Here is a 144,179-nt window from a genome sequence, read left to right on the forward strand (position 1 = left end):
CCGGAATGATCCCCATCTGCATCACTCTGGCTGAGGACATCGCGCGTTACCAGCAAAGGGACACCAGGAATGTGAGGAATACCATTAGGTTGAACACAATGGCCAGGTGGCAGCAGGAGTGGGATAACTCGGAGAAAGGAAGGTGGACCCACAGGCTCATTCCTAACGTGTCGGTGTGGACGACCAGAAAACATGGAGAAGTTAACTTCTTCCTGACCCAGCTTCTGTCAGGCCATTGATGCATCCGGAAATATCTGCACAGATTCGGACACGCAGAATCTCCACATTGTCCGGCCTGTCCAAATATCGAGGAGACACCGGAGCATGTTATATTCGACTGCCCTCGATTCACGGATATACGAAGCGAGATGATGCCAGAAACCGCAAACGTCCTAAATCCGGACAACATCGTGCAGAACATGTACCAGCATGAAAGCACCTGGAATGCGGTGAACAGGGGAGTAACGGTGATTATGTCGTTGCTGCAAAGGAGATGGCGTGAAGACCAGAGAGCTCCGACCCGGATCGGAGTAGGCTAGATCCTCCGTCGGGGACTAGACCGAGTAGAGCGGGCGTAGCGTAGTATCGGTTAATAGTCGTCGGGGCGCCTGCAAACCGGAAGCCATCCTCCAACCGGAATTGCAGAACTGACCCTGGCACTTGGCCAACCAACGTCGAGTCGGAGTAGGCTGAGTCCACCGCCGGGGTCCAGCTGAGTAATTCGCGAAATAGCACCGGCAAATGGTCGTCGGGGCGCCTGTGAACCGGAAATTTCCTTCCACCGGAATCGCAGGACCGACCTCGGCATCTGCCCGGCCAGCTTCGGAGTAGGCTAAGTCCACCGCCGGGGACTAGTTGAGTAGATCGCGTTGTTGCACCGGCAAATGATCGTCGGGGCGCCTGTGAACCGGAAGCTTCCCTCCACCGGAATCGCAGGACCGACCTCGGCATCTGCCCGGATAGCCCGGATACCAGTTTTGAGTCGTCGGGGCGCCAGTGAACCGGAAGTCATCCTCCAACCGGAATCGCTGGACCCACCTTGGCATCCAACTGGTCAACCAGGAGAGCTCGAACAGCAGCAGCGGAAAATGAGTCGTCGCAGAGCAACGAAGTGCACATGAGCGTCCAGTAGAAGTTCAACAGGGCTCTGATGCGAGGCCAGCCCAAGGGAAGTATGCGTCGTCACACAGAAAGCTGTCCAAAGCCCCGGCGAGATCTTCAACTGCCAATTGGGCAAAACGGGTAGTTGCAGAGACACCGTAGAAATGTCGTAATGAGCAGCGTTTTTGTCGATATTAAGCTCCAACAGAGAACTAGCAGAACAGCTAGAAGCTGAGTTTGACGAAGTACATGAGCACAGAAGTGCATGAGCACAGCCCTTTCCCGGAGGTACAGGAAGCTCAAAGTTTGAAGCTTAAAGCTAGAAGCTTAAAGTTTGAAGCTTAAAGCTAGAAGCTTAAAGCTAAAAGCTTAAAGCTAGAAGATTAAAGCTAAAAGCTTAAAGCTAGAAGCTTAAAGCTAGAAGCTTAAAGCTAGAAGCTTAAAGCTAGAAGTTTAAAGCTAGAAGCTTAAAGCTAGAAGCTTAAAGCTAGAAGTTTAAAGCTAGAAGCTTAAAGCTAGAAGCTTAAAGCTAGAAGCTTAAAGCTAGAAGTTTAAAGCTAGAAGCTTAAAGCTGAAGCCTAAAGTTGGATGCTAAAAGCTAGAAACAAAAAGCTTAAAGGAAAAAGCTAAATGCTATATGTGAAAATATTGTATAACATTGGCCCCAAAATGTTGCCATGAGGAACATCAGCTCATACAGGAAGTCTTTCAGACTTGGAGTTCTGATAATTAACCTGAAGTGTACGATTGCATAGATAACTTTGGATTATTCTAACAGTGTATGCTGGAAAATTAAAGTTTTTTTAATTTTACAATCAAGCCTCTATGCCAAACACTATCGAAAGCTTTTTCTATATTTAGAAGAGCAAGACCAGTAGAATAGCCTTCAGATTTGTTGGAACGAATCAAATTTTTTACACGAGCAGGTTTTCGAATATCTATGTCGGAATGCGAACTGTTCATTGGCTAAAATTAAGTTTTCATTGATGTGGACCATAGTTTTGTTCAAAATGACCTTTTCAAAAAGTTTATTGCTGTAAGAAAGCAAACTGATTGGACGATAGCTAGATATGCTAGATATGTGTGGGCTTTCAAACTGCATAGCAAGTTTTTGAGCTTTTTCACAATTAGTTAGTAATAATTTGTTTTCCTCTTTTAGATCCTTATACTTTATTTTAGAATCTGGTTTGGAAGTCACTGGTTTTGAATGAATTTTTGGTGGCGTGGGTGAACGTATGGTAATTTCTGATTGTCTAGAATGCGGAAACTGTTTTCATTCCTAAACACATACACAATTCCATTGCAAATCCAAAAGATGTTTAGACTGTCCCATAAATGTGGATTATTGTAGTAAAAGAATTCTTAAACCGCTCACTGATGTAATAAATTCAGCTAACGATGAAAGCTCGCGGATATGCTTCTGCTGCTTCGTCATCCAAATATCAAGAAGACTAAGTTAGTTTGGCTATCCGCAGATCTCACAAGGAGAGTGCGCGTGAGTCATAAAGCACACATTTATGAATAGATGCTTAGCTGCAGATGATTTGTAGCGAGGGCTTTCTGGTGTGGTTAATTTGAGTGAAAGAACCTGAAAACCGCACATGCCCAAACCCCAAAACGACTTCTCGACGTCCGTTTATTTCTGGCGGGCAGATATGAAATGTCAGAAAACGAAGGTGTTAGGAAATTTGACCCACTTTCAACTGCTTGGCCATGTGATCTTCTTAACTTATCGAACAACTAGCGACATTCAATTTCTTAACCCGATGAGGTTACCGGTAGGTGAAGATGGCTACGAATGGTTAAACATTTTGTAATCGGGGTTTTAATAACACTGATGTGGGTTGACCGTCGGTGTTGTACATCTTGTTGGGTTTGTACACATATAGCTTGTAATGATTAATTAATTAATGACATTTATGCACGGGAAGTTTGACCAGGTTCAACATGTCTCGTGCGTACGACGTGGTCAAACTCGTTGATATTCCAGCTGACATTTGTTTTATGCGAACCTTGCCCGATGACTGTGCAGTACAGAAGAAATGCTTGAATGCTCAAGTGCGGTCAAGTTATGGGTGTTTTGGCACTATGATGGAAACCTGGGCGTCATATGGACCGCAGCAGGGGGCCACGACAGCTCGATGAGATAAAAAAGTGACGCTTTAGGTATATCCTTTAACGTTAACAGCCAATTTTTTTAGTAACTGATGGACGAATACCGTATATACCGGTGCGCAGCAAAAGAAGATTGCCCAAAAACGATAAGCTCCTGTACTTCTATGTTTGGTTGGCTGATTTGAAGATGAGTTAGTTGATTTAACTCGTTGCGATCTATAGGTATTAGCTTTTTACGATGTGCCGACTCGATTAGATTTATCGTCTCATTTACGTGTTGCCGGAATGACGCACGTTTTCATTGCGGAAATCAGGAAAAGAGTTTCTATGATTGAACATTTCCTTATTTTATTGTTCTCATTAAGCACAGTAGACTTTTGTAGATTTAAGTTTGTTAAGATTCAGGTTCTGTACCATCGATTGGTTATGGTTTCTGTCCTGAGTCTTCTCTTTTATCGGCTTAAGATTAATCATAAACCTAGAAATTGAACTGCTACTTCTTCAAGGGATTCTCCAAGTAAACTTCCAGAGTATTTCTCGAAGATGTTCCTATTTAAAGTTTAAATAATAGCTTTATTATGACCCTTGACATAATGAAAAAAAAAAAACTCGAGCTTTAAAGGGGCACTCATCTGTTAAAGGATACAAACTCTAGTGGAATTGAATGGTAAAGTACTAAATTCAGTTTTGTTTGAACTACCATGTTTTAGGCCCCACTTGCTCCGGGATACCTTTTTTGAGCTGTTGCAGTGGAACATATAGTTTTTCTACAGTCATAATGTTTGAGCATCAATCATCCTTTTTTTGGATCACAAGATACAATGTATTAAAAAATTGGATACAAGATCACAATTTTTTATTACAAATGGGTCGACGCAATTTTCCGAAAATTTATTTCAAGTTTTGAGGCAAATTTAGAAAGTAAATGAGATCTTGTATTCAAATCATATAAGAATATAGAAAGAATTACTCGAGTGCCCAGATAGCCTTTGCGGTAGACGCGCAGTTATTCAGCAAGACTAAAATGAGGGTGAACCCACGACCCCCACCGGTTGAGGATCTAAAGGAAATTTTCTCAACTTCCCTGGGCATAAAGTATCTTTATACCTACCACACAATCGACACATACAACACTGGATAATCGGCAAAGAAAACTCGCAGTTAATAATTGTGGAAGTGCTCATAAAAACAAGTAGCTAAAAAGCAGGCTCTGTCTCAGTTGGGATGTAACCGCCAGAAAGAAAAATAAGAATTGCTCGAACTTTATAAATATCCGCTAAGCTAACTCTTGCTCGATTACAACGTTTGGAGTGTCCATTACAATAAAACTCTCTTGATGTTTTTTCCATGTTCATGATTTATGATATTCTTCCGTACTGTACGATGAGAATTAATTCAGAATAGTTGTACACATATCATGAGTGCATGGAGGGCAACTAAACGATGCCTGTAGGAGAGACGATAAAACTTTACGCAATTTGCCATTTCTGGCTAATACCTTCATCATTAAATAGGCGGGATATGTACCTTTCTCACAACTATGCTACTATCTGAATGCACGATACGTTTCATTCATGCTTTGTTGTCCGTAGCTTGATCCAACAGATGCGCGGTAGTACCTTCTTAAATGGGCATTATACGCTAAGTGGCCCATTCAAAGTGTCACGTTTTATTGATCAATATTTGTCGAATTTATTGGCAAATCAAACGTGGTGGCGAGTCAGCGGATTCCCTTGGGGCTCTGCCCACTTGCCATAAAACCTGAGCACTGAGCATCTTGAGATGTGGATATCAAGTGGACGGCTGCACCCTTCCACCACACATGCCCGTTTCATTGATTAGATTCTTCGCTGATGATGATCGCGATGAGTCGCGGTGTTGCGTTGAGGTGCCAGCCAAGTGTCAGTCAATGATGTTTGACACTTTTTATGGCCACTGACCATTAAATCAACGTACTCATGAAGGTTCCTGATTGATGAGCCAAAAGAGTGTCTTATTGTTATGTTCTGTCGACGACCTTACTATTCTGGCAAGGATGTTCTCACAGAATCATGCTAATTCACATTTTAATTAGCATCATATTCAATAGTTTTCGAGATTTTAAATTATTCATTAATGTTTTTTTTAGTTTTTTCTTTGCCAGATTAAACCACGTGACATTGCGATTTCCTATATGATGAGTTGATAATAGGGGAAGTCGGGTTTAGTTGCACCTCGTTGAACAATAACGATAACGTTATCATATTGCACTAAAATTATACAAAAATTATTTTTTGTAAAAAAAATCCTACAAAATTTGATTCAATACGCAGCCAAATCTGATAGTGTGAAACAGACATTTATACAACCAATTACTTTTGTTTCAGTTTTCTTTTGGTTTTATATTAGCAATCCACTAACTGTGTTATTTAATTATCACTTTCAAATTCTTAGAGAAATAACTGGCGAAATTCCTGAAGGAATTACTGGCATAACTCCTAAAAAAATTACTGCAGAAATAATGAAGGTATTGCTTGTGGAATTTCTGATAGAATCCCAGGTGTAATTTCTGGAGGAACCCATTATGAAATTGCTAAGGAAATTTCTGTTGGAGTTCCTGAGATTATTGGTGAATATACTGAAGTTATCACTGGTGGGTATGGCAAAAGACCACGGTTCATAGAATTTTCAGCGGTATTCTATGACGAGATTTAAGAATATTTGGTAAAATCCTTGGAGAAATTTTTGAAGGAAGCCCTAAAAGAATTCCTGAAAAAATATATTGAGAAACTTTGAGGAGGACCGTTTTCTGGAGGAATCATTGATGGAATTTTCTGGAGAAATTGCGGAGTGTTTACTGAGGGAATGTCTGGCGGAATTACTAGTGAAACTTTGAGAGAAATCCCAGGGCAAATTCTCGAAGGTCCGAAGGTCTCCGAAGATTTCCTCCAGGAAGAATTTCTGGAAACTATCTAAATTTCTTTCTTGATGAAATCTTTGAAGAAATTCTTGAAAGAAATACTGGAATCCATGTAGAAGCTCTTGCAAATATATATTATTCCTTACCGAAACAACCTCAGAGAAATTCCATAAGAAATACATTTAGTAGCTACAAGCTAGGAGAAGTTCCTGAAAGAATTCTAGGAAAAAATTCAGAGAATTCTCGGAGGAACCCCAGAAAGAGTCTCTGGAGGAAATTCTTGAAGAAATTTTTGGAAATCTCTCTGCAGGAGTTTTTGAAAAAAGCTCCTAATTATTTAGCGGTGAAATTTTCCTAGAGCAATTTCTTGAAAAAATCCTGAAGGAGTTAATGAAATTCTGCGGAGGAATCCCTCAACAAATATTGGAACCCTATGACACCCTTCTTGGAAGATTCCCTGGAGAATTATTTGAAAAGTCTCAGGTGTAGGGGAATTGGGGGTAAAATAAATACCCTAAGCAATTTTTATGTTTTCTTGCTTATGGATGTGTCAGATTTTATCTAAATTGCGCAGAATTGAAGATGAATGTTTATGCAATGAATCAAGTTGAAATTTTGTTATGGAAACAGAATTTCACCAACATTATTCTAATATCGAAAATGTCTTTCCACAGAGTCAATGTTTCAAACATGTGGGTAAAATGAACATGTAACGGGGGTAAAATGAACATGCCGTGGGGGTGGGGGTTCGGTGTGATTCTCGGAATTTGGTACATGTTCAATGTAGATCTCACAGCCATTCCAGAATCGATGGAACGTTTAGCTGTGGCTTTTAAGGTGACTATCCATGTCTGTCTTTGTATTTTTCTCCAGTAAACTCTAGGCATCTGAATTAAATTCCGGTAATATTCGCCCTGCCCCGGTGTTTATATTACCCCCATCTCGAGTGGTTCATTTTACCCCCAAGGAATCGCATCTGCAAATCATTTGTTTTGAACATTGAGAAGATAAGAATGCTTTCAATTTTCGTCTACTTATTATAAATACTTGAAAGATATGGTATAGTATGCAGTCAGTCGATTTTTGATGGTTTCAGTCATACCTCGAGTGAAAACTTACATCATATGAGAAAACAGAGAGGCGTACTCTATTTTTCCAGCTTTTGACAGTTCTAGATCGTCCTAAAGTTGTCGAAATAGTTTCTTAGTCTGAGAATTAAGTATGCAAAACATAGCATTTATTATATAAGTACCGTAAAACACAAACATGTTCATTTTAACCCCCCTCCGGTTAATTTAACCGACAGTATCCCCTACCCTTTTCGAAAATATCTGAAATATTTCATGGTGAATTTTTGAAGGAATTCTCTGAAGCATTAAATGCATTCACTTGATGAAATTTCGAATAAAAATTGAATACCGTTTTGACTCATATTCGGAACACTTGAGGCCAACAGTGACTTCAAATCCATCTGATACGCATAAATTAGCAGATATTTGTGAAAATTTTAACTTCTCCGCAACGCCTAACTGTTAGGTGTTGGGTTTGTCGATAAAATTGTTTATTTAAACTTGTTTAGTATTGTTTTTACATAAAAGTATGGAACAACATTTTGCTTCAAATGCCGAACACTGTGTTCATTCTGTCTCATATGCCAAACACCTTCATTCAAATTCCAAACAGCACTAATAAATCGTGTTCAAATGAATAATTTCGGAAATAAATCTATCAGAGCTACTCTTACTGGTCTCGAGCTAGAGAATCATCACTAATCCCGAGGTGCAAAATAGATTGGAAGACGTTAAAATTGAATTGCAATTGACTGCCATTTAATGGTAATTTAATAACCAAATCGCCGTACATAAACCGAGTGTTCGTAATGTGAGTCTGTTCGGAATTTGAGACAAAACGGTAATTTCCAGTTGACATGTTCCTAAATAAATTCGTTGAGAACTCCCTGAAGAAGCTTGTTGTGTAATTACTGAGGAAGTCCCTGGAAAATCGTCCTCTAAAAGTTATCTAAAATAACTCTTTTTTCCTGGCAAAATGATCTTAGAAAAACTCTTCGAGATATCTTTGAAATGGATTTTGGAGAAATTCCTGATGGAATCACTGGAAAGTAATCCCTTCAAGATCCTCTGTAGGAATCCTTGAATAAATTGAAAGAGTGAATCTTGGAAGAATCTCTGGTGAAATTCAAGAGGAATTCCAGGGAAACTTCTCGAAAGATTCATTGGAAAAATTACGGGAAAATATCTGCATTATGTCGAGATGAAATCTATGAAGGAATTACCGAAATTACTGTGGGAGTTTTCGAAAAAACCTCTAAATTATAAAGCGCCTAGATCAATGCCTTGAAAAATCGCTGAAGGAGTTTCTAGAAGGAATCCTGTGGAGAAATCCCTCGAGAGATTGCAGGTTTTCCTGATGGAACCCTGGAGGAATCCCTTTGGGATTTCTTGGAAGAATTTCTGAAGAATTCTGTGGGAGAATTCCGGAAGGAGTATCTGGAAGAATCCTTGGAGAAATTTCTGGAAAGTATCTGAATTATGTCATCGTAAAATCTTTGAAAGAAGTACTGAAATCCTTGGAGGAGTTTTCAAAAGAATCTCTGAATTATTTGGCGATAAAATTCCATAGAGAAATTCCTTGGGAAGTCCCTGGAGGGCAAATCCTGGAGAAATTGTAGGTAGAATTCCATGAGCAATCCTTGGTAGAACCCAAGAGGAATCTTTAGTAGAGCCCTAGAGAAATTTCTGAAGAAATCTCTGCATGTATTCTTGGAAGAATTTTTGGAAAATACTTTAATCATTTCTTGGAGAAAATCCATTCTTGGTTGATAATAAGCAGTAATCGTCGTATTAACTATCACACGTCACCGCAAAAATATTTTTGATTTGCTTCACCAGCAGGCAGGAGAGATTATGTGAAATTTATTTGAAACTGCGTTTATATCAAACTGCGGTGAGAACGGATGAAATTTGTTCTATTTTTTGTGGTCTATTTTTTGGAAATGTTTTATAATTGGACCAAAACAATGGAACACCGGTGAAAACGATCTAAGGGATGGGATTTTCTACTTAATCTCAGTGCGCACATTTTAGCAGATCTCATATTATTGATCGATAACGACGCTGGCCGAATTCTTACAGTCAGTTGGGATTGGGAAGGAATGTTAGTGTGACTGTATAATGATTGTTGCATATCCACAATCACCACGGGAAAAGTGTTTATTAGTGAAAGAGGAAAAACATCTGGTAGTCAAGGCTTTAATAAAGCTTTATGTCGATAGTTGTGATGACGAACCGTCCATAGTTTGATTGAAAGTTTCATAAACGTAACGTTTCCACGTAAAAATGTGTTATCATAAGCATGAAACGAGCTCACCAGTTGGTAATTCATCCTAGATTTATCACGAATAAATTTTCGCACTGGTAGGGATACCAAGGGCAGTATGAACATCCCCTATTTTTTCATATGCATAAAATTTTACACTTTAGATGCAAACAATACTTTAGTTATAGGTCAAAAGACAAAATCATAACTTTCACTCATTACGCGGTGAAGATGGATAAATTATAAGTGAAATTATGAAAAAATCCACGTGCTCGGCTGGGATTCGAACCCAGGACTCTTGTATGCTAGATGAGCCCTTTAGCAACTAAGCGGTAATCCAGTTGTTGTGGAATCTTCAATTACTTTGGCTTTATTAAAAAAATAGAATAGGATTTTTAAAATTTGATACCCACATTGATGTGGTATCGCACATATTCCTAACTGATCACTTCCTCCAGGGCACCTGGAATCTAGTATAGTTTGGTCGGAGTGTTGAATGGTTCAGAATGTTTTCCGGAAAGCATCATCTTGAAGTTTGATGCAGATTTGGATGCAGTTCCGGTTGATATATACATGATTGGAAATACAAATGTGACTGATGATGTTTTCCAGAACAAGTTTTGCGGAAATTTCCATAACTCGGAAGATTTCCAACAAATCTTAATGCGTCCACCTGCATTCAATCATCAATTGGATCTAGTTTCTTGGAAAAATCATAACATCTATAGAACGTCACACCGCACAAAATAAAAAAAATGTGATTTGGACATGACTTCGGAAAATCCGGAACATCTCCGATGTCTGGTGGCCAATATGCATGGCCAAGCGAATTCTTAAAACTAGACTAAATTTTCTATCGAATGCTTGCAGATGCATTCAGTTTCATGAATTTTTCAAAAAGTTATAAGCATTTGAATTTGAGCTAAATTTTGCCTATCTCTTGTATTGAGTGGTACTTGGGTTATTTTACCCTAGTATCAGTTTTGGTTTTATAGCCCAATTTACGGTTTCAAATCAATCATAAAACCATGGAAAAACTTGACATGATACTTGAGTAACGTGCATTTTACACAAATTTCCCTCTCGTGGAATCTGTTTAGCGTGATGCGCTCATCTCCTTTGATTTTTTTTAATGCAATGAATTAGCACTATTCAGCATTTACAATGAGATTCTATTCTCATTTCAAAGTGACCAGATTTGTTTAAATACTTATATCGGACGTGTGTTTTATATTTTAATTTAACCATCCAAATTTTTAGGATATCTATTAAAAACATTCGTCCTAGTTCAGCGCCGTTTCGCTTTTCAAACCATTGCCCAAGTTAATTCAAACAAATAGATCTATCGCTGTTCTATCAAGGTGTAACTAATCTGTTTCGTAAATACGAGATGTTTGGTCACTTTATCGTATTCACAGAATAATCATTGTCTCCCTGAGCCACACCATTGACGCGGAGCCATCAAAGTGTAATTAACAAAGCATGATGCGTTCATTAGCTCCGAGCACGAAGTGTTCCATGTAGCTGTAAATATCACCGAAATATCAACAAACACCAAGATGAAACGGAAGCTATCGCACTAGTAGCATCTTCGTTTGCCTACTGTATAACCTTCGGTTCGCTACAACGGATGACCTTAGCGCTAAGCCTTTGCTCGGTGTGGTTCCTTGACTGATTATGGTGGACAAATCAGATTGCTTCTTCTGGTAGACTTCACCTAACAGAAGGCACTGGTTTTGCACGATTAAGACATCTCTCATGACCTATGTAAAGACTTTCCTAAGCGAACAACCTTAACCGAGTGGTATGTATATTCTCAGAGCTGGAAAAGGGATAACGAGGTGCCTTCGACGACGACGACGAAGAGATAATGATCAATCGTGGAAAATTCTCCCCAATCTTTGCTGATCTGTACAGATCGAATGACAACATTTGAGAGAAGCTTCAATGGCTCTTTTATTGAGGGGTCAATAAATAGCATCAGCATCAGCATGATCAGGTTTTTTTTTTAATACAGGGATCTTGGAGTTTTATTCGAGGTATTGAATGTACGCGAGCTTACGCGTTGAGAATTCTTCGAGTACCCCTCGTTTTCCGTTTAATGCTGACGATACCATGTGCGACTGAATCGAGAATGAGGGTCGTGACGTTGACGCAGGACGACGAGACGATGCTTCAAACTCTCCGGTTTCGCTTGAGGAAGAAGATTCACAATAAAATACAGCAATGCATCAGAAAGAGCGTTTCTTTTTTTTCTTCTTTTTTTTAGTATTATTCCAAACATTGCATTCATTTCTCTTATATTTAGGTGTTCTGTGTTAGACAAAACCTAAATACCATCCTAATTTGGTAGAACAAAATTAAGCTCTTATTCACATTTTGATAACAACATATTATATTTCGTTTGCCGTAGCAGTTCAGAATTTTCACAGGTCAGTTGATTTTACCTGCTTATGAGAGAATACAAACATCTTCAATTTACTTAACCTAACTTAACTTAAATAGATAACGCATTAATCGTGGTAATAAAAGATTGCAACGATTTTTGTCTAAAATTATTAATTATTTTATTTGACATTTGTTTAAACATTGGATATTCTATGTAACTCATTGGTACTATACCAGAGAGGAAGCTTCAGAATCATTTTCAAAATTTTATTTTGAATTCTCTGCAGAGCTTTCTTCATGGTATTAGGTACAACAGCTAGTCCATATTGGTACAGCATACAACATGGCTGGCCTGAAAATTTATTTGAATATCATAAGCTTAAGACAAAGTTTTGATTTTGTATTAATAAGGGGATAGAGACATTTTACATATTTGTTACATTTGGCTTGAATGCCCTCAATGTGATTTTTGAAAGATAAATTCTTATCTAGTATGAGCCCTATATACTTAACTTCATCTGACCAATTTATTGGAACCCCTCTCATCGTGACAACATGTCGTCTTGAAGATTGCAAATAAAAAGCTTATGGTTTATGTGGGAATATTATTAGTTGAGTTTCGGAAGCATTAGGAGAAATCTTCCATTTTTGCAAGTTTGAAGAAAAAACATCCAAACTTTTTTGCAATCTACTATAGATGACACGCAGGCTTTGTCCTTTGGCGGAGAGGCCTGTGTCATCCGCAAACAAAGATTTTTGACATCCCTGAGGTAACTCAGGTAAGTCAGATGTAAAAATATTGTATAATATTGGTCCCAAATACTGCCTTGAGGAACGCCAGCTCTTACAGGAAGCCTTTCAGACTTGGAGCTCTGATGATTAATCTACAGTGTACTATTTGACAGATAACTTTGGATTATTCTAACAATGTATGTTGGATTTTTTTTTTAATTTAACAATTCAGCCTTCATGCTAAACACTGTCGAATGATTTGTCTACGTCTAGAAGAGCAGGACCAGTAGAATAACCTTCAGATTTGTTGGAACGAATCGAACTTGCGTGCAAAAGGTCCATGTCGGAATCTAAACTGATCATTGGCAAACATTGAATTTTCATTGATGTGGACCATCATTCTGTTTAAAATAACCTTTTCAAACAGTTTACTGATGGAGGAAAGTAAACTGATTGGACGATAGCTAAAGCTTCTACAGGATTTTTGTCTGGTTTTAAAATTGGTACAACCTTGGCATTTTTTCATTTGCCAAGGAAATATACTAACTGAAAACATTTGTTAAACATATCAACTAAGAATGATTAGTCACTTTCTGGATGTTTCTTGGTGAGGATGTAAAAAATTCCATCATCGTCAGGGGATTTCATAATTTTTGGATTTTTTTTATAATAGTTCTCACTTTTTTCAAAACTTCATCAGTAATTCTTATATTCATCATTGTGGTGCCATACTCACCGCATTACTGAGCAAACAGCTGTAATTTCTCGCGCTCAACTAACCAGCATGTGATTCGTGCGATGAAGTTCGTCGCTTATTGAGCATTTAACAAGATTTAGAAGAAGCACCTCTGTGTTTGGGTGTGCTCACGCTCTTACTATAGGAACCTACCTACCGGTGGACGTTGGTTGGGGTTTGTTGGTAGCTAATGATGGGGCAAATCCGCGTGTGCGAGTCGCCGTGAGATGCGCTTGTTTTCTCCCGCAGCGGCGGCGGCGGCGTGAAGGAGAAGCAACAACAGCAAAAAAAGGTGGCAGAAGTTTGATTTCGGTTTATTCTTTCGGCTCTTCTCAGAGGCGGTTTGTTTATTGTTTGCGGCGTGGTGCGCTTGATGGCGGTATATAAACGTTTTTCCGACTCCGATGGGACATCATTCGAATAGTAGGACTTGTCCTTAACGGTGTCGAAAAGTTTGCAACAGGATTCGCTGGGGCTGTTCTATTGAGAAGATCTACGAGAAGTCAGGATGAACAAATTTGTGGTCTTTGCTAGCGTGTTCGGAGTGCTGGTGGCAGTTAGTGCGGTTTTGGGGGCACCAGCTCCCCAGGTTGATGCCGGCCCAAGATCTTCGGCGCAAGATGTGCAAACCGTGCGATACTACAGTGAAAACAATGGGCTCGATGGTTACAAGTTCACGTAAGTGATCAAAAAAAGGAACGGAAAGTGATAAATTGTGTGACGAGCAGTACTGAAAATCTAAAAACAATATTTCAAAACAAATTACAAAAGAGTGCAATATAACATACATCTCAATATTGATTAAAAGGATTTAAGGAAAATTGTATAAGCCGTGTGAGATCGTGTAGTATCAAAATATGTGACTAAACAACATGGTAATCGACGTCAAAATGATCAAACATACGAATTGTTCTACACATTTTTTGAAGTGGAGTGTTCGGTATATGAGTCTTGTTTGCAAGTGATTTCAAAACTCTGGATACAGTACTGGATATAATAAACTACGTATTATCTTTTTTTATTATACGAAACGGTCAAGTTTGGGGGCTTTTAGTTCTTCAAGTAGTCTGATTATTTTTGAAAAAAAAAAAAAAAATATTATTTTAAAAATAATTAACAGTACGTCAGACACAAGCGTTGATATTGTCATTATATCACCATTACGATTAAAATGATTAACGCAGAAAATTGTAAATGTTAATGATTCCTTGATCGACTCATTCCTCAGAAGGATGTTTTCTCCAAGGGTACTTCCTAGAATTTCAATACATTTGACACCAGCCCATATAAATAATGATATTTTCTTAAGAAATCCCTTCCAAAAAATATCCTCTCTTCATAAATCACTGCAAAATAAAAAAAAAATGTTTTGCAAGCTGCCAAGAATTACTGAAAACCCTGAAGCGTTTATCGTGTAAAGCTGGAGTCTAGAAATATAGGTTTTGAAAAAGCTGTCAAAAACTCTATTTTCATACACGATTATTGATTGAAAAACAATTTCAAAGCTAAATTTAAAATATTTATTTTTTGAAAACAAAACTGTTCAAAAATTTAAAAACAAAACTGCTATTCTAGAAGTTTCATCTTCACACGAAAATTTAAAATTTTTGGATTTGACTGTATATTTTTGGTCAATGATATATACCATCTTAGGTTTAGCACTCCCAGAAGAGAATAAAATTCAATTCAATTATAAATAATTATAAAACTAGACAACTCTAAAAATAAAATTAGATTAGGTAATTTGGATATTTGGACGCTTCTCAAGACGATGATTTACCGCACAGAACATGACCAAAAATGAACTATAACTTGTTTGCATTTTTATGAGATTCAACATGCTTATGAACTTTGCAGATGTTGCAGAGTTAATTAGGATCAAAGTTTTCACATACTTCAAATTGATATTTACTGTTTGTTTTCACGAACATATTGCACAATTTATTTTAAATCTCTGAAAATTATGAATTTTTAGTAGATTATAATTTTAAACCATCAAAGTGAGTATTAACGAAACAAAAAATAGGTAGTAAATTTTGAAAAGAAAAACTTTGCATATTACCCCTAATTTTATGCAGGTTTGGTTTATTCAAGATATATTGAGGGCAGATATGATGAATTCCATGTCAAATCGGTCAGTCACAGATTTCAATTTGCAGTAAAGTTTTCCCATGTTTTCGGTATGGTAGAATAGATAAATCGATCATCATAACTTCTGAAAATCACCTATGAGTTTTCGCACACTTCGAAAAATGCTAGCTCCGAAACAGTTGGTCGGCGTTAAGTCAGAGTGGACCAAGTGACATTTTTCATATTTTGAGAAAAATGGGCTTAAAGTCTGACCCTTTGTAATTTTTTAACTCGTTAAAATTTTGGTTCAATATTTCTACACATCTTTGTGTTACTTTCAAACAATATAATGTGAAGTGATAATCATGAAAAATCGTAATCCAAAGCTCTGATAGAACGATTTTTTGACGGACTATGTGTACTTGGTCCACTCTGACTGCACTAAAGATCACCGTTCAGTGAATTGGTACACTCTGATTGAACAATTTCTAGGAAAATAACAATCATTGATTGCGTACATGGTCAAACTACCTGTATATCTCTAAGATAAACAAATTATCAAGATCCTTAGACACCAGTATCGTAAAATCTTCAACAATCCATATCATCAATCCCGAAATCAGAGGTATTACGATAGCTTGGAAATTAAGGTTTTGTAGGGTCAGGGCATTGAAGACCAGAAATATTCAAATATGCGTTCAGCCAGAGTGGATCAAGTGAAAATCTTGAGTACCGACCAACATACAGTGGTCCAAATAAGCGGGATCTAGGATGTTCCATACAGACACCATGGAACCACCATAAACTTCTATCAGACTCTGAAATCGACTCAAAAAATGCAATAATCAATCAGTTTACTGCTTTTCAACACTTGGTCCGCACATAAGTTGTTGTAATTTCTGACCACCCATTAAAACATGGTAAATGGTCAAAAATAAAAATCAAATGCATCAAATTAAGTACCGTAAACTGGGGGGAAGTTGATCACTTTTGAGCGATTCTGTGCTATGATTCCTAGTGGGATGCATCCAAATATTTTTAATCCCTGTACTGGTTGAATGTTAAGCGAATTATATAAACGAAATTTTGACGAATTATTATCGTAATAACAATAACAATTTTTGGAGATCAAAAAGTGGTGTTTTTGATTCCGGGGTGAAGTTGATCAATTATTGCGATAGGTTTTCTAAAATAAAGAAGTATGCTATTCACTAAATTTGGGGTCTCTGAATCTGAATCAAGACTTAAAAATCTTACAACCTATTGATAAATCATGTAATTTTTTAATTGAAAGTTGTGAATTACAGATTACACCACATTAAACGCCTAAAGGTAGGCAATTTACTTAGAAATTAGCAACCCTCTTGCAAAAAGATAATTTTTTCTTAAAAAAAAAAGAATTTGTATCCTCAATACAAATTCGAAACTGGGTGCATAAAACATATCTGGAATGTATGGAACAGTTTATTAAAAGTGTAGCTTTGTATAGCAGTGGAAAAAGTCGATTGTTTGGAGAAGAACCCTTCTTTTCATAACAGTTCATAAAACATTTCCTAAAAAATCTGTTTTTCCATGAAATAATTACCTTGAATGCCAAACCGAATGTATGAAAATCAAGAGTAGCTATCAGGTAATGCCACAACTCAGAAATTGTGATAATTGAAATCGTGTCATAGCTCTTATTACAGTCTATACATGTGGGTACAGGAATGATCAACTTCTCCCCGCTGATCAACTACACCCCGAATTACGGTAATATTTATGAACTTCTATTGACGAATGAGTAGAAGAATCATTCGATGTCGAAAAATCTGACAAATCTCTTGAAATGTTTTTCATTTCCTCGCATTCCTTGGTACCGTAATCCGGTGTAACATTGATCAGTTTTTAGGATATTTCTTGAATATTTCATCCAAAAATGTAAATGATGTGAGTTTTATATTTTTAAAACAAGTACTGCCACCCATAGCTCGTGACTATATACTGTAGTTTGTTTTTTGAAAGATTTAAGTATGTTTACAAAAATGTTGTATGTGATATTTTCATTTAGCTGATATGGGGTAACATTGATCACCCATGTAAACAACGTTCGGTAATATTGAAAATGTCGTTACTTACGTAAATCATGGCCTCTGAAGCCGAATATGATGTCGAAACGCTTACATCTCATTTAGTTTTTGAGTTATTTTGAAATTAAAAACACCTCGAGAAGCGGAATACGCCTAAAGGTAGGCAATTCCCTAAGGGAATTCTACATTCTTAATAGTAATTCGTTAATGTTGCCTAATTGAACATACTTATAAAATTTTTGACAACGGAATCGTTTTTGGCGATGCCATTTTTAGTGAGAACCGTATTTTCCTTGCTCATATCGCTTGCAGAACTTATGTGAGACATGAATCTTTGGTAGTGTCATCCTTAACCATTGAAATCATTGATTCATAAACTTGACAAATTTACGCATAAAGTTAACGCAATATTTGCAAAAATCTTATTTTTTAATAGCTTATAAGTATAAGAAATAGAAGAAACATTCATGCTTTGGGAATGTTTCATCAATAAATGACGATATCAACTTATTACGAGATGAGTCGTTCCGATCAATGTTACCCCGCTGATCAATGATACCCTGGATTACGGTACGCTGATCATTTTCGCTATTATAGTGATAAGCACTTGGTCCACTCTGACTGCATACTTTTATCGATTTTTATTGATCATCCAAAGTAAATTTATTACATATCTCTCAAAGTTTACAGCATTCATCAAATCTGATCAAAGTAAAATGAAGGTCAGGTAATTTCGCATCCAATGAAAGAGTAATCCAATTTTCCCTAGTTTTGTACTTGGTTCCCTCTGGCTTAACGCCAACTAGTTGATCCTAGAAGAAAACCTACTATGGAAAAGATGTAGTGAATATTACCCTTTTATTCTTTATGAAGAATTGCGATTAAGAAATAAAACTGGCTTATTTTATTGTTTCGTCAAGCATTTTTTGTATCAAACTTGAAATAAGTCGAAAATGGTTACTTCCAGAGATGTGATGGTAATAATCATTATGATTCAGAAAAATTTAAAGATTCTTCCTTTATCATCTAAATGTACCAATTTTGGAAATGGAACAAAAGTTGTTCTAAGCAAATATTTTTATTATAAAAGTCTCCATCACAAAACGAGGTTCTTATACATTAAATATTTTTATCTGAGATTTTTTTTCTTGTTACCCGTACGACTTACTACAACTTCTTCATAGAAGTTTTTATCTGGATTCAAAGGCTTCGGAGATAGATTTTTAAAAAATCACGCATTCGAAAACTCATTGGCCATTTCTAAAAGTTATTCTTGGGGGCTTTCCTCAGCCGAGTGGTTAGAGTCCGCGGCTACAAAGCAAAGCCATCCTGAAGGTGTCTGGGTTCGAATCCCGGTCGGTCCAGGATCTTTTCGTAATGGAAATTTCCTTGACTTCCCTGGGCATAGAGTATCATCGTACCTACCACACGATATACGAATGCGAAAAATGGCACCTTTGGCAAAGAAAACTCTCAGTTAATAACATAAGAACACTACACTGAGAAGCAGGCTCTGCCCTAATGGGGACGATAATGCCAAGAATAAGAAGGAGAAGAAGAAGAAGATGATGAAGAAGAAGCAGAAAAGTTATTCTAGAGTAACAATAATCAATTTATCTATGGAAAACTCTTATTCTACTTTACTGAAAACATGTGCAAAATTTAATTCAAATTGAAGTTTATTGGGCATGATTTCAAGTTTTTCCGACTTATTCTGGAAGAAATTAGTTACATGATACTTTCATGTTTTTTTTGAATACCATACACACACTTAAACGAAGTTAATCGAGCTTTTCTGGACCAACGCATCAGGTGTGTATTTTAACAAATGCTGAAAAATCTGCTCCTGGAATGATTTCTTCTTCTTATTTTTCAAGGTTAGCTTTAGTGTAACCGTAATTAAGGTATACTCCGTATATTGGATACTAGTAGTAGGCTATGAAAATGACAACATCGTGGGGAGTAAACCTTGATCCAATCTTGAACAAGATAACTTAAAGCATGAATATAACTATTCCCGGCCACGCCCGTGTTTATCCCACGTTACGGATTGAGGATTGAGGAAATTGTTGATGTATCCTTATTTAATGAGGGGCTACCGACTCAGTGACGCTCTCATAAGCGATACGAAGATGGAGGCTGAGAGAAGTGTTAGGTCAGAATTCACCTGAAAAGCTGGCGATCGATCGATTGCAGTTATTGTTTCAGTGTTTGTAATTTGATTATTTAATTATTTTGAATCCGGACTTTGAAAACAAGAAAGGCTTGCTTTATTTATTATTATGTTTGTGCTAAGATTATTTTTTTTTGTTTCTACTCAGTATTACATAAAATGCAAAATCTGGATTGGGAAAAATTATGAAATTCACACTACAGTAGACAAGCGTAGCAAATCACAGTCAGCAAAGCCAGTGAAACTCACGCCTATCGCTGTTGTAAACAAAATGCCTTGAGAGTACCAAAACCTCCGTTGCTAAGGGCAACTCAAGACTACTGTAGAAAAATGTTCTATTTCCCGCATTTACAGCCTTCAACGACACTCCTGGTTTAAAAAAGTCATGCACCCAAAATAGACTACTTGATGACTTTCACAAATTTTTATCTACTGTAGTAAGAGTGCCACGTGATTTTCACGAAATTCAAGCCTACTGCTATTACCATTCCCAGCCCTGTGCAAAATCTACTACTTTCTGCGTATGCACTACGATTGAATCAGGTCCGTCACACTCGGGCTCAGATTGGGTACCACTTCTAGTACTGCATTTGGTCCCTCGGTAGTGCAAAAGGTACCCAAGCTTGACAGATCGCAGTACACTTTACACGGCATTCTAGATTACCTCATGAGCCATAAAATTTTGGGCAACTGCAAGGGGCATGAAGGTCTTTGATTTGTCTTTGGTTAAATGTTTAACAAGTTTCTGCTCAATACTATTTAAAATTTAATGTAAGTTTTAAATTCAAATATGGATTCCTTCTTCTGTTTTGTAAGCTATATGACACAAAAAAAAACTTCGCAATACTAAGCATCTCTGTGCGTTAAAAATAGATTTTTCAGGATGCGTGAAAATGACACACATGGTGTGTTGGTCTAGAACAGTTCGATTTTGTTTAAACTCAATTAGGGGATCATATGTGATCCAACTTTTCACATAGGAATCAAATGAAATCCGGTTGTGCATCAGTTTGTTGTTAAGGATCCTATTTGTTGTTTCTCCTCGCACTCACCAGGTTTAACAGTGTCTGTTAGCACAAAACTACAACACATAATTAAGGATGATACAAAGTTATGAAAAATCTTGGTAAACTCAGCAAGATGAGAGCTTCTTAATTATATTTCATGGTACTGGCTGATTATGCCGAAGTATGCTATGCCAAAGATCGTTAGGCCGAAGTATGTTAGGCTGAATTGATCACTAGGCCGAACGGGTCACTAGGTCCATTAAGAAACTGATGCCAGTTTTAGGATGCAAAAAGTAAATTCTAAGAAAAGCATATATAAAAAAGAAAGGAATTTTGTTTATTAAATATGAGCAAGTTTGTCGCCATGAGTAATGTCATGAAAACAACATTACTAAAGAATGTGCAGCCAATGTTTATATGAAAATCTTTCAATTGAATGATAGCCCCTTCTTTACCGGTAGATAACTCTCTAGTATTGCCTATGTTTAAAAGAAGGAAAAATACCTGTGATTGTAGTTATACCGGATTAATGATCCACTATTGTGAAAACGGGCCTTGGGTACTGGTTGGACCTAACGCTTCTCACTCCGAGGACCCGGAATCTAATCTCATCCTCGAGATAATTACTTTATGACGTAAAAGTTATAGTGACGACTTCCTTTTAAGGGAAATAAAGCCATTGGTCCCAAGATGAACTAGCTCATGACTAAAATTTCATTAATAAAATTAGGGAGAAAAGAAGCCAAGGAAATTTATTATTAAAAAAAGTCATGCTGAGAACGATGCTTTCTTCGTTTAAATGTTATGCTGACCCTTTCTGTCTTGAAATAGATGAACTGCAAATATAAGTCTAATATATTCCGCGTGTTTGGTGGTTTTTCTATGCTTATTAGTAATGTGCCACATTTATTCCCCCATTTACCCTAGATATGAACTGAGTGACGGTCAAATCCGCTCCGAAGTGGGCACGTACAAGGACTCGAAGGATGCCGATGGTAACGACGTCAAGGTGCTGTTCGTCCAGGGATCCTACTCGTTCGTTGGTCCCGATGGTCAGACCTACTGGGTGAACTACACCGCCGACGAGAACGGATACCACCCGAAGGTGGGAACTGGCCCAACCGGAGGTATCCAAGCGGGACAAGATGCCCCCATCAACGGTGCGTAATCCGGAGGGGAGCGAGCCTAATTGTCGACGCCACAGTCTAGCCTTAGTTGATTCTAAGTCAATGCCTACATACTCCGCTGAGCCACAACAAATGAGATATAGAATGCGAGATTTTCCTATTCGGATAGGTTAGTTTCAGACACCGTAGGATCTAGTGTAAATATAATATGTTCTAGTGTATACGCGCAACGAGTGTGTTTTCTCTCGTAGCAATAAATAAACTGATGATCGAGATGAAGATGGAGAAAGAAGTCGAATGAAATGTGTTTTGGGGATTATTCAAGAAAGAACTACTCTCCTTGTCTTTAATTTCATACAAACCGTCGTTAGAGGTTAGGTTGGGCCAGAACTAGCTGATGTCCTGATTGATTTTTAAACTACTTACATAGTTTTACTCAAAATGTTCTTCTAAATATGGGAACATTTCTATTAATAATGCATTTTCAAATGCAAAATAAATATTTGAAATTTAGTGGTAAATCTATTATATGCAAAATGTAAGTTTGGTTGTATTCAAACATAGGGTAGATGTACCGGTATTTGTCATTGTACCAGTATTCGCCTCCCCGTATTATGTACCGTTTTACAACACAAATAAAAATAAATCGTTTATTATTCATGAAATCGATTCAAAATTCTTAGAAACATAATAAACTGCTGGAAATATTATAGAAAAAAAAAAAATAAATTCCCTTATATTCCCTTGAATATTATTATTACGAGTTATTGAATTCACCATCCTCCGGAAGAAATCAACGTGTGTGACGAAATAAGGAACCGAAATTAAACAAAAGTGAAATTAAATATTGGTGCAGGTGACACAGTCTTAGCCACCCTTATTTTCAATACTAAAACAAAATTTTTGACTTTTTCTTTTATTTTTGCTGACAAACATACCTAGATTGAAAACTTTCGTTTATTATGTTTCCAAGACTCAAGCCTTCTGATTGTTAAAAAATATTATTAAAAAATATTTCCTTAGATAGTAAAGTTACACAGTGATCGGTTATCCATGGAACCATTTCTGGGAAAATTTTAAACGACATCCCTAAAGAAATCTAAGAATAGTTTTTGCAAGAAACTTTAGATGAATTTTGGAGGACTTGTTGCAGAAATCTTTAGAAAAAAATCTGCATGATCTCTTGAGGAGCAATTATAGAAATCTCTTGGGAAAATTGTGATCGAATGGTTTAATAATTCCTGAATGATTTTCTGTAGGAGAAAACTCTTGAGGTTATTCTGAAGAATTCCGTGGAGGTATTTATGAAGGAATCTAATCCAGGTCCTTTAAGCAAAGTTAAAAGAATTTTAGGATGAATTTGATAAACTACTGTAGGTATTCAGGAGAGAAGGGTTAGAAAATGCTTTTAAAGTAGGGGTTTCATTCTAAGAAAATTGAGAACATATTTCACTTACCGTCCTCTGAAACAATCATTATCCGCAATACATCATGAAAGTCTATTGAACATCGTCTGCTACAGCTCTGATTTTATCGGGGGACAGTGCATGATACAACCCATCTAAACAAGCTCAAAACCTGGGGGTACTATTGCTGCAAGATGTTCAGGAATTGATCATCATGTCAGTTGTATAAAACACTTTCCCCCAGTGGTAAATGAGCGAGAGAATTGAGTTTATCAACGCTCTCTCTTTGGGGCTCTCGCTCACTGCTGCTATTTATTAAGCTTGTTACAACTTGCGATACATTGCCGATTATGGACCGATACATATAGGATGTTAAAATATGAATATCTAGCAAGATAGATTCCAGTCTTTTGATTGGCTTAATGTTCCCACCGTAGCTATAAAGTTTTTTGTTATTTATTCACCTGGAAACTTTTAGATTTTGAAAAACAAATATCTGAGTCAGCACAAAACTTCTATTTTCTCAGGAAATGGTAATATTTCGAATGGAGAATTTTTTAAAGGACATTTTCAACTTTCCTTGTGCATTGGGGTCGTTTTTGTAACTTTAAAGCGAAAAGAGTAGAGTTTGAAATTTTCCCGGGATTCGACTTCCCGGGAAACTGGAAATAAAATTGCCATTTCCCGGAAAATCCCGGGATCCCATCAATAGAAATTCATAAATATTATCTAATTCAATGCATTTGATTTTTATTTTTGACCATTTACCATATTTGGATGGGTGGTCAGGAATTGCATAAATTTCTGTGCAGACAGAGCGGACCAAGTGTTGAAAAGCATTAAACTGATTGATTATTACTTTTTTTGAGTCGATTTCAGAGTCCGATAGCAGTTTATGGTAGTTCTATGGTGTATCTATGGAATGTCCTAGAACCTGCTTATTGGATCAGTTATTTTGGTCGATACTCAAGATTTTCACTTGGTCCACTCTGACTGAACGCATATTTGAATATTTCTGATCTTCATTGCCCTGACCCTGCAAAATCTTAATTTTCAAGCTATCGTAATGCCACTGGTTTCGGAATTGACGATATGAATTCTTGAAGAATTTACGATACTGGTGTTGAAGGGTCTTGATAATCTGTTTATCTTAGATATATGCACCCAGTTTGACCCAGTTTGACATTACATGATTGTTATTTTCCTAGAAATTGCTCAGATAGAGTGAACCAACTCACTGAACGGTGGTCTTTAGTTCAATCAGAGTGGACCAAGTACACATAGTCCATCAAACAATCGTTCTATCAGAGGTTTGGATTATGATTTTTCATGATTATTACTTCGCATTATATTATTTGAAAGTAACAAAAAGATGTGTAGAAATGTTGAACCAATATTTAAACAAGTTAAAAAATTACAAAGCGTTAGACTTTAAGCCCATTTTTCTTAAAATATGAAAAATGTCACTTGGTCCACTATGACTTAACGCTGACCACATAGACATTTTATCAACAACTATTTAATTTCGGAAAACAAAAAACCATTATCGAATTATAACTAGTTATCTAGTGAACTTATTGCTAATAATAATCTTCTTCTCATCCTCATTGGGACAAAGCCTGCTTTTCGGCTTAGTGTTCAATGAGCATTTCCACTGTTATTACAGTAGACCCAGTAAACATACCATCGTATAGGATGGGATATAAGAGTACAGATGTGGAGGCGATATACGTACATCTTGCACGCAGCCTTATGGCGCATGTACGTATATCGCCTCCACATATGTACTCTTATGCGCTATCGTATACGAGTTTGTGTTTACTGGGGACTCTCCATAACTCGATATTCAAGGGACCATAGAATTTTCGAGTTATAGAATGTACCGAAACAAAAAAATCTTAAAATCAAAGGAACGAATTTCTGTATTTCTAATATGTACATAAATGATCACCTCTGTAATAAAGTAATATTATTTTGTTGATTGTACTCTACAAACTATTATTACGGTTGTAAAACGGAAAGTTTTCCCTTAAATTGCAATATTTGAAAACTTTTTTCGAAATGCTCAAAAAATCACATGATTTTGACTGACATTTTTTTTTTATTTTCATGTTATTTGTATTACAACTTGCACGTATTGTTTCATCTCCAAACAAGAATTAGAGCACGTTTCCCCAAATAAAAAATATTTTAAAATAGACATCGAGTTATGGAGAGACATTTTTTTCTCAAATCTTATTTCCCGGGAAATGTTCCCGGGATTGCAAATTCTAGAAAAGAGATAGAACTGCTTTCAGCAACCTCTAGGAGTGACGTTACATAAAAATGACACATTATGCATTAAAGGTCAAAAATTACCCATGACTTTGAAAGACTATCTAAAATCATTTTTTTAATTGATTTTAATTTCCTCTGAATTTGTGAACTTATACAATCAAAAGGGGGGGTAACTTTAAAACGGGCCCTACGATTTTTTTTTAAATTTTGCCCAGGCATGCAGCTTAACTATAGAAGACGACTAATGAGCACAGATTTGATGGAGATTTTTTCTGATAATAACGGTCAGGGGAGCACCGTGTGTCACTGGTTTCGATAGGGTCCACATTACATTTTCATACCATCATTTAGTCCCATCATGCGTCGGCTCAAAATTCATGGTTTTCCATCCAGATCTTGATATACACAATGCCGAACATTTAACATAAAATTCTTCTTTTTGTTTCTAGCGTTACATCCCAACCGGGACAGAGCCTTCTCTTCAGCTTAGTGTACCTATGAGAACTTTTACAGTTATTTACTAAGAGCTATTTTTGCCTATTGAACATTTTTGCATGTGTATATCGTGTGACAGGTACAATGATCTGAGAACTCGATGATATTCTCAACCTGAAAATATCCTCGACCGATGGGATTCGAACCCATGTCCCTCAACTTGGTCTTGCTGAAAAGCTTCGTTTTTACCGGCTATCTTGGCCTCACCAACATTATTACATTCGAATTCCCATAACCGTTTCCGTTAGGCCAAATTAGAAAAAAAGATACCATTCGACAAGGCATTTTTCATGTTTTGAACCTCTACCCAAGAAAATGAGGTTTTATCACTGACGAATAGGAACTTTTGACCGCAATTGTGATTATGAGTTCAGTTCATATATTACTCTAGGAACTTCTTTAGGAAAACCTAAGACCTCTCGAAACATCTCCAATGTTTTCATCAGCCATTTCTCCAGACACTCTGCCAGAGATGTCTTCAGGAAATCCTTCCAAGACTCCTCCAGGTATTGTACCAGGATTTACCCCAAAATAATATCTACCGTAATCATTACAGCGATTTTTACAGAAATTTCGCTAAGGATTTCGCCAGAGATTCCACTGAAAATTCCTCTAAGGTGAATTTTAGATCCTTATTAGATTTTTTAGACCGGTTCCGATAGGGCTTCAGGAATACCTCCATGAATTTTGTTAGGTGTTCCTCTATGTAGGTATTCTTCCAAATATTATTCGAGGTGTTTCTCCAGTGATTTCTCCATAGATTCCTCCAGTATTATCTTTACTGGGATTCCTCTAGGAATTTCTCCAATGGTATCTCCAGGAACTTTTTTTCTTCTGATATTTTTATAAAGCTTCTTCCAGAAATATTTTCATAGACTCCTCCAAGGAAGCCATCAAGACAATCTCTACCAAAAAAATGACTTTATCCAAGAATCTCAAAGAATTGTTCCAGATATTTCTGCAGTAATTCCACCAAGCATACTTGCAGTAATTTCCCCAAGTCGACCTCTCGAGATTCTTCCAGGAATTGTTCCAGCGATTTCTTTAGAGATTCTATAAGACTTCAAGATTTTTTTCAAGAATTATAGGGATATCTCCAAAATAGTCTCTATATGAATTATTTCAAAGATTTTTCCAAGTAATCATCCAGGAATTCACCGAGACGTTTTTACAGAGATTCATTATTGGCCTCCGAAAATTCTTGTACAAATTCTCTAGAGATTCCCTCAAGAATTCCTCGAAGGATTTAATCCGAAATTACCCTAAGAGTTCCTCCAGCGATTCCTCCAAGATTTCCAGTAATTGAACTTTTAAAAAGCCCCTGGACCAATTCTTGGAGGAATCGTGTGAGAAATTTTTTGAGGCATCCCTGGAGAAACTTCTATAGAAAAATCATGAAGAAATCCTTAGAGTAACTTTCAGAGATCCATCTTGAAAAAATATGGAGAAATGTTTGTATCATATGAAGAAATCCTTGGAATAATCTCTGGGAGAATCCCTGGAGGATTCCATTAGGTTTAAAAAATCTCTTAAACAATTTTCAGAGGAACCCATGAGGAGATTTTTCTGGAGTTATTCTTGAAAAAATTTTTGAAGAAATTTCCGGGGAAATCACTGGAGATCCCTGGAGGAGTCTCTACAGAAATTCCTGTAGGAATCTCTGAAGGAATACCTGGTAAAATTGCAGAATGAATCAATGAAAGGTTACCTGGGCTAACCAATGAAGGGATTACCTGGATGAATTGATGAAGGAATCCCTGGAGGCATCTCAGTAGGAATCCTTGGGGAAATTCCTGGAGTAATCTGCGGAGAAATCCCTGGAAGAATCACTGTGAAAATTATGTGGTACGAATCCCTGGAGAAATCCCTGCAGAGATATTTCTGGAGAAATCCCTGGATAATCCTTGAAGGAATCGATGGATAAATTTCTAGAGGAATCCATGAAGGGATTTTCCTAGAGGAATCGAGGTTGGGGAGGGACGTTTCCCATGATTTTATGGGTGGACGTCGTTTTGTAAAATGCAGTAAATTTTAGATGGCCAAAACAAGTTTCTGTAGAAATTTCCAAGAGAAACTCTGGAAAATTCCTTGGAGTAATTCACGTAGCAATTTTCCAGGAGGTATTTCCTACGGAATTCCTGGAGGAATCCCTGAAAAAAAAACGGGAATTATTTTCTGGTAGAATCTTTGAAGGGATTCCTGGTGGAATATTTGGAGAACTTCCAGATGGAATCCCTTGAGCGATCCCTGGATAACAATGGAGCGCTGAAGAGGACTTCCTGTGGATATTCCTTCATGTATCCTTGGAGCAAATTCTAATGAAATATCTGGAGTAATCCTTGAGAAAATTGTTCTACTGTAACCCTTGGAGAAAGACTTAGAGACATCTCAGCAAGGATCCCTTAATAGTTCTTCTTGGATGATTCTTTGAAGGAGTCTTTAGGGGAATCTCTGAAAGAATATCAGGATAAAATCTTTTCAAGAATTCCTGGAAGAATCCTCTAAAAGGAATGCCAGAAAAAAATGACTTGAGAAATCTATAAAGGATTCACTGGCGGCATTCTTCTTGCAAAATTTCTAGAAACCTCAAATTTACTAGATGTACATGATGTGTTTCTTAGACACGCTTATGTTGTTTTTGTTACGCTGTCGAGGTACCTTATCTTACTCTAGTCTCTCAAAAAATGTTTGACTCAAACACCTACTACTTTATACCTTGTCGCTCAATTGGCTTTTTGTGAGTGAAGTGAAGAAATGTACCGCAACTACAACACAAATCCAAAACGTGATTCGAAGAACAAGACAGGAAATGGTTTATTTTCATACTGACGAATTAGTTGTACATTTTTTTAAATATTTTTCTAACAATTCACTTTAAGTCCTTTTAAAACTTTAGCAAATGACAAAACTTTAAAAAGCAGTTTTCCCGTAATACATAACAAATCGAAAAAAAACAGGGTTGTTTCATTTGCAAAATAATCGATTATTACGGAGAACAATGATTTTTCAGCTTTGACATCTGCTTCAATTTGACTAGGGCCCTAAATTTTATTTTTAATGCAATGGTCAACAACACTCAAAATCCATCCATGCACCCTTTAGAATGTCTTGCCCGGATCGGGGCCCGTTCCAACCTGGGGATGATAACCGGTCTCGTCGGCCGTATAGTGCACCCAGTAGGTTTGACCGTCGTCACCAGTGAACGAGTATGACCCTCGAACTACGAAGAAGCGCACATCGTTGCCGTCCTCATCTTTGCCGTCCTTGAGCGTTCCGACCTCGTCACGTGTTTGATCATCGCTTAGTGCGTAGCTTTAGGAAGACGATTTAAATAATAATTGGCAGAAGATGATGTCGAATAATATAAAATAACAAGCCATGACACGGTTGAATTTTTAGGAACGTGAACAACTAATTCCACTTTGCGGCTAATTCCCGTCAATTCGGTGGTGGCGATGGGAAGATTAATTAATTAGCGGTAGACTTACTTGAACTGGTAGCTGTCCGGAGAGTTGTGGTCATTCTCGAAGCTTACGAGTTGAACGTCCGAAGGAATGGAGCTTGTTTCAGCACTAGGTATCCTCCTGCGGTCATCTCTTTTCAGGGGTACTGATTTTGAGAAGTTAGCCAAAAGACTAACGATAATCAATGTCGTACAGAGAGTTTTCATCACTGATCAGATACTAGACTCTATCTCAAATACAGCGAATGTGAAATGTACTACCCAAGCTGTAGAATCTCATCTTTTATAGTCTTCCTTGCATGAAAAATCTAATTGCCGGATCTCAAAAATATAGCAAAACTTCCATAATGGGTGCCGTTTGCGTGTTTCGTTAGGAATGGCAGGCACATTTTTCGAAAATTCGCTTCAACGGATGATCCTACCCAAGAAGGCAGCAGCACGCTCATGGGCGTAGCCAGTGTTTTCATCAGGGGATGGTAGTGGTCGGTAGTGGACGACGTTTAAACTTTATTCATGAGTTTCATGCAGAATCGATTATTTTACATACCCGCTGCACCCTTTTTGCATGGAACGTTAAAGTTAAAATGCATCAAAGCCAAACCCCGAAATTTCAAGAGCACAAATATAGAGAACCAGACAACCGTTTGTGTTGAAAATTTTGCACATTGGTTTGGTCACTCGCTGGTGGTGTCCAATCGATCAAATTTTCAGCGTTGGTGGACACCAATCTATCAATATTCAGGTTTTCAGGTTCTTTATAGTTATGCTCTTGAAAATTCGAGGTTTGGCTTCGATTCGTCTTCGCCTTAAGCAATGAATGATATCTACACTATTTTTTTTACAACGAGCCAAGTGCAGCAAACCCGTTATAGTTCAATGTTCAGGCTGAGTAACGGATCCATTTTTAACGGCTTCAAAAATGTAAGATTGGAATAATTACGAAAATTAATTACGGTTCCATTGACCGTCAATTTCGCCCTGGCTAGTTAGACACACGAGAGCATCATAGGTTTCATATTGTATCTGAACGTTAGATCATATAAGGATTTCAAGTTCATTTAAAACTACCTCTAAAATATTATCAAAGCTTCCATTGACGTGTTTTTCTAAAAGTGCCACTAATGGCATCTTTTCATAAAAAATCTAACGTCTTACAGAATCTCTAACAAATATGGAACAATACCTCAGACTTGAAGTTTTAACACTCTCTATAGTATTTACAGCACGTGTCAATTATATTATTGAGAAAAAAAGTGTAGTTTGAATTGCATCTTGACTATTTTTAACGGTGTTTTTACAAACAAATCTAAAGTAAAGTGGTTTTATTCAGTGTGTCACCCACTGGCAGACTTAAGTGGGCTGGTCACTGTGAATGCATTAAAAATGATCATCCCGAAGTTAATAGACGCGTACGAGAGCCCTCAGTAGTTCGTGGAATTTGGGGGCATATCAACGAAAATGGGGCTTTGAAATGCAGTCGGTATGTAGTTGACCCACAATTCAAATGATCAAAGCAACAGACACAATAAAATTTTCAAAATTTCCAAATTTAATTGTGTTCAAAAATATTGCTAAAAACAGATCCATTTTGTTGCCAAAATCCGGGGGTGCCAAAATGGAGCATGCCAAAAATGGAATCCCACTGTACTGTGTGGAGAACAGTCACACACTAAGATTTGTCCCAGTTGGGACGTAATACTTGATGAAAATTACTTAGTAAAAAAGGGAAAATTTTATAATGCAAAAATAGCCTTCATACGAGAGCAGATTATTTATCCTTTGAAATGTTTAAGGCATAAAAAAAATCTTCTCAGTGAACAACACATTTTTAAAAGAAAATATTTGACACAAAATTTTTGAACGATTCAATATTAATTTTAATTTTGGAAGAGTAAGTCAAAAACACCGTCTATTATAGAGAGAAGGGAAAATGTGTGATTGAAATAATATTTTTTTCAGCATATCTCAAAAAGTGATCATGCGTTTGCAAAATAAAAGTGATTGCCTAAAACGTCATAGGGATTCAATAGAAACGTAAAAACGAATATCATCTTAATACTTAGTTTCAGACTCATTATGCCAAACAACTATTATGCCAAATGACCTTCATACTAAAAGACCATTATGTCAAACGACTTTTTATAAAATGACCATTATGCCAAACTACTTCATGCCAAACGGCTTTATGCCAAACGGCTTTACGCCAAACGACTTTATGCCAAATGACCTACCACCACCGGGATACTTTTCTAGAATTAGGCTCTGCACTGTTTTGAATTTGCATGGGGTTTTGACTTTTACTGGCCTTGTTGTTTACAAGTTTCACGGAGGAAAGAAAGAGAAAGGAAGATTTTTATACAGAGCCCCATTCTTTAAGAATACTCGAGTGTATTGCTGAGAATAATATGCAGGGTGAAATTCCAATTACGTGAGGTATTCATCAAACTTCCTAGAAGAAGCCAACAAAACATTTTGGAAGATATTCCAAGGATATTACAGTCAACTCTCCCCTACTCGACTTTGTATCTCGATATCGAGTTAGAGAACCATAGTAGAAGTTTATTTTCATGGCTACCTCGATGAACACTTGGATTACAGTCGCAATGGTTTTATGTTGTTTAACTCTTCACCTTCCTAACTTGATGGCCCCTACCATATCGAGTTATGAAGAGTTGACTGTATTTTTTTCTTATTCTTGGCATTGACGTCTCCACTAGGACAGAGCCGGCTTCTCAACTTAGTGTTCTTATGAGCACTTCAACAGTTATTAACTCACTGAGAGCTGCCTTGCCTAAGTTGCCATTTTCGCATTTGTGTATCGTGTGGTAGGTAGGGAAGTCAAGGAAAGTTGTTTCTTAAGTAACATTAAATTAGATATTATTTTAATATTATTGATCAAGTGTTTTCTGTTAATATGTAAACTACATAAACAAATAGGTTAATTGCAAATGAAAACAATCAATCGCATTTCTACTATTCTGCAGGATTTTCTAAATGAATTCGTTAAAAAATATTTGACGAAATCCCTGGAAAAGTTTGTGTAAGTTTGTGTAATGATTGGAGGAACTACTATAATTGACGCTGTTGTTTTAACTGGAAGAGCATCAAGAAGGATTTCTAGAGGAATTTCTGGAAGAGTACCTAAAAGTGTAGTTTTTTCATCGATCAGGGGTGGGCAAGTGTGCTCTCCACTGGCTACGCGCATGAGCGCGCAACCCCTTGAAGATGAAACGTTAATATTTTCGCGGGATTTCTCAAGAACATTCACCAACAGCGATGAAACGGTGTGATAACTCAATCTAGGTGCGCGCGCGCGTTTGCAAGATGGACATTCGGAATACAAATTACGCTCGTCTAGAAATTTGAATATATTATACTCGCAGTGAGGACATTGTTTAACAACTTAATTCTGGTGACTGCAACAGAGTGCGCACCAAAAGGGGATGCAATCGAGATGAGGTCATTGTACTTAATGGATGGAGTCTGTGGATTGTCATCAAAATACATATAAGTTTCCTTAGTTCTATCTTTTGATAAATTTAATAATTCTAATAATATTTGATAATAGGTACATCAATTCAAACTAATTACAAATATTTGATTCATTCTTTCGTTTTATCATGTAGATACTCGTAACAGATCTTGTCAGAATCAAATCACTTATGATGTCGATGGCATCGGCTGCTGCAAAGTACGCATAACATACAATTGCATTAAAGTTTGAATGCAAGTTAAAGGAAATTACACGAGAGCTTTTTCACCCTTCAAAAGCTTCTGAAAATATCCAACAAATTTTGTTCCGATTGTACTCACCGTTTATCACGTTCTCAAATCCAACGAAGTAAAGGTTGTTCTCGGTTGGTGCAAGGAAAACATAACGGCCGGTGAGCTTTAGCTGATTGGAGCCAATGATGTGCGGTGTAATGGTGTGTTCAAGTATGCGAAGAGGTACGCTAACCGGTTGCAGATGGGTACGGATTAGGGTTCAACTTTATTGCGCGCAATTTTCCTTTTGTATCTGAATGGTTTGTATCACCCACGTGCTTACCTGCTTTCCGTTAAATTGATGAGGAAATCACGATAGTCAGTGATTGCTTCTGCTACCATGGTTGTTCGTTGATGAGTTGAGCAAACTGGGAGAACATAGATGCAACAATATATGATAAGTTTAATGGTTTTCATGCTTTCACACTTGATACTTGCGATGGAATGCTCACAGTTAATCACGAGGCAAGAGTTTTTATACTTTGCACATTATTTCGCGAAATGGGTTAAGGTTGAGAGGTTCAGCAATAGAATGATCAATTTGAATCAATTGAGCTGCTTTGATTCCATGAGAAAATGAAGTTGTGGAATTCCATGATGCACCTTCCAGGTTTACCCTTTAGATCCTCTGAAAGTTTTAGTTCATTCGGTCATTCCATGAGCTGGCGCATTTGCATTGAAGTTTGTATGGGGGTTTTCAGTTAGCATATGATCCACTGTTCAGGAGAATAGTAGATTGCGTTCAATTGAGCTCAGAATGTCGAAATTAGTTGCTACAATAACTAACAAAATTTGTAGAAGACTATAACATTAAACTGATGCAAATTTTGAAGTTTTTGCTCCCCTATGCTTAAACAATGTCAATTATCATAAAAATCATTCTCCAACAATTTGAAGTGATTTGGAAATAATCTGGTTGTGCACACGCCATTTCAAGTTTATACGGAAATTACTATGGAAAAAGCAAACCTTTTGTGTTCAGTTCTCTAACTGCACGTAATAATAATCTATGGAAAAGTGAACATACTCTCGTGTGAATTCTTCCCTGCTACAAGTTTGACGAAGATCACATTTTGATTGGACGTAAGGAAAATTTGTTATCATTGATGACAAAGTCTAAATCATGCTGAGATGATCATTCAATTAATCTCATAGCAATACTGTTCTTTTGCTGTAGAACATAGTAGCCTGGATTACTTTGATCTATTCTACCCGCCAGGAGCACCACTGTTGCCTGCCGAGAAGTTGGTTAAGCATGCAAAATGCAAACCCACGTTATGATTATGAATATCAATTTATCCTGACGTCCAATCGAAATGTGGTCTTGGGCAATGTTGTAGCTGAAACGATTACAAATGAGAAGAATTTGTTCACTTTTCCATAAAATATTATGACGACGAGATAGAGGGCTGAACACAAAAGTTTGGCGTCTTCTATAGTAATATCCACAAGAACTTCAAATGACGTGTGCACAGTCAAATTTCTTCCGAATCACTTCAAACTTTGGGAGGATGCTGTTTACCATAAAAAAATCGATCAAGAGCATAGGGGAGCCAAAATTTCAAAATTTGCATCACTCTACTATAACATGGTTGTAATTATTACAATACTTAAGCGCATTGTTGCAACCTTTTTAACTTGTGATTAATCAGTTATTTTAAACACAAATTTGATGATGTTGCAATGTTTACCAACACGGTGAAAGTTCTCAAAATTTTCAGGCCTAGGAAGTCGCTACTCACGCGGTGAGCGATCATTGTCATGTTCAGTTCAGGTTGTGATAAACTGTTGTTGCGGAATAAGATTGTTGCAACACGAATAGGAGAGGATAATGTCTTTGTTGCTGCGTGTTGGTTGACAATTGATTCACTGCTAACATTTGAAAAGATCTGAACATCGTTTTTGAAAACTAGTACAGGTAGTACAGACTCTTCTGTACATGTAAGTTTATGAAAATCAGTTAAAATTTTCTTATAGTTTTGTCATTGTCTATTGAAGCTTTTTGTTGCCTATTTCTAATTTCAGTGTTAATAAATCTCAACCAAGCTGTAAATGGAACTCAAACAATATTGATATCACATACCTCTTTTACGCATTCAAACTCTCTGAGCAAAATCCTCATTTAGAAATGTATTGCTGTTTGCGTTTGACGTGCAAATCAATTCTAACTGGGCTTCAAATGCGGTCACACAAAGTAACCAAAGGATACTTAGCAATTAAAGTCCATATCACCGCCATCCTAGCAATGACAATCAATCTTTGACTTCGCCTTCCTTGTTGAAAATCTTACCGCGTTTGGTGTTCCCGCGTTTGATATTTGCATTTCAAACGCACACAGCAAAATACAAGGTGAAAAGAACCGAATTTAGTACTATACCATTTAATTCCACTAGAGTTTGTATCCTTTGACAGATACGCGTATTTCGACCTCAACTGTAAGGCCGTCTTCAGTGTCGTGTACTAGACTCGACTTAGTTACTTAGTTTACTAGCCGGAAATCGTGAAAACAAATGTCCCTGGGAAAGAGTACACATAGATTACGCAGACTCTATGTTGCTCATCAATGTCAATGCATACAGAAAGTGATTGGAAATGAAGGCCACAAATACGAATAATGGGCCACAGTTTAACGCTGTGGAATTTAAGAACTTTTTGCAGAAAAGTAGAGTTTCACATGCTGTCGGCTTTATACCAATCAGCAATAAATGGTATGATATGATATGCGTTTTGAAAGCTATGGGAACAACTGCCTATACATTGCATTCTGACCTGAACATATTTCTCCAGCTGTACCGGCTTGCTTCTCACGCAACCAAAGGTGAATCACCATCCAAGTTATTCATCGGGCGGAATATCAGAATCCGTCTAGATCTGTTGAAGAACGAGTACATCCATCGAAAGATCACTGCGCAGCAAGGGACAAACATCAAGCCATCATTTCGTGAATTCGATCCGGGTCAGCAAGTATACTTTATTTCCGGGAATTCTCGTACGGATATTTGGATTCCGCCTTTCGACTGGGAGATCTCCACTATGAAGTCGAGTATACTAGGAAACGACCAAATTAGATCCAGAACTAGCACGCAAGGTATTCAAATGACTGAAGCAACGAACAACGAAGCTCCTACTGAAATGAACGCTACAAGGCGCAATCATTTCTATTGAAATGATGACATGCTTTCCAGTGCTCCGAGCAACGCAAGAAATGCTTCTGCTGACCAAGGTTCCCCAGAGTTCCATATTCTTTCTGCAAGTTTGGTGGATAATGCTATTCAGCGAGATCCTTACCTATTTATGTTACATCGTTCGAAGAGAATTCAGTAAAATACGACGCTCAATTAGCCAAACCGCGATTTCCTCGAGAAATTATTTAAATAATGCAAACTATATCTAATCGCGATAGCCTACTCTACCCCAAGACAAGATCCAAACTTTTTTGTTTATCGTAATAATTGACTGGATGGAGCATGTGGTGGAGTTGCAAGCATCATTCATAGGCGTATAAAACATCAACGATTTTCGTCATTTAAAACTAAAGCTTTTGAGATTATGGGTGTTTCTGTTGAAACACCGTTTGGTATATATACTTTCATAGCTGCCTATTTGCCTTTTCAATGTTTCCCAGTACAAGTCAAGGCAATTTCCTGAAAACTGATTTGCGTAAATTGACTCACAATAAGTCAAAATCTTTTGTCTTGGTGATTTTAGTGCCAAACATCGCTCATAGAATAATTCGCAAAGTGCTCCTCAGGATATTTCTCAATTCAATACCCTGATAACTCTAACTGTTCTTCCTCTTCTAGAAACCCTTCGATTGATTTGATCTTAACCATCTTTAGTCACCGTTGTAGCCAACTGGTTACTCACGCTGATTTTGATTCCGATCACGTCTTTGTTACATTTCAAATATCCGAAGCGATTCTCAATCCTATCAGCTCCGCTTTAAATTATTAACGAGTCGATTGGAATACATATGATACATATATCGACAGTAATCTTCATGCTAACATTTATTTGCAAAGAAAACTTAATATTGACAATGTTCTCGAAACTTCAACACATTCCATTGTCGAAGCCAGTTCCGTGATTATAGACGATGATCTCAAGCTCTTGATCCGTCTTAAAAACGTGAGGAGAAGGCAATTTCAACGCGCTCGCTATGCTGCTATCAAAATTATATGGCAAGATCTGAAAATTTAAAAAAATCAACAAATTTTTTTTTCAGAAATAGTGATTTAGAAAATTCAAATTTCCAATTGGGCCCTAGCTCTATGCCCTTTGAAAATTATCTCAAATTAAAAAAAAAACCTGATAGGCCAATTCCGGCATTGAAAACAAATTATTACTAACAAATTGCGAAAAAGCTCAAATACTTATGCAATTTGAAAGCGTTCGCAATTTTAATTTAGACCACTAGTGCACCAATTTAAAATCAAGAATTTTAAAATCAAATGCATATTTAAAGTCGTTTCAGTCCATCATGAATGTATTTTTTTGGTGTAAAGTATCGTTAATTCACAAAAACATAATTGATATTGAACGTCGTCATAAACTCTCACCAATCGTACTGATTTGATGTTTTCTCCCCTCACTCTCCACTGCGGCTTAAGCTCTCTAAATTCTGTGTCATCTTGATCAAAAGCGAGACAAACACCTTGTTGACTCTCAAGCATCAGTTTTATCGGAAAACTATCGTTATCGTTAACTAAAAACAAATAGCTATCGTTATTTGAAAACTTCTTCTTCATCATGGCATTACGTCCTCACTGGGAAAGAGCCTGCTTCTTAGCTTAGTGTTCTTATGAGCACTTCCACAGTTATTAACTGAGAGCTTCCTTTGTCAATGTTGCCATTTTCGCTTTCGTATATCGTGTGGCAGGTACGCTGATACCCTATGCCCAGGGAAGTCAAGGAAATTTTCATTACGAAAAGATCCTGGACCGACCGGGAATCGAACCCAGACACCTTCAGCATGGCTTTGCTTAGTAGCCGCGGACTCTAACCACTTTAAGGCTAAGGAAGGCCCCTTATTTGAAAACTTATTTAATTTAATTCAAAATAGAATATCGTGATGATTTACAAGTTACACTATTTATAATACATTAAATTATATACATCGTATATCAAATCCTCAACTCTGCAAAAATGTGATTAGCCTTCAAGTAACCTGAACCAACTGGATAGTGTAACCATTCGCAGACGCGCCCGTCCCACTAACACCGAAACATGAACACGATTGCTATCCATATCACTACAAAAAAAAACACGATAAACAGCCGTCTGTTGCATTTTATTTGGCAAAAAGCGAGGGAATACCTTCACCCGTGGTTTTACCCATTAAACTGAATTTTGCTCTTCTCTTGGCATTGCAGCACTATTTTAGCAGTGAACCGGTATTTCCCTGTCTCTTTTCACTTACCTGGTTACAAATTTACGTTAAACAACGAGGGGTTTTCCTCCCCTGCTGGAAGTAATACAGCTGACCAGTTGTCTGTTGGACATTTTTTGGACCCTCTTCGTGACCATGTATGCTTACTGGTTGCTCTTGTGTTACAGATTTGATCTTGTATGATTTTGATGTTTATTTTTTATGATACAACAAACGAGATGAGGTTTTGTTAGGGACAGCATCCATAGTCATCGGAGAGCATTTGAAAGTGTAAAGTCAATTAACCTTTTAACACGTGTTTATTGTCCGAGGTGCTGTTAAGTGTCTTAAACTCTCATTGAGGGTAGATGCTGGTCAGGTAGTCTGGTTGATGAGCTTGATCTCGCCTTCTAGCTGGGTGACACAGGGTCAGGTAAACTTGATGCCACTGGTCCAGTTTCATTCTTGAACCTTTGCATCTCTCATTTAGAAGGGGTTCGCTGTTTTTCGGATGTTGATGTTGAGTGATCAGATCAAAGGTTATATAAGCAGGGGATTCTCCTAAGTGGTACGGTTTTTATTTTAAATCGAGTATTTGAAGTTATTTTAGAACTAGTTTTAGCAGTCTCATTGGTGCGTGAGCTATTTTCCGAGGAGAGATATGAGCACTTTCGGATCGATGGAATCTTCTACGAAGGGTTCGGTCGTGTTAGAAACTGTAAATATGGAGACAATTATAGCTGATCATAACTACACACTCAACTTGAATGACTTACTCGTATGTTTTGCCCGATAACCACGTTCATCCGCAATGTAGGTGGTCTTGTAAACAAGCTTGTCTTCTGAGCCGATGAATGAGAATGAACCTTCCTCTACCGTAACCGTAGCGCCATTCACCAACTTACTGTAAGTTTTTCGTAGAATCATCGTACCGTCGGATAGCACATGTCTGTTGAAATTGAAAAGGCATGGGATGTATTTGTTAGTATTGTATGTAGAAAGATTAGTTATACAATCTAAAATTCTATAAGACAATTTCCAATGCATGTGGACCGCCATTCGTTCGTTTGATTACCACAAATAACGAAAATTTAGCAGGATTTTTTTGCTCTCGTTCATTTTAGACGTCTTTAAATAAGTTGTTCATGATTGAGGTTAAAATCTTTTTTTTCTATATATTTGTTGTAGGGAAGTTGTGGTTGCATTCTTCAGCAATTTATAAGGAAATTTTATTATGAATAACTTTACTGGAGATACCTTTGATCTAATTTGAGCTTTATATATCGATTCTGAAAGTATAATTTAACACACCATTTCATTTTTCCTTGAAACCATCATTTTTTTGCCGAAGTTTCGGTTCGAATTGCTGAAATTCAGTAAGTCGTGCTGAAATTTCAGCAATTTGATTTGTTGAACTCTTCATTTCTGCAAAATTCAGCAAAATATTGCTGAACTGGTTCAATGTGTAGGGCGAACACTAAAAAAAAAAAATCATTTCACTTTAAAGTTTTCTAGTCTACGTAAATGTGGTCTTCAAAGGAGTTGTAGAGAAAGTAATGATTTCCCGTTTTGCTGAAAATTTCATGTTTATAATTTTTGTCACTCAAAAGTTATGAGCAAACTGAAGTGAATGAAAGCTGAAGGTGCCTAAAACTCATGGAGTTGGTTAGAAAACTTTACATTATTGCACTTTTTTTTGAGAAATGTCAAACAAAAATGTAGGAATGTAAATATGGTTCAGATGAAGGCCATCTTGTATATATTTTGATACATGATGTTCAATAGTAATTTACCATATTATTTACACACAAAAAAATCAATTCACACGTCACGTCAGCATTAATCATGTAAAGCCATATCTAATGGCATATTCAATGATTTATCAGACCAGTGTATTACAAAAAAATTATAGCACAATTATATCAAGATAAGTTACAAATAACAAATTTTGTTTCATTTTTGTTAGAAGCACTTTGAGTTGACGGAGGGAATTATAACAAAATTAAAACAAAATCAATTATAATAACAAACGCTGTTTCAAATTTGTTCTAATTCAAAACATAAAAATTGAGAGCTATTGCTTATAACAATTTTTATATAATTCTCTTATAGAAAATAGCAAAATGAGTTATATTGTTGTTTAATTTGAAACATAGTAAGTTACATTACATTATTGTTTATATAATTACAATTTTGTGTAGTGTAGAGGAAATTGGGTTATTATTTTTGTAATTTTCACTACTAACTAGCTAAAATTATAACATATTTTGTAAGAAAAATGGCCTAACTGAGTAACAAAATCTGTTACAACTCTTTTGTAATCCACTGGTCGGATACTCTTCAAACAGAGCATTCTTATTTACAATTTCATTTTTAAGATGCAAGAAATCTTGTACTATTGAAGACTGTTGGATGCAGTATCATAAATTTATACAGTTTCATACAAGATTGCAAGTATTTTTGAATGCGTTAAAGCTATCTACGTTGTTTATCGTTGAATATTCAGTTATTACCGTAATCCGGTGGCAAATTGATCACTGGGGCGAATTTGATCAGGTCGGTACCAAAAAGCATTTCTTCCCAAGGATGCTGAAGGCTATGTTGACACCACAGACATTCCATGTTTTCTAGTTGTTTGATGTCTAATGATGATTTTGAACTATTTTATTTTTATTAGGTTCAGTTTTGAATAGTATGAAGTATGAATATTCATACTTTTTGAAGGTGCAAGCAATACAGCTGGAAATGTCGTTGCTGAACAATCCACTGGTGCTATGCCTATATGTCAACATTAGGTGTTTAAATTGTTGTGTATTAAGCTTACAATATGAGCTTCTTCTTTCTTCTTTTTTCTGGCGTTACTTCCCAACTGGGACAAAGCCTGCTTCTCAGCTTAGTGTTCTTATGAGCACTTCCACAGTTATTAACTGAGAGCTTTCTTTGCGAATTGACCATTTTTGCATCTGTATATCGTTTGGCAGGTACGAAGATACTCTATGCCCTGGGAGTCGAGAAAGTTTCCAACCCGAAAAGATCATCGACTGGTGGGATTCGAACCCACGACCCTCAGCTTGGTCTTGCTGAATAGCTGCGCGTTTACCGCTACGGTTATCTGGGCCCCTAATATGAGCTACTGAACCCATTTTTTATATCATTCAGCATAGCAAGTATAGTTTTTTTTACTAATAAAACAGTTTATTCACAAAAATGTGCTTATTTCAATGGAAATTGCCTACATTACGGCGTATGAGTTTAATTTTGCAATAAAATTGTCGAATACTCGAGTTGTAAGAACTTTGTCATCATTTTCAGATTCAGGAGACCCAAATTTAGTAGATAGGTACATTTTTCATTCTTATATCTGCTTTGTTATATGGTGATCAATTTCGCCCCAGTGCGTAATTTGCAATTTTTCGATATTTAAACTATGTTTATAATATATAAATATTATTTCATAAATAGTCGTTTACATAAACTGATAAAGATCAATGAAGTACTGATTTGGTCGAAATTTATTTGACAACAATTTAATTCCGAAGGATAACACAACAAAAAGTTGTAAAATAGTGATCAATTTGCCCCCGGATTACGGTACTCATATTAAGCTTTCAGATTGTTTGGTGTTTTAAAACGATAAAAAATTGCGACAACGTAACTTCAGCGCTTTGGCTGTTGTTGTTACCGCTTAATGTAGTGTCATGAGGCAGCGGGAATCTATAACAAAAAGTAGAATGACATAACTTCAAAAGGACAGAAAGGTCGACAGGACAAAGAGTTGAAATGACAAATAGTTTAAGAGGAAAAGAGAAGGGACTAAAGGTCGAAAGTCTATTTTCAACAAAGAAAGACTCCAAAGAAAAATTTCCCACCAAGTAAATTATTTTCGACCTTTTGTCCTTTAGACTTTTTTCTTTTGTCCTTATATTGGGTATCGATAGAATGATCTACTATTATTGAAAGACCCAAGATTACCAAAAAGTATAGCAGTTTGAGAAATGAATTAGAGGATGAAAGTAAAACTTAATTGCTGCTAGTTAAAAGTATTAAGCAATTATTTTAAAATACATTATGCGCTCTTCATTTTCATTTCGCTTTGAGCATGATCATGAGCATAGATGACCGTACAATTCGTATGTGCTACTGTAGCGGTCCTGCCGACCGAAGGAAGCATTCCCCTCCATCAAGACGAACAAGGTTTACACGTTTGAAGGTGTTGGTTTGGCGCCGATGGAGAAATGTTAGACCGCAGTCCTAGTCTTTGTTTTCGGTAGTGAGATATGCATTTGGAATGGGAAGAATATTCTGAGCTGTGCCAAGAGAGTAGTCATTAGGCATCTGGAATGCCTCGCAAGAGTACTAGGGTAGTGATGTCAAGAAGCTGATGAATACCTACGATGTCCACATTGAGCTGTCTCCTTAGGATCAGAAGCTGGACATCATCAAGGCCACTGGTGCCAGAGCGAACATCGAAGAAGCCAAGATTGCAATTGCCAAGAGAATCGAAGAGCTCGTGGCTGGTCGCAAGAGTACTATATGACATGTGCCAGCTGAATCCGACAAACTTCACGAAGTTGAACGGTGACATGGAAGAGGGACACTCGACGAATCTCTGAGAGTGGTTCGATGGAATCGGAATGGTGATTGGTGACTAAGGTTACTCAATACATGGAAACGACTTTGTTCAGATAGAAAGTTACGTGCAATAGAAGGATGTTAGTTACTATTTGGAAGATACTCAGGTTTTTGGTCTTGCCGGTTGATTGGGAGATTTCGTTCAATGGACAACCCTACAAATAACTCGTTCGGAGCTCGAAATCCAGTTTCGTTCGAGGGAATTTCTATTGGAACACAAACACGAAGCGGCATTCTGACAGACTCAAGCGGCAAGGAGGTAGGTGAATCATCTTAGAGCAGGGAAAAAAATAAGGAATAGATTAGTACGCATTTGCAAAGAAAAAAAAATCCTAATTATATTTTTGTTTTAGAATGTAGAATAGTCCTAGGGATACTCTTTACGCTAGCCAAATGCCTACTGCAAGTTTTTCTTTGCTTCACAAATAAAAACTTAATTTAAGGGGGGGCGGATGTAGCGGTCCTGCCGACCGAAGGAAGCATTCCCCTCCCTGTATTGAATAATTCGAAAGATCAATGATCACCATTGATCTAAGAAAGAACCCTTTTATTTTTCGATGATGTTCCACGCAAGTTAGTGGATTTCATCAGATGTGGGTTTTCAATAGGTTAACTAGAAACAAGCGATGTAAGCAGAAGACAAGAACCTTACTGCTTGTTGCTCGTGCTCCAATGCCGGAGAATGTTTTTGTTTTAATTTTGTTTGTGTATCCCGACAACGCTGACTGAACGCCCCAACAAGGTCTCGGTCACATGGCTGCACTAACCGAGCCAGAGCGACGCTCGTTTTGGCTTTTCTCTTTTCTCTCTTTATTTTCAGATTGGGAGATTGAGTTCCTCGCGGGAGCGCGATAAAACGCCCCGATCGCTGGCGGTGAGGTCCCCAGTTCTGACGGTTCGTTACAGGAGGTGTCCGGGTGTGTACGACGCCCCCAGTTCTGACGGTCCATTCCAGGAGGTGTGGCGTTCGGGTTAAACCTACTTTTCGTTTTCGACATTTTCGTTCAAAGTTCAGTGGGCATTTTCTGCCAAATTGACGAGCAGGTCATTTCGGGTCAAGAGTGTTTGATAGTGATAAGGTGGATAAAGTATATTTCGGGAAATTGGTGGAACCACTCACATACGCGATCAGAATCGAGGGAAAAGTGAAAGTGTCTCCATCGATTCCTTAAGAACGATTCTAAGGGCGGAAAGCTAGTGAATTGTGACGACTTTTAGTGTGAACATCTATAAAACTTTCCTCATTAACGAACCCCTCTACACTACCATTGGTAACTCGCGTACCTTTGTGCGGTCCTTAGCCTCTTGCCCAGCAACTCCTATCCCTACCTCCTCGTGGTACTGGCCGGGGTACGAGTAACCTTGGGGAAGATCGGGTAACCCGATGGGAACTTTGGTCGTATGCTGACAGGGAAGGGGGGGGGGGGTTTGCTTTTGCTTTTGCAAGCCTGGAGCGTCTGTACTCCATGTTAGCAGCGGCTCACAACAGCGTCTGTTCCCCATGTCAGAGGCGGCTGATCATCGTCCGAGTGCCAGAGAAGGACTCTAAGCTAAACTGTGCACTACGGCCCTCCGAACATTTAGGGGGAATGGTCCTCCGGAAATCTAGGGGGTTGGTGTCAGGCCCTGCAAGCCAATCGTAAAAACACATCAGCACAGGAACGTCAACGAAAGAATACGGGCCGGAACAATCGGCAAAGACCACAGCAACGAAAATGGTCTAGCGATTGGAAACTCGGTACGTGGAACTGCAAATCTCTCAACTTCATTGGAAGTACTCGCATACTCTCCGATGTACTGAAGACCCGCGGTTTCGACATCGTAGCGCTGCAGGTGGTGTGGTGGACAGGAGCATTGGTGCGAACGTTTAGAGGTAATAATACCATCTACCAGAGCTGCGGCAACACACGCGAACACGGGAACAGCTTTCATAGTGATGGGTGATATGCAAAGGCGCGTGATCGGGTGGTGGCCGATCAATGAACGAATGTGCAAGTTAAGAATCAAAGGCCGATTCTTTAACGTCAGCATAATCAACGTGCATAGCCCACACTCCGGAAGCACTGATGATGACAAGGACGCATTTTACGCGCAGCTCGAACGCGAGTACGACCGCTGCCCAAGCCACGACGTCAAGATCATCATAGGAGATTTGAACGCTCAGGTTGGCCAGGAGGATGAGTTCAGACTGACGATTGGAAAGTTCAGCGCCCACCGGCTGACGAATGAGAATGGCCTACGACTGATAGATTTTACCGCCTTCAAGAACATGGCCATTCGTAGCAACTATTTCCAGCACAGCCTCCGATATCGGTACACCTGGAGATCACCTCAGTAGACATAATCGCAAATCGACCACGTTTTGATCGATGGACGGCACTTCTCCGACATAACCGACGTCAGAACCTATCGTGGCGCTAACATTGATGAAACTGCACCCAAAACTATCCGTCATCAATGATGTACGGTACCGACGCCCACTCCGGTACAATCTCGAACGGCTGAAACAACCGGATATCGCCAATGCGTATGCGCAGCATCTGGAGGCAGCTTTGCTGGATGAGGGCTAGCTCGATAGGGCCCCTCTTGAGGACTGCTGGACGACAGTTAAAGCAGCCATTAACGACGCTGCCGAAAGCATTGTCGGATATGTGGAACGAAGCTCAAGAAACGATTGGTTCGACAAAGAATGCCAGGAGGTTTTAGAGGAGAAAAAATGCAGCGCGGGCTGCAATGCTGCAGCATGGTACGCGGCAAAACGTGGAACGATACAGACTGAAGCGGAAACAGCAAACCCGCCTATTTCGGGACAAAAAGCGCCGCATGGAAGAGATGGAATGCCAAGAAATGGAGTTGCTGTACCGTTCTCAAGAAACGCGGAAGTTCGATCAGAAGCTCAACACATCCCGCAAAGGCTTCGTGCCGCGAGCTGAGATGTGCCGGGATAAGGATGGGAGCATCTTGACGGACGGACGCGAGGTGATCGAAAGGTGAAAGCAGCACTACGATGAACACCTGAATGGCGCAGAGAACACAGGCGCAGAAGGTCAGGACAGTGAAGGCGATGGCTACGTCAGCACAGCGGACAGCGGAAACTAACCAGCTCCCACGATGGGGGAAGTTAAGGATGCCATTCAACAGCTCAAGAACAACAAGGCTGCTGGCAAGGTTGGTATCGGAGCCGAACTCATCAAGATGGGCCCGGACAGGTTGGTCGCTTGTCTGCATCGGCTGATAGTCAGAATCTGGGAAACGGAACAGCTATCGGAGGAATGGAAGCAAGGCGTTATATGCCCTATCTACAAAAAGGGCGACAAACTGGAGTGTGAAAATTATTGTGCAATCACTATCCTAAACGCCGCCTACAAAGTGGTATCCCAGATTCTCTTCCATCGTCTATCACCTATACCAAACGAGTTCGTGGGAAGTTATCAAGCAGGTTTCATCGACGGCCGCTCGACAACGGACCAGATCTTTTCCGTGCGGCAAATCCTCCAGAAATGCCGTGAGTACCAGGTCCCTACGCACCATTTGTTCATCGATTTTAAGGCGACATACGATAGTATCGACCACGTAGAGCTATGAAAAATCATGGACGAGAACAGCTTTCCCGGGAAGCTCACAAGATTGATCAGAGCAACGATGGACGGTGTGCAAAACTGCGTGAAGATCTCGGGCGAACACTCCAGTTCGTTCGAGTCTCGGCGGGGACTACGACAGGGCGACGGACTTTCGTGCCTGTTGTTCAATATTGCGCTTGAAGGTGTCATGCGGAGAGCCGGACTTAACAGTCGAGGCACGATTTTCACGAGATCCGGCCAATTTGTTTGCTTCGCGGACGACATGGATATTATTGGGAGAAAATTTGAAACGGTGGCAGATTTGTTCACCCGCCTGAAACGCGAAGCAACAAGAGTCGGGCTAATGGTGAATGCGTCGAAAATAAAGTACATGCTGGTTGGCGGAACTGAGCGTGACAGGGCCCGCCTAGGAAGCAGTGTTACGATAGATGGGGATACGTTCGAAGTGGTGGACGAGTTTGTCTACCTCGGATCTTTGTTAACGGCTGACAACAACTACAATACGAAGGCGCATCATCAGTGAAAGTCGTGCCTACTATGGGCTCCAGAAGAAACTGCGTTCAAGAAAGATTCACCCCCACACCAAATGCACGATGTACAAAACGCTCATAAGACCGGTAGTCCTCTATGGGCATGAGGCGTGGACTATGCTCGAGGAGGACTTGTAAGCTCTTGGGGTTTTCTTACGCCGAGTGCTAAGGACGATCTTCGGCGGCGTGCAGGAGAACGGCGTGTGGCGGCAAAGGATGAACCACGAGCTCGCTCAACTCTACGGCGAACCCAGTATCGTGAAGGTAGTTAAAGCTGGAAGGATACGCTTAGCAGGGCATGTTGCAAGAATGCCGGACAACAACCCTGTTAAGATGGTGTTCGCTACGAATCCGGTCGGAACAAGAAGGCGTGGGGCACAGCGAGCTAGGTGGATTGACCAGGTGCACCAGGACCTGGAGAGCGTGGGTCACAGTCGAGAATGGAGAGAAGCGGCCATGAACCGAGTGAATTGGCGAAATATTGTTGGTGAGGCTTTATCAAGATAATTGATGTTAAGCCAAACGATTCAGTAAGTACTCCGTGATTGACCAGAGCAGTCGAAGTTGCACAGCGATTGATTGAATGGGGCTTAGGATCAGCTTACCATTCCTCAATGTGCTCAAACTTTGAAAGTCAATAACGGCACCGGCCACGTCCTTACGGTCATCGAGGAAGGGAAGGAATGATAGTTAGACAACCATTGTTACTAGAGATTAAAGAATCTTCTGCATCTCCGAAGTTGTCATGAAAAGCATATTGGGTTGGTGGGATAAGGTAAAGATCTGGGAGCAGGGCAGGCAATCGTCTGATTCGTCACAGTGCGATGACGAATTAATGAAAGACATCGTCATCCATTATAATAACTCTGGCAGGTCGTCGTCTCGCCATCGACGAAAGAATGCACGACGAACTTCAATTCAAAATCGTCAACGAGCAAATTTGTCTTTATTCCGCTTGCTACCCTTACTCACAAGAATAAGGTGTTTACTGTATATTCGCTTGCTTCGCACCAACCAACGAATGCCATCACATAATTGCTTGTATTGGAAAATGAACCCACACTTCTCATGATTCTATAATAGCTCTGTTGGTAAGCGCGTGGAGTTGACAATTCAGAGGTCGTTTGTTCGATTTCAGTCGTGATTTGTTATTTTGTTTTTGTTTTATTTTTACAAAAAAATGTTCTTAATCTGTCGAAGACACGTTTTTTTTTTTCGTTGGCTCAGTGCTCCCGAACGAAGATTCGACCGTAACGAAAGAATCGTATTTGTTCGCCATGACGCCGAGCCTATGTGATCGGATCTCTGCGGCAAATCGTCATCCGACCCTGGTTGAGTGACGATGACGATGTTTCTTTACTTTCGTCGCCAACTTTTTTGACGGTGACGATTGTCTACTCTGTCTGGGAGTCACCTTTAGTTGGTGATGCGATCCATGATATATTCAGCGAAATAATTCGATAAATGTACGCCGTACAAGTGCTCATCGTTCGCTCCCGCAAGAGCAGGCTTTTCTAAAGACATCTTGTACGTCTAAAAACAAGGAGACATATAAAAAACTGCTGTTCATGCTGAATTGTCGATTCGAACCATACGAAGCTGTTCGATCGCTTATCCTAACACTTCAGGAATTAGGCATTTCACGGCGAAATTCTCTCTCTTTCGCTTTTCAACAAAACTTGAAAACAATGGTGCCAGTACCTGTCAACTTTGGCAGGTACTGATACCATTGTTTGCAGATTTCCCGAGGGAGGGAAAGAGAGCGATTTTCTGATGACGTCACCGTGCAATGGGCAATTGAAAAAAGAAAGCAGTATCATAGCTTAGCATTACAATAGAGCTTAGTTCTGTGGCTTAGTGACATTTGAACGCATTAGTCACTTTTGCAACCTAACCGCTACTTTCGCCGCTCCGTTGTATGGGAGACAAAATGACTTAACCACGAATCAAAACAAAACACTTGAGTCGATTTTACACTGGTACAAAAACATCGTAAGTAACTGATTGAAACGGCTTATCATTTTGTCATACAATTTTTGTGGGAAATGATAGAAACTAAAAAATGTTAAAAATGGGATTAGTTTTAAAACAGTTTTTAAAGAAAGGTTGTGATTCTTCTTAATTAATTTTCTCGAAACCGTATGAAAGTTACTTACATCGATTTGAAAAAGTAATCGAGAATTGTTTCGTCCAGGGTTGACTAGGCCCTACTTTGTGTTAATTTATCTCGGTGGGGCAGACGAATAACGACAACTTCCTCTACTATCAACGATAATTTATTGCCCACCACCGAGAGGCAGTGCTCCTGCTCGGTGGGGGATACTGTACGGAAAGATTACAATCACAACTTACAACTAATTATCACAGGGAATGATCACTCTTATATATGCGAGAGGTAGCAAAATGTACACATCGCATGTAGCATTGTTACATCGCTGTAATGCGCCGACAGCTAGCATCACGCAGCCCAAAGCAACAGCATGGAAGCAATAGGCTAGGGGAAGTGCTTCACCCATCATGAATTTATAGCAGATAAAAAGTAGATTTTGTATGAGATTTGACAGGAAAATGAATGACAAGTTCATCCACTTCTCCTGGCCTATTGGGATGCTTGCTGCTAGCTGGGGGAGAAACAGATAAGGGGTCATCAAAAAATGACGTCCATCATTTGGGGGAGGGGGAGTCTACGACAGTGTGACAGTACGTGTACAAGGTATTGGAAAAAGCGTGACAGAGGGGGGAGGGGGGGTCTAGAAATCCTGAAAAACGATGGACGTCATATTTGAATCGTCCCTAAATTGAATGTACACTGCACTGCCCATAACTGCATAACAGTCACATTCGACATTTTTGACAAATTTGAGTTAATACCATGGAGAGTCATCAAATGATAAATACTTTCGATCAACTTACTGAAATCTGTGAGATTGTTTTAGAAAATTCGAAAAAAATACTAAGTTGTTTTGTCACATTGGTAATTATAACCGCATAACAGTCACATTGAGATTATAAATGAGCCTCGTAATGTAATAACAATAAAATTTCTATCAGAATTTTTTCTGGCTATTCACCTAGTATGCGATATGAGTTGTATAAAATATCAGCTTCAAATAAGCACTTTTGAGTACCTGGTAATTTTTAGAAATTTTAGTTTCCTCCCATACTACCATAAAATGCACGCTTGGTACTCAATTTACTCAATGCCTACTTTTGTTGAATGTTACAAATATGCAATTATGGGCAGTGCAGCGCTGCTGCTATATTTGAGTGCACCTGGCATACAACAAATGGGAGATGTCGTTGCGGTGTGACCGAACAATAATAGTTATCAATATTAAACGGCCTTATTATGTCTTATAATCAACAATAATGAGAATGTTTGTGTTGTTAATTAGCTAAAAAATATCCACACATCAACAAAAACAAGACGATATTTTATGCGATTTATGCCATTACATCCATAAAACATACACGTTTGTAGATTCTCAATTAATTCACAAGCTGATGTTAAGTTTTATAGCGTGAACATTCTGCAAAGGAAATCGATCTGTGTTCACTTATTTTGTCCAATACAGCATCTTACTTTTGCGGTCAATGACTTAAAACCTACATGCTCTTGAATGAAGATCAAGCATACCGACTCACGGTTTACAAGTATGAAGCGCAGTGGCTAGTTTTGCATGCTCAAGCACAGAAGTAATCTAAAAGCATAACCGGTTGCAACTGTTTTTTCCTGTTTATTCATGAAAGGGCTGTGATTGAATATTTTATGGAAGGGTTAAAGTGATAAAATTTGTCGGTTCCATCATAAACATACACAATAGCGATTCGGTTAGTAGTTTGAAATCGATAAAAGTTAAGTAGTCAATGACGTATTTGAGGTTGACGTCCAAGAATGGGTAAATTATAAAAAAATTAACCTAATGTATTGTTTAAATTCATGATTAAGACAACTAAGTAGGCATAAAAGTTTGTATAAAGTAATTTTGGTCAAATGGACAATTGGTCCAAGAGCATTTAATCATATTTTCTAGCTTAGAACATTTGATCAAAACGATTTTTCGTAGAATGAATATTTGGTCAAATTTAAATTGGGTGTACATAATTCGCGGAATATATTTTGACGGTTATATTGTCTCCACATACCTAGGTATCATCAACAATAATAGAATCCAGATGAGTTCAGCTTGCAGTCGGGAAAGGGACTGTCCATAAATAATGTAGCATTTTTTCACAGGCTTTACACGCTTCCATTTCCCTCTTAGCATTTCGTCACAAAAATCAATACTCCCCAATAAAATACGTAGCATAACTAGTACCCCCTATATTTTTCATCAACAGGATTAAAACAAGAAAATCATGCGATGTACAGTACGCATTTGACTAACATTTTTTCATCATGTTTGTTTCCTGTTTACGTTATTTAATTTTAGTTTTCATTCAATGAATCAGCTTAATAAATCGAGTGCTGATTTGTTGAGGCTCAGAAGTGCGTTGACAACTCCTGACTTATAAAATATTATTCAAGCTAAACAAACGCGTCACTGACCTTAAAGTTGAGGTCGTGCATCTGTCAAAGCTTAGCTTTTAGCTTAGACTGACTACACATATCAATGGTTGCTATTCCGTGATTGACCGATGTCAGTGAAGATGCACAAAGAATCAACTAGAAGTTCGGCTGGGATTGGCCATAAACTTCTTCTGTGTGCATAATTGAGTGCCTCTATTTATACAGGGCCAATAACGGCGCCGGCCACGTCCTTGCAGTCAGGTGGGATTGGGGGAAAGAATGTTAGTGCGTAATCTTAGCTATTTGGAGTTCGTGTTTGCCTCTGCATCTCCACAATGGTTACTGGGAGGGATGTTTGTTAATTGGAAGGATCGTTCGATCACAGAATTCACTTTGATAAGCAATTAGACCATGATAAATAATTATTTGTGAGATGTAAAAATGCCTTTGAATATAATATTTTAAATTGATATGAACAATTTCCAAGTAGAAGAAAATAATGTCGACACTTAAAGTGACGAAACATTCAAAGTTTATTGAACAAATATCTAAACGCATTACAGAACACTTGTATGCCGACACTTGCAGTGGTAAACCATTCAAAGTTTGATGAATAAAATAAAACTTTTGCAGATCTACACTCATAGTGTCGAATCATTCTAAGTACTTCTTCAATTACAAAAACAAAGATTAAAGGAAAGGGGTTTTTTGAAAAAAAAAAAACAGTATGTAAAACATAAATAGTTTATAAACAAGAGTTTATGCCGACACTCATAGTGACGAGCCATTCATAGTTTGTTGAAAAATCACATTGCCATTTCAACACTGAACGATTTAATGTTGTCATACAAATTTTACAGATTTGAAATAAAAGCATGAAACGAGCTCATCAATAAATACTTCATCCTTGACTGAGAAGCCACAATCCACTTTCAGCTTCACGTAACGTAACGTACGACGACGCAATGAAAAAACTCTTGCTTGCTCGGGCTCTTCAACTCGCACTGCCCGGCAAACGTGAAAACCGAAAAAAATAACCAAAACCGGCGACGCAACAAAAAATAAAACTCATGCTTGCCCAGGCTCTTCAACTTCTGCTCTCAAGATATGTGCACCTGTCAAAGGATACAAACTCTAATGTCATTAAACAGTACTTAATTCGGTTTTTCATTTATTCATATTGTTTAAAATCCTAACATATCACTCTTTTAAAGCTGAATGATTAATGTAGAAGCGATATTAAAACAATTTAGCATGAAAAAAGTATGGTGCAAACATTGTTTGTCATATACTTTTTAAGTGTTACTCTTTTCATCCATACGATTCAGTATGTTGCGTCCACTGGTTAAAGACCCCTCCCTCTCCTCGTCACACATCATCACAAATTCCTCATAAAATTTTACATCATTTATGGACGGCCTCTAGACTTATTGGTCATAATACTGCTTGAAGACAGATCACCGTCGTACCGATTACACATGTTTGAAAAAAAAGCTCGAAGCTTCGAGGCCAAAAGAGGCCAGGAAGACATCAATTATAAACAAAAAAAAAACGCATAAAGAGTAGGAGCAGAATGTTTCCGGAGAAAACCGTCAGGACTTTTGTTTATTCATCGCGATATAACGAGAGGTAGGGAAAGTGTACCAGTTATGGACATATGGGTTCCCTATTTCGTCATAGGTTTCATTTCAAAAATTTGCACATTTTGAAAGTTTTAACATCAAGATATATACTTGTTTTTAATTATTAATCTTGGTTTACGACTAACCAGCCGAGTGGAAGTTTAACAACTACCGAAAAGCTAAACATTACATATACTTTTTGCAATTGAATTAAATGGACACATTGATGTGAAGTTTTGCGAAAGAGTTACACGTCTTCTCGGTGAGAAACGAACTCACAACTCCCTGATCTGTAGTTAGGGCGCGTTACCCCTACGCCACGAGAGGACTCATGGATGCAGAAGTTAACCTGAATACGATTTCAGCTCAAAAATCACGTAATCTTTTTTCGCAAAGTGCACCTATTTCGGAAGAATTAGATGCTCATCCAAACACAACGCTTATTATTTATATCCAATGCCTAGTTCGAGAGTGCATTATTTTTTTGGTATTGAAATAACACACCACACTAGCCAGCAACTGTGCTGGCTGAGGTTTCTATTGTGTGGGCTTCCAATGGGTCGCGACGTTCTCAAACGACCGGTTACGGAACATGAGTCCGTTACTCGATAAATACTTGTTTTTAATTATGAATCGTGGTTTACGGCTAACCAACGGCGGAGCTTGTTTGGATGGTTTTTTCATGAACTGTTATCTTCCCGATTTAATCAGAGCTGTAGAAGAAGATGATATACAGACTCTCGTGATGTTTAGTGGATCATGATTGCTACAGGGAGCGATAAATGAGAGATACTCTCAATTTTCTCAAATTAAATCCCTGGTTATGGGAAAACCTAGAGTGAATAATGAGCATAAGTTCTTGTAACCCTACAATTTTACTACTTCTTCAGATATGTGGGATATAAGCAAAATATTGAAATGGCGCTTACGTCAACCATCCACAATTTGATGAAGTGATGCAGCTCAGGAATGTATCCAATATTTTTTCCATAGACATTTTTGGATTACTTCCAGGAATTCCTTTCAGATTTTTTCAGAGATATCTTTTCATTCAGAATTTCTTCAAGATTCAATACAGGAAATTGTCTAGTGATACCCATAGCAATGGCTCCTAGATTCCGTCAGAGGTATCTTCAAAAATTTCTTCAGATTTTACGGGGCAAAAGTTTTATGTAAAAATTGTTAATGTGATTCAGGAAGCATTTTCAAAAAATATCCCAATCTTATCTCTTATGCAACTTATTGAAGAAAATAACAATTATCTCCTGCAGAATAGAACAACTGCAAAGATCTATGAAGAAACTTCTGGACCCTTGAGAAAATCTTGGAAGAATATATTGACAAATAATTGGAAAACGTGAAAATACTTTGAAATTCTATACAGCGCATATTGTGGCTGAATATTTGCTCAGAAGCTTTGAGAAAAAAACCCCTGCCGAATTGCCAATCGTGACAAGGATAAGATTCGACTCCCTTCTGGAATAATAACTGTAGCATTCCAAAATTAAAACGCTAAATGGATATTAAAATATACTTGAGAAATAAATCATGAAACCTTTTTATCTGCTGCTGTAGTGTACCCTAGATATGCTGGAAAACCCTTGGAAGTGGACCCAAGTATCCATATCGCTCGAACTAGTATAGGGTGGGTGTACCAGTTATGGACATAGTGGTTCCCTATTTCACCATACGTGATAACTTTGATGTCTTCTAATTTTGAAAATTTTTGTGTGTTGTATTAGTTAGATTTAAGATATATCTTGATGTTAAAACATTCAAAAAGATTTAAAATATATAAGTTATCAAAATTTCACATATGGCTAAATAGGGAACCACTATGGCCATAACTGGTACACTTTCCCTAACTAATATTAAATTTGTTTTAAAATGGGAAAAAGGTCTCACAAAACTCAAATAAATGTTAAAAGTTATAATTTCAATATAGCCCTAGTGGGGCAATTTACCACTTTATATCAACTTAAATTGTAGTGATTACAGCTTTATAAACACCGTTTATGTGCATTGTATTAAAGCTTGAGTGGTATGGTTACTTACGGAGCTTCATGAAAGAATGATTTACCAAAGGATTCGTCCGAAAAATCCTGGAATGGTTTCTGGGAGATTTTTCGATACTACTTGGAGAAAATATCTTAATCAATTCACAAGAAAATCTGAGAGAATATTGAAAAATAAGAACTGCTGCTGGAATTCTTGTAGATGATGATTTTGTAAAACAAAACAATAGGAAATCGATGAAAAATAAATATCATAATATCCTCTGTAGGAAATAATGGGGAAACACCTGAATTTGTAGATGAATTTCTGGAACAATCCTTAGAGGAACTCTGAATGTATTTCTGGTGAAATCTATGAAATAGCATTGAAAAATCTGAAAAAGCTTTTCCGTGAACAATTCTGAAGATGTCTCATACTTTACTATGGTTAGTCAATACTGGGCTGGCGTATGATAGTACAGCAGTGGTTCAATTTGGTTTACGAAAAGGTCATTGGAACAAACTTTCACAATGTGTAGGACAATAGTATGTGTCGGTGGAGAATGTAACACGAACTTGTTCAACACTACGGCGAACTCAATATCCTGAAGGTTGCTGAAGCTGGAAGGAAGAACGAGATACACTGTCATGTGGAATATTGTTTACGTGGATCGCTTTGTATAATTGCGTTTAAACATATGAATATGATGCTTTAGATAAACAACTTGATATTTTGTTTGGAATTTTCTAAGTGAAATTTGACAATTGGGTTAGGGTGGTTTAATGTACATACTCAAGGTTTGAGGTTTGAGCTAATTGTTTTCAATTTTAAAAAAGTTCAATACAACTCAGATCACATTGATGCTGATACACTTTGATATCCTCTCAAATAAAATTAATTTAATAGCTGTATCAACCATTCATCGTCCTATGCGACGCATTACTGTATCATTAGGGAAAAATGACCTACAGCCACGTTGTATGTCTTGCTCAGTAAACAAATTTAACGATGCGATTACGCTAATTTTTTGCCGATGCGATCACATGATTCTCTCTGACATCTCCGCAGTAGATCAAAACTCGAAAATAGCCGAATAATCTCTCGACGTCACACAGCATCATGCATTAGTTCCAACATGGAGTCGTCCATTTTTACGTATCTTTTGTCACTCAAATGTGCACGGGTTCAGTTGGAAGAGTAACCATGTCTGGAAGCTTCGTAATTACCCATATGGGTTTTCCAGTTTATCCAGAAAATTTTTCCAAAAGGACCTGTTCTGGACCTTTGGATATGTGGATTCCGTCTCCGAGTAAATCTAATTCAAAAATGAACAATCATTCCGGTACGAGTGTTGTTTGAAGGAGGATGACCATGTGGCTTAATCAAATCACAGTTGTTTGGCTAGTTACGATAATCGGCAGTCTTGGCAATGTTCTGGGAGCAGAGAAAACGATTACTGACTGTGAAGTTTACACAGAGAAGATAGTCAATACACAGAGTGGAGATGACCATTCGTTATCACCGTAAGTGGTTTAGTGCTGTTAAAGTCTGCGATCGGATTAATGATTTTTTTTTCCATGTTTTAGATTTTCGTTAAGTGATGGAAAGATTCAGATTGAACGCGGACGCTCCAAACCACTTTTTGACAAAAGAAAAGAGCCAGTATGGTTTGTCGCTGGAAAATTCGGATACAAGTTACACAATGGAAAGCTGATCGCATTTCAATACACTACGGAGGAAAATCGTTTTAGGTATTACGAAAAAGGAACCATTTGATTGAAAATTGTGACAATAATGTTTCATCTGCTTTGTTTCCAGAGAATATGAACCAGGTGAAAATGAAGTTATCATAAATGTTGGAGACGTTGGAAACAGAATAGATCTAAAGGCGTTAGAATCGTTAATAGGATAGCTACGATGTGAATAATTAGTGATAAAAGTTCGAGTTGGGTCGTTTCGAAGCATAACAAGGAAAATGTGTTATGTATGTTGATGGTTTAAATGCAGTCCAATTGTTTAAACATTGAAGACCTTTGGTGAAATAAGGTTGATTGTTGATTCTGTACACAATATTTGTTAATTTTGATCTCACATCTCGCATAGAGTTAATGGAAAACTAAATCGATTATTTATTAAGAAGCTACCGTTTTGACTCATATTCCGAACACTTAAGGCCAACAGTGACTTCAAACGCATTAATTATTTATTAAGAAGCTATAATAACCCTAGTAAACATCTTATGTAGTATTGATTCAATTGATTCATCAAAAAAGTGGAGCACAGTTATTTTACTTTAGTTTACTATTCACGTGTAAAAATATCTTAAACTACGGATTCTACTAAATTTAAGAAAAGCACACTGTTGTTTTAAGACTGGTTGGAAGTAAACTTGGGTCATAAATATCAGAGCCAGGGCTGGTAAGAATCATGACCGGCTTGCGACACTGACGAAACTTGTCTTCTCACTGTCACTAGGCGAAGCTATATTTCATGTGCTCAATCCGTCATGTCACATTGACGGGGCTCTCACGAGAGCAATTGTAATATTGTTTTGCTTTTCAAAATTCTATCTCATTTTTTAGAATATCTGGAAGCAAATGTGTTCAATAAGTAAAACGGATATCCTTTCATGATACCAGCGATATAAATAATAATCATAACAGCCAATAAACTAGAAATTGTGTAGTTTACGATTCAGTCACAAACCGTAGCGAAGGAAAAATGAAAGGAAATTTGAGGAAAACTTCTGTCATTGTCTCGCCGTCCGATGACAGTGAGAGAAGCATCTATGTAAAAGTCGTGCGACACCTTCTGTTTACGTTGACGCCTTCCAGCACTGATCAGAGCTTTATTTATCAATCAGTTTACCAACTTGACAAAACTGTTATTATTAAAAATAAAGAAGTGGACATGGACATGGCTTCTTGTTTTCAAGTATATCTTTTTATAATCTTATTTTCCAGTATTTTTTCAGACATCACATGTATTATCTGTTATGGGTAACACTGTCATCCTTATTTGGTTAATACACTAACATTTTCCGCGCAGAAAACAATGTGCTGATTTCGGAATCCGTGTAAAAAACCGTGCTTATTTTGAAATCTGTGTAAAAAGAACCGTGTAATTCTGAAATCTTGTAAACAATAAAAAAAGCCGTGTAAATTACGAAATCCGTGCAAAAAACCCTTTGTAAAAACCGTGTTAATAAAGCTTTAGTGTAGAAATTTAGCAAGCTGAGTTTCAAATCTCCTATTTGTCTTGCAAGCTACAAGCTTTTTTTTATAAATTTAAGTTAATCAAATATATCACTTATCGCGGCAATAAAAGATTGCCTGAAATTTCGGAAATAAAAAAAAATCATGCCATGTGCTCCAATGTTTCAACATTTATAATAGTATGTAATTAAATGTCATCAATAATGGTCATCTTATATACAGCATGCAACAAGGTTAGCCTGAAAATTTCTGAGATCAAAAGCTTGTTCTTAAGACAAACGTCTGATATATTTATATATTCTTCACGTTTGGCTGGATTTTCCACAATTTTGATATATTATAGATATCACGTAAGTTTCAAACTTAGCAGGAGAAGCCTGTATTATCCGCAAACGAGGATTACATTTTACCTGTACTTTAGGTATGTCAGTTGTGAAAATATTGTCCAATGTTGGTCCCATAATGCTGGCTTGAGGGACACCGCAGCTCTTACAGAAAGTCTATCAGTTATGGGATTCTGATAATTTACCTTCAATGTACGATTTGACAGATAAGATCGATTGTTTCATGTGAGTTGGAAATTTAGGGTCAACATTTTAAAGAATTTTTGATTTAAAGATTCTCCATTCAATAAATGAAAGACTGCAACAAACCGAAAATCCTACCGTTAAAAATAATAAAAAAAAACAATACGAAAATGTTTTACCAATGAAAATTATGGTTTTCCTCGAATTTTCCAGTTAGATGCATTCACTATTTACTATTTACCATTTTCCTGGATTTGAACACCTCAAAGATCTCTTGTTATTTTTTTTTCTGGGGAATGTCCCATTCCGGGGAATGGTTTTCTGGGGAATGTCCCATTCTGGGGAATGGATTTCTGGGGAATGTCCAATTCTGGGGAATGGCGTTCTGGGGAATGTCGTTCTGGGAACGTCATTCTGGGAAATGTCGTCCAATCATCTAAAGCGAATACAAGTTGAGTCCAAAAAACCTTTTATAAGGGGAGTTTTTGTTTCCCTTGTCTCAGGGAAACCATGTAAGAGGTCGCCCATAAATCACCTTGTCATATATGAGGGTGGGGAGGTTTTGGCCAAAGACTACGGCCCATATAAATTTCCATACGTTTGTATGGACATAATTTCACGCAGGGGGAATTAGGTGGTCTAGAAAATTCAAAATAAATGACTACGTGATTCATGGCCAGACCCGACCAAAATCTTAAGGTGATAATGCTGTTTAAAAGCGGATCAACATGATTGTGTTACTTTTCTCAGAAAATCAATTCTCTGAATGACCCGTTTCCTCGAAAAGCGATGCAGTTCAAACAGGTACAAGAATAGACTTTAGAGACTGGGAGCCGATCTAGCAAGAATGATAAGCAATCAAAAGATGGAGATTTTATATATTATAAGGTCATCCTAGACTAAACACATCTTGCCATATATGCCGAGGACGGTTAAATTCGGAAGAATCGTCAATCAAGTAAAGAAGGGTGCATATCAGATGATCGGTTCGTTCACCTCTTTGAAACACAAAAAGTTATGACAATTATGAGAGCTAAAAGATTTTCCGGAAACTGGGCTATTCGGGAAAAGTAGCAAATCTGTTTAAGATAAGTTGCTCTTACAAATGTCATATTATGTATCATGATAAAACTTGACCCAAGCTATTCTAAAAATTATGTGTGTTGTATTCATAGTTATTCTTCCTTCTTTTAAAATTGGCTGTTCTTTCTTATTGTATTTTCAAAAGGTGACTGTATTCTATAAAATGAAATTTATGGAATTTTGTTTTTGCTTTCATAGCATATTCTCCCTTCTTTTAAACATTGGCTGTTCTTCCTAGAATTATTGCCTTCGTAATAATGATAAATAAAGAAACATAACAGTAGAAAATTTCCCTTGTCTTTGATAATTACGTTTTACAGAAAACTACAGCTGTGAAAACTAGAGCAGCATCCATCAACTCTTCGGAGGGGTTAAACGAGCTCGAAGTTTGTAAGGAGAAAGTAATCCAAATATTTAAAAATTGTCCATACGGTTCTAATTACATTCCTGACCATAGGTGGCGCTGTATTTGATGAATTTCTTGATTTACTGATTCTCCATTTAATGAATAAAAGAATGTAACAAAAAGGAAGTCTTGTCGTTAAAGAAAATATCATATGAAATCTTAAATTTGGGTTTCCTCAAATTTTTCAGTTAATTTTGTTCACAATTTACTATTTACCTGGATTTTAACAGCCCAAAAATTTCGGAGAAAAGTAGCTTAACTGTTAAAGATAAACTACTCTTGCATAAGTCACACTATGTTTATGATTAAACTTCACCCCAGCTATTCGAAAAATTATTTGTTTTGTATTCATAGTTTTTCTGCCTTCTTTTAAAATTGGCTGTTCTTCCTAATTGTATTTTAAAATGTGATTTGTATTACTGTAATATTCTTTATATTTACGAAATAAATTGGAGGAGTTTGTTTTTTTTTTGGTTTCATAGAATATTCTCCCTTCTTTTGAACATTGGCTGTTCTTCCTAGGTTCATTGTCTTCGTAATTATGAAGAATAATGACACATAAATAGGGAGCCGGATTGGTTGTAGGACATTTCCCAGAAAGTCAAACCCCAGAACGACATTCCCCAGAATGACGTTTCCCAGAATCCCATTCCCCAGAAATCCCCATAATGGGACATTCCCCAGAATGACGATCACCAGAATAGGACATTCCCCAGATTTTTTTTTATTCATTTTCAAGATACGGAAAAATAAAATAAATTTGGTTTTCGTTAAAAATGATTTGCCAGACGCTTCGAATCCTGGTCTTAATGTACCTAACAAATATTAATTCGTCAATTCATTATTATGGATCCCATGCAAAATAAAATCGTAGTTGAGTCCAAAAATACCGTTTAATAGTTGAGTGTTTGCGTCCCTTGTCTCATTTTTAGTCTAGATTTATGCGATATCTTGAATGCTGTCTTGTAATCTTTTGTCAGCTTTGTGTTAGATAGTTCGTTTTAGTTTGTATTTTGTTCAGTAATTCTTTATTTACTCGTTTTATACTTATGACATACTGGTGGTATACGTACTATGGTACAATTATCTTGAAATGAGTTTCACACTGATAATTGTCTTCAATCAAGTCAGCATTGTAATAATTTTCTTGACAACTTGTACATTGGAATATATACTAGATATCTGTCCAAGGTATTATACAATATTCAACCTGCAAATATCTTATATAGATTGTTCTTCTTTTTAAAATGCTTTGAGAGCCACATTCGTATTTTATATCTGTCTTTGAAGAACAAGTAGAATTTATTATGGAAGTCTTATATGGCATTTATGGAACGAGGCAAATCATCTAAGAGGCCGCTCATAAACCACTCATCTTTGGAGGGAAACAGGGAGGTCAAGCCAAATACCACGGCCCATACAAATTTTAAGATGTTTGTATGGACAAAAAACCACTAGGGGAAAGAGTGGGGTGCCTTAAAAAAACTCATCGACAGTCCCTAATGTACGCTGATGCACTAACCAAAACCTTAGGCGGAAAACGCTATTCTTTTGTACGTTATACCATTATACTAACTTTGGCCCAAGCTGTTGGCATGATTAAGTATTTTATTATTTTCATATATGATTCTGCCTTCTTTTTAAAAAATGCTGTTCTTTCTGATTGCATTTTCAAAAATGTGATTTATACTAGTGTTATATGTTTTATATTCTCAAAACAAATTGATGAAGTTTTGAAGCTCTCATAGCATATTCTCCCTTCTTTTGAACATTGACTGTTCTTCCTAGGTTTATTGTCTTCGTCTTATTAAGAATAAAGAAAACGAATTACACAAGACAAGACCGCTTCTCTTTTATAAAGTTCTTTAGAAGATTTACAACAAAACGTGAAGGCTACACAATATCAAAGCCTGTGTGAACAAGGGTGGTTGATCAGACTACAAAACTCTAAAGTTACATACACCAAATTTGTTAAGCTTTTGGAGGTCCAAGGAGCTACTGTGGAAATTTGAGCGGAATCTATATAAACCAACGGGCTAAACGAATTAGAGTTGACGTATTCCACTCTAATTTTCAGAGTAGCATCTGGGGACCCAAATGATTTAGGATGTAACAACTTGAGATTTTTTTCAAGTTGATTGTTTCCATATAGGAATGGACCATCATTATATGAACATTATTATTTGTATTTGTATTTGTATTTAATCCAACTGACTTTGTTGTCTCATTGAATATTCTTATCCTATTACATAAATCCAGAATATAAAAACACTAACAGGAATCAATATAACAATCGAACATCATTATAATACTGAACATAACTGCATGAGCAACATTACACAACATGACACGAGATATAATTAATACTAATATACATTCATCAAAACATAACAAAACACAATACAATATGTTATTATAATATTAATGTTCGGGCCTCCAAGTAACGTTGTGTCGTGTGAAAAATTCTCTAAATTTAACATATTTCGGCCATATCAATGGATTCATAGCCTGATCTTTCCACTTTTTATTGAGAGTAACTTTGAATGAAATAAAATCCGGCGGATGAGAGTTGTTCCATTTGGACACCAGTTTTGATACATCGATGTGTTCAGGGTCCGGTGTGTTCAGCGCTAGACAAACCATTCTCTGAATATCCCGCTCAGAGACACTAGAATCAATGTTCGAGATGAACAATGAGAAATCGTCTCTTTCCGTATACTGTGACGACTGCTGCTCGTTTCCCACATTACTCGCATCTGTATCGCTTGTTGTCATTTCGTCGAATTGCATGTTTGTTGAAACGGGTGTTGAATGTAGTGGAGCACGATCATTTAAAACAGGAGTCGCGGCAAGTTTAGAAAGCGTTTCCAATATTCCCGCAACAGTGGTTTTCAGGTCCCTAATTTCATCGTCGATGGCTTTACCTTTGATTGAATCTGCAGACGAAGTAAGCCATGTTCCGCCACTCATTCTCCGGAATTTGACCATGCATTCATCACACATCCATATGATATTCGTTTTCAAAGCGAATGTGCACAAGTCATCTTCGCTTAGGCCAACACAATTAGCATGAAAGAGACACGCGCACTCTCCTTCACAAACAGTAAATTGCTCAGTATGTGCGTCTACATTCTGAGTGCATTTTTTGCAAACTCTCCTATCAGCCATTGCAAACGGAATACTCCAAATATGCTTCGATGTACAACGCCAGAAAAAACTGGTTTTTTGAGCAAATTCAGGATCAAAACACTCCTACGACTGCTATCGGCATGTGCGATATATAGCGGTAATACGTGTAGATTACATTTAACGATGATGTGACAGTCCAAAAACGCTACTAGACGAAGAGCAACAACTAACGCGTGCGAACAGTAACAACGGAACTCAAACTGTTATCGTCTTGTATTGATTCCAGTTTCATGCTGTTGTAGGGAAAAAGCTCTAATTTTCGACCTACAAGAATTGTACCAATTTTCGGATTTTTATACAAAATCGTCTAAATGTGTCGAAAACTAATGCTAGATCGAAAATTGATGCTCTTCCGCTGTACTATCGGTGTCCATTTACCTGGATTTTAGCAGTTCTAGAATCTTTTATTTTTTCTGGGAAATGTCCCATTCTGGGGAATGGCTTTCTGGGGAACGTCCTATTCTAGGGAATGGATTTCGGGGGAATGTCGTACAATCGCCGGATTCTATTCTTGGCACTTTTGATTCACTTAGGCAGTGGGGTTTTTTGAAGCTAAGGAGCTCACGTTTGGCACAAAATGCGCCGTATGGAAGTGGTACTTATTGCAAAGCTTCAGACAATTCGACCGAGAAAACCCCCCATGCCAAAGTGAATCATGGAAGTGCCCAAGTAGCTCTGCGCCTCACAGTGCTGCGTCCCTTGGACAAAAGTGGAAAAATGAACAATTTTATTGCACCAAATCAAGTATGCTACTTTGTTTAGATATATTTGATATGTGTTAAATGAGTAGCAAAACATCGTGAGCTCAAATATTTATGAGACCAGGCCAACCCAAGTTATTGAACAATTTGATTAAGTGGCGTGGATTTGTAAATTTGTGCGAAGTACAATTTAACTTTTGTAACAATTTATGTTGTTCTGTGATAATTTCTTAAGTGATAATCGAAATGGTAAGCATCAAACTAAATAAGTTCTATATAAAACACTGTAAATAATTGTGATTTTTTTTCATACAGGAATTCTGTGAGATCTAAAGCTTCCATATAGTTTATGTTTCACATAGAATAAAATAACTAGCAAAACTTCAAACAGCTAAAACAAAAAATCACCTCAAAACACCTCATTGATTTTTGCATCAGTTCTTATTTAGGATGCCTTCTAAACACTGAAAATGATTCCAGCTGTTCTCGTCTGCTCTTTCGATTGCTATCTTAGATTTTGTGGATGATGGTCTTGCGATAAATAATCGGGATTTTTGAACACATGTTCAATGCTGATCTATTGAAACACAATAATCACCAGCTTTCTATGCAGTTTGAACATGGGCGGAGGAAGCCCTTTTTATTATAGATGCAGTGAACGTCTTCTTTTTGGCGTTACGTCCCAACTGGAACAGAGCCTGTTTTCCAACTTATTGTTCTAATAAGTATTTCCACTGTTATTAATTGAGAGTTTTTGTGCCAATTGATCATTTCTGCATTAGAAGCACTTTTCATTACAAATGCTTCTGAATTTCTTCCTTTTAGCGTTACGTTCAAATTGGAACAAAGCTTTTTTTTCATCTTAGTGTTCTAATACCTATTTCCACTTTAATAAATTGAGAGTTTTTTTTTGCCAATTGATCATCTCTGCATTTGCATTCATGCATTTTTGTAGGAAATTTTCAACTCAGAAGGCCCTCAATTGGTGAGATTAGAACCCACGACCCTGAGCATGGTATTACTGATTAGTTTCATTAAAATGGGTAAATATTCTGATTTGTTTACAGTAACCTTCATTGCTCTGCTTTGAATTTGTCCAGGAAAATTTACTTTCTTTTCATTTAGGTTCGTTCACATATTTCATAACGCTGAAAATGGTATCTTTGGCACTCACGCACTTCATTGCGAGATCGACTGCTTTTATTGTTTGATTAACATCGCTCATAGGTTGGAAGAGTTTGCATTTTGTTTGATATAGACATAACTATTTGGTTTCAACAGTCACAAGGATTTGACAGAATATATGCTGAACACTTTGATTCTATAATTTCTTGAAAACAAAAACATGTGATGAAATATCAACAAATGCAATGTCAAGATTATTGCTTTGATCTATTCGCTAAAAAATACCTCCTCATAAACTTGATATAAATTTTTTTTTACGTAAGTGATTTTTTTTTAATTTTATTTGTGATAGTTTGGAAAATAAACTTTAATCGTTTGGCCTTTACGCCACCCATGGCATCATTTAATTGCGAGTAATTTTTGCTAATATAAAATTTAGCCATCCCCAACAATTTCTGGAAGAGATCACATCTTTATGAAACCAAATGTACGAAATTGGCACTTATGTTACTTATCCGGTTACGTTTATCACATAGATCATTTATGTCAATTATAGCCCTAATGATTCCTGACAACATTCCTATATACATCATTGAGCTAGAACGCCTATAACGGAAGTTATGATTTTTGTCCCGAGGTCCCATACATTCGAAGCACTGTGCGCCTACTCTAGAAAATTTCCCTTGTCTTTGGTAGTTTCCTTTTACAGCAAACTAGTCTAATAAATTAGAGGATGGATGCTGAGCAGCATCCATCCCCTATGAAATTTATTAAAACTGAAATTTGGTTTTCCCCAAATTCAGTTAATTGTGTTCCTTTTTTACTATTTACCATTTACCTGGATTTTAACAGTCCAAAAATCTCTTATATATATATTTTTTCTGGGGAATGTCCCATTCTGGGGAATGGTTTTCTGGGGAATGTCCTATTCTGGGGAATGGGTTTCTGGGAAATGTCGTACATTCGATTGAGTTTTTTGCTAGTGCACCAAGCTGATATTAGAAATCATTGTCTCTTACACCTTTCGTAAGATTTGTGCCTTTTAAAATATGGTACATAGAGAGCTGCACACTAAGATTTTTTTCACGAGCTCGGCTGTGCGAATCTCGATTTCCCAATTTTGACCGAGACTCAGCCAAAGCGGTTGCTTAGCAACGAAGCACGTTTTACAGCTACTCGGTTTCTACTTCCTGAGATCCCTGGAGTTTTGTTTGCCGACGACTCGGCTGTGCGAATCTCGATTAAAATTAGCCGAGATTCGGCATTCTAAATTAAGTGTGTGGATTCCAAGGTCGACTGATGGCCATGGACATCAAACGATGGTACTTGTTGATACCACTGATGTTTGATGTTTGTTGCAAGGTTGTGGTTTTATACTATTTATTAGAAAACCAGTATTGAAAGTAAGCATTAGCAATTAGTTTTTTGCCATGTAAAAATATCATGCAGTGTGAATCGTTTTATATTTAGAAGAATGTAAGGACAGGATACAGTCTCTCTAGAAAAATACTGCAAAAATTCTTAATTGCATTACCCTTGACCTTGGAGGCGAAACTTAATTATTGGTGATTACATAATGCTTAAAAAAAAAACTGAATGACCAGTTACTCTAAATGAGTATAGTACAGTAGAAAGGAATCTTTCCGTTTAAAAACCCATGTCAAAGCAATATATAACATGTTTTAACGATAACTGCATAGCATTTATGTTTTTAACAATTATGCCAAACAACAGTAATCCTTCCAGCTAGGACGCACTCCAGATATGCGGTTCCCAATTTACTCACACAAATTGAGTCGCTGAAGGTTTATGGTATTTTGAAGCATACATCATTTTGGATAATTGACACATTTCATCACATGATTATAAAGTGCCTGAATATATGATATGTTGTTGAATTTGATGAGATGCTTAGTTCTGGTAATATTACCATATTGGGTGGCAACCAATGAGTTCAAATCCCATTAGCCACTAGTTTCCAACGCATTAGATAGCGCTCTACACGATGAGCTTACTGTATCGTAATTCCATAATGACCTAAAGCCACAATAAATTAGCTGCCATGCCCAACTTAAAATCTTTACGATGCTGTAACCGTATTTTTTGTCTACGCGATCACATCACTCTCTGAGACATCTCAGCAGTATATCAAAAGCATTCAACATAGCCGAATGCTCTCTTGGTGTTACAAAACCATGCATTAGTTTCATCTTGGAGGCCCGTCCATTCACACGTGCCTTACATACCATTCATGAGTAAACCGGTTCCTTTGAAAGAGAAACCATGACTGGTAGAAAAATATTAATATGGAATCTCTCAGTTTGGCCAGAAGATTTTCCGTAAGGACCTGTTCTTGAACTTGGCTAAGGTTAGTTACCACCCGTTTCTGTAATGACCTGTCACAATGATGATGGCTGGAGTTGGAACCAACTCAGAGTGGAACGAAACCATCATTCTGATACGATTCTCGATTGAAGGTGGACGATCATGTGGTTCAGTTCAGTTGCAGTCGTTTGGATAGTTACGGTTATCGTACAACTTGGTAGTGCTATGGGTGCCGAGAAAACGATCGCTGATAATGAAGTTTATGTTAAAAAATTAATCAATAAACATAATGTGGATCACTACTTGTTTTCGTAAGTGATGAAGAACTCTGAAGAAGTGTGTTCAAAACTGAAGATTTTCCCCTTTGTTTTCTAGATATTCGTTGAGTGATGGCCAGTTTCGATATGAACGAGGACGTTTTAAAACATTCTTGGATGAAAGCAAAGTGCCAGTGTGGTTCGTTACGGGAAGATACGGATACAAGTTAAGTAATGGGAAGCTGATCGCCTATAAATATATTGCTGATGAGAACGGCTTCAGGTATAACTGAGTTATTTGATAAACAAAGAATGTGGTGAACGTGGGATTTATTTTCACTTCTTTGCAGACAACAAAAACTTGGTGAAAATGATGATATTGAAGATTTTGGAACCGTTGGAAACAGAATAGATCCGAAGACATTGGCATCATTAGTAGGGTGAATAAGTTGTTAGCACATTTTTGTCGAAATATATTATTTGTTGTAGCAAATTATTCCATCGCACCCAGTGGCGGTGTTTTTGTATGATTATATTGAGAAAGCATTCACTCTTAATCAAAGTTAAATGAAATTGAGTACAATTCACACAAAATCGAGCTTTCGTGTATTTAAATTTCAACACATTCTGAACAACTGCTCTACTGTGATTTTGTTTTTTATTTCGCAAAGTAAATGAGACATGATGATGCTCCGCAATGTGAAACATCTCAATATGATACCGTTTTGTCTCAAATTCCGAACATACTCATTTTCCGAACACTCGATTTTTGTATGGCGGTTTGGTTAAAATGTTTCGCTGAAATATGTCACCAAAGTATCACAAAATGGCAGTCGTTTGCAACTTAATTTTAACGTCTTCAAATCTATTTTATACCTCGGAAGTACCGTTTTGATTCATATTACGGACACATAAGGACTCAGGGAAATATAACCCAGCATAGAGCATACAAAATAAATCATTCTGTATGATTCCTTAGCGCTATCGATCATCGGAAGCCCTTTACTTTCGAACTGTGGGTGAAGAATACGCTTCCGCAACTTCAATAATTTTAAATAAATCAGAATGTGTGGCCTTTTCATGATTCTTATTCCGGACGCTTCCTCACTTTTGCCTCATAATCCGGACACTTTGATTCGAATTCCGGACAGCTCATGATAATCATTAATGGAACAGTCAAATCATCAATCGAAATCGTTAAACCACCAAAGAGACATCTAAGGTAGTTGGGCATTATAAATTTTCAAAGATATTTATGGAAAAAGTTTACTAAAACGAGCCTTGAAATTGAGAACTTTTGAACAGCAAAAATTGAAACATTTCGCGTGAAATGTTTCCCATACAAAGTAGAATGTCCGGCATTTTAAGCTGTCCGTAATATGAATCAAAACGATAGTGAATATTCTCTAGTTCGAGGTCAGTAAAACTAGCTCAGATAAGTTTGTTTGCGAATCAAAATGTTGTTTCAAACTTTTACCTATAAAACAATACTAAACAAGTTTAAACAAACATTTTCAATGGCACACCCAACAGCCAACAGTTAGACTTTGCGAAAAAATTAAAACTTGCACAACTATCATCTAATTTATGCCTATCAGATGCATATGAAGTCAATTTTGGCCCTAAGTGTTCGGAATATGAGTCAAAATGGTATGTTATTTTTAAAAATGAAGCATAAATCACCCCAAAATCGATAATGTTCCAACGTTTTCGACAAAATTGATTTTTCAGCATGTATTTTCACACACAGACGTGCTGTTCCAGCAGAGCCGGATTCTCTGTAACATTTTTTTAAGAGAGATCGCTCAGAAACTTTCCTTTTTGTGTGTTTCCTTGGATATTGAAAGTGTCTATGATAACGTGCCTTCTGATGCCATGATATCATGGGCTACCTATAATGATTTCCAAATGTATCTATCAAATGCTTGGAACTGACATCTTCTCTCGCCATTACGAATAGCTGCAATTCAGGGTCTGCGGATGTCACCAAGAGGGACCCAAACAGAAGAGAATTGTTGTAGACAACCAAACTAGGGTATTCCATACCAAATATATTGTAATATAATGCCGAAAAATGGTATGCACAAATAGGTGCGAGTAATACGTTCCTCCGCAGAGTGTCTTTCTGATCATAAGATGTCATTGCAAGTATATTACCTCTTATGCAGGGCTCTTTCATACCTTATTCAGTTACCAAGTATTCAAAATTATCTGGTATGAAATACTCTAGTTTTTGGTATCGTTTTGATCATCGTTCACTTAATCGTTTCCAATTTATTGGTATTTTTCGGTGACGTCACCGAAAAATACTAATAAATTGGAAACACTAACCTAGTTTGGCATTCCGCAGCATTTTTATTCTGCTCGGGTTATCACCACTTTTGTTGAATTTCGTAGCAGATTCGCTATTTAGGCAGCTCGATAGAAGCGTGTTTCCAACTTATGGATTAGCCTTATGGACGACTATCTAGATTAGACAAACTGGTCTTCGGGCAGTTGAGGTGTGGTGTCGTCCAGGGCTGGCATCTCCTCAGTGAAAACAGAAAAACACAAAGAGCGCGCACTTTGTGTTGATCATGAATTTGAGTGCAGTGCGACAGCTACACTTTCTCACTGGTTCTTACCTCTTTGACGCCTCTTTGTGTTTCTGCTCTCGCTGCAATGCATCCTTCGACACAAAGTGTTGATGGAAAATGGTGAACACACACTCTTTGTGTGGCTCATTGAGTACCTACCGAATGCTTCTATAGGAGCTTCTATTGGAATATATGGGAGAATTGTTGGAACGGGACCGACGAGTAGGTAACGGAAATCGATGACCGTTGTCGTTTTGGAATCCAAGATGGCGACTTCCGGTTTGTGAAAATCACTTTAAACACATGCAATATGGGTATTTTTGGAACGGGACCGACGAGTAGATGACGGAAATCGATGTCTGGCACCAATTTGGAATCCAAGATGGCGACTTCCGGTTTGTGAAAATCACTTTGAACCCATGCAATATGGGTATTTTTGGAACGGAGCCGACGAGTAGATGACGGAAATTGATGTCTGTTGTCGTTTTGGAATCCAAGATGGCGACTTCCGGTTTGCAAAAATCCCTTCAAACCCATTCAATATGGGTATTTTTGGAACGGGACCGACGAGTAGATGACGGAAATCGATGTCTGTTGTCGTTTTGGAATCCAAGATGGCGACTTTCGGTTTGTGAAAATCACTTTGAACCCATGCAATATGGGTATTTTTGGAACGGAGCCGACGAGTAGATGACGGAAATTGATGTCTGTTGTCGTTTTGGAATCCAAGATGGCGACTTCCGGTTTGTGAAAATCACTTTGAAACCATGCGATATGGGTATTTTTGGAACGGGGCCGATAAGTAGATGACGGAAATCGATGTCTGACGCCATTTTGGAATCCAAGATGGCGACTTCCGGTTTGCAAAAATCCCTTCAAACCCATGCAATATGGGTATTTTTGGAACGGGACCGACGAGTAGATGACGGAAATCGATGTCTGTTGTCGTTTTGGAATCCAAGATGGCGACTTCCGGTTTGTGGAAATCACTTTGAACCCATGCAATATGGGTATTTTTGGAACGGAGCCGACGAGTAGATGACGGAAATCGATGCCTGTTGTCGTTTTGGAATCCAAGATGGCGACTTCCGGTTTGTGAAAATCACTTTGAACCCATGCGATATGGGTATTTTTGGAACGGGGCCGATTCGTAGATGACGGAAATCGATGTCCGACGCCATTTTGGAATCCAAGATGGCGACTTCCGGTTTGCAAAAATCCCTTCAAGCCCATGCAATATGAATATTTTTGGAACGGAGCCGACGAGTAGATGACGGAAATCGATGTCTGGCACCAATTTGGAATCCAAGATGGCGACTTCCGGTTTGTGAAAATCACTTTGAGCCCATGCAATATGGGTATTTTTGGAACGGAGCCGACGAGTAGATGACGGAAATCGATGTCTGGCACCAATTTGGAATCCAAGATGGCGACTTCCGGTTTGTGAAAATCACTTTGAGCCCATGCAATATGGGTATTTTTGGAACGGAGCTGACGAGTAGATGACGGAAATCGATGTCTGGCACCAATTTGGAATCCAAGATGGCGACTTCCGGTTTGTGAAAATCACTTTGAGCCCATGCAATATGGGTATTTTTGGAACGGAGCTGACGAGTAGATGACGGAAATCGATGTCTGGCACCAATTTGGAATCCAAGATGGCGACTTCCGGTTTGTGAAAATCACTTTGAGCCCATGCAATATGGGTATTTTTGGAACGGAGCCGACGAGTAGATGACGGAAATCGATGTCTGGCACCAATTTGGAATCCAAGATGGCGACTTCCGGTTTGTGAAAATCACTTTGAGCCCATGCAATATGGGTATTTTTGGAACGGAGCTGACGAGTAAATGACGGAAATCGATGTCTGACGCCATTTTGGAATCCAATATGGCGACTTATGGTTTGCAAAAATCCCTTCAAGCCCATGCGATATGAATATTTTTGGAACGGAGCCGACGAGTAGATGACGGAAATCGATGTCTGGCACCAATTTGGAATCCAAGATGGCGACTTCCGGTTTGTGAAAATCACTTTGAGCCCATTCAATATGGGTATTTTTGGAACGGGGCCGACGAGTAAATGACGGAAATCGATGTCTGGCACCAATTTGGAATCCAAGATGGCGACTTCCGAATTGCAAAAATCCCTTCAAACCCATGCAATATGGGTATTTTTGGAACGGGACTGATGAGTAGATGGCGGAAATCAATGTCTGCCACCATTTTGAAATCCAAGATGGCGAAATCCGGTTTAAAGTGATTTTCACAAATCTTGGCGTCAGACATCGATTTCTGTCATCTACTCATCGGCCCCGTTCCAAAAATACCCATATTGCATGGGTTCAAAGTGATTTTCACAAGCCGGAAGTCGCCATCTTGGATTCCAAAACGACACCAGACATCGATTTCCGTCATCTACTCGTCGGCCCCGTTCCAAAAATACCCATATTGCATGGGTTTGAAGTGCTTTCCACAAACCGGAAGTCACCATCTTGGATTCCAAAACGACACCAGACATCGATTTCCGTCATTTACTCGTCGGCCCCGTTCCAAAAATACCCATATTGCATGGGCTTGAAGCGCTTTTCACAAACCGGAAGTCGCCATCTTGGATTCCAAAATGGCGTCAGACATCGATTTCCGTCATCTACTTATCGGCCCCGTTCCAAAAATACCTATATCGCATGGGTTCAAAGTGATTTTCACAAACCGGAAGTCGCCATCTTGGATTCCAAAACGACACCGGACATCGATTTCCGTCATCTACTCGTCGGCCCCGTTCCAAAAATACCCATATTGCATGGGTTTGAAGTGCTTTCCACAAACCGGAAGTCACCATCTTGGATTCCAAAACGACACCAGACATCGATTTCCGTCATCTACTCGTCGGCCCCGTTCCAAAAATACCCATATTGCATGGGTTTGAAGCGCTTTTCACAAACCGGAAGTCGCCATCTTGGATTCCAAAATGGCGTCAGACATCGATTTCCGTCATCTACTTATCGGCCCCGTTCCAAAAATACCTATATCGCATGGGTTCAAAGTGATTTTCACAAACCGGAAGTCGCCATCTTGGATTCCAAAACGACACCGGACATCGATTTCCGTCATCTACTCGCCGGCCCCGTTCCAAAAATACCCATATTGCATGGTTTCAAAGTGATTTTCACAAACCGGAAGTCGCCATCTTGGATTCCAAAATGGCGTCAGACATCGATTTCCGTCATCTACTTATCGGCCCCGTTCCAAAAATACCTATATCGCATGGGTTCAAAGTGATTTTCACAAACCGGAAGTCGCCATCTTGGATTCCAAAACGACACCAGACATCGATTTCCGTCATCTACTCATCATTTCACAAACCGGAAGTCACCATCTTGGATTCCAAAATGGCGTCAGACATCGATTTCCGTCATCTACTCATCGGCCCCGTTCCAAAAATACCCATATTGCATGGGCTTGAAGCGCTTTTCACAAACCGGAAGTCGCCATCTTGGATTCCAAAATGGCGTCGGACATCGATTTCCGTCATCTACTCGTCGGCCCCGTTCCAAAAATACCCATATTGCATGGGTTTGAAGCGCTTTTCACAAACCGGAAGTCGCCATCTTGGATTCCAAAATGGCGTCAGACATCGATTTCCGTCATCTACTTATCGGCCCCGTTCCAAAAATACCTATATCGCATGGGTTCAAAGTGATTTTCACAAACCGGAAGTCGCCATCTTGGATTCCAAAACGACACCGGACATCGATTTCCGTCATCTACTCGCCGGCCCCGTTCCAAAAATACCCATATTGCATGGTTTCAAAGTGATTTTCACAAACCGGAAGTCGCCATCTTGGATTCCAAAATGGCGTCAGACATCGATTTCCGTCATCTACTTATCGGCCCCGTTCCAAAAATACCTATATCGCATGGGTTCAAAGTGATTTTCACAAACCGGAAGTCGCCATCTTGGATTCCAAAACGACACCAGACATCGATTTCCGTCATCTACTCATCATTTCACAAACCGGAAGTCACCATCTTGGATTCCAAAATGGCGTCAGACATCGATTTCCGTCATCTACTCATCGGCCCCGTTCCAAAAATACCCATATTGCATGGGTTTGAAGCGCTTTTCACAAACCGGAAGTCGCCATCTTGGATTCCAAAATGGCGTCAGACATCGATTTCCGTCATCTACTTATCGGCCCCGTTCCAAAAATACCCATATCGCATGGGTTCAAAGTGATTTTCACAAACCGGAAGTCGCCATCTTGGATTCCAAAACGATACCTTACATCGATTTCCGTCATCTACTCGCCGTCCCCGTTCCAAAAATACCCATATTGAATGGGTTCAAAGTGATTTTCACAAACCGGAAGTCGCCATCTTGGATTCCAAAACGACACCAGACATCGATTTCCGTCATCTACTCATCGGCCCCGTTCCAAAAATACCCATATTGCATGGGTTTGAAGTTCTTTCCACAAACCGGAAGTCACCATCTTGGATTCCAAAACGACACCAGACATCGATTTCCGTCATCTACTCGTCGGCCCCGTTCCAAAAATACCCATATTGCATGGGTTCAAAGTGATTTTCACAAACCGGAAGTCGCCATCTTGGATTCCAAAATGACACCGGACATCGATTTCCGTCATCTACTCGCCGGCCCCGTTCCAAAAATACCCATATTGCATGGGTTCAAAGTGATTTTCACAAACCGGAAGTCGCCATCTTGGATTCCAAAATGACGTCGGACATCGATTTCCGTCATCTACTTATCGGCCCCGTTCCAAAAATACCCATATTGCATGGGTTTGAAACGCTTTTCACAAACCGGAAGTCGCCATCTTGAATTCCAAAACAACTACGGACATCGATATCCGACATCTTTTCGTTGGTCTCGTTTTAAAAATACCCATGTTATAAGGTAAAAAGAGCCAAATTGTGTACACTTTGAGCATGTTTTGCCAACACACTCCGTCAGCATTACTCTTTGCGTAATCGCTTACACTCTCTTTCCTACTGCGTTCCCTCATTGTGTTCGTGTTGTTACACTTTGCGCGCGTCTGTCTCCTCTTTGTGCAGTGGTTAAATTCTGCTCTTTGCGCGCATTGTGCGAGTTGATGCCAGCCCTGGTGTCGTCAATATGGATTTTCGGTTAATCCGATTATAACATCTATTGTTCTTTTTACTGAAAGAAAAAACATGACAAATTTGATTTTCAAACTAAAACAGATTCCCAGATTCTTCAAGACATTCTGTTATTCTTAATTCGCTGTCGTCAAGCTATTTTTCACATAGCAGTACTAACGTGTTTGGGACAATTTTCAAAATTTCTCAATATCAATTTCCATATGAATCTACATTGTCTATAACTAACCACTGAAAAAGCTGAAAATTTCTCTGAACACTAATTTTATGCCGAGGATGGTAAGGAAGATATGGAAGCTTAGATTTACAAACATTTTCAAATTTTGAATTGCCCTAGTTCATAGTACTCTCGAGCTGTGCGTAAACAAATTCTTTCTGTCCTCGTAAGTTTTTAAAATTACCTAAAGCAACAACACAGTACTTATCAGAGTTACAAAATTGGTACTTTTCAGTGCTCCTTTTTTTTCTACCAATTGATCCCTGTTTGATCCTTGTTTGGACCCGTGCCTACTATTTTTCGTTGGACCCGTTAGTGAAAGCTAGCGGTGTTAATCCGTCTTGGACACCGTCTTGAAAAAAAACCTCTTAGAAGGTCATGTCTTTTTTCGTTTATTCACTAAACATGGTTGCAACTGCAAAGAAAAAGAAGGGTGAATCTCTGAATTCACAACTTCCTTCCAAAAAGGTGAGCTTTAACCCATTAACGCCCAAGGTATCTCACAATTGGAATTCAGCTCCGTTTTTGTTATTCATAGTCGTATTCCCATAAATTCAACCTTATTTCACAAAAAAAAAAAAAATCAAGTCTATGGTTGGGATCCAAAAAAATCTTAAAAGTGTGTCGTTTATATCTAGTTGTTCTATAAGTTTATTTTCGAGATTAATCAAATATATTTTCATGCTCTTCGACCCATTACAAAGTAAACAAGTTGAAAAAACTGCATGTGAGGGGTAATTCATAAATTACGTCAACTACAGAAGAGGAAGGAGGGGGTTACAAGGAAACGTGACTACCCATATAAAAATTGAAATCCATACAAAAAGTGTGATATAGAGGAAAATTGAGGAGGATGAATATGGCAAAACTTTGCGTGGCGTAATTTATAGACGTACCCTGATAAAGAAATTGTAACATAAAGAATAAAAATTTCAGAGGCGAAAGATGCATGCCAGAGCTAAATCATTTAGTGACTTCAATTCAATTTTTTGCTCTACCACGTAATTAGATACAGGCATACATATATTTCCATACATGTACATGTACAATTATGCACACTTACACCCTGTACACCAAAAACAAAATAAAATGTCTATAACGGCTTAAACCAGCCGACGGTGTTTTGAAATTGATAGTTGTGGGATTGAAGCCCACCAGAACGATTCTATTATTTTTCACAATTTTACATCTCAATTTGCCCAAAATGACTTTTGTGTCTACGACCTTCAGGTTTTTCAGAAAGGTTTTACGTCGTCCGATAGATTTTGCTGACAATTTCGCGCGTGCTTTCGTTGCCGGCGGAGATTTTTTTCCCTGTTTTGGAGCGTCTAGCTAGGTAGTGCTTCGTGAAGCCCAAGCATGACAGTTCGGTTTTGCGTCGCCCGATAGATTTTGCTGACAATTTCGCGCGTGCTTTCGTCGCCGGAGATTTTTTTTTCCCCCTGTTGGAGCGTCTTGCTGGGTAGGTATTTGGGAAGGCCCAAGCAAGACGGTTTATTTTCGGAACGTCAAGAAGTTTTGCTGTCAGTGTCAGTTTTGTGTTCAATCGAGAATGGATTACCAACTGGTGAGTTCGTTTCATGCTTATGATAACACATTTTTTCTTGAAAGCGTAACTTTTAAGTAATATTAAAACAAACTTTGTATGGTTCGTCACTATATGTGTCGGCATTATGCTTTTTTCTTATACAATTTCAATATACATACATTTTTCTCTTTTATTAAATATTATCTTTTGAATTGTTCGACATTGTGAATGTTGACGTATTTTCTAAAACTTCTACCATATCGAGACAAAATGCACAGTAATACTCATATGTAATTTTCAAACAAACTATGTATGGTTCGTCACTACAAGTGTCGGCTTTATTCCTGTTTCATATAATTTAAAATATGTACATGTAATTTTCAGTTTTCGTCGTCTTTTTAAACGTCTTTTGAATTGTTCGACATTATAGATGTTGACGTATTTTTTACAAAAACTTCTCGAGACAAAAATACAAAACTAGCTTTAAATATAAGTCGTATATTCCCCCCTTGTCCATGGATCGCATCACCGACCAGAGGTGACTCCCAGATCTTTTCCTCCTTCACTAATAAACACCCTTCCCGTGGTGATTGTGGAGATGCAGAGGTATTCTCGGTCTCTAGAAGCAACAATCATTACACCCTAACATTCCTTCCCCATCCCAACTGACTGTAAGGACTTGGCCGGCGCCGTTATTGATCAATAATATTAGATCTGCTAAAATTGCACTTCGAGAGTAAGCGGAAACTCCCATCCCTTATTCATTTGGATCGTAGTGCAATTCTTACCAGTTCCGATCAATCATGGAGTAGCAACCATTGACATGTGCAGTCAGTCTATGCTATGCTATGCTACGACCTTCAGGTTTTTCAGAAACATTTCTTTTCAACAATAGTTTAAACATAGATTGTTTATGGACTCCACAATGAGTTTATCGTATACCGTAAGTTCGTTGATAAAGAAGAGGAAATTGAGCGAAGTTCTCTTTCTGAATTTTATCGGGATGCACAATGTATTTAAAAAAAAACTATCGATAGATCATTGATCACTAGAGTGATGCAAATTTTGAAATGTTGGCTCCCCTATGCTTAAATGATTTATATTATGGTAAATAGCATCCTCCCAAAGTTTGAAATGATTCGGAAGAAATTTGACTGTGCACAAGCCATTTGAAGTTTACATGGAGATTACTATGAAAAACGCCAACTTTTTGTGTTCACGCCTCTATCTCTTCGACATAATATTTTATGGAAAAGTGAACAACCTCTGCTCATGTGAAATCCTTTCAGCTACAACTTTGCTGAAGACCACATTTTGATAGGACTTAAGCATAAATTGCTATTTTTAATCATAAACTAGGTTTGCATTTTGCATGCTTAACTAACTGCTAGGCAGGTAACAGTGGTGCTCCTAGCGGGTAGAATAGATCAAAGTACCGTTTTGATTCATATTACGGACACTTAAGGCCTCAGTGAAGTATGACCCAGCTTAGACCGTACAAAATAAATCATTCTGTATGAATTTTTAGCGTTATCGAGCGTCGGAAGCCCTTAACTTTCGGATGGTGGGTAAAGAATACGCGTCCGCAACTTGAATAATTTTAAATAAATCAAAACGTGTGGCCTTTTCATGATTCTTATTCCGGACGCTTCCTCACAGCTCATGATAATCATTAATGGAACAGTCAAATCATCAATTGAATTCGTTAAGACGTCTAAGGTAGTTGGGCATTATAAATTTGCAATGATATTTATAAAAAAACCTAATAAAACGAGCATCGAAAATGAGAACTTTTTGACGGCGAAAATTGAAACATTTCGTGTGAAATGTTTCCCATACAAACGAGAATGTCCGGAATTTGAAGCTGTCCGTAATATGAATCAAAACGGTAAACCAGGCTACTATGTTCTACAGCAAAACAGCAGTGTTGCTCTGAATTTAAATAAATAATCATCTCAGCATGATTTACACTTTGTTATCAATAATAACAAATTATCCTTAAGTCCCACCAAAATGTGGTCTTCGGCAAAGTTGTAGCTGGGCCGAGTTCACATGAGCAGAGTATGTTCATTTTTCCATAGATTATTATTACGAGCAGTTAGATGACTGAACACAAAAGGTTTCCTTTTCCATAGTAATTTCCATAGAAACTTCAAATGGCCTGTGCACAGCCAAATTTCTTCCAAATCACTTCAATTTTTTGGAGAATGATTTTCATCATAATTGACACCGTTTAAGCATAGGGGAGCAAAAGCTTCAAAATTTGCATCAGTCTATTGATCACGCTTGTAGATCATAAGACCTATATTCGATGAAATCCTTGGAGGACGTCGGACATCGCTACAAATTATGACAATACTTATTTTACTGCTATGAATAGATAAGGGTCTGTGCCATATCAAAAACTAATTTCTTGAAAATTGGTTACGCTTGTAAATCCATAGAGATCTTGGAGGACATCCGCTCAAATTAATTCAATGCACCATTTGCACACATGAATGTTTAGGGACCTTTGGAGTATTTGAAAACTAATCATAAATCACTTATTACGATCGTAGATACCAAGGCCTTTATTTCGAAACATCCGCACAAACCAATACCATATTCCGACGACTTAAATTAATGGTTAAGAGACTGTGCCATATTAAAAAAAAAAACTATCGATAGACCATTGATCACGCTTGTTGATCCCTATTCGATGAAGTCCTTGGAGGACCTAGGGCATCGGTACAAATGAAAGCATTACTCATTTTACTGCTATGAATAGACAAGGGCCTGTGCCATAACAAAAAACATCAAAGGATCGCTTAAAACGTCAGTACATTACAGGTGTATATTCCAGGAAGTTTTGATGAGCGAGAATACCTGTTGTACTCACTTAGTTATCAAAACTTGGATCTGAGAATACACACAATTCTTCAAAATATAACAATCTTCTAGGGTCCAGTATTGTAAGATATTCTACTACATAGAAATGATAAATTGATCTTCATCAACTCATGTAGAATCATATGCATATGATTCTACATGAGTTGATGAGGATCAATTTATCATTTCTATGTAGTAGAATATCTCACAATACTGGACCCTTGAAGATGCCCAAATTGCAAAGAGTGCTTGGAAGTCCTCAACTTGCATCCATTCTAGCTTGGTAAGGAATCAAATATATCAATAATATATTAATGATACTAAAAGAGCATAATTTCTCTAAATAATAAAAAATCAATTTCATACAAGTAGACTCCAAAAGCCAAAACCTCGTTTTACGAACTAAGCTCCCTCGTTTTACGCACTGATTCAATTTATGCACCAACTCAATTTACGCACCCCTGATCTAGTTCGTAAATTGAGATTACAGTGTACCTCTAGACGCTTGTCGAGGGGGTTGCAGTATACGCTAAGTGGCTCAAGTTCAAACACCACCCCGAAAAACATTATTTTTCGACATTTTTAACGGCATTCCTCAATTACACTTCAAATGAAAGCCCATGAGTTGCCCTACAAAACGTCATATATATTTGTTTGACCTAGTTCGGTTGGCAAGAAAAAAGTCGATTTGAAAATCATTAAAATTTTAATAAAAATTGTTTTTTTCTCGATTCGAAGCACTTTCAAAATCCATATGTATAGCATGTTTATCTTAATTTTTATATAAAGGGCGAACACGACATTATTGCGACACCGAAAATGTCATGCCAATTTTCTTATAATGTTTAGAATAAAAACCAAAATTATAGGGTAGTTTTATACATATATTTACTTCAAAAATCAAAAGAAAAGTTAATCGATGGAGTTTTGAGTGTAAAATTGAAGGCATTTTCGCTTGATGCCCTCCATCAAAGTCTTTACAGTGTCATACGGTACCAGCTTCTCATTTTTTTTTCCATTTTCTAAACATGTCCTTCTCGTCTTTGACCCAAGCAGAAGAAAATAACTACTGAATACCAAATTGAGGTATTCCATACCAGATAATTTCCAATACTTACAACCTGAATGAGGTATGAATGAGCCCTGCATAAGAGGTAAAATACCTCAAAGAATACTTCTGCATATTCTACAAATACCAAGCTGATTGCTAGATACCTAAATATTACTTGATGGATTTTCATATAAAAGTGAAATTTTTCAATACTAGTTCAATACCTCCAGCAGTCCTCAATAGCTATTGAATACCAAAATGAAGTATTTTTAATTGTTTTAAACATTTTTATCAAATACCATTATAATACCAAAATGAGATATTGATAACTGAACAATACCTAAATATGGTATGATACCAGAATATGGTATGCATAAGTTATTGCGAGTTATTCTTTCCTCCTCGGGGACTGTCTTCTTGCTCTTCATTATTGCCCAGTACTGTAGCACCGGGCGCAGCTCCGGACAGTTTGACGGATTCATGTCCTTTGGAACAAAATGGACAGAATTGGCCTCATACCACTCCAGGACATTTTTAGAATAGTGGCATGATGCCAAATCTGGCCTAAATAGCGAAGCTTTGTCGTGCTGCTGCAAGAACGGCAAAAGACGCTTCTCCAGGCACTCAGATTTGTAGATCTCGCCATTTACTGTGCTGTTTGTCACGAAAGGCTCACTCCTCAGTCCGCAAGAGCAGATGGCCTGCCAAATGAGATATTTTTAGGCGAATTTCGATATTTTCTTCTTCTTAAATTTGTCGTCCACATCGAACTTGCTCTTGCCGGTGAAAAACTCCAACCCCGGAATTTGCTTAAAATCGGCTTTTATATACGTTTCGTCGTCCACCACACAGCAGCCATATTTTGTCAGCATCTTCTCGTAGAGCTTCCGTGCCCGAGTTTTAGCCGTTGATTGTTGCCGCTCATCGCGGTTTGTGAAGTTCTGTACCTTGTATGTATGTAGTCCAGCTCTCTTCTTTGCATTCTGGATGTAGCTCTGCGGCATGCCAATCTTTTTAGCCAAATCACGGCTTGAGACGTTGGGATTGGCTTTAATCATCCGCTTCACCTTTCCCACCGTCTTTTTGTTCTCCGGTTCCGGTTTTCTTCCAGCTTTTTGCCGTGGTCCAACGTCAACCGCTCCTGGAACCGCTTCAACGCTCTGCGGAGCTGCCAGATGATTTGAAAGAAAATCTGTATTTACCAGGTGAGAAAATCTGTGTCCCATACAAAAAAATCTGTGTCCATACAAAAATTGTTGAAAGAAAATCTGTGTTCCATACAAATTGAATCTGTGTCAGAATAAAAATATCTGTGTAATACAGATAAATCTGTATATATGGCAGCCCTGCTCTGGAGACGGTTGAATGGTGAATGTTCAACATTTTTTTCCAACTGCCGGTGCGACGGGTCAGGAAATTCCAGGTGTTTGAAAATAATTTGTTCTCTCAACTCGCGTTGGTTCACCTCCATTTTCGTTAAATCGAAAAACACGACTTCGAGTTTGACAGCTTGTAAACAACACACGTCAATGAGAATGTGTGCTAAATTTGGTTGATTTTTACCCAATGGTAGAAAAGTTATACCCTGTTGAATGTGTCGCAATAATTTCGTGTTCGCCCTTTAACGCAGAGTAATCATACAAAATTTTAACCTAATCCGTGCATTTGTACTATAGTTATATCGATTTTTGTTATTTTGTATGTTAGGGGGTCATTTGGTCCCACTTCCCTCTAATATAAAAATCAAAAATTTTGCAAAACATCTTTTATAGAGAAGAACAACAAATTTAAATAGAAGAAAATTGCAGCATAATCGGAGAACATCAATACCTAACTTAAATTGTCATAAAACGAAAAGTATTCGCAGTTCCATTTTCCTTTAGCTTTTCATGCTCTACACACTCAAACAGACTGTGAGTGTTCGGTAAATAAAATTACTGAAACTGATCGGTAAATCTTCAAAATACCGACGTTTCGGTAAACGACCACTTTTTGACAGCGCGCCATCACTGAAGTTACTGAGTTTCGGCGAATCATGATATATCTGTCATTTTTTACCGACGGATCTGTGAATCTGCAATGTTACCGAAAACTGTAAAATATTGAAGTAAAATTTCGGTACCGTAAAACGGGGTAAATTTGATCATGCGGGTAACTTTGATAGTGCGAGACCCACATCATATTAAACGAAATAACGAAGTTTCTGTTGATAAGTTAAGCAAAACGAATGCAAAAGTAAATAGTATTAGTATGACACTTCATGCCAAAGCTTTTTTCGTTGGAATCAAGTGCATTTGAGGATTTTAATGCAAATTTTAAAAATTCACTCGATTTTAGCATTTTTGTAATGCGTACAAACAATCTGTTCTACGATTATTATTTCATGAAGTTATAATGAGTTCGACACTTATCCATGACAGCCTAGTTATAGTAGAACATAAATTCGGTCTTAAATGTCTTAGCGAAACCAATTTTTACAAACTGGGATCATTTTTGTAATCTAAGTCTGAAATTTCCATATAGCGTTAACCGTCGCCAACTTTCAAACTGACCGATAAAATCGTCGCCAGCAAACAAATCAAAGGAGGTGATTTTCCGTTGTGTTGGTAAGACTGGTGAAACGTCAAATTCACAGCGATTCGTTGGCTGGCGACGATTTTGGCGACGATTTCACCGGCGTCGATTACAAATCGTCGCGTCCGATAAGGTGCAAAACTTACAATACTTGTTTTAAAATATGAATTGTAATTATTTGAAACAGACATGCATAAATATTGAAGTTTTCTTGTACAAAACTATCAAAGTAACCCCGTTTTACGGTAGTCATGTTCATAGATTGCTGACACCGGTAGTTAGCTAGTTGACAGCATTGAACCATCACGGATTTTTTTTTCTGTTATCGTAGGATTGTTGTTGGTGTTAATTCGATATTAATTTACTTATTTGAAAAACAGTGCACATATTATAGGGATGGAGGTAAGTCAATCTAGTCTATGCATCTTCTTGTTCTTTCTGGCATTACGTCCCCACTGGAACAGAGCCTGCTTCTCAGCTTAGTGTTCTTATGTGCACTTCCACAGTTATTAACTGAGAGCTTACTGTGCCAATGACCAATTTTGCATACGTATAACGTGTGGCAGGTACGAAGATATTCTATGCCCTGGGAAGTCGAGAAAATTTCCAACCCGAAAAGATCCTAGACCGGTGGGATTCGAACCCACGACCCTCACAGCTTGCTCTTGCTGAATAGCTGCGCGTTTACCGCTACGGCTATCTGGGCCCCTCTAGTCTATGCATGTTCAATATATTAACTATCAAAACAATTTGCATTCCAGATATCAGCAACGGCATTTTTTTGCGCTACTGAATGCATTGTTTCCGATTACGCTGACACCGGCATCACTTCGAGTGAAAATCATCGGCTACGTCCCTCTCCTTGTTTTGGGTGATCAAGCGATTACTTATTACTGTTTCTCCGAAGCAGGTTGAATGCAAATGTATTATTGAAATGAAGATTTGTGATGCAAAAACTTTGTAAAATTCGGTTCTTTTCCTCAGTGAGAATTTGAAATTACGAGAGAGAATCCGTGAGCAGCAGGATTACCGTTCTTCGGTAAACGGTTACCGAAGATTCGGTTGTTTTGACAGCTGAGCTGCAATATCCAAATCACCGAATGATCTGTAATCTATTCGTTTACCGAACGAATCACCGAAAGTTCAGCTGTTGCGATTTTGGTATACAAATTACCGACTTCGGTAATTTGAGCTGAGTGTGTATATTACAAGATACTCAACATTTTCCAGATTAATATTAGTATTTTTAGCAAAGCTGTGATAAATTATGGCATAATTGAAATAAATTTCAATATTTAAATATTTTCAGTTATAAAATTTCTAAAATCTGCAAAATGTGCGAATTAGGCAATGTAGGACGCTTAACTCACAAAAAAAAAACTAAGAATGCGTTGCAAAAATGGTTTTTAATTATTTTCAATTTTTAAGTTAAGACAATTTTTCTATGTTTAGATAATTTAAATCAGTATCAAAAGATTGAAATCTTTTGTATTGATGGATGTCCTTCGTAGACAATCAAATATGTAAGTATTAACTTCAATCAATTAAAAGATTTATATCTGTCTTAACTCGAAACAACTCGTTTGGATATTGGATCGTTATTTGGATATTTTTCTCTGAACTCATGTGTCATTCCCTGCCTTTCCAGGTTTTCCAGTTAGTCGCCACCCTATCAGTTCCTCCCCTTTAATTTTTCTTGTGGGTAATCGTTCAAATTGTTTCAATTCTAATGGGAATACCCATTCTTCTCTTCCGCGGGTAATTTGTATTACGTCTACTTATCTACGGAAAATCTCAATATAAATTGTACCTAATTTTAGTTACATGTCTCCCTCTGATTTTGATTTTTTAACCGAACAATCAAATGATTGATGCAATGTACAAAACCATCACCAAGGCTGAAGCAGTTTAGGTTGATGTAAATTTAATATTGAATTGTTATTGGATTACGCTTCTCTAATAGCTCAATTTTTTTTAAATATTTTTGGAAACTTTGGAGGTTTTGTTGAGATACAGCTTGGAAAATATACTTTCATAGCTGCTTGCCTTTTCATTTCACTGGGCAGCAAGTTGATTAGCTTCAAACAGACCTGCGGAAATTGACTCGCTATAAGTCATTTTTTTGTGTCAGTTTCAACGTACTCGCGATTCTGCTATGAGAATTCTATGGCAAGATTTGCAAAAAAGAAATTAAAAACATTTCTCGCAATTGTGTTAATCAAGTTTCTCAATTTGACCCTGCCTCTGAGCCATTTTAGGAATTATCTTAAATGTTGAAGAAAAAAAGTAAGAGGTTGTTTCCGAGGTACAACCGCCAAGTTGACGTTGGATAACGTTAGCTACTTCTTCAATTTTCTGGCTTGAGACCGTCACGAACTTATGCAAGATGTCTACTGATAAAAATCCAATGAATTTTCATACTATTTGTTGCATGTCAATTCTGACCTATTATGGACATTGTGTGTTATTATTTGGTTGGTTCGGTTAACATTTCAACGCCGATAGATTCGATCGATGGAAGAAGAAGCATGAGCGGTAACTCTTGCTTCCCAAACAAATATTTCGGTCTAACGTTAGGTTCACGCATGATCTACTAAGATTGGTTGCTTTAATGGGTTCTTAAGCTAGTTTGAGGTTGAGGTACTTCTCCATGAAGTCCGCGAGCTCCATGTTCTCCTCTTTGCTCAAATCGATGTTAAAATTGCCAGTCACCATGATTGGCATGATCTCCTTTTGATACTCGAAGAAGTTCTGCACCATGAAGAACTTCTTTTGCTTCGTCGTGGTATCCGGGGAAATGTAGAGGCAAATCTGCGATTCCAGAGCTCGGCCGTCATGGTCCTGCACGATCGGTTTGTTTGAGGATACCAAACTGTGCGCGATCCACTCCAAGCGTGTCAGCATCATGTCGAAGGACATCCAGCTGACTCGTCGTATCCGTGGAGAACACGCTTAAATTGAATTGCAGCACAATTTCAAACAAAACGGCCCTTTTCAGGTTCACAACAATGCATTCCACGTAAAAGAGTTACAACCAGAGACATTTCATCTATGACTATTAATTGATTAATTAATGTTTTTATCAATTATAATTTTGGTTGATTAGTTTTCAACGGAGATAAATGGCAAACAAAGTTTTACCTAGGTTCTCGTCGCTCGGTTCGGGCGGCGGTAGCATTTTTGCAGCCTCTACTCTTAACTGATCCTTAGGAAATTGCCTACATATAGGCGTTTTCATCGCAATTCTTGAAATTAACTATTCATTATTCATTATTTCTTCAAATATTGCATTATTAGGAATTTAGCAAGCATATTCGGATTCAGGGACCTCATATTCATTATGTAGAATCATTTCAAAAATTAACAATAATCGCAATTGTTCAATTTCACCCCGAAATGGGATTCCCCGATTTTCAATTTAAGGGATGATTTTTAGCACTAAAAGCACATTTGTTAGAAAATTTTGGCACATGAGCCAAAAAGGCTAATCGTTCAGTTGGCATTTTCAACATTTTTGAAAACAGACAATAAAAACCATGAAAAATGATCAGTTTCACCCGATATTACGGTATATGTAAACTTCAAAACGCCAAAACCTTATAACAGCAAGAAAAATGTGCTTTTCTATGGAAAAAAGGACATGCCTCGATATTTACCAATTTTTCAATAGTTTAGTCATGAAAATCAATAGTTTTCATTAGGCTTCATGCACAAATTACGTCACGCTCCAAGGGGGGGGGGAGGGGGTTGAGCCAAGCGTGACAAACCTTACACAATATTCAGAGGACTCATACAAAAAGTGTGACAAGGGGGGGGGGGAGGGGGTCGAAAAAGTTGAAATTTAGCGTGACATAATTTGTGTACCATCCCTTATTGGAGTAGATTCGTAGAAAGATTTCCAATCGATTGGTGCAAGAATCTTGAAAATCTATGCTGGAGTTAGTATGTTATTAACAGTCAAAATCTAACCACTTTTCGTGACGCGAGCGATTTTTCGTTTTTCAAAATTGTACCCCAGTATGTTGCCGTAAGACGTTATCCAACGTCAAAAAAACGAAGGAGCCAATTTCAGCATTGAAAAAGGCAAACAAATTATAACGACCTTATTGGGAAAAGCTCCAAAATTTGCTATGTAGTTTGAAAGCGCTTACAATTTCAATCAAGGACTCACTAGTCAGTATTAAATAACGTTTTTTTGGCTTTCTCAGTCTTGGGAAAAATAAAACATTATGTTTTGCTTTGTCCAACGATTCTGCTTTATTAAGTCTTTTTCAAGGGTATAGCTGTCAACTTTTATGAAAGCCCAATAAAAGAGCCGAAACATCGGGAAAACAAAACATATCGTTTTGATTGTCCCAAGACTGAGAAAGCCAAATATCCGAATTTTAAATCTAAAACATCCTAGTCGTTGAATTTATCTACAAAAAATACTAAGGATTTTGAAAGCTTCCTCAACCAAGACAATGTTCCTGGGGGATTGATTTGGAAGAAGTGAGCTATTATTAAAAATTACAAAATATGAAAGATGCTGGCGATGATGGAATATTTTACATCCTCTTCAAAAAACTTTCAGAGAGTAACTTATCATTCTTGGTTCATAAATGTAACAAATGTTTACAGTTGACATTCTTACCTGACAGATGTTTGTACCAATTTTAAAACCAATCAAAAATCCTGCAGAATTTTCCAGCTATCACCCATTTAGCTTGTTTTTCTCCATCAGTAAACTGTTTGAAAAGGTCATTATGAACAGAAGGATGGTCAAGAGCAACGAAAATTCAATTTTCAATTAACAGTTCGGATTCCGACATGGATATTCGACCACTCATAACGTGTTAAATTTAATTCGTTCTTTTAAATTTGAAAACTTTTCTACTGATCTGGCTCGCCTAGACATAGAAAAAGCATTTGACAGTGTTTGGCATGCTTGCTTGTAAAATTAAAAACAAACTTTTATTGTCCAATGTACATTGCTAGAATAATCCAAAGTTATCTGTCAAATTTTACTCTTCAGGTTAATTATCGGAACTCCAAGTTTAAAATACTTTCTGTAAGAGCTGATGTTCCTCAAGACAGCATTTTGGGACCAATATTATACACCTGAGTTACCTCAGGAATGTCAAAAATCTTTGTTTGCGGATGACACAGGCCTTTCGGCCAATGGACGAAGCCTGCGTGTCATCTGTAGAAGATTGAAAAAAAGTTTGGATATTTTTTTTTAATTCATGTTTGTAAAAATGGAAGATTTCTCCTAATGCTTCCAAAAATCAACTAATAATATTCCCACGTAAACCAAAACCAGTCTATTTGAAACCTTAAAGTTTACATGTTGCCACGTTGGGAGTGGGTTCCAATAAATTGGTCAGATGAAGTTAAGTATCTAGGGCTCATGCTAGATAAGAATTTAACTTTCAAAAATCACATTAAGGGCTTTCAAGTCAAATGTAACAAATATGTGAAATGTTTTCATCCTCTTATTAATAAACAATCAAAACTTTGCCTTAAGAACACGCTATTGGTCTTCAAATAATGTTTCATTCCAGCCATGTTGTATGCTGTACCAATATCGAATAGTTGTTGTAAAACCAGGAAGAAAGCTCTGTAGAGGATTCAAAATATAATTTTGAAAATGATTCTGAAACTCCCTCCCTGGTATAGTACTACATAGTTACATAGAATATCCAACATTGGAACAAATGACGAATAGAATTATGAATAATTCTAGTCAAAAATCGTTGCAATCTTCAATTGCCACTATCAATGCGTTATTTATTTAGAATCAGTTAAAGGAAGCGATTTTCTTCTACAAGTAGGTGAAATCAACTCACCTGTAAACATTCTGAACTGCTATGATAAATGAAATGAAATATGTTGTTAACAAAATGTTAATAAAAGCTTATTTTAGTTTTACCAAATTATAATGATAGTGATGCTTAAGTTGACGATGAACCGAAGCCAAAGTTCAAATTTTCAAGAGCACGGATCTGGAGAACCAAACATTCGATTGAGCTGAAAACTTAATCGATTTTTCACTAGCTGGTGGCTCAAACGGATGTTTGGTTCTCCAGATCCGTGCTCTTGAAAATTTGAACTTTGGCATCGTTTCATCTTCACCTTAACACACAATATCGAGATATTAGAGATGAATATAATGTACGAAAAAATTCTAAAGAAGGAATTAAAATAATGAAGGAAGGGTGTAAGCGTCCATGATTCAAAAGTGAACTTGTTTCATCATTAGGGTTCGACTTTTTTGTAGTTTAACTGTGTTACCCCATAGCAAAGTCGGTTCAATAGTTTGACCAGTCCTTGGGTCTTTACCACCAATAAATCATATTAATTGGAACCCTGTCGTGATCGTGAATGGCTTCGATTTGATTGGCACTCTTTCGGACATACAATTCATCATCTTTTTCGTGGGGCCTCGTTGATACCACTTTATATCTACCCACATTCACTATGGAAACACTTTGAAACACCAAAACCCACAGTGCACTTACAAATAGATCGTTCCATTGCCTTCCTTTGCGTTGAGGATTGATTCAATTTCAATTTTCTGGTAGTCCTCATTTGTCGGACGGGAACTCACTTTCACCCATGCGATCACCAGAAAGTAAAAACAAAGTGCAACCAATTTCATAATTCCGTATAAATTCCTGGGTATTCTTCGAATTGAGCCCCAGATCTATCCAAGACACTATCAGCACCGAATCGCAGAACAGACCGCACTTTACACCCGTTACTTCAACACGCCAGATTGATACTATTGATGCCGGTGGAGGGAAGCTTCGGAGGCATGCTTATGTTTCGTCTCGGTTGTACGAAAGTGGGTGAGTTCCGGACTTACATGTTGCGGTGGTATAAACTTGAACCTTAGCTCAAGAGCAATCGTGTTTTGGTTGCCACATGGCTCGTGCTGTGTATTACAAGCCTGATTTCGTAGCCAAGGCTCAAGAGAGTCTTGAGTCGAAGTGTGATTTTTCTGAACTTCGCGTTGGAAGTGTTCCTAGCATTGTAAATAATGCTCTTAATGGAAATCTAAGGTCTGTCATCTGTGTGGTATGTATTATGACCCAATTCATGGGTTTAAGTTACCCATTTTTATAAAACTAATATTTTGTGGTAAATGAAAAACTAATATATTATAGGCGCATTCTGTAGATAATTTATACCAAAAAGGAATGGATCACCATGGCGGAAATCGACGTAAATTATTTTCTGCACATTCTTTAATGTAAACCATCCAATCACTTACAAAATAACAATGACTATGCATGCCGGCGGTTCCGAGTAACTACTTCAATGCGAACCGATGGCCAACCGTTCATTCATGCGTGTTTTTGGCAGAATCGAAAATGCAAATAAACACTAAACTGTATACATGTGATGTGGAGGAGACGAGACACCCGCATAGTTCACTGGCAGATGCTCTTTGAATGACGGCGAACATCTTCGAAAGAACTGGTTTCTTCCCGGTTGGTTTGTAAGCGCGTGTGTATCTCGGTACACTACATACGATTGTCTGCCTTGAGCTAAGTCACTGCGCTCTCCACAGGTGTGGATTGCAGATTTTCAGGAGCGTTTTTTTATTCGAACCTGATTCTTATTTCACGCTTGTAGTGTTGTGCACATGATGGGTTGAGATTTATAGCGTTTCTATGATGATTAATTGGTTCGCTAATCAAGTTCATCAGAACATGAGTTTATTGGCGCAAAAAGTTGATGAATAACTATCATTACGGGTACTTCCGTGTAAAAAATAAACAAATTGTTGGGTTCGTGGAGTCAGGGACCTAATGGTAGGTAATCGAAACAAATTCTGAGAACGATATAAGTGTGACGGGGGTATTTTGGCACGCTTCGGATTAGTGATGGTTCGTTTTTACCAAACAAGTGCGAGTTTTATGCTACCGACAGTACTTTGTTAGGCACGTATTCGTTGGCGTAGGAAGGTTGTATTTCCCATGCGGATTTTTTGATCCTCGTAGTGTTCTGTCCTCAGGAAAAAAAAATTTGTCGTTATAAGCACAGTTGTCAAATTTTTCATAGGATGTATTTGTAACCTTCCATAGCCCTAACAAAAAGTGTGATTAGGGTCGATTTTCGACCAGAAAATTGAAACAGCTCACAATAAACAGTGGATTGACCGATTATAGTTCTGTTGGGGTACACATGTCAAGTTTCAGAAACGCTAAAGTAGAGAGATCCGGAGTTGACCACTAGTGTGGGGCAAAATTTTGATTTTCTCTCTAGTCCACTTTTTGGATTGCATTTGGGTCCCAAAACAACTGTGCAAAATTTAATCTCGATCGATGAAACTATATTTTAGCGTCAGCCGTTCAAAGTTTGTATGTGATTTACTATGGGAAAACTTACTTTTGAAAAGAAAATTCGCCAGTGGTCGCCCATCGACCTCTATAAAAATTCTGAACACATACCTTATTATTTTTACGGTTTTCTTACGATGAAGAATATTGCCAAAGACCGCGAAACAATCCGACGTTTGCGAAAAAAGTTGTTCAATGAAAACCTATTAGTAACGCGACGTTGATTAACACGTAAAGGAATAACAATTATAACAAAATTGGAAAAAAATACGAATGGTCTATGCTTCATAACTTTTTTCACAAGCATAGAGTATCATCGTACCTGCCAAACGATATACGAATGCAAAAATGGCAACTTTGGCAAAGAAAGCTCTCAGGTAATAACTGTGGAAGTGCTCATAATAACACTAAGCTGAGAAGCAAGCTCTGTCCCAGTGAGAACCTTAATGCCAAGAAGAAGAAGAAGGATCTGTGTTTAGAATATTTATAGTGGTCAATGGGCGACGTCTGGCGATATTTCTTTGCAAAATTAATTTTTCCCATAACTAATCCCATACAAACTTTGAACGGCTGGCGCGATTGAGTTGAAATTTTACACAGTTATTATGGGACCCAAATGCAATCCAAAAAGTGGACTGGAGTGAGAATCTAAATTTTTCATAATACCGTGTCCTAGGCTAGTGGCCACCAGGAACCTGATACAAATAGAAAAAGTTCCTTTAGATATCCTAACTTTGACAACCTGCAGTTTCGTAACCAAACAAATAACCTGAATCGTCAATAAATGGTTGAATAGGTATTCACAGGTTTTTTTTATTTCGGCTTGCAGTAACAATCAAATACAAATACAAAAAAGCGTTGATAATTTTAATTCATCGCCGACGTTTCGATCCTATGGTTTGGATTTTCCTCAGGGCTCGAAGTAAACCAACTTGAAATCCAAGAATAAGTTCACAAAATACCAGTCAAGATCACTTAAAAAGGTATTAGCAGGTATATGTAATTTTCTTCAGTACTATTCGGATGATGGATATTTTGGTATAACAATTCACGGCAATTAGGTACAAGTTACCGGAGCACATCCTCTGAAAAAAAAAGGTCTAGTATGGTCCATGTGGAACTAGTTCTTGGAGTTCCGGAAAGTGATGTAATTACTCGAATTTATGTCCTAAAGTCAAATGAATGACGTTCAAATCATTATGATATTTTTTTCTGTTTGAATTTATTTTGCCAAAATTATGGAAGGATGGTTATTCTGATCCCTTTGGAGCACCGGAGTGGCCATCGAGAAACCCGTATTATGGGACCACAAAGTTTCAGTACCAAAACTAAGCATCTTCATGAGTTTGAAAACCTGTGACTCTTCTAGTACAATTATTGATAAAAGTCCACTTTGGTTCATTGTGGCCACCAAAATATCCCAGTAATGACGACCGGACATACCCCTATTGTGAGACATTCCAGTTTTTGTACAAACACTAGCAATGCGACAGATCAATCTTCATGATTTGGAATACCTCAGACTCTTCTGGCTCATTTTTACTTTGGTTCTTTATGATCACCGAAACAATCCATGAATGCCCCCCGGGAATACCCATATTGTGGGACATTTCAGTTTTTGTTCGCAAACTAGGCAAGAGACGGCTCCATCTTAATCGTTTTTGAATATCTGTGACTCTTCTAGTTCAATTACACTATGTATTTTTACCACCGAAATAACCGGAGAAACCCGTATTGAGTGACATTTCAGTTCTTGTACCAAGACGATGCATTCGGTAGCTCTATTTCCAGTTTTTTGAACATGTGACCCATCTTACACAATAAAAAGAGAATTGCCACTCTGTTCTTTGTTGCCACAGAAATATTCCAGATATGATATGATCATATGACCACCGGGCGAACTCGTACAGTGGGACACATTAGTTTTTGTACCAAATCCAGGTATCGTTTTGATTCATATTACGGACACCCTACTTTGTATAAGAAACATTTCACATGAAATGTTTCAATTTTTGTCGTACAAAAGTTCACACTTCCGAGGCTAATTTTAATAAGCTCTTTCCATAAAAATGTATGCAAATTTATAGGCAACTGCCTTAGCCGTTTCTTTAGTGGTTCGACGATTTCTATTGATGATTTAGCTTACCCATCATTCGAAAGTTAAGGGTTTCCGACGCTCAATAACGCTGAGGAATCATACAGAATGATTTGTTTTGTATGCTCTATGTTGAGTTATAATTCACTGAGGCCTCAAGTGTCCGTAATATGAATCAAATCGGTATTCGACGGCTCAATTTTTCTTATTTTTCTTACTTGTTTTTAATTATGAATCGTGGTTTACGGCTAACCAGCCGAGTGGAAGTTTAACAACTACCGAAAAGCTAAACATTACATATAATTTGAAATTGGATTAGGGTCGGTGTTCCGTTAGTGGACGGTCCCCTATAGTCGCACTAGTGGCTTTTTACGGCCGTTTCGCTGGTAATCGTAGCAAAATAATTTTTGACATGAAGATCAGTAGCTATTTATCTAAGTACCATTGACACACAGCTCGATTTTGTTCGAAAAATGATCGAAATAAATAGTTTTGCTTAAAAATTTAGCTCCCTTGCACCTATAGTTAACCTATTGTTCCTATAGTAGCACTACTGAGAGAAACTATTTTGTTATTAAACAAAATAGTTGATAAATTAGGAACTTTTTTACATCAATCGAACGCTTTTGATCCACACTTCAAAGGTAAAATATAAATGTTTTGTAAAACTACGGTTTTGATTTGTGTTTTGCCTATTCCGTGAGGCTAGTGCTACTATAGGAACAGAAATTAGGAATAGTGCTACTATAGGCACATGTGTTCCTATAGTGGCACAAGCGATAATAAATACAAAAACATGAGTTTTCTTATGTTTCATAATTTTTCCACAAAGCCAAGATAAAAAGTTTTCGGATGATCCAAAAATAATTCCGGAGGCTTTATTTTTCGATTTTATACGAATATTTGTTCTTAGCTATGCGGCTATTGGTACATCGACCCTAGATGGACAAATTGATGTGAAGATTTGCGAAAAAGTTACACGTCTCTCTCTGATTTCAGTTGCGTAATGACTATTACCACACCGTATAATTCAGTAAGGAAAGAAGTCCGTTTCATGACAGATTGGCGTGATGAAAAACAGCCTATTACGATGAGAAATTGTAAAAAGAAATATATATATAATCGATTCCTAGTAGAGCCTTAAGAAAGCAAAGCATGTTATGAAACATAAGCGTTTATAGAGCTTCATGACGTCCAATGATGGAACAGTATAGCCTGGAAATTCAGATTTACAAAATAAATATCACTTAAGGTGAACATGAATAGAAGCCAAACTTCAAATTTTCAAGAGCACGGATCTGGAGAACCAAACATCCGTTTAAGCTGAAAACTTAATCGATTGGTCACTAGCTGGTGGTGACCAATCGATTAAGTTTTCTGCTCAAACGAATGTTTGGTTCTCCAGATCCGTGCTCTTGAAGATTTGAAGGTTGGCTTCGATTCAACTTCACCTTAAGGATAGGCTGTCCATACGTACCGTTTTCAACGGGACAGTACCGTTTTCATCCCCTCGACGGACTGTCCCGTCGTTTTATGGAAAGTGCTCGAATTGTCCCGTATTTTAGGAAATGGAGTATTGGCACATAATTTTCAACACCAGTAAAAACATAAAAATAAAAACATAACAAACAGTTTTTAGAAATATTTCAGAGTTTATCGCCTTACTCATCTATTTTCCAAGTAATTATTAGTTTCTCAGAGTTAAACTTGATCCGTACATGCTTCTGCTTAACTTTTTGCGTTTCTTTACTCATATTTATGCCAAATTTTGGTGGATTTCCAAAATACGGATCTTCATAAGATAATTATTCATATAATATCTAAAATGAAAAAGAACAACTATGTGTTTACTTCTGATACGCAATTGATTGGATTAACTGTTTTAAAAGTGGATATTTCAATAAAGTAATAAAATATTAGAAAAAATTAAGTTTGAATTTGAAAAATTGAAAAGTGTAACGATTTTTTTAGGAAACTCTTTAAAAAACGCTACCTTTTGGAAATCAAAGAATGAGCTTCAAGGTTTTTAAGTGTTTTTTATTGAATCATACAGACATGTAGTTTGGGATTGCATAATCTGGTTCTGCTACTTTCCTTCGAATGGCATTTTCCCGAATGTCGTTCTCCCAACGCCAGTTCTCAGAACTCTAGTTCCCCGAAAACACCGTTTCCCTGAATAGCTCAGTTCTCCGAAAAGTTCTAACACTCATAATTGTCATAACCTTTTGCATTTTAAGGTGGTGAACAATGTATTTAGTCGAGAATGATCAAATATCTCCTTCTTTGGTAGCTTATCAATTTTTCTAATAGGGTCCTAAAGCTCTGTCCCAATTTCAGTACCAAACGCCTAAGTTTAGGCGACAAACACATGTTTACTCAATTTTTAAATGATTTTCGTTGGTTTAAGTCCAAAAAACATTTTTTACGGTTTTTGTCGCATTCCTTGGTTTAACTCAAATTTCGGGTATATTTTGTTTTCCGTGTCCCTTCCGATATGTCAAATGGGAACAACCCCAGTGTTAAAACTAAATGCCCTGTGGCATTTTTGTCGACAAAGTGAACGTCAAACATGATCAAAAGTGTCAAGTTCCATATTTGGAATCAATTTTAAAATTAAAGTTTAAATATGCTAAAGCCGTTATTTGAGCTGGGAAAATTGCTAAACTAGTTGCAAGAACATGCTCTTTCGTATGATCAGATGAAAACAAGAATTCATTAAATATTTTAGGACGAAATTCAACACTACTCACTACCCGAGCAGAAACAAAGTTCTGACCATTAATTCGAGATATTGATTTGATTGACATAAGAGATAAAAGATCTGAAGATAATATCAAAATTTTATTCCTGGAATTTCTGAGCCATAGCTAAATTTGATGTTGGAAGATCTAAGGAATAGCTCGCTGATATTGGTGAGATCTTATAAAAGCTGAATATGATATGCTAATAGTATTCCAGGAGAAAATTTTAGATATTATTTTCGGATTTTTTATCTCTTATATCTTTCAAGTTAATATCACTTTTGTAGGGGGGGTCCCGTAGCCTTGAAGTAACGCTTTCGCTTCGTAAGCGGAAGGCCATGGGTTCGATTCCCAATCCCCCCACACAAAAAACTCCGTCCAGCCAGCAGAAGACGCCGCACGAAGGACCGTGTTTGGGGAACACATCCGTCCTTCGTCAGTATCGGATTAAGACTGAGACACACTTGACCCTCTTTGTAGGCTGTTGCCACACACGACACATATACATGGCAAAATGAACCACCGCACACCAAATGGACTTCGATATTGGATATGGATTGGACCAACGGTAGCACTCTCCTCTACCTGCTCGGTATGAGAGTAGAACTAGGATATAAATAGATTCTAAAATATGATACTCGGCATAGTAGTGGCCAAGCGCACGGAGTGCCTAAATAAATAAAAAGTAAGGAAAAAAAAATATCACTTTTGTATGCCCATATCAAAATTTGCTATTATTTAGCTTTTTTCGCCTGCTCAGGTAAAGACTATTATTGCACTTTTTTGAGCTGCATTGCTTTACAAGTAAATGGCTTCGGAGAAACGGGCCATTCGGGGAACTGGAATTCGGGGAAAAGAAGCACAATCGCATAATCTATGTCTTTTAAAATTGTCCCATTTTTGTTTTTTATTTGTCCCGTTTTTATCTGGTTGGCTTATGGTCAGCCTACTTAAGGAGTGCATACCACGCAGGGTAGAAGCACCGCTTTTGACCATTCCACCAATTGTTTCCATAGAAATTTCACGAAACAAATCAGTATGAATTCTTCCATGTCCAATGTACTTCCGAGCGGCTTAAAACTCAAAAAAGTTTGAAAATCAATCCCCGATACCTTTTTTACAATCCTCACAATAAAATAATTGTTCCGTGAAATTTCCAGCTTTTTTGGAGGTAGATGTAGGTTTCAATGGAGCAAATGTTTGAAACATATTAGTTCTGTAATATTAGTGGAAACCAATCATCTCGTAATGAAAACTCATTATTCAAACTTCAATAAAAGAAGTTACTGAAGAGCCCAATTCAATTTAACTGATGGGAGAAGAGTTATCCATGATGTGTATGTCTATTCTTTGCTCCATATGGCATTACAGCACTAGAAGTTCCTGCAAAAATTACAAACAAAATTAGCTCTAAAATAATTTGTTTCATTCGGAGGAATGCAATCGACTGAGGGAACTGGAAGTGATCTGTTATTGGCGTTGCAGTCAGTTTAAATCAAAAGCTGATTTGAAAGTCTGAATAGAATTTCTCAAAAAACGAAATGGAAATAAAACGATACATATACCATTTTATTGTAAATTGTGTACATCAAACCTATAAAACTCATTGAAGATATCTAAGCGATAAAAAGTAGGCAGAACGTTTGTCATATTTAACATTACAGGTCTAAAAAATCAAAGTATAGCTCTACCCTACGGAAATATGCTTCAAAGTGGATCATTTCGAGGTCTGGCTATCATACGTCTCCATAAAGATTATATTAAAATATCCTTTTGATATTCTTATATACAATTATCAAAAAATAGAATAGGCTCGGTTCCGTTTTTGGCAACTTAAAATTTCGACTTTGTTGCCAACAACGGAATCCCATTGTACTTTAATAGTTTGACATTAAATGTTAAACATGTTTTGAGTAAGAGTAGTATTTTTCGTTTATCGCATCACCAACTAACGGTGACTCCCAGATCTTTTTCCTCCCTCAACACCCTTCCCGTGGTGGTTGTGGAGATGTTGTCTCTAGCAGCAACAATAAGCAACAATCATTACACACTTACATTCCTTCCCCATTCCAACTGACTGTATTGACTTGGCCGGCGCAGTTATTGATCAATAATATGAAAGCTGCTTAAATGTGCGTTTCGAGAATAAGCGGGAAGTCCCATCCATTATTCATTGGGATCGAAGCGCCATTATTACCAGTACCGATCAATAACGAAGTAGCAAACTGACATGTTCAGTCAATCTATGCTATTTTGTGCAACGAAGTAAGATTGAGTAAGTGGAGGGATGATTTTATAGCCAAATAACAATCGCGTGCGCCACAGAATAATTGAAAAACTTTAAATTTGAAAACCTGTTGCTAACTCTCAATTCTCTTCATCATGAACCCTTCCACGAACATTTTTGCAGACAAACAAGTTGTATTCGGCGTACATTTTTTCTTCAATCTTAATCACCATTTTGCTATTGGAAGCTTTAAAGTCAATTAGTATTGCTCTTGGATTTAGTCAATTTCTGTTGCATCTTGCGAAAAGATGTGGTACAGTAAGTCAGTGAAGATGGTTCAAGCGTTCTCGGTGCTCGCGGTCTTGGCCTTGTGTTCATGTTCGATCCAAGCTACCCCGACTGGTGGGGAAGCCGACTCCAAACTGGAAGTAGTAACTGAATCCAACAATTATGCTACCGATGAGTTCGATTGGAGGTTTAGTATCCAATGATGTTTGCTACTAATTGTGACAGAAAAAGTTATTATTGATGATTTCCTTAATTTCAGCTACCAATTGAGCGATGGCCGAGAAGTGCGATCGAATGCTTATAAGAAGCGCTTGGATGATGGCCGTGAGGTTTTGGTGATCAACGGATTGTACAGCTATGTTGCACCCAATGGGGTCAAGTACACAGTTTCCTACTATTCTGACGAAACTGGATATCATCCAACTATTATCGGTAGGTGATTTAAGTTTTTAAATACATTGATTTGATACCGTTGAATAATCGAATGTTATTATTTTTTCTCAACAGTGGGAGACGAGCCACTATACCCGGAAGCACCACCACCATTTGCCATCGATCCGAAACTATTAGCTTCATTGGTCGGTTAACGTGATGAGCGAAAGGCGAATTTATTTAGCCGTAATTTACGCTATTTGTATTTTTTCAATAAAATGTTCATACGACGTATTGTTTATGATTTCAAAAGCGGATAAACACACAAATTAGCTCTCTTTTTTCCACTATTCTACGGCAAGCACACGCTTGTTATGTTTTTATTTTAATGGTTGTAAAAGAATGGGATTACAGCATACCATCATTTTACCATCAATGAATACATTTCTAGAGTGACCTAATGTCAGCGATGAGTATGACATTATTGCTAGTATTAAAGCTCTACATTTAGTCGAATTGTAATGGATACTAAAATATAATTTGTTCAAAGGAATGCGGATATTTGTTTAAAGGAAAATACTTTATGCTCTCACTTTGTAAAGAGCAAACTGACTGAAATCTAAATGTAACGCATTTTTATCATACAATATTACAAAAACCTGATAAGCTATGCGATTTTTAAAAATAGCGGTATTTTGGTCCAAGGGACAACAAATTGTTGCGCTGTTTAACTTAAGTACAAACAAATATATCAAAATAATGGAAAGTCTGATCGAGAAGTTTGTTCCTAAGATAACATTGGGATTTGTTTGTATTACAAAATATTTTGAGGGGTATGAATAAAATGTAGTAAAGTTGAGTCTACATGTGAAAAATGAATGGAACATATTTGTGTCATTTTACTTTTCTACACCTTTCGAACATACTACTAAGCGTCGGTATGGATAAAGGTAGCTTTACTACAAACTTACTGATAGGGCAAACGCTCCCTTAGTGGAGGTAGCTCCAATAGTGGAGGTAGTATGTTTTGGCATGTTTCGCGCTAATAAATGATTATGTGATATTTTTGTATTATGTACGATGCGAAAATGGTACAAGTAATCGAATAATATTCATGAAATTTAACCGTAAAACTATTTAAAACAATTATTTTGCTTAATTTTTTTGCTCCTTTGCACCTATAGTGGTGCATCAGTACCCATAGTGGAGGGTCCCATAAGAAATCAATGGTTTGCGCCACTAAAGGAACCATCCTTAAAATATACCTCCACTAAAGGAACAGTGTTCCTATTATTGGTGCAAGGCTTTTTGCAGGGAAATTTCAAATGAATCGTGATTTTTATACATTTGAATGATAGAAGGATTTGAGATCTATCGAATGATACGTTAAAATCATATATTTTATGATCTTAACACCGTGTTTTAGCAGTTTTCCCTTAGGTGCACCACTAATGGTACACTTGCCCTAGTTATTGTGAATTTGTTTATCGGCATATCGGTTCATTTTGCTCGAAGTAAGAGGGAAGAGAAGAAAGCAATGAATACTAGATGGATAGGTACCGTAAGGGAACGGCGAGAGAAATTGGATTAGATGTTGAAGAGGGCATACCATATTAAACAGTATTACTTGAAACGTCACTTCCTTGTGGCTAACGTCCCCTATGGGAACGGCTTGGGTGTGTTTTGAGAATGACACTACCAAGACAGCCTCTTACTTCGAGCAAAATGGACCGATATGCCGATAAACAAATTCACAATAAAATTATCACGGTCGATATCTTTGTATGTAAAATAACAAACGGCTAAAAACAAAAAACGCAGTGCATAAATAAATGATCATGTGTGTGGCTTATCGGGGAGAAATACACATGATATGGACAAACTATCCATGATTGTGTAATGATTCCCCAATATCGAACCTGCTTAATCGCCTAACAGTATTAGGGCGCTTGAAAAAAAAAAAAAAAGAAAAAAAAGGCTGTCTTGGTAGTGTCATTCTCAAAACACACCCAAGCCGTTCCCATAGGGGACGTTAGCCACAAGGAAGTGACGTTTCAAGTAATACTGTTTAATATGGTATGCCCTCTTCAACATCTAATCCAATTTCTTCGCCGTTCCCTTACGGTACCTATCCATCTAGTATTCATTGCTTTCTTCTCCATGCTCCCTCTTACTTCGAGCAAAATGGACCGATATGCCGATAAACAAATTCACAATAAAATTATCACGGTCGATATCTTTGTATGTAAAATTACTGATAGTTATATTTTCTGTGGTTGCTACACATGCTTGGAAATCGAGGAATCAAATGGAATAATTTACATTTGGTAAAAAATATGGGAAAACAATGTGTGAATCGTACACAGAAAAAAAAAAATATTTTCAATGTGATGTAAACTGTAGTCTACTGTAAAAATAAATCAAATTCGTGTGTTGTTTCATCATCATGTAAATTTAAATGAATATACATTCAATTCTCAACTAAAAATGGTTGAATATTGCATGATCGTGTAAATTTATAGTGAAATCGATTGAAAAATAATGGTCGTTGAAACTTAGGTTTATTTTGATGCTCCAAATATGTGCATGAAAATAAACTTAAATTTACAACATATTTTTAGCTGTGTATGACACGGTGATCAATTTCACCTGAAACAAACAAACCGACCAGTTGGGTCACACTCGTTTCCGGTAGGGCCATGACGGCCGAGTTCTGGAATCGCAGATCGGTCTTAATCAAGAAATCCTTAACGATTTCACGGTCAGGCGCTGGAATGACAACTTGTGGCTCCGCAACAACGATGGCTGTGGCGCACACGATTCGCAAACTCTGCACCTGTTATGATATATAGCTGGGCTTGTCAGATGATCATGGTGTTATCTGCGCTGCCGAGATTACTATAATGAATTATCGAGCACTACTGGTAGATGTAGAGGCACCCGAATATCACGACGAAGTAAAAGAAGTTCTTTATGGCGTGGAACTTCTTCGAGTATCGAAAGGAGACCATGCCAATCATCGTGACAGGCAACTTCAACATCGATATAAGCAAACAAAAGCACATGGAATTCGCGGACTTCATGGAGAAGTACCTCAACCTCAAACTGACTTCGGAACCCACTAAAGTAACCAATCTTATTCGTGGACCTAACGTTCAACTGGAATATTTGTTTGGAGAGCTAAAGTTTCCGCTCATGCTTCTGCCACCATCGACCAATTCTATCGGTTTTAAAATGTTAACTGAACCAACCAAATAATAACACACAATGTTCATAATCAGGCTCTCCGATGCAAAGAGGAGGTGATTTTGTCGTTTTTCTGAGGAGAAAAAATTGAACTCAAAATTTTCAACATAGATCCTCGATTTTTTCTGGTACTGTCTCTTGTTGCGATGCTCACCTTTACTCACGCTTCAAAAGAACTCTTAAGCACCCAGCCCGAACAAGGCAGTCCTCCGGGAGATGTGAAGGCATTCTTTTTTGATAGAACAAATGCAACAAATAGTGTAAAAAATGATTAGATTTTTAGCAGTACAAATCTTTCATAAGTTCGTGACGGACTCAAACCATGAAATAAAAGAAGCTAACGTTATCCAACGTCAACTTGGCGGTCGTATCTCGGAAACAACCTCTTACTTTGTGTATTATTTTAGCGTTAAGAGCGCGAAGTTTCGAAATCTCAAACCGTTGACGGATTTCGTTTACCACCGTTTCTCGAATACCCCTTCTTCTTCTTCTTCTTGGCATTAACGTCCTCACTGGACAAAGCCTGCTTCTCAGCTTAGTGTTCTTATGAGCACTTCCACAGTTATTAACTGAGAGCTTTCTTTGCCAATGTTGCCATTTTCGCATTCGTATATCGTGTGGCAGGTACGATGATACTCTATGCCCAGGGAAGTCAAGGAAATTTCCATTATGAAAAGATCCTGGACCGACCGGGATTCGAACCCGGACACCTTCAGCATGGCTTTGCTTTGTAGCCGCGGACTCTAACCACTCGGCTAAGGAAGGCCCCGAATACTCCTGTCGGTGGTAATAGTCGACTATCAGAGCGGTGATGTGGTGTTATCTTGGGAGAACAGCAAGGTATGCGAAGTATTCGTTCATCATCGACGAACGGCCATGTTTTGTATATTGAGCTGGATTTTGCCACTATTGGATGGCGAGCTTCGGGTGGTCCTCGGGTTTTTGAAAGTATTCTAATTTCCTCTGGAAAACCCTCAATTTGAGCAATTTTCCATAAATGTTTTTCTACCTCGATTAGTTCATCGTATTGCAGAATCGCAGTAATAATAGGTTGGTTGTTCCTTTTGCGACGAAGGTTGCCTATAAAGCGGAGGACGTAAGCCATGGCTCGGAGTAGTCTACTCCACTGACTGAATCTAGTTGCGTCTACTACCGGGGTTTGAACCCAATGTGAGTGACAGCGTTTTACTTCTTCGATCGTTGTTGAACTACTTGGTTGCTGAGGCTGTAACCGTTCGTCGAATCGTCTAAGAGAAATGCCGCAAACGCAGTGGCTTACGCGCCACTCTCAATAATCAATAGAGAGACCACTGGTCGTGTTTTGTTAAGTTGCCCGACTAAGCTTATAAAGCATGAGCGCAATCTACTAGGGAAATGATCGAACGGTTCCGAGGTATACAATGCAAAAACTGGCTGTCGAAATTCAAAGTGAATGAATCTGAAGTGAACGCACCGAAGCAGTAAAGTGAACGTAGAACAAAAACGTGAGCGAACTAAGATCGACGACACGTGACTCAAGATAATCCTGGGTGGACGAACTAACCTCAGGGATCGGTAGCGAATGAACTAATAAACGCAAAACGTAATTTAGATTGAATTCATTGATGTATTCATTTTTTTCGGGTAATTCATTTATGTGTAAGGTGTAAGTGTGAGTGTTGTAGTGTGAGTGACATGGCCATGGTTAACGACATACCTGATCAGGGTTTATGTTAATGCTGGCAGCTGAGCGAACCGGCAGGGGTGTAGCGACGTCGCGTGATGTTCAACACTGGGTACCGGCTGCAGCGGGTGTCCGAACCATGCGTTTCAGGAAACACCCCGACTCCTCGGCAGAAGCGTCACCGGGAGGGGCACACGTGCGTGATAGGCCGAAGTAAAGTTGCGGGTATGGGCAATGGCTGATGTCCGATACTCTACCGTCTCCTCTCGTAGAAGGCCAACGTGCCTCCAACTGGTCTTCGCCTTCGGGACTACGCGACCACCGTGACGAAATGAACCTTCTCCGGATTCTCGGCAGGTCGGAGGGCCTCTATACCCGTTTGGCTACCGTAATGGCCGGCTTGCACGGTCCAGATGTCCACCTCGTGGAGTAGTAATGGCCGAAAAAGGCCGTAGAGCTTTTTAGCCCGTACAAAAAGCGTCAATCGGACGCTGCTGTCCAATGAATCTCCGATTAGGAATATAATAGAATAAATGAATTCAAAGAAAAGAATTACCTTTTGTACAATAAATAATTGCTCGAGAGCAGAGCCTTTGTTCCGCGTGAAAAATTAATTAAAAAACTATTGTTCGTCAAAAGAAAAGAAAAGTTAAATTAAATTAATGTCCACTATACTGCACCTAAATTCACTTCAAGGTTTTTTATTCACTTTGCACTTCTGACTAACCTTCGAATCAAATAAAAACGTAAATTATTCACCGAACTTGCTTCCACTCTTCAGCCAAGACGATTTAAAAGTGAGTAAAGATTTGAGAAAATGTAATCTTCATGCTTTAGAATGCTTAGTCATATATTCTGACAGTTAACACTTACACATACATTTAAACAATATTAGACGAGATTATTGAATTCATGGGCCATCTACATTTAAGTTACTTTACTACTAAGCTTTTATCCTAAAAAGCTTCTATACAAAAAATATAAAATATTCGGCTGATGTGTGAATGGTTCTTAAAATTATCAAAAGTTGCTATAAAATTATAGCAAACCAAAATTGTTGTACTGGTGCTTTTATAAATATTTCAAATCAGTTTGCATCGTTTATTTACATATTTACAGAAAAAAAAACATATTATGAAATTTGATAAACAAAGATATATATAAAAAAAAACAAAAGACTTTTAGGCGAAAAGACGGAGAACGTTACAAGGCCATGTTGCTTTCGGTTCGTAGAGAAAATTTGGTCCACAAAACCATGTGCCACTATTTTTGAAGTTTGGACCTTCGTTCCATTTTGTAGCTTGATCGGCTACATTGATTTTTGTGGGGATCCATTTCCATTCGTTAGGATTGCTTAACGCCAGAAGCTCACCTATTCGCAGCTCCTCAAATTTGTTGTATCGTCTATGACTCTATGATCTATGATTTGTTTAACCAAATTAGGATGATAGTGCTGTCTAATAACACAGAACACCTAGATATAAGAATATAATATAACTTAATGTAATGTTCGAAATAATACTAATGAAGGAATTGAAAAAAAATGTCATCCACGTAATGATTTTCGTGGATTGCTGCAGCTGCGCGTGGATATTCATTGGCAAATTCGGACCCGTTCAGATCTTTTATGTATTTGGCAGATGCAGGTGACGACGTCGAACCAAAGGTAAATCTGTGGTTTCTCGTTCACATCCGCCAAAGAAATCGCTGAGACTGTTGATCTTGCACAATGACGGCGAGCTGATGAAACATTTCTGTAATGTCTGGTGAAAACGGAAAAGCACTGTTGGCAGCGGTGTCAACAAATCTGGACCTGTCAATAACTTTGAATTTAGTGACACTCCGTCAGTCTTAGCCGAAGCGTCCCAGATGAGTCTGATTTTATGGTTTTTTTTTGGATTCATGACAACACCAAGGGGGAGATACCAGACTCGCGATGGATCGTAACGTTGCAGCTCTTCGTGAGTAGCTCTGTGAGCGTACCCCTTAATCTCATATTCGTGGATTAGATCTTGCACGCGTTTTTTCATTGTTGGGTCCTTCGATAACTTCCTCTCTTGCGACTGAAGACGACGAAGTGCTGTTGGATAGCTGTTTGGGATGTTAGGATTGTCGGTGTTCCAAAGCAGACCTGTCTCATAGCCACGCGACGTCCGCTGTGTGGTCTCCTTCAATATCCTCATTGCTCTTTTATTGCCATCGGACTCTACTTTCTCTAATATTCTCGTTGTTATTTCCAAATCCAGTGCAAAATAGTCACGCAGTTGGTCATTTAACTGGTGATCAGAATCAGATGACGCACCAACATGGAAGTTAAGAAACGATCGATTTCCAGGAAATTCTGATGCACATCCATAAACTCCGCATCATAATCGGCATTTTGCTGCGATCGGGTCTCCTGCCGCACCTTCTCGGATGGTCAATGGCACTCCAAGTCGTAAGATTTCTAGTCCGATTAGCAACTTAGGTTGAACTTTTTCATGATCTTCTATAGGCAGTCCACGTAGGTGAGGAAACTGTTGCGCCAGTTCTTGAGATCTAAGTGTTTGTGTGGGAAGAACTATCGACAATATGAACGTTGATAAATTTATGATAGGATTCCCTGCGATGTCCTTTTGGATTACTTGCGACTTGTTTTCGTCGCGTGTGATGTTTCCAGTCCATTGTAGCGTTAGGGCCTCTGTTGGACCACGAAGTTGATCAGCAACTGACTTTTCCAGAAGGGTTAATGATGATCCTTCATCGACAAGGGCGAACACCATCTCTGATCGTTTTTCAAATCTCAAACAGCTGGAATAATGCGGAAAAATGGAAACTGCTTTTCCTTTTGAGCAGTGTGTTTAGAAGAGATGTTTACTGAATGAGAGCCTGTATTTGATGGTGGATGAAGCAATGTGTGATGCTTGAGAAGACATCCTTGAATAGCACCTTGCCATGCCTTACAGGGCCAATTGCCGTGATTATTCAGGCAAGTCCTGCAAACGCCATTTTGCTGAACGAATTTCCATCGAAAGATCGAAAGTAACTTCACCGGCAGCGGTGACCAACTTGGACATAAATCCCCCAAATGTCCTGAGAGTGACTTCTGTATGCTGGCTTCTATAAACTGCCCAATCTAATCTATTTATTTATTTATTTATTTATTTTCGTCAACCGACGTAGACTAGTACATTTTACATATAGGGTAGGTGTACCAGTTATGGCCATAGTGGTTCCCTATTTCGCAATACGTGATATCTTGTAAAAGCAATTTGAAAAATCTTTTGTGTTTTAGCAGTAAAATTAAGTATAAATCTTGATGTTAAAACATTCAAAAAGATTAAAAATGTAAAAGTTATCCAAATTTTGCATATGGCCAAATAGGGAACCACTATGGCCATAACTGGTACACTTTCCCTACATATTTTTGTTTTATTTCTCAATACTAAAATTATGAAATTTATAAAAAATATTGAAAAAGAAAGTGTAGTGTAAGTAATGTTAATTTCATTTTGTTTTATTTTATGTGTTGCGATTTCTAATGGATTTGAAGTATGTTTTTAGATTTTGCCGAGACATGGTAATCTCAAAGGTCCAGGAAGTTTTTCGATCAGCTCTTGCATGAGAACTGGATTATTGAGGTGATTTTCCTGATGTGCAACTTCGAGGTAATCCACTAGGTTTTGTACCGCTAGCCCAAACTCCATTATTGTCTCTGACTTTTCTTGTTTTGGTGCTAGCAGTCGGTGAACTTTTTCCAATAAAGATCGAACCAGTAGCTCTGGTCTACCATAAAGTGTTCATATTGAGTTTACCACGTGTGGTACACTAGATGGAAGCAACAGTCGACTTCGTACTGACTCCAAAGCGTGGCCCTTTAAACTTCTTTGAAGTCGGAACAAGTTTTCTGCGTCCGAATAACCACATGCTTCGGTGGACTGTTCGAAGCAGCTTAAAATATTGGCCATTCTTCAGCATTCCCGTTGAAGGTTGGCAGTTCTTTACCAATAACCTGGCGTGCTGCTATATGATGTGTACCCAATAATGTCGGAATCGTACGATTGACGTTAAAACCCGCTGGTTGTTCGACCTAAACTAGATTGAACATTCTTGGTCGCTCCGACGCTCTGAAACTGGCCCTTATTGATTGCAGTCCCGTTAATGGTGCTGGCAGTGATATTTTTGCATGCCCATGCATGGTTCCTTGAATCTACAACCGATCCTTGACTGTTTGGCTTGCAAGGTTTTTTCGTCCTGAATTTGGCGTTCTCGTAATCGTCTTTCTTTCTCAGCTAATTTCCGATTCTCCTCCAATTGACGGCGTTCTTCTTCCATCTCCTTCAACCGAATTGCTTCCTGTTCTTTGAGCGCTTACTCTTCCAATAGTTGGCGTTCTTCCAGTAACTTCATTTGAATCTTCAATTGATTTGCTCTAGCGCTAGAAGTCATTCTAGGCACAGGGGTATTTTACGCTTTTCTCGTTCGCTTTGACGGTTTTGTGGACTTATTGTCAACACCGGGTAGTTTCAGTGCTTGCAAACCGGTCGTAGTCGCCACTAAGGAAGCGCAATTGACACAGACGTATTTGTGATCTTTGATGGACTCGTTAACTCCTGCGCATCCGAAGTGGATCTATTCATTACACTGATCACAAGCTACCATTTGCGTTTCTGTCGAATCTCGACGGTTGCACTTCTTGCAGTGATAATTTCCGACGGTGATGTCGTGACGTCCAGTATCCATCGTGTCACGTACAAAATTCTTAAAGGAAATGTGGACAGGGAATTTCCAAATCTTAAGAAAGCGGACCGCTTTGGTTGTGGATACAGCTTTAAGCTAAAATTAGATTTAGTTATTAGTGATCTCATATATAATGTCTTACAAATGTTCATACAATTTTGGTGAATACCCTTATTTTCTATATGAATCCTGTCACGCAGGGTGTAATCTTACTCGACCTAGCGCTTAAAGTAGAGGTTAGAACAGTCATTTCGATTGTAACCATTCCAATCCTCACCTTAGCCGTCTATCACGATATGACAAACTAATCCTTCAATGTTTGGTTCAGTAACTTAGTAGAGTGATTATTGACTAGCTATGCGCGGAGAGTGTTTAACTACTGAAAACCGTAGAACAAAGGACAACTAGGAGCATATGTTTGATTCTATATAGTTCACCTTATTATTCGTTCCGCACGAGATCAATCTTCTAAATCAATACTATTATGAAATTCACAAATTGATGGAGCTAGTTCAAGTTTTAGATAATTCAAATTATAATAATACTTTAAACTTTTTATAGAGAAATTGTAGCTTTAGATCTTCTAATCTGCAAATCATCGCTATGACAGCCGGGCGTCTAGATGACATTTCATTTCTTTGACATTTGTCGCGTATTTATTGCAGCGTTATCCAAACGGGGGGCTTCATCGTTCCAGCTGAGTTTTGTATAAGGGGCGCTCAAATGGCAATTCGTCAAGGGCGCCATGAGACTACGCTACGGCTCTGCCTTTTGGATGTCAAATCCCCAAGTTTTCTGGAAAATTGAAATTTTGGGACACCGTAGTGTACGCTAAATCGAGGTATACTTATATCTATCTACAGCAGTCAAAGCATATTTTATCACTAGGTATTTTCTCATTAATAGCTAACAACTAAAACATAATTGATTGTAGAGCTAACATTGTAGTGTGGTATAGTACATCCAAAATTATCAAATCAGTGATGCTAATACTTTCGGATCAATAAACTGAGGTCCTTCAGGGAAAAGAGGTTCGTTGATCAAACAAAATCATAAGATGTTATAATAATAAAAATAATCCTATTCACAACCTACCAATCACAGTTGGATGATAACCATTTTCGTCCGAGTAGTAGGATACAGTATACTTCACCCCATTGGGCGCCACATAGCTGTACAGCCCGTTGATCACCAAAACCTCACGGCCATCAGCCAAGGTCTTCTTATATGCATTTGATCGCACTTCTCGACCATCGCTCAATTGGTAGCTGTAATTCCAGAAACCATCAATAAAAACACATTTCTATTACCATAAGCAACAATACTAAACCTCCAGTCGAACTCATCTGTTGCATATTTGTTTGATTCAGTAACTACTTTCAGCTGGGAGTCGGCTTCTCTGCCCGTCGGAGCAGCTTGGATCGAAAATGCGAACAAGGTCAAGATCACGACCACCGAGAACGTGTTAACCATCTTCACGGACTTCTTTTTGCGAGATGCGTTGGATGTTGACTGAATTTAACACTGATACTAGTTTGGGTTTGTGGCTTCGAAAGCAGAATCGTAATCAAACTAGTTGGTTCTTCGAACTGCTTGTGGAGGGGACGTGTCTGGTGCACATTGTAGACAGGCAACAGGTTTTCAAAATTGAAGCTTCTGAATCACTTGACTCAGTCATAATTTTATTTCTCTTGCAGAAAAAAAGAAGAAAGGGTATTTCATATACGCAATATACAGAGATGGAATTTTAGAATTTTTTTTGAAAATTTAGTGAAAGAAATAAATTAGCTATGAAATTTGCGTCAGTCTTTAATATCTTCTTGTTCTTCTTCTTTCTGGCGTTACGTCCCAACTGGGACAAAGCCTGCTTCTCAGATTAGTGTTCTTATGAGCACTTCGACAGTTATTAACTGAGAGCTTTCTTTCCCGATTGACCATTTTTGCATGTGTATATCGTGTGGCAGGTACGAAGATACTTCTATGCCCTGGGAATCGAGAAAATTTCTTTTACGAAAAGATCCTCGACCAGTGGGATTCGAACCCACGACCCTATGCATGGTCATGCTGAATAGCTGCGCGTTTACCGCTACGGCTATCTGGGCCGTATCATATCATAATACATTGCAATACATGATCAGTATATTCAATTAATGTGCTACTTTTCCACGAATGTAATTTACCCGAATACCATTTTCCGAACGCCAGTTCCCCGAACGATCCATTTCACCGAATGACCCGTTCCCTCGAAAGTAGTTCAGTTAAAAAAAAAAACAATCAAAAGATGCATTGTTGGCGAGGTTTATCAAGCTTATTGATGTAGAACCAAATAAATAAATAAATAATGTGTAAGGTACCGCGGGGCAAGTGGGTAAATGGGGTAAGTGAAAATAATTGGTATATTTTACTGAATATGTGAATTAACGTTTTAAACTCATGCGTAAACCTTCGAGGCCATTCAGAACATTACGATAGGTAAGAGATTCCTGAGATTTTTCAACCATTATTGCATAATACAGCGAAAGATTGTTAACCTGTTAAATATAACTCCGTAACAACTTGGCGGCGTGCAATCTTATTTTAATATTTTCAGCGAAAAAAAGTTGCGGAAAATAATTTTCTGTACCACTTTTAAGTTGTCCTTTCTGACAGTTTTAAACTGCAATGAAAAAAGTTTTAGAAATAATTCGACATAGAACTAAAAATAACTAAATTAAAACACCGTCAATTTTCCAATCACGTGGGGCAAGTGAAAAGTTTCTCATTAGAGATTGAATTTGTGTTTTCTCTTTAGGTAGCTATAAGTATATGAGGTGCGCAATTATCATAGAATAGCTGAACGTGCTGATAATTCAAGAAACACTATACACAAAGCGTTACAAGTTATTATCATGGCATTTCTCTAAATAAAGGTTGCCAAATATGATGATATTAATATGTGTACTTCGGACAGCCGATTAAAAGTAAGACGTTGATTGAAAAGTTCCAATATAAGAGAACGCACGGAAATCTCATGGAATATCTATGTAAAGCTAGTTCAAAACATAAAAAATGGGGTATTGGTCTACCCACATAAGAAAGTTTCGAAATACTTTATTGAAGGATTCCGTTTGATTTCTCACGAAGAGTTATCCGACGTTAAATCCGATTTTCATAAAAAACAAATAACGAGCGGTGAAAATTCTACAGAGCAGAAAAGCAATTACTGTCCCATGATGTAAGAACTATCATTGGAAATGTTGCAGTTATAATGTTGTCGAATCATTTCACCTAACTTAACTGAACAGAAGAAACTTCAAGTAGGTAACAAGAATAAAATGTTCTTTGTTTACATGTTATTTATGTTATTGTTCATTGGGACGCCTTAATAAATGTTAAAGGTACCGTAAAACGGGGTAACTTTGATAATGCGGGTAACTTTGATAGTGCGTAACCCACCGCATACCAAATGAAATATCATAATTTCTGTTAATCAGTTAAGCAAAACGAATGCAAAACTAAAGAATATTAGTATGACACTTCATGTAAGAGCGATTTTCATTTGAATCAAGAACATTTTAGGCTTTTTATACGAATTTAAAAAATTTACACAATTTTAGCATTTTCAAAACGCTTACAAACAACCTGTTCTACGATCACTATTTGATGTAGTTTTGAATAGTTGGCCACTTATCTTTGATAGCCTAGTTATCATAGAACTTGAATACGGTCTCAAATCTCTTAGCGAAAAGCATATTCACAAACTGGGACCATTTTTGTAATATAAGTCAGAAATTTCCATATAACGTTAAACGCCTAGAGGTATGCAATGCCCTACAAATGTTCGTTATCCATTCAATTTTGTTCGAATCTTACTCCATTATCAAAGTTACCCCAAAACAGAAAACCGACTTTCGATTTTATGAAAAATTATATATCCATTCATAATAAATCTTTTGCCAATCTATCGACTGTAATCGATAGCTAGGATGCCAGTACTTGTTTTAAAAATATAAATTGTAAATCTTTGAAACAGCATGCAAAAATATTCAAGTTTTCTTCGAAAAAACTATCAAAGTTACCCCGTTTTACGGTACCGTAAAACGGGGTAACTTTGATAATGCGGGTAACTTTGATAGTGCGTAACCCACCACATACTAAACAAAATAACATAATTTCTGTTAATCAGTTAAGCAAAACGAATGCAAAACTAAAGAATATTAGTATGACACTTCATGTAAGAGCGGTTTTCATTTGAATCAAGAACATTTTAGGCTTTTTATACGAATTTAAAAAATTTACACAATTTTAGCATTTTTGAAACGCTTACAAACAATCTGTTCTACGATCACTATTTGATGTAGTTTTGAATAGTTGGCCACTTATATTTGACAGCCTAGTTATCATAGAACTTGAAAACGGTTTCAAATCTTTTAGCGAAAAGCATTTTCACAAACTGGGACCATTTTTGTAATCTAAGTCAGAAATTTCCATATAACGTTAAACGCCTAGAGGTATGCAATGCCCTACAAATGTTCGTTATTCATTCAATTCTGTTCGAATCATACTCCATTATCAAAGTTACCCCAAAACAGAAAACCAACTTTCGATTATATGAAAAATTATAAACCCATTCAAAATAAATCTTTTGCCAATCTATCGACTGTAATCGATAGCTAGGATGCCAGTACTTGTTTTAAAAATATAAATTGTATATCTTTGAAACAGCATGCATAAATATTCAAGTTTTCTTCGAAAAAACTATCAAAGTTAACCCGTTTTACGGTAATAGGAATCGTGAAAATAACTGTTAGTTTTTGAAAAAAAAAAACGATAAACTTTTCTCTTGCCCCACTTGTGAGGCAAGTTAAAAGTAAAGAAACGTTTTTCAAAAACTTTTTCTGTACTTTGTTCTTCAAGTTTACATAAGAATAAATTTCAGCATACTGCTTATATTTGGTGGAAGTCAAGCTAAAAAATATACATGACCTCATTTGTTTTAATTTAAAGTCTCTAGAATTTGAAGAATCCCACCTATGCGAAATCCATTACCCACTTGCCCCACGGTACCTTATTGCGAATCTCTAAAAGTGAGAAGAAATCTGCAGGTGTGAGATAATTGCTTTTATTATTAATCTGTGTCTCTCTGTACCATTATAAGCTTTCTTGTTTAACCATTGCAAAAACGAGATGCCTAACCGGCCATCCGATCGATAATAGTTCTACACCGATTGGAGAACTGGACCCCAACTAGCATTCCATCCAAACAGTGCCAGACAACGGAAACTGTGAACTAGTAGCAGACATCTTTTTATGTCCATGTTTGCTTTCCGGACCGTGTTTGTGTTTACTTTCCCATTCTTATTTCGACCATTATCGTTGCGTATCAGGAAGAGCAGAGGTTCTTAAACACTTGACAGAATTTTATGTTTTATGTATAGTTTTATTATAAGCATATACGTTTATAAGGTTCTGGTTTACTACATAAAAGATCCTGAAAATTCCTTTCAAGAGTTATAAAGCAAGATTTGAGTTGATGATTGCTCTTCTTAAAAGACAGATAGCTACCTATAAGCTAGTTTGAACGTTAGTCACAGTTTCAGAGAGATTTTATAAACCAGTACCGTAAAACGGGGTAACTTTGATAGTTTTTTCGAAGAAAACTTGAATATTTATGCATGCTGTTTCAAAGAATTTTAATTCATATTTTTAAAACAAGTACTGGTATCATAACTATCGATTCCAGTTGATAGATTTCCAAAAGATTTATTCTTAATGGCTTTATAATTTTTCATATGATCGAAAGTCGGTTTTCTGTTTTGGGGTAACTTTGATAATGAAGCATCACTCGAACAAAATTCAAAATTGAATGAATTACAGAACATTTGTAGGGCGTTGCATATCTTTAGGCGTTTAACGCTATATGGAAATTTCTGACTTAGATTACAAAAATGGTCCCAGTTTGTAAAAATAGTATTCGCTAAGAGTTTTGAGACCGAATAGGAGTTCTACTTTAAAATAGGCTATCAAGTATAAGTGACGAATTCATTATGACTTCATCAAATAGTGATCGTAGAACAGATTGTTTGAGAGCATTTCTAAATTGCTAAAATCTTATAAATTTTCCATGTTTGCATATAAACCCTCAAATGTACTTGATTCCAACGGAAATAGCTTTAACATGAAGTGTCAGACTAATACTCTTTACTTTTGCATTCGTTTTGCTTAACAGATTAACAGGAACTTTGTTATTTCGCCTAGTATGTTGAGAGTCTCGCATTATCAAAGTTACCCGCATTATCAAAGTTACAACGGTACATGCTATACATATAAAAACTATTATTTCTGAAGAACATTTGTACTGAAATCGAATGCTGCAAGAACTGAATGGCCGCTTTATCTTGTCCCTATAAGATATGATCGAGATTCAAGTCTAATCACTTTCAACATGGTCTTGGAGCATCTTCCTACTGAGCTGAACTAGATCATTCTAAATTTTTGGTAGAAATTTTATTTGAAAATGAAGTGTTGCGCAGAAAATAAAACAATTCAACTAACGAAGGTTGCGAACCACTAAACATCTTTCCACCGGATGGTCCTAGTCCTTTCTTATAAACTGAACTGTCCATTGCTGTTGTTGCTATTTGTTGCTGCAAGGCAAGAAACTTGGCATGTTTCTTTTGGCATTGGCCATTTTCCAACCCCTTCCCCAATGGTAACCTTCTTGTTCGGGGCCCCCGCCCCTCCAACGATCACAATGCCATCGAGTGTAATCCTTTGAGGGGTGGAAGCTGTGGCGAATCCGCAAAGATGCGAACCCACAAAGGAAAGTCTATTTTCACCGGGAGTTTTTGGTTTTGGGTTGTTTATTTTCTGTCTAAATGAAAATGAAATGCTCTTCCGTCCTTTCTCGGTTTCGACATCTGCTAGCTCGTGTCCACATCTCCGTCCGGTCCGTCCGGTGGTGGCCCTTTGTTGTATGGGTATATGGAAGGCAGGTCTATCACGTCCAGGACGAGTTGGCAAACCTCACAACATTTCAGAAATGGGTACATTCGGGCAGCACCGGTGTATTTATGTTTTCAATTTGCTGCACAAGATTCGTTCTCCACAGCAACAAGACTGTGAATAATTGAGAAAACAACGGTTTGTGTGTTTGTTTGTTGATCCAAATCTATTGGAATTGAATGTTTCTATGTTGGTATCGGAGGGAATGCTTCTCTGTAGCGAACAATTTGTTTCGCTATAAACCTATGCACGGGTTCATTATTTGACGTTTTAGCGGTGCCGTGTTATTTATGTGACCATGGAAACCAGTGAATTCGGCACCGCTCAAACGTCAAATTAGTGAACTCGTGCATCGGTCCATGAACCGATGCACGAGTTCACCAATTTGACGTTTGAGCGGTGCCGAATTCATTAGTTTCCATGGTGACATAAAAAACACGGCACCGCTAAAACGTCAAATAGTGAACCCCTTGCATAGGTCCATAGCAGATGATTCATTCTTCACCAAAATGAACTAGTAATTTTGAAAACATGTCTTCATGATTCTGACATAATGTTGTGCACTGCTACAAAAGTGTTGATTGACTTACTTTTTGAATTATAATTTTTTTAACAGTTGTTTATACATCGGCAATTTCATTATTCTCCCAGTAGGGTTAGTATCAGGTATCAGAAGGCCGACTCCTGAGGTAGGGTAACTGAGGGTAAAACGCGCCTTATATCATTATCTCATAGACAAACATGTTTTCTATCAAATAGCAGAAATAGCCATCCATTTGATATTTTCTGGAGTAAATAAAAGTTGATTTTAGAAAAAACTGTAATGTTAGCTAGCTGTAAGCTATTTCGCCGAATTTCACATGTTTAGATTTTGGGCAAAATTCGCCCTAAAGAAGACGACAATAAAAATTATTGCCATCATCATATTGAAAATCCCAGGCATCTCTTTTATGCCTTTGAATGTAGAACCGGAATGATGTCCTTATCTGTCTGAATGGCAATAGCAAGTCAAAAACTACTGCATCTCATTCCAAGTGGCAACCAGTAATCCATCTGACATGCGTTGGTTAACCAATTTAATTGCATATTAAAATAAATTCAATTCCAGCTCTAGAACTAGTGACCTCTCTCATCTATACCGCATCTGGCATGTTCCTACTATCAAACAACGTGAAAGAGGATTCTCGAAGACATTGTTCCTCCTCTCGTGCCGGAAAATGTCTATGTTTCATACACATCGGTTCGGATCCTATATTGGAAAATCTTCCGCTCTCCGTATCTATTACCTCACTGCCTTGCTCTGGGAGGTCCTCAAACGAGTTCATAGAACGTATCATGGGCGTAACCAGAGAGGGAGCGAGATTACAGCAAAAAAAAAACGGTATAAACAATTGTGTCACGATCTACATTTTTGAGACTTCTGGTAGTTTTTAAAATAATAATTTTGATTTAGCCAAAAATTTATTCTTTATATTCTTGGATATATTTTCTTAACGAAACAAGAAAATCCCAGATAACCAGAATAATATGTGCAAACATTCCGTATAAGATGTTCCTTGCCAATTGTCGACCTTGTCAATATTTTTCTGAGTTTGTTCGACCTCCACCTTCCTTATGGAAACTCTGGCTACGCCCATGAAAAGCTCCGTCCCTTACTCGCATGGAAACGAGAGAAAGACTACACTGCAGCCAGCATTAGCCCGATAGGAAGGTAGGTGCTTCTCTAGAATTTCGAACGGGTAGTGGCCAGCACAAGACACAAGTGGAACCTGTGGGTGGGTTGGCAAAGTTTTCGGCTTGTTGTTGCCTCAAAGAAACAAGACGGGTTCATTTGTGTGTGGAGAATGGAATTTTATTATAACAAGTTTCTCGTCCGGTCCGAATATGGCTCGGAGAGGTGGAACCGGTAGAACAGCAGGGTTCTCCAGGCTTCGGAAGTTGGACCAATCTTGGTGGTTTCATGTATGTATGGAATGAGAACGGCCTTCCTTAGCCGAGTGGTTAGGGTCCGTGGCTACAGTGCAAAGGCATGCTAAAAGCGTCTGGGTTCGATTCCCGGTTGGTCTAGGAGCTTTTCGTTATGAAAATTAGAGTATCATCAGGGTGTCGACTACCTGGAAAAACCTGGAAAGTCAGGGAATGTCAGGGAATTTGCTTCTTGAACTGGAAAGTCAGGGAAAGTCAGGGAATTTCACTAAAGGTCAGGGAAAAATATTCAATACTACAACATCAAACAAGTTGATTGAGAAGATGCTTTTAGGCATATGAGAGTGAGCTGTACTTAACTACCTATACGTATTCTAAGCATCAAAAATATTCTGAAATGAAAAGCATCAACAGTGCTCTCTGAACAATTTCTTCAAAGTTGACGTAGCTTGCTTTATTAATATTTAGTTCTAAAGTTTGCTAGATCAAATCATTGTCTTCTCTTCAAAATCTTGAGGATAAAATGAAATCCACTTCATCAAATCATGTCAATCTTTACGAGTTTGCCGAAAATATGCAAGTTAAACTTGTGGTGGTTGCCGCCACAAATAGATAAAACGAAATATAGAGAACAAGTTATGAAGATGCTCGTATTTAGGTGAAGATGAAAATCGTATCTCAAAATTTCAAGAGCACAAAACTGCAAGTCATAATTTCTGATTTTTTATCATGTCGTTTCTGGAAACAATACAGATAATCTGTCTACCCCGTTTGGCATAATGCCGTATGGCATACAGTCGTTTGGCATAATAGCTGTTTGGCATAATGCCATTTGGCATAACGGTCGTTTGGCATAATCGCCATTTGGCATAATATCTGTTTGGCATAATTATGAAAATTTTTGAATTTGATCATTTGATTCCTTCCATTAAGCAAATGAGTGTGTATAAACTGCTCACGATCGTACATTCCGTTGACAGTTAGTGATAGGACATACTTCTAATCATCATTTTTCAAGGAAACCAATATCCAATAAAGCTCTTTTGGAATTGCATCATACATGACTTCCGGAGTCATTAAGTCCAGGATATTATGGCGCATCTTTAACAAAAATATATCCAACGCCTAAGTTAGTCGATGTCATTTGAAAAAATAAAGGAACATGTAATTTTATGACGCTTCTTATGGTACGGCATATCACTGTACCACTGCAGTATCTTCCTTTTTCAAATTATGCCAAACGACTGTATGCCAAACGGCATTATGCCAAACGGGGTAGACCCAAAGATAATACCCCAAAGTGCTCTAATATTGAAATTTGTCCATTTTGCTATATATTTCAATTTAGATTTTTCAGTTTAAATTTTCCAGGATTTTATGAAAATATTGTGAATTCCAAGCGTTACTTCAGGATTTTATTCAGGAGCTTACTTACAAATATATCCAGTTTGTTTTTTGTTCTGAGAATATACAGGAAATTCTCCAAAAAATATGAAGATTATTATCTAAGATATCTTTGTGAATCCATAAAATCCATGGAAGCTTGCAGGAATTTAATTTGAAGTAATCTGCTCGATAATCCTTTGATAGTTTGTGAGATTACTTTGAAGGCTAATCGAACATTTTCCCGTAGTTGGGCTAGATCGAAACCGGTCGAATAAAAAGGTAAATTTAAATCCTTTTTTCAATTGTTTGTAACAACAATATGTGTTATGTTCGTTGTCGTGTCGCGTTCTGTGAGTGTACATGAAGTTCTTACGTTAGCATAAACCCCCGAAAAAAGTACTTGGAAGATAGTACTCATTCTTAGTGTAGTTAAATCGAGGACTGTTGAAGGCACGACACATTAAAATGAACATCTGGAAACTTATTATTAGCGCGTTTTTCAATTCCAGAATTCATTCTGTTAAAAATATTTAGATAAATTTCTGGGTAGAACGGTGCTTCAAAGAGAAGAAACTTTCTTTCATTATTCACCAGCAAGAAAATTTTCTATTTTTCAAAGAAAATACGCGCCGGAATTCGCCTACTGGAGGTGTAATTATAAAATTCTTAAACTAGTTAACAAATCTTTGGACTTGTTTTTGGAGGAGCAACATAATTCTTTGTGATATTAAAGTCATCAGATAAAACATTTGAGGAGGTTCTGGGAGAAATATTAGAGGAGTTCCTGGAAAAAGAAGTTTTGGAGGAAGACATGGAAAAATACATTTAAGAATTTAAATTGGAATTTCTGAGAATTTTTTGTTGAATTCCTCGTTGAATTTTTCAAACAAAGTTCCTGTAATTTTACCTGAAAAAGAAGTAGCCAAATTTCAGGAAGAAAATCCTTCCAACAAAAAAGCATAGAGTGACGTCTCATGGAAAATGGTATAATCAATTTGCGGAAGGTGTCCAAAATTGTCCTTCATAACTGAAACTTGTCAAATTATATCTGAGGTAGTTCAATATCCGAATACTTCGTTTTCTATAATTTTTAAAGTAACTTTTGCGCTTGAAGATTTCAATATGATCAATAGATGACTCAGAATTTACTTAGCTTCTACTCAGCTTTTACCGCTTTATTAATACGAATTATCAAGTTTGAAAAGTACACACCCAATTGCTCAGTTTTATCATATCAACTTGAAGAAAATTATCGTTAAAACTATTGCTCAGTTTATTCATACGACCTAAAACATAAACTCTACCGAACAAACAAATCAACATAGTCTGGATTTTTTCTGGAAAACGACTGGAAGGTCAGGGAAAGTCAGGGAATTTTGTTTTCAAAATTGGGTCGACACCTTGATCATCGTACCTGTCACACAATATACAAATGCAATATGACAACTTCGACAAAAAGGGTCTCAGTTAATAACTGTGGAAGTGCTAGGCTGTGAACATTGAGATGAGACAAGACGACTCTGTACCAGTGGGGACGTAATGCCAAGAACAAGAATAAGTTTTGCTGAAACCGTGGTCGTCGGCAGTGGTGGTGATGGAAAACAGGTTAGATGATTTCCGGCAGACGAAGAAAAAAAAAAGAAAAAAGGGAGCAAGCAGCAGGACATAGCCGGATCGGTGTGGAACAAGGCTTTACGATTGCTTCTTCTCGGATGCTCTTCGGCGAAAGGATTTATCTTTGGGAAATTTCCGTATCATAATATGATGCATCGGGGCACAAGAGGATTACGTTTATGAATTGATTAAATCTGCTTACTTTCTCCGTATTTTCCCAGCAAAGTTCAATGCTCTGCTTGAGTGAACGTGAAGCATGTTAATATGCGAGTGATGAACGTTTAACTGTCAAATAATTTTAATAATGAATATAATATAAGAACAGCATTTAGCTAAAGAAGATTTATGAAAGAGTGACACTACATCTGGTAAAATAAATTATTGGACAATACATGTGTAACTTTTTCGATTTTACAAACAGAATCGTCAACTTTAGAGGGCCTTATTTTATAAGCCGTGTCGATCAAAATGACTCGACTGGAGTCTCTGTCGACCAATCAAAAATCGCTCGACACGGCTCTGTCACTCGAGTTTTTGACAGTTGCCGCTCTATGTGACTGGATTCCTATGGCACTTAACGAGTGACATCCGAAATATGCCTGCTTACTTTGATCGACAGTGATTACAGACGAGTCACATGGTTTTGCTCGAGTTACAAAATAGACCCGTTGATTACTTGATGTCGCATCAAATGATTTGATAAAACCTCGGTAATGATTTTACGCTATTTTTCTCGGTCCATGGCTCTATGCCGGTTTCGTCCCACGATCCTGTTGCACTATATCGAGTCACTTCACTTGCTGCACTCGACGCTCCTCGTTCTATGCGCATTTGATACGAACACCAATTTTGTAGGATTTTTGTACGGTAGACTTGCATTATGCACTGCCCAACGTACCATTCCGGCTTTTCCCACCTTCTTGCTACAGTGCACAATGGTCGGGATCCATATAAAAGAAACGGCCAAAACTACCAAAAACTTTTTGAGATTTTTATGTTTTATTTTTTTATCATTTTAAAATATACCTCATTTATTTTATTATTACGATCATTAATTGAAGTCGAACTGATTTTTTTTTTTACTTTTATGTCGTGAAATTGGCTGAAGACAAAAGTAGTATTTTGTACTCAAGTACAAAATTCATACTTGAGTAATGCAATATTTCCTCTAAGGTACGCACTATCTGAAAGCTTATGGTTCAGCACTTTTATCGAGCATGAGAATGGAAAACAAAAATATTTGGTTGAAGTTTTAATACTATTAAATATTATACTCTAGTAATTTCGACGATTTTGAACATGAAAAACAATTCTTTTCGCGTCATGTCGCCGCCATTTCGAATATTGCACATCAAAAAGCATCTTTACAAATCAAGGTTAATTTTTTTTTTTGCAGGAACTTGCTGATTTTCAAGTTAGAGCTATTTGAATAATATTTAACATATATTTTGACGATATTTTCCATACAAAGTTCAATTAAAATATATTTAACCATACTTCATACATGTTTTGATCAAACTCGATGAAATACAAACAAAATTTTCAGCTTTTAGCCAAATTGGATTGCATTTGTAATAAAAAAAAAACTTTAAAAATGTAGGCGTTAAAACTAATTTTAGCCAATTCTAATTATTTTACTATTGTGCAGTGTTTACCGTACGAGTATCCAGAATCCTTCTCGGAACAACTCTTTTTATTTCTTTTCTAATTGTTAACAAAAGCTGAGAAGTCACACAAGAAGCAAAAAAAAAAATGTTCACTTCCCTCGAGGCATCCGGAATATATCCGATATGCCTAGGTAGGTACTAAATGAATAATAATTTGAAGGATGTCTTATTTCATTAATGTTTTAACACATCCTGAAGTTTGATATATCGCATGGATAGCTTCTACAGCATAGCATCCCCTGGCCGCTTTCAGAAATACTCCAACATATCTTATTTTTTTACTACAGATCGTCAAAGTTCTCTAAAATACTGATTTTGTTGATGTTCACAGGAAATTTAAACTCTGATTAGTTTTTTTTGTCAAGCAAATCGACCGAGAATGCTGAATAGTGCTTAAACTTTTGTATAAGACATTGATTGAAATCTCCCGATTTTATTTCGAATCAATTGATTTTTTAACATGATTGCATCCTCCATACAAAAATTCCCGTTTTATATATGTTCAAATATAATACGCTTCCATATAAACAAAAAGCGAAGTAGTAAGCTAGAAAAAGCTGAAAATCATAGACACAAATGTCAATTTGGACAAATTGAGATGCAAAATTATGAAAAATAATGGAATTGTTCTGGTGAGCTTCGATCCCACGAATCCCCCAGCAGAAAGCTGTATAATAACAATACGTCGTGCATCTAATGAGCGTGTTGGATGTAAACATTGCGTTTGACGTTTCTCGCACTTTTACAGCCTGTTGAGGTGGTGTAAGCGCACGGCGTGTATATGGGAAAGGTTCATCACAAAAAAATAGGCATCGCTAAATCTTTCACCATTCGAAAATATAGGTTTTTAGCTTTCATTTGACGTGTTCCCCAAAAAAATCCACCGAGGGATCCCGAACATTTTTTTTATTTAAAATTTTTGTTCTTTAGACTACATTATTTTTAAATGTTATCATTGCAAAAGACAGCTTCGTTAGTCTTAAGCTCGATAAAGGTTTTATTTCCATATAAAAGTTCATAAAATAAATACACATACATATATTTTGAGTTTCATTTTGTAAAAAACAAAACTGTCCTATGTGGTTTTGAGGATTTATTGAGCTATAGGACACTTATTCGATTAGATATGTTGTAAGTTCGACTGTTCACTTATTCATACTGTGGAAGTATATCTAACCGAGCACTGTTTCTTTTCATGGTTAGAATACATTAAATTTATTTTTCTTCTGTCTGGCATTACACCTCTGCTGGGGCAAAGCCTGCATCCCAGAGTTCGTTGAGTACCTAGTTATTATTTCAGAATTTTCTTTACCAATCAACCGTTAAAGATTAAAAGTAGAATGGATCAACATTACAACAGCCAACGAAATTAAATGGAATATGCTTAAACGCCCTGTTACCCAAGCCTTAGCAAAAAGCTTAAAAAATCCTCATTAAGTATATTATTGAGGCACCTGGAGTAAGTGACACTCCACAGACTTTTTTAATAGTATTGAAATTATTTTGATGTTTTTAGCTTGGAATTTAAAAATTTAATAAGAATATAGTGAAGGATATTTCATGTTAAATCAAATCATAAAAATAATTCCACCGTGAAAGTGGTTTTCTGACAAGCAGAACAACAATAATACAATTTTCACAATTACTGCAGTTATTAAAAATCGTAAGCAGCTTACAAACAAGAAGGTTTTACCATTTTATACTCCTTTTAGATTGATATCATATTCATATAATATATGTTTTCGACATGAAATATGGTTAATTATGTAATTATTGGCAACGGTAAGTATTAAGAGGTAGAATAAGTTAAATTTCATGTGCCCACTTGCCCCGTAGAGTTGAGTAACTGCAATATAAAGAAGGTTTTTATGACTTTATTCTAAACGTTTCAATATCTCGAAAAGATACCTTCCCATTCGTGCGGACATCAGCGAATACAGGGTGCAACTTTTGCAATTTTTCGGGCTATTTCATGAAAGCAACATCAATCAAGTGGCTGCACTTATTGGTCGTAGCAAAATGAGCTCCATACAGTATGCATTTTACATTATCTTTTGGAGCTTTTTTGGGGGTTTTGCGATGATAGCGACTCAAAAGTCTGCCTTGAGCTCTGCCTCTGTTTTTACAGTAGCTCCATAAACTTAAGTCAGGAGGAGTCAAATTAGGATCTCCAAAATCAAATCATGTGTCCCTTTTTTGTGTCAGATGTCCATGGAATTTCCGTTGCAGAGACATAATGAACAAACTTCCAAAGATATCGAATTTTATCGACTGTTTCGTTCTGTTTAAAAAAAAATAACTCATTGATTCTTTTGGTCTGGTCCAAACTGTTAGTACCTACTTAATCATGGAAAGGCGTTTCTTGAATCTTGAATAGATTTTCTGTTCCTCAAATATGGTATTTTTGCTTATTTATGAAGCCAGATTGTGCCTGTTGACCACGATACTTTCAAGGATATAACAGTTGAGTTAACACAACTGCAAGACTATTTTCAATTCAAAGAGTCACTATTTTGGCATGTTGTTTTTTTATATCATATTAATTGTGGAAAATATGAAAATATAAACCCAGCATCAAGTGATATTGATTTGTAAAAATGGATCAAAACAGCTCTATTTCGTATCAATCGTTTGACAGCGTCCATTTATTACGTAACGCTAGAATCGGAAATTTTTGACTACCTCACCGCATCCCCCTCCGTAACGTTTTTTGTATGTAAAAATTAAACGCTCGAGCCTATTCCCCCCTCCCCCTAGAGCGTTATGTAGTTTGTGGAATTTTCAGGATGGTTGATTAGATCTCATCGGTCGAGTATATTTTTCTTACACACAATATAAAAAAAACATTTATGATAGGCGAATCAAATTCTCAGTTAATGAGTAACCGAAGAACTCTTATCTGGCTTTGCCTCAATAGGGGTGCAATTCCAGACAGAAGGAAAAGAAAATTTATCTTTTCTAAATATGAACAGAAACAGTTATACACTAGAATCATATACACATTTAAATCCGAATGCCGATCTCAGCTGTGCAAATCTCGGTAAAAGGTCGTATGTTGACATCTTAGTAAAAGTGACGTTTGGTAACGGCACCCAAAGGTGCTGTTTTAAGTAAACTTGATGTTAGGCTGACATATCAGTTAAAATTAACTTGCTGACCACTCAGCTGTGCGGATCCCGGTAAAAGAATGAAAATTAGTTAAACTCAAATGAGTGTGTCCTCCACTGTACGAGTAAGTGTCTTATCCACAAGATCACATAGGACAGTTATGTCTTTTACAATATGTTATTTTATATATCTTTGTTATATCAACTTTCATTTGAAATTTGGGCTACCATCAAGCTTGAGAGAAAAAAAAAACTGTCTTTTACCATGATTATATTTGAAAATATTGTACTTCAAGGAACAAAAATTTAAAATAAAAAAAAATGTTCGGAATCCCTCGGTGAATTTTTTTGGGGAACCCGTCAAATGAAAGCTAAAAACCTATATTTTCGAATGCTGAAAGATTTAGCGATGCCTATTTTTTTGTGATAATAATGTTCTACCAGACACGCCGTGAGCGTGGTTATAAAATCTTATACCATCATTATAAAATATTATATACATGCATCGTTTTCGATGTAGAACAAAACGGTGTTTTGTATTTCCCTTTGATATATATTGTGATGGCATCAAGGACAGCGTCGAGACTTGTGGATGCAGAAATCGTGAGTTCGATCCCAAGCGGTGGCAGGTACTTTGATTATGAAACGTTGGGAACATTAAATCCAGATACAGTCGAAGCTCGCTATAATGACAACTTTTATAGCGACAAAAGCTCTCTATAGCGACATTTTTCGGTCCCTTGAAAACTATTTTGATGTTATAGGGGAACTGGGTGTAAAATGCGCCGTTGGGGTAAAACGCGCCACCCTTGTTTTGAACGGACGACGTGCTTTGGGACGCTGTTTTTCACCCGAGATAATGGAAAATGTATTAAAATGCTTCTCCAGATATATTTTTAAGTGTTTTCCTGGCATAAATCGTGAAAAACTTGAAAAAACGTTTTTCGCTATTTTCGTTGTAATTTTGTGTTATTTTCTAGGCCATTTTTCAGGCCGATAAACAACAAAACTTTTGAAACTATCACCGAGAATCGACTTGTGCACTCCCATAGTTTGTATTGCATGCGAAAAAAGTGTTGAATTCAACCTTAAAAAGCGTATTGAAGGACTTAAACTTTAATCAACTCGTGGGGCAAAACGGCCACACCTATTTCATAACACCAAAACAGCCGTTTGAATTCAAATTCCAGCAAACGTAATGGCACGCTGTAGTTACGTGCCAATTCGAACCTTACAAATGCACATTTTTCGAATCAGCATGTATACTATAATCGAACAATAACATCTGATCAAACGCCCTAATATATGCAACGTATTTGCAAGCATGATTGCGCATGCGTGCGCGCGAATGACTAACGCCGAGATCAGGTGGCGCGTTTTACCCCTCAAAAAATAAAAATGCAGATAAGCAAGCATTTTGTAAAAATTGATTTATTAACTCCAGAAAAAAGAAAATGGATGGCTGTTTCTACTATTTGATAGAAAACATGTTTGTCTATGAGACAATGAATGAAAAATGGCTTATAATAATGTTCTTCATAGCTAAAAACGCTTCCTTCCTTAGAGGGCGCGTTTTACCCCCAGTTACCCTAACTATTCTCTATAGTGACATTTCTCTATTACGACGCTTCCTTGCGATGTCGCTATAACAAGCTTCGACTGTACTTATAAATTGAGTTCCGGAAGCTGTGAAATTAATATTTAATCGATAATACTGTGAAGCTGTATAAACATTATTCATCAGTTGCAAAATGGTTGAAAAAGCGCCTTATACAGCTCATTGGCCAATAACAGTCGAGATAAAGCGATGATTGGTATGCATAAGAGCTGCTAACACAGCTTAAAAAAAGCTGAGTAGAGTCGCCCGATTTGTTGGTAAAAGTATCACATAAAAGCTTTCGATCGTATGTACAACGCATTTACTCAACTTAAAACTGTATAAAAAAGCTTCGAGAATTTACATCTACACTAATTATTAGTTGAGATGAGAAATAGTTGTTTTGGTGTGTACTGCAGCGCTGTCGGTCAACCTGAAATCGAAGTCCTTCAAGACCCCACATTCTCTTTCATAACTTTGCATCCCCTTCGGCTCTCTTAGATCAGATGTGCTACAATAAGGGCGTAAGTCACATGATCGATTTCTCTTCATCGATCCTCTCTTCTGTGAATAAAAGTGACAAAATGCAAGTTTGATAGCATCATTTCACTTCAGAACGCTTGCCAGCGATGCAATCTTGCGTCCTCAGGTTAAAAAATGGTGACAAAACTGCTTCTTTTCACTTTTATTCACAGCAGAGAGGATCGATGAAGAGAAATCGATCATGCGACTTAACGAACTTGATAAATAACACCAGCGAGAGAGATTCCAAAGAAAAAGCGATGATTTACATATTTACTATTGTGTGTCAGTAAATCATCGATTTGTTTTCGGCGAGAAGTAACGTACACATAAATTGCCAGATTGTCCGGACGTTTCGGTCGTTTTACTGGCCTACGACCATCTTCTGCAGACTAATTTTTATGGCCGTCCAACTGTAAACAAACGGCTAGAAGATTAGTCTGCAGAAGATGGTCGTAGGCCAGTAAAACGACCGAAACGTCCGGACAATCTGGCAATTTATTTGTACGTTACTTCTCGCCGAAAACAAATCGATGATTCACTGACACATCAAGTCGCGGCGATTGAACCATTGATATCATATTTACTATTGAGGGAAGGTGTTTTATTATAGGGTAGGTGTACCAATTCTGAATGCAATATGTCAACAGTATGGATACAAATCAAATTGAAACCGCGTTTCTAAAACGTAAGCATGACTTGTTGGTGTTAATTACTAGTTTGAAGTCTTGCGAAACAGTAGAATTAAAGAATTGGGCTCTCATACACTCTTTGCACCAGTTATCGACATAGTGGAAATAACACGATTTCCAACATAGAACAGTAGATTTAATTGCTCACCAGCTGAATTTGTTCATTTGTTTTCACAAGGGAACATACATTTATCGGTTAAAACAGTTTTACTGGCTGAAAAAATAAGATTCGTAACGGGTGCTCTTTAGCAAACTGACATATGTGTGAGGCAAAATTTTTAAATGCTAATTTTTCGAAGCTTATTGCACGAATGTTTTTATCAAGGTTTAGTTGACATCAAAAACAAATAGGTTTATCATTCCTGTGAATATTAGCCGTTATATTCAAGTGAAACAATAAGAAAAATATATTTTTGTTCCCACTATTGCTATAATTGGTACTATATCCATAATTGGTGCTTCTGCCCTACTGGAATGATGAACAATCCCCTAACATCCGATAGCAATAGAGTGTCTCAGGTGGGGAGCTTGATTGGATGAGTTTAATCCTGGGCTTTTTTTCCCCGATCGGAACAGAGCTGTAGCCGTAGATTAAAAGTAGGTTGTCATGATGTGCTGCGGATTCCCGAGTAGCACACATGTTATAATTGAGCATTATCTACTGATATATAACTAAACTGGTCACATATAGTTTAAAAATGCTCTATTATAACATCTGTGTTGCTTGGGTTCTATCAATTTTCTCAGAATTCAATCCCTGTTGATAGCGCGGATCAGATGACATTGATTTTGAGAAAATTGAATCGGTTGGGTAAATACCATAGCACGTCTATTATGTGAGGCATTGCATGTTGAAAATGCAGGATTTGACAAGTTTAATCAACTTGCATGTAAGTTTACCAACTTGAACAGAGTTTTACACTCCAGTGAAAAAGTTTAGGTTCACCCGCTAAAAGCATACAAACGTGTTTTGTCCATATCTTTGCAATTACACGTCCAATTGAAACTCTCTATGGCTCATTCAAAAGGCAGGTGTTTTGAATTTTCATTTCTTTGACTTGAAAATTCTTGAAACTTAAACTTGAAAAAGCACGGATAATTTTTCAGCATTGCTATTTATTTATTTGGTTCTACATCAATCTACTTGATAAAACCTCGCCAACAATATATCGCCAGTTCAATCCGTTCATGGTCGCCAGGGGCCTTCCTTAGCCGAGTGGTTAGAGTCCGCGGCTACAATGCAAAGCCATGCTGAAGGTGTCTGGGTTCGATTCCCGGTCGGTCCAGGATCTTTTCGCAATGGAAATTTTCTTGACTTCCCTGGGCATGGAGTATAATCGTACCTGCCATACGATATACGAATGAAAAAACGGCAACTTTGGCAAAGAAAGCTCTCAGTTAATAACTGTGGAAGTGCGCATAAGAATACTAAGCTGAGAAGCAGGCTCTGTCCCCGTGAGGACGTTAATGCCAGGAAGAAGAAGATGGTCGATATTCTGATTGCTGAGGTGACCTCCAGGTGTGCCGATACGGGAGGCTGCGCTGGAAATAAGTGCTACAAATGACCATTTTCTTATGTGCAAGAGCCATATTCCCCTCTCAGGCTCACCCGTGTTTTGTACTTACATTTTGAGACCTATGTTAGTGTTTCTCGTTTTTCTTTAGGTATTTCATGCAGTCCGTCGCATGCGTTGTTCAAAAATAGTGAAAACAAAATTTTGAAACTAGAATTCAAATTGTAGCTCCCGGATCGCGCGTCTTGGACCGCATCATGTAGACTAACAAGACTCCTGCATTATGAGTGAAAATAGTTGTAGAGACTCTTTGTTACTAAGCAGTTGTTTTACAACTTGGATACCGATGGCAAGTGTAGCTCCGAGCAGCGCATGTAACGACTCTCCCCTACCGCGCGCTTTCAGAATTTTAGTGAACTTCCGGCCAGCGCAGTACACTACGATACTGATGCGTTGAAAGGCGGTTTGGTTGGAGACTCTTCAGTTCATTTATGTTCTCCGAAACTATAAGTGCATAACTCTAGGTGCACCCGTTAGATGATTTGCTCTATCGATGCTGGTTCCCAGTAACAAAGTTCAAGGTGGCTAGGAGGAGCAGTTTGCCTATGCCTGTGAAATCTATGAAGAACAGTCGATGTTTAAAAGAAGGAATAATCATCGATTCAAGTGTCTACAACAGTATAAAATCACTATAATGTATAATTTCAAAAGAACGGCCAATGTTAAAAAGAAGGACAAATCTCTATTGAAAATGTATAAAATAAAAAGCTTATAGTAATTAGGTACTTTATGCTTTGGAGTACCGTAAAACGGGGTAACTTTGATAGTTTTTTCGAAGAAAACTTCAATATTTATGCATGCTGTTTCAAAGAATTACAATTTATATTTTTAAAACAAGTACTGACATCCTAGCTATCGAATGCACTTGATAGATTGTCAAAAGATTTATTCTGAATGGAAATATTATTTTCCATGTAATCGAAAATCGGTTTTCTGTTCTGGGGTAACTTTGATAATGGAGTATAAATCGAACAACATTGAATGAATCATAGAACATTTATAAGGCGTTGCATAACTCCAGGCGTTTCACGCAGTATGGAAATTTCTGACTTAGGTTACAAAAATGGTCCCAGTTTGTAAAAATCGTTTTCGCTATGAGATTTGAAACCGAATTCATGTTCTACTATAACTATGCTATCATGGATAAGTGTCGAACTCATTATGACTTTATCAAATAATGATCGTAGAACAGATTGTTTGTAAGCGTTGCAAAAATGCTAAAATCTTGTATTTTTTTTAAATTTGCATATATATTCTCATATGCACTTGATTCCAACGAAAATAGCTTTGACATGAAGTGTTATTTCAATACTCATTACTTTTGCATTCGTTTTTCTTAACTGGTTAACAGAAACTTCGTTATTTCGTTTAATATGTTGTGAGTCTCTCACTATCAAAGATACCCGCATTATCAAAGTTAAACCGTTCTACGGTATCAAAATAATAACAACCGACGTTCAGAAAATGAATCTTTTGTTTGGAACATAATTGCCTCAATACAAATTATTGTTTCAAACGGTAATTCTAAAGAACAGCTATTATTTAAAAGAGTGAAAAACTGCAGATGAGAATTGAGAAATTTCCGGTCAAAATGTTACCAACTGAGTGTACGATAATCTTTTCAACGGTACAATTTGCATCTATCGTCCATTTGACCTTTTGTCCATTCGATCTTTTGTCCATTTGACCTTTTTTCCATTCGACCTTTTATCAATTCGACTTTTTGTCCCTTCGTCCTCTTGTCATTCGATCTTCTGTCCTTCAACCATTTGTCCTAAAACCGGTATGGTTACCTCTAAACGTTCGCACCATCGATCCTGTCCAGCTCACTTCCTGAAGCGCTAAAATTTCTAACTCATGGACCTTCAGTACATCAGAGAGTATGCGTGTGCTTCCGATGAAGTTGAGATATTTACAGTTCCACGTACCGAGTTTTCAATTCGCTAGTCCATTTTCGTCGCTGTGGTCTTTACCGATTGTTCCGGTGCGTATTCTCTTGTTGACGTTCCTGTGCTGATGAATTTTTATGGCTGGCTCACAGGGTCTGGCACCAACCCCCTAGATTTCCGGCGGACCATTACTCCTAATTGTTTGGAGAGCCTATTTACATAGTTTAGCTTAGAATTCTTATCTGGCACTTGGACGATGATCAGTCGACCCTGACGCTCCAGGTTTGCAGAAGTAAACCTCCCCTTTTTTGTCAGCATACGACCAAAGTTCCCAACGGAGTTGGTTACCCGATCTTCTCTAAGGTAACTCGTACCCCAACCGGTACCGCGAGGAGATAGAGATAGGTGTAGCTAAGCAGGAGGATAAGGACCGCACAGAGGGGTCTATTTCATTCCTTTAAATACGCGAGGTACCAATATTACTCCATGTCCTTCATTTACCAACCTTCTATTGGACTAGGAAGTCCTAAATTAACAATGTACGCACTCTAAAACTGCATAGCAGTTTTTCAGATTTTTTGCTAAAAGTTAGAAATAATTTGTTTTCCTCTTACAATGCCGGAACAGGCTCCTGAGATTTTTTTTTTCAAAATTTTAGAAAATTTCCGAAAGGGCTTAGAGCTTAAGTCCAATTGAAAAAAAAAAATTCTTTATTTATTGATCAAAAATTTTTCTTTTCTTAATTGAGCAAAACGGTCCTTTTTGCAAATCCTGCCATATATTTTTTTTACTTCAGGATTGCGAGTCTCCAGATTCGTGCTCTTGAAAATTTGAACTTTGGCTTCGATTCATCTTCACCTTAAGACGTATCAAGAGTTTGAGATCATCGTCTTTAATCACGGATTCGATTTTTAATTCACTTTTAGGTATTGCAATGCCCCTTGCTTCAATAATGGAATTTGTTAAAGTTTCAAGAGCATTGTCAATAATAAGTTTTGTTTGCATAGACATGTTAATGCCAAGATAACTATGGATATATATTTCATACTAGTGGTCCCGGCAAACTTCGTCTTGCCATCAAGTAGGCCGTTGGAAAACGTCAAGAAATCCCCCATACTAAATGACACCTTGATTTCTTCCGTTTTCCTGATTATTCCGATGTCTTTCCTGAACTTTTTCCTCGCACAAACACGTAGAATCCCTTGTGGAGGGCAGCAGTGAAAAACTTACGCCAATCCGTTAACCCGTTTTCAAGCCATTTCGTGACATACAGACACCACTCCAGTTTTATTTATATAGATGTATTCCAGTCGGTTCGAAAATAGTTTAAAGTTCTTGGGTTACCGGACCCTTCGCAACATCGAATAGGGGGGTAATTTATTGCACTTCCATTGGTGTAGTTGGGTTGCAGGTTTGAGGCCAGTCCGTTTCTTTTTGGGGTCCAAAACTTCCTCTTTTGTCCACAATAATACACAAATAGTCCGATACTTAACACATATTATTCACAACATTCACATTTATTACTAACTACAGTCCACATATATTTACAGTGTCCACAAATAGTTTTCTACAGCTAACACAACATTAAAAACATTAAAATACGTTTGGCTCTTCTCCTACCATCCTGTCTTAAGAGTTAGAGCCTACTGAGGAGTAAAATATTCAAATTAGATGACGATCATAATGATGACGTCATTACTTCACTTGCTCTTTGGGAGGAGAGAATTCAATAATTTAGCAATGAGATTGCTAGAGTGGGTGGGCTTACTCCCAAACAAAAGTAGAGTGATAGGATGGAGAATAACGAAGGCATGTGTCCTGATAAGAGAAGAAAATAGAATAGGGTAATTCAAATATGATGTCCATCGATTTTCAAGATCTCTAGACCCCCTCCCCCCTGTCACGCTTTTTCCAATACCTAATACATGCACTATCAAACTTTGATAGACCCCCCCTCCCCTCAATGATGGACGTCATTTTTGGATGACCCCTAATAGGATTGAAATGTGTGTGTTTGATGATGTTGTTGCATTGCTAAGTACTATGGACCTATGCACGGGTTCACTATTTGACATTTTAGCGGTGCCGTGTTATTTATGGGGCCATGGAAACCAGTGAATTCGGCACCGCTCAAACGTCAAATTAGTGAACTCTTGCATCGGTCCATTTCAGTGCTTAGCAATGCAGTTTCTAAGGTGAACATGAATCGAAGCTTAATGTCATATTTTCAAGGGCACAAATTTAGGGAACCAGATATCGGTTCAAGTTGCTAACTTGATCGATTGGTCTCTCGCTGGTGGTAGCCAATCGAAGCAGTTTTTAGCTTGAATCACTTTCTAGTTCTCTTGATTTGTGCTCTTGTAAATTTGTTGTTTATCTTCTATTTACCTTCACCTTATGTGGTTCCATTGCTTCTATATGCAGAAAGAGTTTGTGTACACACAGTAGGAGAGTACGATGCACATTGAGCACTAAAATTGTATTTTTATGTGATAAGCCATTTCTAGTTATAAACTTCAACGGTGTGAACAACAACGCAGCGGGATCAGATAACGACAGATGTGCATGTCATATTGATTGGTTATTGATTTGCGTACGCCCCATACTGCGACCCTTCGCTCTAGGCAAATACCCACAGGACGGATATAATGAAAGGGTTCGAAAATTATTTAATTCTCTTTTTGCGCAACATTCAACCACTGGGTGCTACCTTTCTATGTTTGGGAATAAAAAAAAAAGATCGACACGGCAGCGGATGCATGCATAAATCGAATTATCCGATAGGTAAGTGTTATTTTAACGCAAAATATGCTGAAAATGAAAGGGGGTCCTTGCCGTTGGTAGGAATATTGAGTGATAATGTCCTCATTTTTTTAGGGTAGGGAAAAAGGATTAAAAACTTTCGTTTTGCCTAGCAGCTGATGAATTTGTGCTGGCAGCTTCTAAAGTTGCAACAGCTGCCTTCCGAGCCTTGCAGGAGAAATACGTTATTAAGGTTTCGTTATGCATATGCAAATATTCAGCAACAAGTTTAATAGACGATTTCCATCCTGGAAATTGGTTAAGCTCAACGAATGCATAAATAAAGAGTATCAATATGAAACTTCATGTCTGAGCGATATGCGTTGGATTCGGAAACATTTGAGGAAATAAATTCGAATAATAGATATTCTACATTTTTATACACACTTATTCCAAATGTATAAAATTTGCTTCAAATCGAAGATGGTCATGTTCTGCGACCGACTATACTAGTTGATGAACTTTTCAGATTATCCTAACGTAGCTTGAAGCATGAACCCCGTTCCTTTCTAACCCTATTCATTGATGCAGAACTTCACTTGCAGAGCCGTTTTCTCACATAATAAATGTCACCAATGTCCTGCTGGGAGACGTCACCTTCCCACACCCGGGAAATGTTCACATCCTTTCAGGCCGAGAGGCATGTCTGAATGTGAATAATGTCCTACTTAAGGGAATGGCCTAAGAAACCACTTCCCCGTCTGACCCTCGCACGATAAAACGACCGGTCCCCTAAATCAATGCCATCTTCCTTGGTCATCACGTTTTCTTATAAATCATAGCTAACAAACAGGGGTCGATTTGGCACATAATGCCGAAGCACTACCGAAATCTGGAAGAAGGGTGAAATAGTTTCTTCAATAGTTTGCTTTGTCCTCCATAAGAAGCCCTGCCCGATTCCATGCGACAAGAATGATAGAGCTCTGTGAACCCTGTTAAAAGTTCCGGTCATTCCTACACACCGTCTGATGGTCTGTCGTGCTCGAATTAAACTAGGTATGCATATAAAGGCATTCATTTTTGAATACGAAATTGGGCTACTTAAATACACCCAGCGATGCTAGGATTTGACAAGCCATCGTCGTTGTCGTCCACGTTCGATGCCAAGTGAAAAGGATTTGCTGATCTTTCTCCGACCGGGTTGACACGGTCGAGAAATCAGAGCAATTAATATTCTTGATGCTTAAATCCTTTCGACCATGCCCCTTGACGGGAAACGGTTCGAGATGGGAAGACCTGACTGGCACACATATTTAAGACTTCAAGTGATACCTCTCGGGAAAGGGATTTGAAATCTGTCAACCTTGTGACAGCCGTGGTCATAGATTCAAGATATATGTTAATTGGTGTGAATTTTGGTTCGGAGGGATGTGTGATTCCGTAGAACAAAAGGGATTAAAGCTAAATTTATAACAGTTCGGTTTGAATAGGTTATTCTTTCAATTAGATTAACCCGTATCCGACCGGGTTAAGAAAAAAAATTCAAAAAATTCTCGTGAAGCTATTTTCTATCCGATTTGCAAACTTCTTTCACTATATGAAATCCAAACTCTTCTATTTTTCTATGCTAGGGAAAGTGGTCCAAAATTTTGCCTGTGGCCGGAGTTATTCCGGTGTCCTCCTGGGTCAAGTCGGATGAAAAAATGATCAACTTCCTTTCCTGAACAGTTTTATAATACTTAACTGTCATTTAACTACTCAAGTTTTGTAGGAACAGTCAATCGTGCAACATGAAAGATATTCAAGTGATTTAAGGAGTCACTTTCATGGAAGTTTCCTTGAAAAAACTGAAATATGCCTTCCGGAAGATCCGGAACATCCGTAAAAGTGGTCAAATCGTTAAAAATGACTTGGAAAGCCGCGGTTTTTTTCAATCTCACTAGTTTTCAGCATACATGGACATAAACGATGCTTTGAGTGCATAAGACCCTGTATGGCCATCGGGGGGCTCACCGGAAGATCCGGAACATCCGGTAAAGTGGTCAAATCGTTAAAAATGACTTGGAAAGCCGCGTTTTTTTTTCAATCTCACTAGTTTTCAGCATACATGGACATAAACGATGCTTTGAGTACATAAGACCCTGTATGGCCATTGGGGGCTCACTGGAAGATCCGGAACATCCGTAAAAGTGTTCAAATCGTTAAAAATGACTTGGAAAGCCGCGTTTTTTTTTCAATCTCACTTGTTTTCAACATACATGGTCATAAACAATGCTTCGAGTGCATAAGACTCTGTATGGCCATCGGGGGGCTCACCGGAAGATCTAGAACATCCGGTAAAGTGGTCAAATCGTTAAAAATGACTTGGAAAGCCACGGTATTTTTCAATCTCACTATTTTTTAGCATACATGGACATAAACGATGTTTTGAGTGCATAAGACCCTGTATGGCCATTGGGGGGCTCACCGGAAGATCCGGAACATCCGTAAAAGTGGTCAAATCGTTAAAAATGACTTGGAAAGCCGCGGTTTTTTTCAATCTCACTAGTTTTCAGCATACATGGACATAAACGATGCTTTGAGTGCATAAGACCCTGTATGGCCATCGGGGGGCTCACCGGAAGATCCGGAACATCCGGTAAAGTGGTCAAATCGTTAAAAATGACTTGGAAAGCCGCGGTTTTTTTCAATCTCACTAGTTTTCAGCATACATGGACATAAACGATGCTTTGAGTACATAAGACCCTGTATGGCCATTGGGGGGCTCACCGGAAGATCCGGAACATCCGTAAAAGTGGTCAAATCGTTAAAAATGACTTGGAAAGCTGCAGTTTTTTTTTCAATCTCACTTGTTTTCAACATACATGGACATAAACAATGCTTCGAGTGCATAAGACTCTGTATGGCCATTGGGGGGTTCACCGGAAGATCCGGAACATCCGGTAAAGTGGTCAAATCGTTAAAAATGACTTGGAAAGCCGCGGTTTTTTTAATTTCACTAGTTTTCAGCATACATGGACATAAACGATGTTTTGAGTGCATAAGACCCTGTATGGCCATTGGGGGGCTCACCGGAAGATCCGCAACATCCGTAAAAGTGGACGATTAACGATTTGACCACTTTACCGGATGTTCCGGATCTGCCAGTGAGCCCCCAATGGCCATACAGGGTCTTATTCACTCAAAGCATCGTTTATGTCCATGTATGTTGAAAACTAGTGAGATTGAAAAAAAAAACCGCGGCTTTTCAAGTCATTTTTAACGATTTGACCACTTTTACGGATGTTCCGGATCTTCCGGAAGGCATATTTCAGTTTTTCAAGTAAACTTCCATGAAAGTGACTCCTTAAATCACTTGAATATCTTTCATGTTGCACGATTGACTGTTCCTACAAAACTTAAGTAGTTAAATGACAGTTTAGTATTATAAAACTGTTCAGGAAAGGAAGTTGATATTTTTTTCACCCGACTTGACCCAGGAGGACACCGGAATAACTCCGGCCACAGGCAAAATTTTGGACCACTTTCTCCAGCATAGGAAAATAGAAGAGTTTGGATTTCATATAGTGAAAGAAGTTTGCAAATCGGATAGAAAATAGCTTCACGAGAATTTTTTGAATTTTTTTTCTTAACCCGGTCGGATACGGGTTAATGTACAATTTTAGAAATAGTCCATAAAACTAGATCGTATATTTTACAAATGTCAAAATATTGTTTATATTTTTACTCTTATGAGATCTTTGCAGAAAAAAATCGATTGTTTGTTTTAATAATCAACGGTTTTAATTCACTTAAAATTTTTGGAACTTACCAATATTAGTAGGAAAACGTGGAGTAAGATAAAGGGCTGTCCATTAACCACGTGAACAGTTTTTTTTGGATTTAGGACCACCTCCCTCCCCCATCGTGGTCATTTGCCCATACAAAAATTTTAAAATTTGTATGGACCGTGGTCTTTGGCCAGAACCCCCGCCTTCCCCCCATGAATGACCACGTGGTATATGGACGAAGGAAGAATATCGTATGTTCAAAAGAAGGGAGAATATACTATGAAAGCAAAAAAAAACAAATTCCATCAATCTATTTTGTACATATAAATAATATTACACTAATACAAATTCTCAGTCAACATTTTGGTTGGTATAACTTTTGTTATACATTATTCTATATGAATCAATTCAATCGTATAGAATGCAAGAAAGGGCTATATACCTACCAAAATGGAGGCTATATGCGTACTTTTTCAGACTTTTTGCGATCAGAAATACGATGCCACAAAATTTGGATGAAAAAAAAAGGTTTTCATCAAGCCTCGAACGTAGGACCTCTGAATTAAGAATCCGACGCCTTAACACTGTACCATCAAGGGTTACATAACAGACGTACGATTATTTGCCAAAATTACTGCATGTTACATGTACTTTGTTGTTCTTTGAAGCCCATCGTCAGCAGATACCAAGTTTGGGTGGCAATTTTGCTAAGTTATTGCGATTTCATACGATGCTTTCTGGATTGATATATGATCTGTCAGTTTATACAACTTGACGTGATTTTATGTTGCACTATTTACGACATGTTTTGTTGTCAACACAGATTGTCGTTTATGAATCGTATTCGGGATTTATATAGAACTTGCATTGACATTGATAGCGCTTAATTTGGCATCTTGTGCGATTCTGATTTTTGACGTATGAATATGTGATTTTGGATACACATTCTTATACGATACGTGATTCATTGGGTTGCCCTTCAATCGAAAATAAAACTAGAAAGAACAGCCAATTTTAAAAGAAGGAAAAATAACTATGAAAACAAAAAAAAAACAAATTTTCCAATAGCTTGAGTCAAGCTTGATCATAATACATAGTATGACCTATGTAAGTGCAGCTTATCTCAAACAGTTGTGCTACTTTTCCGCAAATATAGATTCCCCGAATGTCGTTTCCCTGAATGCCAGTTCCCATAATGCCAGTGCCCCGAACACATCGTTTCCCCGAATAGCCTAGTTACCCGAAAAATTTTAGGCTCTTATAATTGTCATATTTTTTTTTGTGTTTCAAGGTAGTGAACTGAGGTCATCTGATATGCACTATTCTTTACTAGATTGGTGGTTTTTTCGAATTTCATTATCATCGGCGTTTTTTTGCAAGATGTGTCGAGATGTACTTAGTCGAGGATAACCTTATAATCTATATTATTTTCTTCTTTTAATTGCTCATCATTCTTTATAGTTCAGCACCCAGTCCCTAAAGACTATTCACAGGTACTAGGAGTAAATAATCAATTTTATTTATTTTCCTATACTATATTTTGCTGGGAAATGATTTTCTGGGGAATGTCCCATTCTAGGGAATGTCATTCTGGGGAATGTCATTCTGGGGTTTGACTTTCTGGGAAATGTCCTACAACAATGTAAGATGAAATATACATCGTTTCTCTATACCAGTGTTTATCAAACTTTTTTGACTTTTGCGCTCTTGGAATCAATATTTTTTATGTGAAATTTAAACATTTGTATTAAGCGTTAAACTTACCTTGATCAATCAGTATCTTGAAATATTTCATATTCACCATTGACATCGTCATGGGAATTTAGCGATGACAACGCCACCACGATGTTGCCATTCAAAATGACCATTAATTGTCTTACACAGTTTTACAACCGGACTTCAACGTCTGTTATCTGTGGTTTTACCTAGGTTCGCGTAGCTCGGGACGGGCGGCGGTAGCATTTTTGCATTCTTCTCTGTGTGCGTGTTTCGATTCGATCGACAATTTATTACCAAATCAAACCATCTACAAAGCTGTTGCTGATTAGTTTTAGCTCTTTGTTTGACAAGTTGATACTCTGATCGCTCTAGCATGCATTTACATGTAGGTAGGGAAGACGACAACGGCATTATTAAAAGTATGTAAAGTTTGTAAGGATGCTTAAAATATATCCCTGAGCCCGATTTTACGTACCAATTAGCTCATTAGGTTGAAATAATTGAGTTTCTGTTAGTTATAAGGGATTTCCTTAGGAAATTGCCTACTTTTATCGTTTTCATCACAATTCTTGAAATTAACTGTTTATTATTTTTTGAAATATTGCATTAAGAATTTAGGAAGCATATTCGAATTCAGGGAGCTCATATTCATTATGTAGAGTCGTTTCAAAAAATAACGATAATCGCATTGACAAGTGATCAATTTCACCCCGAAATGGGATTCCCAGATTTTTGATTTAAGGGATGATTTTTAGCACTAAAAACACCTTGTTAGAACATTTTGGCACATGAGCCAAAGAGGCTGACCGTCGTACTTGTTTTCCTGCATTCATTTTGGCATTTTCAACATTATTGAAAACATACAAGAAAAACCATGAAAAATGTATAAATTTCACTCGAAATTACGGTACATGTAAACCTCAAAACGTCAAAACCTTATAACAGCAATAAAAATGTACTTTTCTGTGAAAAATAAGACATGTCTCAATATTTACCAATTTTTCAATAGTTTAGTCATGAAAATCAATAGTTGTCATTATTGGATTATATTCGTAGACATAATTCCAATCAATTGGTGCAAGAATTCTGAAAATCTATGCAGGCGTTAGTAAGTTATTAACAGTCAAAATCTAACCACTTTTCGTGACGCGAGCGATTTTTCGTTTTTCGAAATTGTACCCCAGTATGTTGCCGTAAGACGTTATCCAACGTCAAAAAAAAAAAAAAGTCTGCGTATACAACGAGCCCCTGATAAATGATTACTGAATCAGTAATCATTCATTTCATTGCTTTTTGCTTTGAATCCAATCTTCTATTTCAAATCTCTATTGCCGTGCTTGTTCGGTAAACCGAATGCCGCCTTCTTCTCATGTCTTCAAAAACATCCAAGATCCCTTCGGGTTTCTTAATACCATGATAAATTTAAAGTACGGTCAAGTTAGTTTAGTCACGAATAAATTTATTATTATTAATTTTATTCAATTAAGTTTCCCCTACGTGTTTCACCCTTCCCTAGTGGTCTAATGGTCTTGATGATTCGATGGAGCTCACTTGTTTCAGGTATCAGTGGGTGGCACTCCGGAAAGGTGTGTTTGAGTTACTGTTCGTCCTGTCGGTGAAAAAGTTGGCAGAACTTGAAACGGACGGTTTGGAAGTGATTTCGGATACTGGTCTTCATAAGCTGTGGAGATGAGGAGCTGTAGAGGGGGGAGGGGTATAGGACAGAATCCGTATCACACCAGAATGGATAGATTAATAGCCTACGAGCCAAAAGATGGCACCCGAAGATGTATCACTGGTCGGATTCTTCGGGCAAGTTGTGTTGGTCTTTCGGTCTAAGCCTAAGTACTAATGTTTGTTCCGAGTAAAAATGAATAAGGAATCCAGGTGGGCGACAAAGAGAGGGGTGACTTCGTCGGGTAAAGTATTGGATGCGGCCGACCATTGGAAGACGATGCGTTATCATCAATGTTCGGTGGCGTAATAAATTATAATTGGATTTGTTTGAGTTTGGAAGAAGGATCGCGTTTAGTAAACATCGAGATGTTCTATTGTCTGATAGAGGTACATCCTCTAGCTTTGGTAGAAAATGTCTGTTTGTTTTTTATTGATTCGCTTTTATTGAGGTGAAGATGAATCGAAGCCAAACCTCAAATTTTCAAGAGCACAAATCTGGAGAACCAAACATCCGTTTAAGCTGAAAACTTAATCGATTAGTCACCACCAGCTAGTGATCAATCGATTAAGTTTTCAGCTCAAGCAGGTGTTCGGTTCTCCAGATTTGTGCTCTTGAAAATTTAAGATTGGGCTTCGATTTATCTTCACCTTAAGATGAAGATGCATCTATGTCAAAGCTAGAAATTTCAAGAGCACTACTCTAGAGAATCAGGCAATCGATCGTTTGGTTCTTCAGATTTATGCTTTTGAAAACACATGTTGTGGTCTCGATTCATCTTTACCTTAACATTACTTGACACTAGACTGGCCCAGCTAAATATTGGAGAAAAATGAAGTTGTGTGATTCAATGGGGAGATAGAGGAAGACATCCTGAAAAGTTAAGCTCATATGGTCGTTCCATGAGCTAGCGCATTTGAATAGAAGTTAACATAGGGTTTTCAGCTTAAACATATGGGCAACAGTACATCATCTACATTTTGATTCAGGAAAATTATTGATCGCGTTCAATTAACCCGTATAGGCCTGAGTGAAAACAAAAATACTAAAACCCCTAACGCTCAGCGAATACTCAACGGATTCAAATATTTTTTTGTCAGTATACTTGCCCACATCTCTAGTTCCTAAAAGTGGCCAAGGGATCTCGGGAATGTTCCTGTGGTCGGAGATATTCCGGTGGGTCACTGGGTCAGGTAGGGTAAAAAAGGGCTATTTTTTGGGACACGCCCAGTTGTCTTTATTTATTTGCAATGGCAATCATTTTAAATTGCATAAATCATTAAAATCTGATATTCAACATCATGCGTGAAAAAGTAAGCACCATTTAGAAGGTACTGGATGTGGCCACTCACGCTCAATGCTCTAAAGACCGGCTATAGATTTGTTGGTTACTAAACCTAATGTAACAGAAGAGATTAAACATAATAATTTACTGAAACACGTTCCCATGG

General features: G+C 37.7%; 5 protein-coding genes and 2 long non-coding RNA genes across 7 annotated transcripts; 3 read left to right on the forward strand and 4 right to left on the reverse strand.

Annotated features, from left to right (window-relative positions):
• The first annotated feature begins 13,697 nt into the window (after positions 1 to 13,697).
• LOC5580149 (endocuticle structural glycoprotein SgAbd-5) lies at positions 13,698 to 22,056 on the forward strand. The gene is made up of 2 exons (XM_001655239.2): positions 13,698 to 13,985; positions 21,554 to 22,056. Exons 1-2 carry the CDS (start codon positions 13,816 to 13,818, stop codon positions 21,792 to 21,794), a joined length of 411 nt encoding a protein of 136 aa, XP_001655289.1. The 5' UTR covers positions 13,698 to 13,815; the 3' UTR covers positions 21,795 to 22,056.
• Positions 22,057 to 28,784: 6,728 nt separating this feature from the next.
• On the reverse strand, positions 28,785 to 29,636 carry LOC5580148 (larval cuticle protein 1). The gene is made up of 2 exons (XM_001655238.2): positions 29,420 to 29,636; positions 28,785 to 29,243 (listed from the first exon to the last, which is right to left on the reverse strand). Exons 1-2 carry the CDS (start codon positions 29,599 to 29,601, stop codon positions 29,030 to 29,032), a joined length of 396 nt encoding a protein of 131 aa, XP_001655288.2. The 5' UTR covers positions 29,602 to 29,636; the 3' UTR covers positions 28,785 to 29,029.
• Positions 29,637 to 32,971: 3,335 nt separating this feature from the next.
• Positions 32,972 to 33,592, reverse strand: LOC110677829. The gene is made up of 3 exons (XR_002501219.1): positions 33,443 to 33,592; positions 33,208 to 33,347; positions 32,972 to 33,078 (listed from the first exon to the last, which is right to left on the reverse strand). It is a non-coding gene; the product is annotated as an uncharacterized LOC110677829 (long non-coding RNA).
• A 5,245-nt stretch (positions 33,593 to 38,837) lies between these two features.
• On the reverse strand, positions 38,838 to 90,940 carry LOC110678060. Its single transcript, XM_021850588.1, has 3 exons — positions 90,687 to 90,940; positions 39,304 to 39,476; positions 38,838 to 39,243 (listed from the first exon to the last, which is right to left on the reverse strand). Exons 1-3 carry the CDS (start codon positions 90,824 to 90,826, stop codon positions 39,170 to 39,172), a joined length of 387 nt encoding a protein of 128 aa, XP_021706280.1. The 5' UTR covers positions 90,827 to 90,940; the 3' UTR covers positions 38,838 to 39,169.
• On the forward strand, positions 67,828 to 68,721 carry LOC110678061. The gene is made up of 3 exons (XR_002501429.1): positions 67,828 to 68,279; positions 68,344 to 68,508; positions 68,576 to 68,721. It is a non-coding gene; the product is annotated as an uncharacterized LOC110678061 (long non-coding RNA).
• An 8,613-nt stretch (positions 90,941 to 99,553) lies between the features above and the next one.
• Positions 99,554 to 100,674, forward strand: LOC5580147 (larval cuticle protein 9). Its single transcript, XM_021850589.1, has 4 exons — positions 99,554 to 99,624; positions 99,760 to 100,051; positions 100,124 to 100,296; positions 100,372 to 100,674. The coding sequence occupies exons 2-4, from the start codon at positions 99,885 to 99,887 to the stop codon at positions 100,449 to 100,451; spliced, it is 420 nt and encodes a 139-aa protein (XP_021706281.1). The 5' UTR covers positions 99,554 to 99,624; positions 99,760 to 99,884; the 3' UTR covers positions 100,452 to 100,674.
• A 10,274-nt stretch (positions 100,675 to 110,948) lies between these two features.
• On the reverse strand, positions 110,949 to 111,406 carry LOC5580146 (larval cuticle protein 9). Its single transcript, XM_021850720.1, has 2 exons — positions 111,195 to 111,406; positions 110,949 to 111,132 (listed from the first exon to the last, which is right to left on the reverse strand). The coding sequence occupies exons 1-2, from the start codon at positions 111,335 to 111,337 to the stop codon at positions 110,949 to 110,951; spliced, it is 327 nt and encodes a 108-aa protein (XP_021706412.1). The 5' UTR covers positions 111,338 to 111,406.
• Positions 111,407 to 144,179: the final 32,773 nt, after the last annotated feature.

This window comes from Aedes aegypti, chromosome 3 (genome assembly GCF_002204515.2).
Source record: "Aedes aegypti strain LVP_AGWG chromosome 3, AaegL5.0 Primary Assembly, whole genome shotgun sequence".
NCBI classification, from domain to species: Eukaryota; Metazoa; Arthropoda; class Insecta; order Diptera; family Culicidae; genus Aedes; species Aedes aegypti.

Bases quoted from the DNA above. Each gene is read 5' to 3' on its own strand.
- LOC5580146 (XM_021850720.1), bottom strand. From the start codon at position 111,337: ATGGTTAACACGTTCTCGGTGGTCGTGATCTTGACCTTGTTCGCATTT. The intron at 111,133-111,194 runs GTTTAGTATTGT...CTGGAATTACAG, and splicing joins ACAGATGAGTTCGACTGGAG to CTACCAATTGAGCGATGGTC.
- LOC5580148 (XM_001655238.2), bottom strand. From the start codon at position 29,601: ATGAAAACTCTCTGTACGACATTGATTATCGTTAGTCTTTTGGCTAAC. The intron at 29,244-29,419 runs GTAAGTCTACCG...GTCTTCCTAAAG, and splicing joins CCGGACAGCTACCAGTTCAA to CTACGCACTAAGCGATGATC.
- LOC5580147 (XM_021850589.1), top strand. From the start codon at position 99,885: ATGTGGTACAGTAAGTCAGTGAAGATGGTTCAAGCGTTCTCGGTGCTC. The intron at 100,052-100,123 runs GTTTAGTATCCA...CCTTAATTTCAG, and splicing joins ACCGATGAGTTCGATTGGAG to CTACCAATTGAGCGATGGCC. The intron at 100,297-100,371 runs GTAGGTGATTTA...TTTTCTCAACAG, and splicing joins ATATCATCCAACTATTATCG to TGGGAGACGAGCCACTATAC.
- LOC110678060 (XM_021850588.1), bottom strand. From the start codon at position 90,826: ATGAAATTGGTTGCACTTTGTTTTTACTTTCTGGTGATCGCATGGGTG. The intron at 39,477-90,686 runs GTAAGTGCACTG...CAATTTCAACAG, and splicing joins GGCAATGGAACGATCTATTT to ACATGTGCTATCCGACGGTA. The intron at 39,244-39,303 runs GTAAGTCATTCA...CCATATTTACAG, and splicing joins TTATCGGGCAAAACATACGA to TTTCTAACACGACCGAACCC.
- LOC5580149 (XM_001655239.2), top strand. From the start codon at position 13,816: ATGAACAAATTTGTGGTCTTTGCTAGCGTGTTCGGAGTGCTGGTGGCA. The intron at 13,986-21,553 runs GTAAGTGATCAA...CATTTACCCTAG, and splicing joins CTCGATGGTTACAAGTTCAC to ATATGAACTGAGTGACGGTC.